Genomic DNA, 133,026 nt, shown 5'->3' with positions numbered 1-133,026 from the left:
CCAATAGGGCCACGGGTGGTGGACAGGGGGGTGGATGTACAGAGTAGGCAGGATGTTGTGCCAACAGGTGCCGAGGTCCCCAGAGAACCTGAGAAGGAGGAGCTACGAGGAGATGCTGTGGTGTTGCCAGAGCCAGTGGCAATGCCAGTGTTACAGCCAGTGACATTACCGGCAGTGCCTGAAACCGAGGGGACAGTGGAAAGCTGTCCAGATGCCAATGAACCAGAAACCAACGAAGCAGAGAGTGCTGACAGTCTGGAGGTCCAGCCTGGGAGTGTCCAAAGCCTGGACACCTGTGCTACTGGGGATGCTGGCGAGTGCCTGCACCATGCTTCAGATGATGCTGAGGGCGACTCCCCAGACCTTGATCAGCGTGGGAGGGGACCAGGCGGCTGCCTGAACCTCAATGACACTGACGGACGACGACCAGTTAGGAAAAGATTAAAGACTATGAATAGGGTAGTGAAGCAGCAGATCAAAGGGAACGACGGGAATGGACAGCAGATGATAGCATGGCTGGAAACGGTCTTAGGGGCATGGGAAACTTATTTTGCTAAGATAGGAGCACCTATTATAGCAGACATGATTTTTGACTTTCTTAGGAGACAGGGCCTCATTGACTGTTTTTGGAAAATCAGTCACTCAGTCCACGTTAATGAACTTTTCAGAAGACTAGTCCTCACCTGAGGTGAAGATCTATGCATTAATGCATTCCCTTTGTCCTATGCTTACTGTTGGAGAATTATGTGTTATGATAACTGAATGTCATTATTTGTGTATTGTTTGTTTGTTTCTATATCGTGTGATTGAGGTCAGTTGAGAAGTGATGTGGTGGTTATACAAAGCTAGGAGAGAGGTTCTGTTCCTAGCGCAACGAAAATGGAAGTTCCTGACTATGAAAGTGTTATCAATCTGAGACAGCGGTAAAGGCTGTTCTCCAACTGGGTACAAGTGCTAGTAACCTCTGACCCTGACGCTTCAAGGACAAAGAAAACATCGGTCGTTGGAAGTTTCTGTATTGATTTGTGCATGATGAACTGTGTTTAGTTTAATTGTGATTGTTATTTTCAAAATTCTTTTTATTATTGGTTGTTTTCTATTTTTTGTTTATGATATCTTTGGTTCCTAATACTGGTCCTGGGTTGGTCTGTGTTATTGTGCTTCTTGTGATGTGTGTTGGTGTAGTTTTTCTGTTTGTTGTTGTTTATTTAAAAAAAAAAAAAAAAAAAAAAAATATATATTTTTTTTATTTTTTTTATTTTTTTTATGTGGGGTTTTGTGTTTTTGTTTTTGTTTTGTGGTCGTTTAGTTTCGGAACACCCTCTGGGTGGTCCGAGGGGGGATGTGTCGTATATTTTCTACTATATATATCCTATTTTCTAGTGTTGTGCAATGGCTCTTGTAATCTGACCAGCCCCTCGGACTTGGGGCCGTGGTGACATCACAGGGGACGGCCCTCATGGCCATCTGGATAAGGTGATAGGCTATGACCTGTGACTGTATTTGCATATTGTGGATGGATAGGGTTGAGACCCAAGGGGGGCGGGCTTGACGAGCGGATCCCAGGAGAGGAGGACAGAGACAAGGCTCCAGTGTTGGTATACGTATACCCTGTTCCTGTACTTTAATTAAATCATCTTAAACTCAATAATTGTTCTTTGATTCGTAACCAATAAGAGAAATACACGACAAAGTTACACAGTAATATTAGGATTTGATTTTGTAAGTTAAAGTATAGTATAGAAGAATAGACTTATCATTAATCATTAGTTATGAAAGTATAAAATCAGTACAGAAAAATAGAATATCATAACAGCAGGTATACAATGGTTGTTAGCACATAGGTAAAAAATAAGTAATTTATAGGCAGTTTGAATCATAAAACGTTCTTTTAGTCAGGAGCTTGTCTTCTTCTTGTCGCTCAAAAACAGAACCTCTCTTTTGGCTTTGCGTGACCTTCCTATTGTTCTCAACTGACCGCATTCACATATTATTTAAATGAGCACATAGTACATGATTTATCACTTCTAGTGATTTTAATACAAATTCCCAACAAATCCCCCCTTTGGTCATTAAAACAAAATTATGACCATTACAGAGAATTTGTAGCCAGAAAGGTGAGATGGGTCGTAGACCGCAAATGCCTTTATTTACACCATTCCTTCACAAACCTCCTTAATTACAACATATCTTCAACTCCTGTATCATGATCCATAATCTCCTCACCCTCCAACAGTGACTGCTGCTGCTCAGCAATAAGCATTTGTAAGTGCATCTGTGTTCCAGCATCAACCTTGGTTAGGGCCGTAGTAATCAGTCGCTGTGCCAGGCCTCTAATGCAAGGGACAATGCAGCAGCCAAACAGGATCAGCACTGTGGCAGAGATGAGGAGGGCAGAGAGCATAGACATAGCCAGATTTTTCCATTTACCAAAAACAGATTCGAACCACTCTCCAATAACATTGTTAACTCCAGCGTTTGCATACACCTCTTGTAAACATCCTCATCACCATCTTCCAAATTTCTCATTATCAGCGCCCAAGTGTCTCGCACCGACCCATGAGTGGGACCATGTGCCTCAGCACCAATAACATTCATTAGACCTGCACGGGCCACTATTCTTCCGTCATGCGCTCTCCACAACCAGCTTTGCGTCACCCCCCTTGTTACCCACACTGACCTTTCTTGGGGGGAGGCGGCTCCCTGTATGTCATCTATAGTCTGTACAGAGCATTTAGGTTTGTCTAGCTGGATTGAGACCAGCTGATGTTCTCTGGGGACATATCAATGGACTGCGCTTACATACCGCCTTTATCCAAAAGCGCTTCAATGGCTTCTCATTCACCAACACACACATTCACACACCAATGGTGGCAAGCTGCCATACAAGGCGCCGGCCCTGGGAGCAATTCGGGGTTCAGTGTCTTGCCCAAGGACACTCTGACATGTGGCCTGCCGGGGCTCGAACCGCCGATCTGCCAACCTTGCGATCATTAGATGGCGGCTCTACTACCTCCTGCATCACAGCCACCCCCTCCTGATTTAGCGGCTGCATCTGCAGCATAATTTCCTTTTTCTTCGTCTGTGTCGGCTTTCGAGCGTCCCTTCAGCGGTGCCTCCAATCTAAAGGCAGATATCTATGGGGTGAGCCCCCGCATTCTAAGCAAGCAAAACAAGTTGCAAGGCATTTGGACAAGAAACTGTAAAGTGATGATTAGGCCCAATCGATCTCCTGAAACCTCCAAAGGGATTATGGTGAGAGAACAAATAATGACTGTGAAATACCTGAACAGACAATTGACTCAAATCTGAGTGGAAATACTTGAACAGACAATGACTGACAAAATGGGAATGGACAAGGATTATTCATTTCCACTAAACGATATAAATGATGATGAGTTTCGAGAAATGGGATCACTGGACTGTGTGGATTATAATCCAGCTGCACCTAAAAACTATGAAGAGTTGAACTTTGAAAACTTTTGACTTTACAGAGCACAAAATGTATGACATTGAGAACAACATCGACCACTTCTACAACAATAATAACATCGAACCACTTCTACAACAATAATAACCGTCTGCAACTGTGACTATTACACAGAGGAACAATTCAAAAGTAATATAATATTGGATGGTATTTTATCAACAATACACTTCAACAGTAGAAGTCTTTATAGAAACTTTAAGAAAACTAAGGACTATTTGAGACAGTTCACCAAGTTCAGCATCATTGCTGTATCGGAGACATGGCTCAGTAAAGAAAAAGAAGCCGATGTGGAACATGAGGACTATGAACTATTTACCTCCAACAGAACAAACAAGAAAGGAGTAGGAGTTGCCTTGTATGTAAATAATGACTGTGACTGTAAAATAGTAAAACATATGTCAATAACAATAGAAAACATTATGGATTGTGTCACTGTAGAAATAAAATAAGGAGAACTCTAAGACCATAATAATACACTTTGTATATAGAACTCCAGGATCCTGTCTTGACACATTCAAAGATATGATGGTTGATATGTATGATAAACTAAATGACAGAAAGACGGTCTTTGTATGAGGGGACTTAAATATAGATTTGTTGAACACAAATGAACACAAAAAATGTTACAGACATCATGGACACAATGTACAGTATATGTGTATTTCCTACAATCTTAAAACCGACTAGAATAACAATTAACAGTGCTCCTTTAATAGATAACATTTTTACCAATGAAATTGGGAGTAAAATAGTAAGTAGAATGCTATTACCGTAAATAAACAGAGCTGCCTATCAAGACCCAACTAACAAATTATTCATAAACCCCTATGATCTCAAATTTAAAGAATTGGTGGACTTCAAAATGGCACAAGTAATTCTACAAAGAAAAAAAAAAAAAAAAATATATAAGATGCTTCCAGACTTTATCCAGAGACTGTTCCAAGTTAGACAGACTAATTACGAACTCAGAGGAATATGTATATTTATGAAAACAAAGATTAAAACAAATGCAAAACAAAGATGTATAACAGTTAAAGGAGCCTACCCATGGAACACCGTCGAAAAGGAAATGAAAATGTGCAGCACACCAAAAGGACTCAAAAAATCACAAAAATAAGATGATTAACAAGTATAAAAACAGAGGCATAAATACAGCCCTTGTTTGGTATCCTTGAACCCCCCCCCGCCAACATGCGCAAGTAAAGTCCTGTCCACAAATGTTTCCCTGTCTTGACCCTGCATTCATGAACATATTGCAGAAGTGCGTAGCATTTAGGCGTCCCACGTCGCCCCCCTTTCCCGTCCTGTGAAGGCAGTCGTAGGCTTTTTCTAAGTGTAAAGGGTGATGTCCCTCATATATCATGGGGCCTTTAGTTCTATTCATACCGGGGCAGCATGTTCTCCCCCTCGTCCCATCTCTACTGGAGAATTTGAACAATTATCAGGCTTGTAGGGGGAGAAACAGTGTACTCTCTCTAGGTGGTTTCAAGCAGACTAAACAATGAATTTAGAATGAATTTAGAAATGGTGGATATTGTGTAGTTAACCCAGTTAATTTAATAGTTAATTAATAAATTGTATAAATAATTGTGGCTATAACCCAGTTGTACCAAACATTTTAATTTGATTTGATTTGCTACTCCATTTATCTCGAACATTTCAACAACAAAAACAAACCCCCAAAAATAAATAAAAATACAAATAAAATAAGATATAAATTGAAATAAAATATATCTTCCTCGACATGGAAGCAACAGTCGGCAATTGCCCTGTTCGATAAAAGACAGAAAGAAACAAAAGCCACCTGGTCCTGTCCCTTCCCCACAATATCATACCTTTACGCAATAGATTATCTATCAATATCTATAATAATATGGCTATCCACTATAGCTAACCAGGAACCAAATGTCCACAAAAATACCAGTTCACGTCATTCTCAAGCTCCTCCAACCTATATCCCTCCAAACCACTCAATAGTATTACTTGTTTTCATTGTTACATCAAGGCCATTCAAAATGGACACCCCACAAACTGAGATGCACCTGCCCCTGAGCGCTGCACGGACAACAGGCTGTTCTCCACAATTTCCCTCCTAGACTACAACCCCCATCTCTGCTCATGAACAAAACATTTTTTTGTAAGTTGCCAGGGACCTTATTTTGTGTTACTTTAAACATGAATCGTGCAGCTCTGAATTTACACTACATTTACACTCAGTTTGACTTTCTGTTATTTGTATATAATTGGTATGATCTCTATGAAGTACAATCCTTATAGCTCTTTTTGCAATGTGCATATCTTTTCTAGGTTGGTTTTATATGTATTTCCCCAAACTTCAACACAATATGACAGATAGGGTACAATGAGTGTACAATAAAGAGTGTATAGTGATTTCTGATTTAAGATGTATTTAATTTTACCCAGAATTCCCAAGCTTTTCGCAATCTTTGAGCACAGATATTTTATATGTGGTTTCCAGCAGAGTTTGTGGTCTATTTAAAACACCCAAAAACTTGATTTCATATACTCTATTGATTTTGACATTTTCAATTTCCAGATGGAGCTCTGTATTTATATTGCAATTTCCAAATTGCATGAATTTGGCTTTATTCAGATTTAATGATAGCTTGTTTGTCTCAACCCAGCATTTTAATTTGTACAATTCCTTCTTTGCCACCGTTAAAAGCTGCTGCAGATCATCCCCATTGCATAACATATTTCTGTCATCTGCCAAGACAACCAATTCGACCCCTGTGGGCACCACAGGTAATATTTAAGCACCTTGATTTGTTCTGGCCTATTTGAACAAATTGCTGTCTATTACTAATATAGCTTTTAAGCCATTCAAGTGCGACCCCTCTGACACCATACCTGTCCTTTTTTTTTTTTTTTTTAAAGTAGAATCTCATGATCTATTGTGTCGAATGCTTTTTTAAGGTCAATGAATATGCCCAATGCATATTTCTTTCTCTCTGTACAAGTTGTTATTTGCTTCTACTAGTTCCATTAATGCCATGGCAGTAGATCTAGCTGTTCTAAAACCATACTGACTATCCATTAGTAGTTGATGTTTTTTAATGAAATTGGCCAGTCTTTCATCATATAGTTTTTCTAACCCTAACCCTAACTGTTATAATAAGGATACCGGTCTGTAATTGGTGAAGAGGTGTTTATCTGTTTTGTTCCTTTAACATTATTTTTTATTCTCCTCTAATAATCTGGTATAATAATCTTTCTTACATATGCTCATAATACTAATTAGTTTGTTTTTTGTATTTCTTCTATGTAACCCCTGCCTCCTTTGTTTGATGCTTTATACATACACTTTATAGAGTATACCTTTTCTTGTATGCATTTTGAATGCCCCTGGACACCCACAGATTTTCAGAATATTTATTCTTATTGCTACATTGTTTTAGTGGGCAGTTTTTGTCATATAGAACTTTAAATGTTTCTAGGAATAACCCATACGCTTTGTCCACATCTGATTCTTCATATATACTCTTCTAATTCCATTTTAATAACTCATTTCTAAAAGCAGATATGGATTCCTCAGTTCTACTGTCTTGTATGTCATTTCCTTTAACTCCCTCTTCTTTCTATAATTACATTCATAAAATGAAAAGACAGGCAGGTGATCGCTAATATCATGGATTAATAGTCCACTTGTTGTGTTACTTTCCACATTATTTGAGGCTTAGTGCATGCTGACAGAGTCGCCAGGAATTTGAAAATGTTATACATGTGGTGGGTCTGCTTTGGTACAGTGTGACAAGTGATGCCAATCTGCACCTGGTTTACCTTTGACTTTGACTGCGTGTGAGGTGGTCAATATACCTCCCACGGTCTTGTCCACCACGTCGCCTGGGTCTAAAATAGGAGTCTGTTTTGCCGTTGTCTGCTTTCTCCGCAGCATTCAGTTCCTGTGAAGAGAAAACTCGATTGAGATTAGTTAGAGACTTAGAGTTTTGACATATTCATTTTCATGGAGAGGAGGTCGAAGCCACCTCCCTCTGTCTCTGTATCATGTCGGCAAGCTTTCTTTTAATAGATTAGGGAAACTAAACCGTGTTATGAATTCCTTTAAGAGGCACTTTATTACAGACTGCAGCATCCTCCCGTTTACATGGATATGCTTCAGGCCACCTTGAAAACCTATCAATCACCACCAACAAGTATCTTTTGCCTTGTACTCTATTGTCTAATCCCATGTCCGTGAAGTCAATACATATCTCTCGAAATGGGCAGGGAGGCACTGGATATGTGCCCATTGGGCATTTAAGTACTGTTTTTGGGTTGTGCTTATTGCACACATCACAGTCTGAGATGAAATTCTTAACCATCTCCAAACCATAAGGGGTCCACCAATCTCTCATTATTAGTATTCTGCATGGGGCTTCCCCGGTGACTTTCCTGCCGCCGGGAAGTGTTACTGTTAATCCGTCTGGTCCACAAGTTACCTCCGCGTTCAATTTACATAGCAGGTCCCTCCCCATTACGTTTACGGGGCATTAGGGAGCGAACAGGTAGTTGTGTGACAATTTCTGGTGGCCTATTTTTGTTTCTAGGGGGATTGTTTATTTCTGTGTCTATGCCTGTCCGGAGTAGCCTACTGTCGTCATGGCCAGATTTTCCGACAGAGGAGGAACTCTACCCTTGTGGTTTGTCATGGTGGACGCTGCTGCTCCAGTATCTACCATGAACTGTTTTTTCTCTCCTCCCACCAGTATTTCGATCATTGGTTCTTCGTTCGGGTGGAAGTGGTAGGTTCCTCTTTCGCCTCCCGGGCATCCCTATAGGCTTTGACCATAAGGAGCCCCTCCTTGTGGTTGATTCATCATGGGGGCCATTATGGTTGGGGCCGGTTGGCCTGGCATCGGGCCCCCTCCACTGTTGCTGTGTGGGGGGTCGAAACTGCTGGGGCTGCCATTGCTGCTGTTGCGTTGGTCCCCATGACTGCTGTTGGCCCCCTTGGTTAGGGCATTCATACTTCCAGTGTCCTGTTACTCCACATGAGTGGCAGGCACCTCTTTGTCCTCCGCGGCCTCTTCCGCGGCCTTCTCGCCCACGTCCTCTCCCTCCGCCTCTCTGTTGATATTCGGGGAAGGATTGGTACTGAGCCGGGGGCTGTGGTGCTGCAGAGGCCTGCGGCACCTCTCCACGCTGGACCAATATCTTGCATTCTTTACATTCCTTCTTCCTTGTCGTAGCCACAACTACGGTCACCTGCATTTTCAACAACCTCTCACGCTGCACGTATCATCAATATTATTATTGCCAACCCATACTAAACTAACTGAACAACTAAACAAAACCACAATTTATTCAAACACCCCAAATATACCACTATTGCAAAGACGACGAGACACAAAATCGCCACGTATCACCAGAGACACTCCTAGTGAGCCTTTTTTTTTTTTTTTTTTTTCTGCTGTCTGCGCTTCAATGGTGGGTCACACCCGCAGCACAACACTTCTTTAAACACCTTGAACGAGGCATAACATACAACTATCCCTTTTAATAGTAATAATTACAATAATAATAACAATTCCATCTATGATTTACATACAATATTACGTAACACCTTTGCATGAGTTTAGAATTATAAGGTTCTATCTCCGTTTAGGGTAGTTCACTGAGCGTCAAAGTTTTTACATTCCATTATGTTTTGTGAGATGGAACCGTTGTATTTTATGAATTACCCACTCAAAATGTCAACATTTTAAAAATACCACCACACATTAATAAACCACTTAATGGATCAGATTATGCAAAAAACTCAATTTTGACTAAAATGATGATAGAACCATATAATCCTAACGTCACAATTATTTTAGCGCCCGCTGTGAGGGGAGGCACGCTAAATAGGACCTTCACCGGACTGCAGTCCTGCCGTGAACGCTACCCTATCCGCAATGTCCTACACTCCTCACTTGGTTTGCAAGGTATTTCAACCTTCGGGGCCTGGGCCTGATTACCCCTGATTACCCCTGGGGCCTGGGCCTGCATGATTACCCCTGGATACCCCTGGGGCCTGGGCCTGATTACCCCTGGTTACCCCTGGGGCCTGGGCCTGCATGGTTACCCCTGGCTACCCCTTAATAGGACTATAGTGTCCTTTCCTGGGGCCTGGGCCTGTCTACCCCTGGTTACCCCTTAATATGGACTTAGCTACTGTCCCTTCCTTAGACCTCGGCGGGTCTTATTACACGTTAATACAAGATGTGCTTAAATATCAGACAGTGGTGTTCAATAATGTATAGAATGTCAATTTAATTAATGATTATCCTTACGTTTGACGGATCTTCAAAGACACAGATCAGAATGGGTTTGACGATTCCAGGACCCAGCACTTCCAGCTAGAATACTATTGTCTACCTAAGCAGATTTCATTAAATGGCTCTGCTCACCTCTTTTGTCTTGGTACCGTGGAAGTGCTCAGTCCGAACCCAGCCTCGCCCACTCCTCCTTGCATCCCGTTGAAGATCACGTCGGGGTCACCAATTTTGTAAGGCGATCAACTTCTCCAGTATCGATTTAATTGAGTCGTCACTTTACAAGCGAGTTCGTTTAATCTCAACGAGACGTCCTTGATATCACTTCTTAAGATGATATGATCCAATCAAATATTAGGCACCACTACTGAACTGTTCATTGAGATAATATTTATTCAAGCACATCAGCAAGCAATAATAGTTTATTTTCCATGGAAAAGTGGTCTCATCTAGTTTCACCTCTGCAGGCCCGTCTCAGCTAGCCGTCAACAAGTTAACTGCAAGAGCTCCACCAGACGAGAGTCCCGTTTTGCCTTGGTACATAGTCTTTATACATTTCATTTAACATTTGGGCTGGGTGGTGCCCCCCCCCCCCCTATCTAGTAGTTTTCCACTTGTCCGTACAAAATCCGTTGCAGCTGCTCGTTAGCATGGCCTTCAATTCCTCTCTTGTGTGGGTGCTGAGAGTCTATGTATGTTATCAGTTTGAGTGTCCTGCTAGCGTCTCGTTCCCATGGTGATATCATACTTTGTGAGCAGAGCAGTGAGTCAGTGTCCTTATCAGAATGTCTTGTTATCAGAATGTCTTGTGAAAACACAACTATTGAAGTTACACAGTAATATTAGGATTTGATTTTGTAAGTTAAAGTATAGTATAGAAGAATAGACTTATCATTAATCATTAGTTATGAAAGTATAAAATCAGTACAGAAAAATAGAATATCATAACAGCAGGTATACAATGGTTGTTAGCACATAGGTAAAAAATAAGTAATTTATAGGCAGTTTGAATCATAAAACGTTCTTTTAGTCAGGAGCTTGTCTTCTTCTTGTCGCTCAAAAACAGAACCTCTCTTTTGGCTTTGCGTGACCTTCCTATTGTTCTCAACTGACCGCATTCACATATTATTTAAATGAGCACATAGTACATGATTTATCACTTCTAGTGATTTTAATACAAATTCCCAACAGGTACCTTGCTCCGTCTGGTTTGTCCAGGTATTTCTTCTGGCACCTCAATGCCTGCTGCCTCTGCTTGCCCCTTTGCATTTGAAAAAAGCACCTTGAACTCTTCATCCTTCCTCATTGCTGTCACTCTTTGTATGACCCCCTCCACAATGGTGTATGATAATGACAAGTCGAGGTCTTTTCTCTGAAGCGAAGCAGATGCGATGGCAGTCTCATTGAAGACGGGTGTGGCAATCTCCATGCATAGAATAAATTCAAAATCTATGCTACGCAAGAGCATCCGGGCATCACCTGCTGCAGAGTCTGGTGGATCACTATCAGCCATGTTCTGAAGCAGCTTCACCACAGCAGTAAGGACCTTCTTCAGGGATCTCAGAGCATCTTCTCTACATGCCCACCGTGTGTCAGACAGCCTTTTCAACTCACAGACTCTTTGGTCAGGGTACATGGTCTGTTGCATTTTCACGAACGCAGCGTGGCGTTTTGGAGATCTGGCTATGAAGGTGTACAGACTTTCAACTAAGTTGAAAAACCGAACAAAATGCTGGCTTGATTTGGCACTCTCCACCAAGACCAGGTTGAGACAGTGGGCATGGCAGTGTACGTATAAAGCTTTCTTATTGTGGCTCTGAATTCGTGACTGCAGACCGTAGTAGCTTCCGCTCATATTTGCGGCTCCATCGTAGCCTTGGCCCCTGATGTCTTCCACTTTTAATCTATTCTCCTCAAGGACTGTCATCACAACATTTTCCAATTATTTAGCTGTTGTTCCGCTCACGTCACAAACTTGTACAAATCTCTCCTTGATTTCCATCTGATGGACAAAGTGAACAACAAAGGACACTTGTTCGACATGAGAAGCATCAGTTGTCTCATCCAAGAGAATGGAGAATATTTTGGACCATTTCTTTGAGAATTACTCTTCTGACATAGGTGGCAAGGGCATTGATTATGTCATTCTGTGTCTTATAGGACAACAGTGATGTCTGTGTTTTTTTCTGTTGAGACTGGATGTGGTTGATGTTATCAAGGTGCATTTTGATGGTGGAGTCATATTTTGCAAGTAACTGTACAAGTTCAAGGAAATTTCCTTTGTTCAAAGATGTACTACTTTCATCATGACCCCCGAACGCCCCATCTTGCCGTGCAAGATACAATGTGATGTCTACCAGTCTTGTCATTATCTCCCTGTTTCGTTGTTGTTCCTGTTCTCTTTTGGCTTGGCCTTCTATGTCTGCCCTCCTGAAAGCCTCTTCCAGTGGTCTCTGTTTGAAGTTGCTCCATCTTACCATGCTTACCATGTGCTTCTGTTTGTTTATGCTCCTTAATTTTGTCTGTGCCTTTTTTCCAATTGTTAACTCCCCCTGTACTCCAAGCTACTTTATTCTCATACTTTTCCTCTTTCAAGAAAAGTCGGCAACCAAAACAAAACATAGAATCACTTTCCATAGAATATTCTAGCCAGGGATTATCTTGATACCACTCCCTGTGGAATGAACGCCCCTCTGTTTTTGGATAACTTGCAACTGGTTGACAAGGTCCAATAGAGCAACAAAACTCTGTGATGACTGCCTACTGCCAAGTCATATAATTACAGCAAACATGTCGGCAGTTTAGCATTTCTGTTCTCTGAAAGACAACAAGAGGCACTGTTTGGCTAATTCATGGGAGGATATTTCATTTGGAGTTTATTTTATTTGTTTGATTCATTTGATTGGCTAAAAGTATGCATGCGGAGAGTGATTGGCTTAGATAGAAATGGGGGCGGGCTTAATGGAGGTAATCTGGGTGGCAGGGAAAACGGAATGACAGTATAGAGTGAGATGGGAGTTGGTAAATTGAGCTCTGAATGATTGTGTATTTTGTTAAATCTTTTCTGTTAGTTCGTTCACTGTTGTTTATTTACATGTACTAATAGATCGATGTGTTTTGTCAGTTTTACAATCTGTTAATGAAGGAAGGAGAAAACCAAAGCGAATTGTGTCAAGTCTCATAATTTCACCCGAACTGCCGGAGTAAGCAGAAGATCTTCACCCATTCAGCTAGCTAGAGGGAGAGCTGAACAGGCACATTATGACATTATAGTCTTCACGCTGCCTCAGGAAGGCCTCCAAGATCTCCAGAGACCCATCCCACCCTGGGTACGAACACTTTGCTCGGCTGCCCTCGAACAGGCGGTTCAGGACCATGTTCGCAAGGACAAACAGACTGAAGCTCAGCTTCTACCCCAGGGCCATTCAGGCCCTGAACACAGCAAAGACCTAGGTTCTGGGCCCTGGACAGTCTGGACGGATTGATGGCAGCTGCTGGATTGAAATCAGGTGTAGTGCGGAGGCACAAATGTGTACATTTCAAGCCTGCAAACTGCGACACTTTAAATGAATGTGCAATAACACTATGTGCAATATGACAACCCTAGGGTACATAAGGTTCAGAGATAGGAAATGTTAGAATAGGTATAGCATAGCATAGAGTACAGCACAGTGTTTTATTTGTATAGTATAGTATAGTGGATAGTGTACATAGCCTTTATTTATGTAAACCAGCTCTTTTCCCTTCTTGTTTTTAGTTTTTTTCCTAGCACCAGGGGAGCCCCCCCTCCCAAATGTCGTTGTTTGGTACCTGTACTATATCAATGACAATAAAGACCATTCATTCATTCACAGTCAATCCTAACATCACCACTAGACAACCATAGGATACCCCTTACATTTAGACAAGGGTACACACAGTCAATCCTAACATCACCACTAGACAACCATAGGATACCCCTTACATTTAGACAAGGGTACACACAGTCAATCCTAACATCACCACTAGACAACCATAGGATACCCCTTACATTTAGACAAGGGTACACACAGTCAATCCTAACATCACCACTAGACAACCATAGGATACCTCTTACATTTAGACATGGGTACACACAGTCAATCCTAACATCAACACTAGACAACCATAAGTACTCACCTCTTATAAGTACTTAGGTATTCAATTAGACAACCATCTCTGCTGGAATACACACATAGACAGCTTATGTAACAAACTACAGCAGAGGCGTTATCACCTGAGGCGACTCAGACTTTATGGGGTGAGAAAGCAGATCATGAGAAAAACATTTTTTATATGAATGAATGAATGGACTTTATTGTCATTGCTACAGTACAGGTACCAAACAACGAAATTTAGGTTTCAGTCCATTGTTGAAAGTGTAATCAGATATGGAATAATTGTGTGGTTTGGCAACTTAACTGTACAACAAAAAAACAGACTAGTCAGCATTCACAAAACAGCCATGAAAATTGTAGGTGAAAGAGACTATGTGATCCTAAATAAACGATATGAAAAAGCTGTCGGACAAGGCTAATAAGATCATCGCAGACCCCCAACATCCGCTCTCCACAGAATACGAAGTTCTCCCCCTAGGTAGAAGGTTTCGCATGCCAAGATGTAAGCTCTTAAAACTATCATTTGTCCCATTCTCCATTAAACTAATCAATTCGCTCAAGCAGAAACGATGATTAGGACATGACCACCAGCACCTGCACTTTATCTTAGACACCACTTGAAGGGCCATGTGCAATATTCGAAAACACCACTTGAAGGGTTATGTGCAATATATACAGTACAGGCCAAAAGTTTGGACACACCTTCTCATTCAATGCGTTTCCTTTATTTTCATGACTATTTGGTACATTGTAGATTCTCACTGAAGGCATCAAAACTATGAATGAACACATAGGAATTATGTATTTAACAATAAAGTGTGAAATAACTCTAAATATGTCTTATATTTTAGATTCCTCAAAGTAGCCACCCTTTGCTTTTTTGTTGTTAATAAAATATATAATAATAATATTAAATATAATATGTGTTAATAATAATATGTTATTATATATATATATAATATTATTATTATATATTTTATTAACAACAACAATTTTTTATTTTATTAACATTTGACACACCCTCTCTCCTGAGAGACCCTGAGTCGTTCAGAGCTTTAAAAAGGGTTAGGGCATATGAATCATAGTGGAGGTATGATATATCGCATACAGTATATATGGCATATATATATATATATTCTTTGGTGGAAAGGCATTTTTTAAAGCCATTTTTAGTCACCACAAGTCTGTTCAAACCCAGGCAGCGAGACCAGCAGGAAAACACAACTAGATCTTCTATAATTCTAACTGGATAGTACTTCGTTTCCAGTCATAGTCAGCTAGATTGCTTACTTAGCTAGCTTACTTTTACTTATCAAATGTACATTTTGTGATATAAACGCAGTGGAGACACTCTCAGCTGTCTTGCATCGCGCATAGCCCAGAGCGTATTATGTCTAATTGAGTCAACTGGTATTGTGGTTATCACCAAGTTCTCCCATACAGTGCTGATGGACTAGTATAGACCATTGCCGACATGTGTGAAAGGGGACAACACGGGAATAGCTTGGGATGTCGACATAGTTTGGGATTCCATGGAAATTATAGGGAGAAACAGGCTGTGTGAGAACGGGGACGACTAACGACTCTCTCCCCGTCTGTGATGATAACGGCGTCGCTGCTTTCACACGTCACGCGCGGTATCAACCAATGAAAATGCGTAGGGGCGTGGACAACATGCAAGATACGCCCCCAGATATTTGCATACAGATCTGATAAAGTGGAAAAGAAAGAATGAATGTGGAAAAGAAAGAATGAATGTGGAAAAGAAAGAATGAAAGTGGAAAAGAAAGAATGAAAGAATGAATGTGGAAAAGAAAGAATGAAAGAATGAATGTGGAAAAGAAAGAATGAATGTGGAAAAGAATGTGGAAAACAAAGAATGAAAGTGGAAAACAAAGAAAGAATGCGTAAAAGAATAAATAAATATAGAAATGTATTTCGTTATACTGTGTGTATTCATACATTTATTTGTTCATACATTCATTTATGTATCTATATATTTATTGTTCATTTTGACAGACTTGGTCCTCCATACAAAACTGGTTGTGGCTTTTTGGTCGTGCGTTCTTTATACCTTGGTTAGCTTTTAAATACAGTATAAGGTCCCTGTGCAAAAAGCAACATTTAGTGAGTCATTAGTGTTCGTAATACAATGCAAGATTATATGACTGCAATAGGAGAGACCGAGGGCTGTTGACAATATTCATATTCATACTGTAACTGCAATGTAGTAGGGTAAATTAGTATTACAGTAACGCTAAGTGTGTCTGTGAATCAGAATGGCCGTATTTGCCTGGGCTTCACTACACACAGGCTGTGTTCGGAATAGCGTACTAGCATACTACTCAGTCATACTAGATATGACGTAGATTTTGAGTATGTAGTACGTTCCGAAAGTACAGTATGCGAGATTTGAGTATGCGAGAAATTTAGTAGGCGAGCAGTTATTTCCGGGAAATTTGAAGTCGGTTTTGATGGACACTATCTCGTCTCCTATTTCCCTAAATGCATTTCGCGTCCAGGGTTGCAGAGTTTTGTCCAGGGTTGCCAGATGGGGCGGGTTACCGCCGAATGGGCTACTTGATTTTGAGGTTATAGAAAGTTTAGGCTGTAAATTGTCAATCCCATCTGGCAACCCTGTGCGCTTTCAGCCTCGTCAAACTCATACAGCTTTTGTTTACATTGTCCGATAGCCTGGGGACCGAAAGCTTGCAATAAACATCGTTTTTTGCACATATTTGAGTGTGCAGATGCTGCTTTCTTGCACTCTATTTGATACTCTTCAGCTGCAGCACCCCAGCTAAGTCTGATCACGGATGAGCGGTGGTATTTTCACTACATTAACATGGTGAAATGCATTCTTAGACCTGGGGCCCATTCCACTAAGGTCGATTATCTTCTAAGCCTCGATAAAGTTCTAAGCCTCGATAATGTTAGCTTGCGTTCGGTTCCATCAATGTGGCTCAAATAATTCGCTGCTTGGTTGAGCTCCTTCTGAGTCAGATATAATTAGCCTGGTCGCGACCAGGCTAAAACACTGGCTAAAGTAAGACGCCCGTCAAAAAAGGCTCACAGGCGGAAACTACATCCCGAACGACAGTTCCTCTTTTAGGAAATATTAGTTCCCACTTCCCACGAGATAGATAGATGGATAGGTTGACTGTGTGATAGATAGATAATTTGATATTTTGAAAGTGTGATCGATCGATAGATAGTTTGATTGTGTGATAGATAACTTGATATTTTGAAAGTGTGATAGATCAATAGATCAATAAATAAAAGTGTAAAAAAAAGTAATTGTCTCAACTTGCATTGCTGTTATCACAGCGGTCTGGCTGGCGCAGTGGTTAAGGCAGCCAACTAGAGTTCCAAAGGTTCCTTGTCCTTGTCCGTGACTTGACTAAGTGATTTTTTTTTTTTTTTTACATTTAACCGAAGATTTCATGCAAAGGCTTCAAACACCATTGTAATCGTGTCAGTTCTTGTAAATTAGCCTGCACCATAATTTTATAGCCTACATACTTTTTTAGATGAGATTTTAGATTAGATTCAGACAACGAAATGCAGATGGGGGGTGGTATAATTCTTATTGTAATTCTATAATTCTAACTCTATTACGTAGGAAAGGAAGGCAAATCTGAATGACTTGTTGAATGGCATGTTTTCTGAAATAGGCAGCCCACAAAAAAACGACTGGGTTGTTTTATTTTTCAGTTTGTGTGTTAGTAGGCCCATCAGAGACTCAAATGTATTTGCACTGAAAAAGTGACTTTTTCATAATATGGGACCTTTAACATAATTTCAAGCCACTGATACCATTACTCATGATCGGACAACCAGGAGTGCAATTTAAATGCTTAAAATTATGGGTCAGTTCAAATGGATATTAGTGAGTGCCTTTATCCTCACAAATTGCAATTGAAATCAAACAATTACTGTGAGGTTAAAGCAGAGATGCTTTCATGGTACATTGTTTTACCATTCAGAAATTACAACACTTTTTAGACATAGTCCCTCTATTTTAAAGCACCAAAAGTGATGGGACAGATTTATCAAATGTCCAAATTAAGGACTCATGTTTAGTATTTGGTCAACAATCATTTGCCTGCAATAACTGCGACCCATTGCCCCACCAGACGGCCTAAAAGTATGATGAAAAAAAGTATGATGAAGCGCCATCCAATGAGTTTGGAAGCATTTGCTTGTACTTGGGTTTCAGTACACTTCAGAATTCATCCTGCTGCTGCCATCATCAGGAGTTGCATCAGCAATGGAGACAAGTGAGCCAGCTCCAGCAGAAGCCATACATGCCCATGCCATAACACCCCCTCCACCATACAGCCAGAAGCCATACATGCCCTCCACCATACAGCCAGAAGCCATACATGCCCTCCACCATACAGCCAGAAGCCATACATGCCCTCCACCATACAGCCAGAAGCCATACATGCCCTCCACCATACAGCCAGAAGCCATACATGCCCTCCACCATACAGCCAGAAGCCATACATGCCCATGCCATAACACCCCTCCACCATACAGCCAGAAGCCATACATGCCCATGCCATAACACCCCTCCACCATACAGCCAGAAGCCATACATGCCCTCCACCATACAGTATTTCACAGAGGTGGTATGCTGTGGATATTGGGCTGTTCCTTTTTTTCCCCCACACTTCACTTTTGCCATCACTCTGGTACATGTTCATCTTTATCTCATCTGTCCATAATACCTTTTTCCAGAACTCTGCAGGTTCTTTTAAGCACTTTTTAGCAAATAATCTTTTGCAGATGGCAGTCTCTAACACATTCACGTCTACCTCCTGGAAAGTCTTCATGATTGTGGGACGGTTGTCTTAGTTTCTTTCTTAATCATGGTGAGCATTCTCCAGTTATCCTCTGTTGAAGTCTTCCATGGCCTACCAGCTGTTTGATTTCTGAGCTCACAAATGTTTTCTTTTGATGTTTCTGTGATTTTGGTAGGTTTAACTTCTTAGGTACCCTGAAATTGTGTAACTATGCATAAAAAGTGTTGTTATTTCTGAATGGCGAAACCGTATACAAAACCATCAAATAAAGGCAGAGAATCTGTATTTTAACCGCAAAGTATTTGTTTGATTTAAAATCCAAACCTCTGGAGTGTAGAAGAGCACTGAATTATATTTACTGACAGACAAAATCATAGTTTTTATTTCTTCTTATACAATATTTCCACAGTTTCGGTGCTTTGAGTTGAGCAGAACAGACTGCTGCACGTCGTCCGCTCGCCTTCTGAACGGGGGGGGGGGGGGGGGCACACTTTACAGTACACTGCTCTGAACCAATCATTCTTTACAGAGTAAGGTTTTGTCCGACTACTCAACACACGCCTAGTCATAGCTAACAATTCATTAAGTATAATTACTATTTTGAATTAATTAGGTAAACTTGGTGGGACCACCAAGTAAGGTAGACCACCCTCTGTGTTACATTATACCCCTTGATAAACAAATAATCTGGCATGACTCGAAAATAATAATCGAAAATAATAATCATACCACAATATGGTAGTGATGGTCTAGTGGATAGTGAGTTGGACTTGGGATCGGAAGGTTGTGAGTTCAAATCCCGCCTGAAGCCACACCACTACTAGTGTGCCCTTGGGTAAGGCACTTAGCCCTCAGTTACTCCAGGGGGAATGTCCCTGTAATTCGTAATTGTAAGTCGCTTTGGATAAAAGCGTCTGCGAAATGGCAAAATTATTAAATTATTACAATGGTAAAACTTTGAAAACTGCATCATTTTGCAATCCCCAGAATGCTATGCTGCTATTTATTCCCTGCATACTTGAACTAAGATTGTTATAAGCCATTTGTATTAATGTATTTGTAAACTATTAACACAGTCTACATTTGTTTTGTCAGTACATTGACTGTTTATAATATAATTTATATATAATATATAGTATATATAATTGACAAATGATAACTACTACATTAGTTAGTTAATACATAGTTAGTTGGTACCCTTATTGTAAAGTGTTACCAAATAATGTAGATAAAACAATATCTCAATGGGTTTCAAATGACAATTTGTCATATTTAAAACAGAGGGCCTCTCAAACTTGGAAGATGGCTGAGTGAGGTCAATTCAATATCTGTTCAATACATTGATTTGATGTGTTGTACCATTTGCAAATTGTACTTTTTACTTTACTTTACTTACTTTACACTAACCTACTGTAATATTAACAAATAAGGAAAAGCCATTTCTCTGCTGCAATTTTTTACATCAATGCTGTATTTTTTTGTTTTGGTCTGGACATATGAGAAGTGGAAACATGAAAATAACAGCACCATAGGAGTGGTTAATCGGAAATTACAGCATAGCTTGATGTCTCTGGTCACTTTGCCAGTCTTTTAGTGTGTGTGTGTGTGTGTATGTATTTGTGTGTGCATGCATGCGTGCATACGTGTAGAGTGCCTAAAACCTGGATTGACCATTCTCGGCCTCCCCCTTTTTTGAGTCTAGTTGGTATGGTCCTGCACCCACTGGCAGAGCCTAAGGCAGTAAGCGGGGGGGCTGACAGTGGAGAACGTCTGCCTTGGGTGCCGGAGCCTCTTCCACAGATGCTCCAGCCTCTTCTTGAAGCCGTAGACCGTGAAGATGTCGATTATGCCCACAAAGTAGCGCTGTTCTGGCCCGTCGATTACGTGCAGCGGATTCTTGAAGTTGGGCAGCAGTCGGCGGTTCTGGGCCTGGAAGTCCTGCAGCTCGGCCGAATCGGTGGTCCCCACAGGCTGCTCCGAACAGGGTTTCCCAACAGGGGCACTGCCCAAGTCACTTTCTGGTTGTGACTCGGCCCCGAGGCATTTCCCTGTGCTGCCATCTGCCTCAGGCACCAGCAGGGCTGTGTCCTCCTCGAGCACTGTCCCCGGGACACTGGGTGTACCTGTGTGGGTCGGGCTGGAGCCTGCGTTCACTGACCTGGAAGGTAAAAGTGAAGAGGGAGCGAGCCAATAGGGTGACAGTATTACGGCTAAATGACCAATTTCTATACAGTAGTTAAGATATAAATATTGGGTTACTTAGGACGTAGTTCCTCTTTATTTGGCATTCTTATGGTATTCACTGCAATAAGCACGCCTTAAAAACACCTGTTACATGTAGATTCAATAATAGCCTTCTTTTACATAATTCACGACTCAATAAAAAGTCGAAACAGCACTGCTTCCTCGTTCACACGTCGTGACCTTTTGTCCTCTAATTTGCCAACACACCCGACCGCACTCCGAAAACAAATTATGTTTACCTATAACTCAGATAAGTTAGCAATTTGATGGCACAGGTGGAGCAATAGGGGAATTTCAGAAAGGTATTTACCATCTCTTGGTTACATAGACTATTTAAGGTAAGTGCTCCCTCCGGTGGTGGATACTATAATAGCATCAAGAAAACGAGGACATGAAAAGAGGCAGTTGATTCAAACAGTTTGAATGCTGGTGTATGACTGTACATTCAAAGAAAAAAAGATTACGGCACCCACTTTTTGGTACGCATGATGAGGGTGGCGAAGGAGAGACACTGGTTGCGTTCGTCTTGGTGTAGGGGCTGTTGGGCCAGCAGCAGGCTGTAGTCCAGCACGTTGAGTCTCTGCAGGAAGGACGTGTCAATCTCCACTTGACGGAGCAACCATGGACGCTGCTGGTCTGTCAGCACAAAAACACACACACACACACACACAGACAGGCACGTACACACATGCACGCATGCACAAGCACATGAATTAATAGTGCTACATGAAGGAGTGCAGGAGCTAAGGTGAGCAGCTATAGCTGGCCATATCTAATGATTAGCCTGTCATTCCAATCAGGATACCTTGTTTATGTGACAACCAGAGAAATAGAATTAACTCTATGGTCACAACATTGGGTAATACTTCACAATGCAACAACAATGCACAACAGAACACAAGTTCTGCCATACTATTACATGTATTATGTTATTCTAATGACAGAGTTATGAGGACTGTGTCCCTGTATCCTCTCACCCAGAGTGATGTTCTGGCCCTCAAAGTTCAAGTCCTTTAGGACCACAATGACCTGGCTTCCCTCTGGGGCAGGCTCTGTCCATCTGCTGACCTCACAGCCCTTGATGTCATACCTGCAGCAGCAGAGATCAGAGCCAGTCAACCATCAAACCCACTCTTCTACACTACAGAAATCCTCTGAGAGACCGGCTTACCTGGCAGTGATACGGTCATCAGGGTAAAAAACACTCTGCATAACAATAAAGTATTTCTGTGAAAGAGAGGAGATAAGGCATGAAAAAAATGTGTTTAACACATGGCTTGGTAAAGGCACTATGTGGACCTCTTGCTGCTGGGGGTCCCAAACATTCTCCAGGTAGTATGTATGTGCCTTGCAGACCCAGTACTGAGGTTGTTCTATATAAACAGGGCTAAACCGGTAATATACGGTGTAAACTAGTCTTTTTTGGAGAATACCTGGGTTACAAATCTGATGTAAAAGCAGGGTTTGTGTGAAAAAAGGACTTAAATACCTTTCGCTTGTGAGGAATTTTGATCCTGTGGACACCTTGTGAAAAACAAAATGTAAACATAGTGTTATGCAAAGTCTTATGGAAAGCTATTTGTGAGTGCTTAAAAATCAGGTCAATGACTTTAAATACTGATAGCTTAAAAAGGGTTAGGATTAGGGTATGTTATCAAAAAGCTGCATCCCATGGTCGACCTAACGATTTAGAGGACGTTTGGAGTGTCTAGTTAAAAATATGAAATAGGAGTACCATTTTAAAGCTTATGCTTCCATAGCAATCTTTTGGGCTACATTGTAATAAAAAATTATATATAGACATTTGTTCCATCTATATTCCGTTGCCACTGCTAACTCAAAGGTTTGTATGAAAAAAGAGGTTGCACGGGTTTGTGGATGCATGCATGCAATTCATGTTTTTAAAATCTAATGCTGCCCAATGTGAATCCAAAGTGGTGGGGTGCTGCCACACTTATTGGAGTTATTGGGGCAATTGACAGCTTTCCTACACTAGACCAGGGTCTCGATCTCACACAACACAAAATCCAGGGAGTCCCAATTCACTCAAGCATAGTTCCAGCCTAGATCATACCATCAAACCCCACAGCCTCACCTAACCACACCACGACTATGCTTTCAACACCCAAAGCCTTTCACAACATACAGCCCAACAGCCAATGCAGCAAGAATGACAACAAATAACAACCATGACCACAGTCAGTACGTCCATACTTGATTGCATGCATATCCTACCCAGGAACTTGACGAGTAGTGAATGGGGATACTTCTCCAGGTGCTCCATGTAGATTTGCAGGTTGGACAGGAGGAATTGGACCTCTCTTTTGTTCTGGGTCTTCAGGAAGAAGCGCTTATCATTCCTGGACAAACACAGGAACAGTAGCACAGATGAACACTGTAATGAGTTCAAACGTGTGTGTGAGGGGGGTACGTGTATGGGTGTGTGTGTACATACAGTACAGTATGTTTCGATTATTAGGATCCCCATTAGCCGCTGCATATGCATGTTCCTGGGGTATGTAAGACAAACAAAACAGAGCAAAAATACTTCTATTATATTCATATTCTAGTTTCCTGTACAGTTAAATTCTAATCTCTAAAAATAGGAGAGGAGCTGTAATATATTATGTTTTGCTTTACTATTTTTAGGCAGTGGAATTACTATAGCTTTTCATAGCCTTTCATGCTCCTCCAGGCTTTGATTAAAGACATGGCAAATAGGGTTTGAGTACTAAATAGTATGTTCAGAACCGTGTACATTGTTTTACTGTATGAAGAGACATCCGATGAATTCGGAGGCCTTAGCTTGTACTTGAGCAGACAGGTTCAGAATACATTCTGCTGCTGTCATCATTACAGTACATCATTGATTAAGAAGCCGATCAGTAAGCCAGATCTTGTGTCAGCTAGACATGCCGAGAAAAGATCTCTGCTGACTCACGTGAGGAAGAAGTCGGCCTTGCTCTTGGAGTTGCTGATGAACTGCAGGTAGAAGCCGTCAGAGGAGAGGGCGTGCTGATACTCCTTCTCTGTCATCCCCAGGGAACGACGCAGACTGGCAAACACCGGCCCCGCAAACGTCTCCATTCTGAAGTCCTTCAGAGACAGAGAAAGAGAGATTGTGAAAGAGAGAGAGAGAGTTGGAAAAGCAAAATACAGTTCTTTCGCAGGCTAGAATTGTTGACTTCACTTGACACAGAGTGAAGCTAAGACTCAATTACACTAATTTGTCTTCCATGTGGTGTTGCAATTTAATGACATTTCTGAAAACTATCAATTTACCTTATGTATTTGAGTGACTTCCAATCGGAAATCATCTTCAGACAATTCATCCTAAAATAAAAACAACCCAGTATTAATTATTCATTAATGAACCTCTCCTCAAAAAAATACTTTGAAGAAAATGAAGAAAGTTAAGATAAAGTAGAGTGACAGTTTAGAAGTGTATAAACAAATAAGAAAACAAAGAACAACCCACTGAATAGGGCTTTGTTACATCCCATGTATAACACAATTAGTAGTGAGTAGTTGAGTAACAACTACTCATCAAGCCCATGATCAGTTAAATAAGGAGTTTTAGTCGTGGGATCATGGACTATGTCGTTGTACTAGAGGAAGAAACATACAGTAAATAAAACACACTGGTGCCATGACCTGGTTGGATCTACCCATAGAGGATGCTTGAGAATTTAATTAAGTATGAGCTCCCATAGTATTTAGCATTACTTAGATGAGACTGATGGAACATAGAGATTATTAGATTCAACCTTTGTCATTGCACAGAGTACAACAAAAAGTATTTTTTGCTCTAGGCACAGGGTCAGCCATAATCAGCACTAGGGGTGGGCATCGACGATCGATAATTGATCGATAAGGATCTTGGTCGATCACAAAATAAAACATTTGGTCGATCACAATCGATCTGGTCGATTTTTTTTTTTTTTAGCGACCAAATGTTTTATTTTGTGATCGACCAAGATCCTTATCGATCAATTATCGATCGTCGATGCCCACCCCTAATCAGCACCCCTGGAGCAATTAGGGCTCAAGGGCACAACGGCATTGGTAGGCACCTTAGATATGATGCCAGCAACCCTCCAGTCACCAGTTCACATGCAGCTCCTGTTATGTTTGATAACATAGGTTATGCTATGCTTAGTTTATTACACATCGCCAGTAGAGGCGCTATATTCCTTATGTGACTCAGGCAGTTTTAGGTTTGGTCTTGGAGGGTGGGAAGTTAATTAAAGCTCAGTGGGTTTTGCAACTGAACCACGCGTGTATGTCCGTTCTTCACTATACAACAGCTCCCTCCTGAGGTGGGGATCGAACCAGCGACCTTCTGACTGCTAGCCGGCCTCTTTAACCTCTAGGCTACCTGCGGCCCCACAATCCGCTATCAACTATATGTTACATTAACCGTAGGACGTGGTTACACTTTTTGTTATCTGAAAATGATGATCTGATCACTATTTGATTGTGGCACCTGGTTTTAAACATACAAAAATGTGTGTTAGAATAGATTTCCTCCTGTGCTTCATCTAATAGGCTATGTGCTTTGGGTGGTGTCGTGGATTTAAAGGAGACTCAAGATAGCTCATTTAAATCCACAAGAGTGGCCGGATTGTGTCCAAACAGAGCAGACTGTTATGTTTGATAACATAGTAGGTTAGGCTATGCTTAGTTTATTACACATCGCCAGTAGGGGCGCTATATTCATCACGTTACATGACTCAGGCAGTTTTGGGTTTGGTCTTGGAGGGTGGGAAGTTAATTAAAGCTCAGTGGGTTTTGCAACTGAACCACGCGTGTATGTCTGTTTTTCACTATACAACACAGACATCCAAACACCAAGTGACCCAGACTACCCCTGGGTGTAGTCAGGAAAATCGGATCAAAATCAGTTCAATCAGGACACTTGCGCCGGTTTAATCATGTTTAATGGCAATGTTAATACATTTAAGTTTGGCATAATTGAATACCTCCGCTCTGTATAGCTCCCTAACTGAAGGTTAAACAATTAAACATAGAAAATAACATAAGCAAGGAGCCCATAACTATCAAACCCCCGTAGGTAAATACAGAATGACTGAGTAGGTGGAGGCTGGGGCGGTGGGTGGGTGGGTGGGACAACCAACAAGTGAAACTCTCATAGCCAGAGAGGTGTTTCGCTGTTTAACCATGGTGGAGTTTTGCACAACTTGACTCTTTTAAGCCTCGTCCCTGAGACATGTGATAATGTTTCACCAGCTGCCGTCACAAATGCTACACAAACACACACAGACACAAACACACACAGACACAGACACAGACAGAGACACACACACACACACACACACACACACACACACACACACACACACACAATCAGACTGTTGGCACGATCTGGATACAGACGCTTGTTACTAGTTGGTGTAACCAGGACCACAGTTAAGGTTCTTTGTATCAATGACAGTGTAGTGTAGCCCCTGACATACACGCACAGCAAGCTTCATATTACTACATTCATGAAGTGTTCATGATGTCTAATGTAGCCATCACACATGTATAATGTTTTATTTGCTTTATGAAGACATTCTTAACCATTACCAAAAGCTGTATTTGATTATGAAAGTGATGCATACCACTTTTGCACTACTGCAAACACTTAGTAACTATGGGATCCTAAAAAAGTGTAAAGACAGTTAGAGCAACAATAGCTCCAGAGGTTGCCAACCTGTGTGTGTGTGTGTGTGTGTGTGTGTGTGTGTGTCTGTAAGCGTGTGCGTGTGCATGTGCATGTGCATGTACCATGTGTATTGTAAGTCTAGTCTACTAGGGAATCAGTGAGTAAGAAACAACAGACGGGACATTCATGTATCAAACTGCTGAGTCAACAGGTTACATTTCAATAGGACTGGGGTTATCTGGCATCACGTGTGTGTGTGTGTGTGTGTGTGTGTGTGTGTGTGTGTGTGTGTGTGTGTGTGTGTGTGTGGATGCGTGTGTGTGAGTAACCCTCTTGTGACCCGTCATTAATTAAGGGAGCATTGCCACAACATGCTAATGAATAATGGATACTGCATACCTACATTACCATTGACTTAACCTGAGATACATTCAGCAGGTACAAAATAGGAAAAAACATTTAGAAACGGATGAGGGAGGAGTATCAGAATTTGTGCAATAATATGGATTGCAAAATAAGTGAATATTCCTGCTAATTTCATGGAAACATCATTTTATATCTCAATGTTTGGGTATTTAACCAGAGTCTGGGGAATGTTCAATACATTGTCTAAAAATGAAATACACTGATTCAAGATTTGTTTTTCACCACTGATCTACACAGCCTACTTAACTCCCTCTAACTCCTACTTTGCTAATTCCCACTTTGAAGAGATAATAATCTTTGTTCTTTGTCTACCTGCTACAATGCTGTCAAATCAGCAATATGAAATTATGTATTGCTTGACAAACTACAGTAAATTAGGTTTCTTGTACTATTTTATTATTGGGAAACATGATCGGAAGAGGGGAAACGTGCTTCATGAGCACAGTCCAACTGTCTTACCCGATCAGAACCCAAAATACAAGCTTGTTTTACTCCATTGTTTGTAAAAAAAAATTGCATAGCTTCAAAACTTGTTTTGATCTCATAGATGGTCAGTGCGGTCATCCATAACTTATTAATTTGAATCAGCCCCATTCCTCAGCTGCTAAATTATTATTATTAAGTTTATTGTCATATGATACTGGGATAAGTATCAAGTCATGGGGCGCCTGGGTGGCCTAGCAGGAACAGAACGCTCACTAAGGCGCATGCCACATTTCTGTCTGGCCTGGGGGGTATTCCATCAACGTCGCTAAAGGAAAATCCTGTCTTATTTTGTTAAGTCTCGCAAGACTGGATTTTCCTTCAGCAACGTTGATGGAATACCCCCTGGTCCCAGATCTGTGTGCTTTACCCAATGACAACAACGGCCAGAAAGGAGTCCAATCTGGGACCAGGCATCTATCAGTCCCTCCCACAGTCCCTATTGGCTTTGGCTCTAATATAGGCATGTGTTTTGTTCCCCTCCTCTTCTGTAGGGAAGTCAACAATGGTATTTGTCAGACAACCCCAGCCTGTCTGGGGAGCACTGAGAGAAAACAGCCTCTCTGTGCATGCTAAACAAAGCACAAGCTACTAGCATGGCAATAGTCACCATTACAAACCAGACTTACTCCCTTGCCCTCTGCCCTCTGAAGTACGGTAATAGGCGTAAGTGAAATTCTAGCATGTCAATCTTGCCTTCCAATTGGTGAATGAACTTAATGCCATGTTTTCTCCTCAAATCCACAAAGGTAAGACAACTAGGGGAGAACGGAAGGGAACAGGTTCAGTTTGGAACTGAGTCTTGGCCTGAATTCATGTGAACAAAATCATGTATTTGCTGAGGAAACTTATCATCATCTGTGATTGGTAATATGAAGTGAGGGTAGGGTTTTGTAGCTGTTGCTTTTACTCAACCACAAACAACTATGGCCCTCCTATGAGTGAGCAGACACAACAGTGCCATGTCTCTGAGAGATTTAAATATAGATACATTTGAGAGGTGTTGAAGTAATCTCTCTGGCCATGTGCTCCTCCTCCTCTTCCTCCAAAAACTAAATTTTTACCCACCTCTATCAAAGAGACTGAATATACTTGTAAAGTCTCTGCCTCTATTTGGTCCAAGTTTGTTTCCTTCAGAGACCACATAGGATGTATGTAGCCTGCAACACCTGATTTGCGTGTACCAGCACATTTTACAGACATAATTTGTTTATTTTCAGTTTTTAAATGGTTTTTCAATTGTTTTAAATAATAAGAAAATACCAGTGAAAGTACAGAGATAAGCCTAATTTAAATAATCAATTAATGACATTTGTTGCAATTTTAAGGCAATTCATCCTGGTTAAACAGTCACAAAAGTAGTTTTAGATGGAAAACATTACATCCAATTACAACAATTGGTGATTTTCAGGGTCCTGAAATTTGATCTTTACTCACAGGCTGTTACCTCACGGCTGTTCTAGTGTTACGTTTTATTTCAAATTAGTAGGTTCGCACAAAATGTATGATCACTCGTACAGACACTTTCTCTTGCTGTAGCGAGTCATTTGACACAAAGTTTACATTTCCAAATGGGTTATTATTATAAACTGAGCTTTATCACAATAGCTATATTGTGTATTTTGTGAATCGTCATTGAGCTTGACATGGACAGTGGTTTCAATTTTGATTCATCCGTTGATTTATTCAAGAAGTGGAGGTAAGGCGTGGTTGATTATTAGTAGGCTTACTGTAGCAAGCCACACTATTATTTATTCTTATAGCCACATTTGCACCGGCTACCGAAGGGGGGGAGGGGTTGCATATTCATGATTGTTTGTTATGTTGAATAATTGAATAACTATGTTGAATAATTGTAAAACCCAATAAACTGATTTAAAAAAGAAAAAAGAAGAAGAAAATGAGATTAGATTATTATGTTTTTATCATATGAAATATATACATGTAAGAGGAGGGGAATTGGGGTTGTTTGTTGTTAGAGTAGTATCAGGTGTTCACATGTGTAAGGTTCATCTCACTTCCAATTAAAAACCTAGGTTTGCATTTGGTTGATGAAAGTTAAAGAATAAACTAATGATAACATTAACCACTTTATTACAAAGAAAGATGATTATAGCATATATCTTAACTGTACATATCTTCAACCGTGTTGGCTTTTGCACTATGCACTATTGCACATCTGGTCATATGCCAAACTCTGTTTCGTTAAATTAAATTGAATCTGAATCATAGCACCCCTTCACACCCCCACCACGTAGGTTACACAAGACTCTTCATTTACAACACACAGAAGCAATATTTATAAATAATTATTGATCACTATTCACACGTGATAACCGTTTAAATGTACATTGATCATTTGTGTCACTTCTTTTAACGAATAGAACAGCATAATGTCCGCTAGACAGATGCTACTGACAGGACTTATATAATGTGAATATAGGAACAATGATGCACAGTGTACATGTGGTGTTGCAGCAACACAAAGGGTCTGCCAAAAGCATTAACCAATTCACGCATGATACTGAACCGGATATGGTGCGCCATCAACCCTCACCTGAGGGAAAACCAAAATGGTTTTCGAGAGAAGAGGCCCACCGTGGCCCAGATCTTGGCCTTAAGGAGAATCATCGAGGAGGTGAGAAAGAACAACCTGACTGCGGTACTGTGCTTCATCACTTTCACTTCAGGCATTTGACTCGATACACAGAGGCTCAATGATGAGGATACTTAAGGTGTCCCTCCCAATCTACTCCGGGCCATAGAGACTCACGGGTACACGGGTACAAGACACGGGTACAAGAGCCAAGGTGATGACTTCAGACGGCAACAGTGAGGAGTTTGACATCCTTGCTGGGGTGTTGCAAGGGGACACCCTGGCCCCCTTCCTCTTCATCATAGTCCTAGACTATGCACTCAGGAAGGCCATCAATGAACGGGAGCAAGAACTCTGCCTCACTATAGCATCTAGGAGGGTGCGTAACATCCGCGTAGTCCAAGTCTGTTAGGACAGTAGAGTCCGTTCTCCTATACGACTGTGAATGCTGGACCCTGAAGCCTACCCTGCAGAAGTCCCTAGATGGGTGCTACACCAGAATGCTGCATGCAAGATAACCAAAGATAAGCGAAAAAATAGCAGTCAGGAGAATGAGGCTGGCAAGTCACTGCCAGAGACACCAGGAGCCAGCAAACTGGTTCTGTGGGAGCCAACACACGGGCATCGATCACGAGGGCGTCCCACACTAACATACGTGGACGTACTCAAGAAAGATGCAGGAGCGGAAACTACCGGCGAGTTAGCCAGATGTATGGAAGATCGGGATGACTGGAAGCGCCGATGGAGGGCTCGTCCGAGGACGGCCTAGTAGTACCAATAGCTATGGTCAGATATGTTCCCTGAGCTAACTCATCAGCTGGGCTTATTACATTCCAAAACCCTGGATACTTGGATCAGGTATGTTGGCAGCACTGTGCTGGAATAAATATATTGTAGCGAACAGGGGTTGTAGCACACCACTCTAGCTGAAAATGAACCCGGGCTTTCCACCCCTAAAGCAAGTACAAACCTTAGTACAAATCGAGTCGGCCTCCCGTTGCAGTGTTCCTAAGTTATCTAGCCCATGAACAGCTGATATGCCCTCTCATCCCTACTTTCCTGTTTCTCTCCACTGTCTCTATCCAATAAAAGATGAGAAACATAAGAGTGGGACTGCCCCACTCAAAAAAGAAAATAATAATAAGAAGAAGAAGAATATGAATAAGAATAAAAAAATAAGAATAAAATAAAAAACATAAAGGGAGAATATTACCACAGATTCTTTATGTAATATTTTTATACAAAGAAATATGCTAATGACACATTCCTAACACACTTACAATATACTTAATACAATTTGTCAGTCATTTTGAGTATAACCTTGTCCCCAGGCTATTGTGCACAACGGATATAAGCCTGGAATAACAATGACTCAAGCCTGGCCTTATGGGAGTTAATTTACTGAGTAAAGTATTTGTTATTATTTGATTTCAGTGAATCACACGGCTGCAAGGCGTAGCTCTGAATCAGAAATGTGTGGTGCGCAAGCTGGAGGGGAGGGGGGGGTGGGGAAGTACTGGGAGATGATTGATGCAAAGTAAAGCCAATGGAAATGCATCGTCCAAAATCAATGCTATTTCTATTGGCTTAATGAAGGCCAAGGGTGACGTGTTGAGTCACCAGACCTTTCACAGATGTTGGGATGACTAAGATTACATTCAAAGTGTGTTGAAAGTATTTTTGAGATAATCTAATATAACTATACTTAAATATGAATTAAGAGGGGTCAATGTAACATATTTAAAGTAAACTTAATATCCTAAAAACCTACCTAATTTAAAATGGCTGATTATACCAATTAAATGCAGTTTAAGCAGGGCCATTTTAGTGCCCTTTAATATACGTAAAGGAGCAGGGCGCTGACCACCGCTTCAAAATTCAGTTTTAATTTCCGCACAACAACAACCTCCCTAATAATAATATTACCCGCCCCCCTTAAAGTGTACAATAGGCTGTGCATATCCTGATAATTTCCAAAAGCATAGACCAATTACCAATTTTGGGAATTTTGCAGCTTTATAAGTGAGTAATGTCTGACCCATATTCCGACTCACCGGTGGAGGGTTATCTATGGTGTTCTGCACGGCTGCCAGGAGGCCCTCCTTCATCATGCAGGTCAAGCTGTAGAACTCGTGCTGCTGGTCAATCTCAAACAGGCCCAGGAGCTTCCACTGTTGCCTCAGGCCACCCCACATCCGCCTCTTCACTGTACGGGAGCGCCGTGGAGCCCCTGGGCCCCCCGGTCCCCCTGGCCCAGACATCTCCATCTGGGATACGAACGCAAGGCAGAGACACACAGACACACACAGATACACACACACACACAGATACACAGATACACACACACAGACACACACACACACACACACACACACACACATACACACACACATAATGATTATCCTGTGATTCCAAACTAATCAGGATACCCCGTTTATGTGACAACCAGAGAAATAGAATTAACTCTACGGTCACAACATTGAGTAATACATCACAGCGCAACAACACTAGTCGTATAGCGTGGTACTTCTTACTAAGTTATGAGGACAGTGTCCCTGTATCCTCTCACCCAGAGTGAGAGTCTTATAGGACCACAATGACCTGGCTTCCCTCTGGGTCACACATTTTAAAGAGTGAATGAGTACTCTAGCACCAGCACTGTTAGCATTGTGTAGACTACAGGAGCGCTGGTTTTTACCGACTCTGATTGTATTCACTGCACAAAGGAAATACAAGTAGGCTACTATCTGTTAGCAGATGTTAGCTGGTCTTCCTAGCAATATACATAGGTGGTAGTATGTTGCTATGCAAAACAGACTGTTACCACAACGGTGGTTTCCTTGACAGAACTGTGGAGCACAAAAAGATTATGGCTTCATGGGCCTGAGAGAATGGAAGCTTTTTTTGGGCTCGCTATCATGCGTTTCACACCATCAAAGGAAATGTCCAATGTTTAAAACAAGCAAGTGGAGCACTGGTGGTTACTATGGGCTGGATCAGATGTGTAATCTCACAAACTCCCTCATGTGCAGTATGTAAATATCACCCAATGATCATGGCTCAAACAGCCGTCGCCTTGACAACAGGCAGAAGAGAGGGACAAGTCTTTTCAACTCCCTGGATGTTGCTGTCTGCTCTTAATGTACCGCTAATGAGGCCTTGATCTGGAGCAACATGTATCTGCTTGAACCATCTAAAAAACAACACATAAGTTCATATAGTTTGTTTTTAAAGATTTTCAATCTCGAATCCTGATTAAACATGGGGAAGATTATATTCAGGCTGTTTTCAATAGATAGTGTCAGATGAGGTAACCAACCACAGTATAATTTCATATTCATTATTGTCCCACTGACCAGAGACTAGTGAGCGTCACACCACACCCCACCGCAGGCCAGTGACAGCAGCATAGTTTACGGCATAAAGTAGTAACGTACGATATTGACAAATACATAATCGACTGTATATTGCAGTCGCATAATAGTAATGAATATATGTAAATTGCGGGTGGATGCTGCTACGTCGCCTATTCATCAAATTCTACTTTTCCCCACAATTCGGATACGTGTGTGACTGCCCGATGATGGCCTGTCATGTGCAGTGCGCAAACGGAAAACATCTCGACAGCAAGTTTACCACGCGCGTAAAATATACATCCCTTACTTACAATCATTCAAAAACATATAACATACATATAAGCATGGCGCAGTACCAATGCTATTTCTCCTCAATTCCCGTTGTCGTGAAATTCAAATGAGAAGATACTTGCCTCAGTTTGACTCATCTATATCGCTGCTTATTCCGATCCCTCCTGTCCGCACTCTGTAGTTGGAGAGATCAGCGCATTCTTTGCGTCCTCGGCTGACATTGACAATCCGTTCATTCACAGTGAATGATGCGGTGATGAAACAACACTGACACTGAGAGGAAGTGCACAATGCTGCACCAGAGAGCCAACCTCGTCGCCTCACAAATTAAGGCCATACGGCTTGCAATTAGTGTAATGTAGGCCTATTTGAAATAAGAACAAAACTAAGACATCACTTAAAGTTCTAAAGTCAGGACTGTACTGAGATTAAAAATATAAATAAATAAAATAATCTCTCTTGAGTTTCCGTTAACCTTTGGACAAAACTATTTAGAGAAATCACATCATGTTATTCGGAACGGGCGTTTACACTTTTCAAGAGACGCCTACCGAAGAACTGGTACCTCATACCCAATAACCACATGTCATTGTCTCTTGTGTTTGTTTTTGTATGTTTTTTTTGTTTATTTATTTGTTTGTATCCTATGTATTGCAGGGCATCTCCTCACATGGATAATTGACTAGTTAATGATGACCAGGGTCCAGTCAGTGGGTAAGATGAGAACCTGCATTATAGTAAAGTAAACACAAAAGTAATCACAATAATTCACATTTAGGAAGAGTCAATCAGTTCACTGAGCCTGTATATCAACCTTAAATAAGGTTAGGGTTATATAAGGCTCAGTAAACTGATTGACCATTCCTAAATGTGAATTATTGTGATTGTGATTGTGAAACAAACACAAGACATAATTTAATCCAGAACATGAACACTCCTCTGCATTGGTTTTGCATATGAAAATGTCATCTCTTATATACAGTATTTAACAGTTCTCTGTTATCAATATAAACCATTATGTAATGACCACAAATGACCTTTTAACATTAAAGGGGCAATCTGGGATTTAAACTTTCCATCACTTTTTTGGTAAACAACTGAAGGATGGGAATGGAGAAATGTAACCCCTCTCAAATTCAGACAGAGCTATGCAAGGACTGACCATCCATGAGACCACAGTTACAGTAGAGTTTTAACCATGTTTTGCAACTATACAGTGGTTGTTTAAGCAATAACACACTCAAGGGTGTGCTATATGATCGACCATCACAACCGTTCCGAAATCCTATAGGAAATAATAAAAATGTATTATATTTGTATAGTATTGTATTGGTGTATACGGTACCTATATGGCTAGAATGCTTCTCAGCCAATAACAATGCTTGATTTGATCCACCCGTAAAACAAGCTTATATTTTGTGTTCTGATGGGATAAGATAGATTATTAACTAAGATCATCAGCATATAAGGTATATATATATATATAAGGTATATTCTTCAATAATCAATGGCTTTATATCATTAATTCCAAAAATGATGTACCAATAGATTAAATGTACCAACCCCAGATTGCCCCTTTTGACATTTCCAGTCTAGGAGCCTGGTATAACAACCATTCAAAGTAGGCATGAGTTCCATCTTATACATCCGAGCACCAATAATGTCCGCCAATAGTGGCCTTTTATAGAAATATCTCTATCGGCCCGTTCTTCCAACAATGCACCGATACATCCTGTGCAAAGGATGCCTCATATAGCAAAATCATAGAAAATCAGTGTAATTAGGTTTATCCAGAGAATAAAAAAAATGTACACAAATGTTTTTTTAAAAAATATATAAATAAACCTTGTTTATTAGTGTTTGCTGTTACTGAAGTGGCTGAATTTAGCAAAGTAAGATTAGCTCTTTGGACTGCAGTCAATTAGCACAGTGGAGGGGGGAGGGGGAGGGCTGGAATAAACAATAAACAATTAATGGATATAACCTGGCAACCAAAAAGTGCAGGGGGGGCATTCTAACAGTATGTTTTAATAATGCTTTTCATAATTCCCATTTGGCATAGTATTAGTGACTGCACATAAAATAAATACATCTTGCTCTATTTTCAATGGAGATCATTTCAGGTTATTGAGATTTAGATTTTTTTTGCATAATTAGTGTTACGAGCATTTTGTAGACATTGTTTTCTTTTGAAAAAGGTGCTAAAAAGGAATTGTAAACATACATACTAGTGTTGATGACATAGTCATGGGAGAGTGAACATTTTTTTTTCTTCTTATGGCTCTAAACTCCAAAAGTTTGGATTTGAAATCAAACAATTACTTAGTTATTTGATTTCAAAAAGTTACGTAATTGTTTGATTTCAAATCCAAACTTTTGGAGTTTAGAGCAGAAAAAATATAAAAAATGTCATGGTCCCATTAGTCACAAGGGGACTGTATATCGGTGACCAATGCATTTTTCCTCCCCATAAATCTGCATCAGACCCAAAAAATGCAGTATTGGTCAGGCTCCCATCTTGACAACCCATGTTTTTTTAGATGGGGACTGAAAACTGAATTGAACATTTGGTTCGAAAACGGGGAAGCTTCTGGCAGCTACTAGACGACACTTTACAAAGACAAGCAAATCAAAACTACCCCAAAACCAGGGGTTATCTACTGATGACCAAATACAGTAACAGTGCATACTTATTAATTGATACATTTCATCCGTAGCACAGAGAGAACACTCCTTAAGGACAAAACTAGCATCCATGTACTAAAAATATAATATTTGTGGATATTCACATGGAAAGTCTGATGGGCCATGAGGGTAAATGGGTGGGGAGAAGATGAGTGTGGTAGCTGAGTCAGTCTTGTGGTCACATTTGTTGTCACGGGAAAAAATATTTTCATCAACCCGTCTCGCAGTCCACAGACATCATGGTGTATTCTGAAGGAATGTTGGGATGGATTTGGAACCAGGGAGGTTGCAGGGAAGCTAAGCATAGCATCAACACTAGCTCTACATCCTGGTTCATCGAACCTTGTCTCTCTGGATTTGTCAGTCTCTTAGTCCACCTTCTTGGGTTTGCTGTTCTTCCAGGTGACCACAGCGATAAACGTACCTGAGGAGGAGGGAGGCTCTGGGGTTACTCCGTTTAAGCACTCTTATCAGGGAGCAATGCTTGCATCATTTCTAGTCCCCTTATTTAAAACATATAAATATACCTGGATGTTGTCATATTTCCCAATGAGTGGGCCTGGTCACACATAATCTCATATTGTTTGCAGGTCTTTCTGTATACTGAAATGATTGCCTAAATAAACATTTCTGGACCTGAATCTAAAAGTGAGCCACTGATGGACAGTACAAAATAAATATTCTATTGATTATGGCAGAATTTGCATGAGGATTATATTGTGATGCTCTCTGTTCGATATTACAGACACAGATTCTGTAAATGGGAATCTACATCGGCTTTCCCCTTCTGTGCATCTGGGTCAGAGCTAAATGGCAGTAATTTCAGCTCCTTCGTCCGGGAGAGCTAGGTGGCCTTGCAAGGAGGGGTTGAGATTTTTTAAATCAATCTTGGTAGCGAAAAATAAACTGCCTTTGTTTAACATGTGCCACCATGATGCACTTTGACAGTTTACAATTCAGAAATTAACTTCTAAGCAGTAAAATAATCATACAGAGGAACAAGAGCAAAATATGGGAATTTTGTTGATTTCAGTGAGAACTGTGAAAGGCAGATAAGTACAGTATCGAAACAAGTTCTGACTGTAGCACTAGACGGGGCTCTGTCAAATGTTGCAAATTAAGTACGAAAATAAACGTTTAATAACATTTGGAAGTCCAGTCCATTGTGAGATGGGGAATATACATCATTTACACAATAAAAATGTTGTAATATGATTTAAAAATATTTTCTGAGGAAATATCTGTAGGTTGGAGTGCACCAGGGTGAGTCAAGAGGGGCTGAGGGAAGGCAGAAAGAAATACACAGCCACGGTTGTGTGACAGTGATCCACTCACCTACGCAGAGGAGCAGTATAAATGCTGCAATTCCGGGCAAAATGACAGAGTACTCCCGCGGAAGAAAATACATGTGGATGATATGGTCAGTATCGACGAAGGGCTGGAAAACATTTAAATAATGTAAGTCAAGTCACATCTGTTAATTTACAACAGACATTTCTACAAAACAACCAAATGATCAACCATTGCATTAGACTCTAGGTAGGGCCAAGATTTTCTTCTGACCACTTTATCTGGTCAGGAAAAAGTCTGGGCCCTATTCATGGACAGTTTGTTTGACATTCTAAATGTCTAGGCTCTAAACCTACCAAAATGATGACCCAAATGGTGTAGTATGTAAACAACAGTAAGCTGAAGCCCACTAGGCCCATGCCAACGGCTTGGTCGGTCCCTGTAGCCTAAAAAAGAAAGAAAAAATAACACTTATGTTAGAAAAGTAACTAAATTAAAAGACAACAAATAATCTCTCCATATGAATCATTAGCTTTGTGCCACCATCTATATGGCAATTGAATGTGAAGGGCTGCACTCTGACCTCAGAGGCTCAGCCTTTGATTCATTATAACAACCTGTCTGACACTATTTATGCACTTTATTGTAGTGGGTTGATGTGTGCGTGTGTATGAATGAATGAATGGTCTTTATTGTCATTGATATAGTACAGGTACCAAACAACGAAATTTGGGAAGGGGGGGCTCCCCTGGTGCTAGGGGGAAAAAAAAGAGAGAAAAAAGAAGGGAAAAGAGCTGGTTTACATAAATAAAGGCTATGTACACTATACTATACAAATAAAACACTGTGCTGTACTCTATGCTATGCTATACCTATTCTAACATTTCCTATCTCTGAACCTTATGTACCCGAGGGTTGTCATATTGCACATGTATGTATGCATGTATGTATGTATGTATGTATGTATGTATGTATGTATGTATGTATGTATGTTAACTAACTGTGCATTTTGGAATAGAATGTACTGTTATGTGACTTGCATGTATGCCTGGTTAATTGTCCGTATGTGCCTGACATTACAAACGTGGTTCCTTCTGGAAAAACGAGGCTATTTTAATCCTAATGATTCGAAGCTGACCATGTCAGGGCTAGGTGATTCACTGAACCAAGGAAGGAAGCAAGCAAATGCAATTGGAACTACCCATGTGACTGTGTATTACGAGAGGATACATACACAGGGTAGTTTGCATCGTCTTTGCTATTTGCTCACTGTAAAGGGGGTCAGTATTAGATGGTCACATTGGAAAGAAATTGACCATAAACTACAAGTACTCTAGGCTGGTTAGCTAGCTAGCTAGGTTTTAGATATTAGCTAGCCAGCTCCACTCGTCTCAGGCTCTGAGAGATAATCGTCAATAATCAAATAAGTTGATATAGTAAGAGAAAATAACAATACAACATAGTACAGAGAAATAATTTGAAATCAAACGAAATAGCGGCATTCTTTTAGTTAGGTTAGCTACAGGTGCATATTCTCACCATTATCTGACGTGTTGTTTCCTTGTTTCCGGATGTTAATTGTCTTTTTTCTTGGGATTTGTAGTTTTACATCGCCTGCCTGGCGGGCCCGCTGCAAAAGCTAGTTGCTACTTGTAGTTCTCCCCAAAAAGACAATTCCTAATGCAATTTAAATTAATTAGGATCAGAGTCAGTATTGTTCCTGGTCAAATTAGGTCGATTCCAGCGTGACTTTTGGACATTGATTTTTATATAGGCAGATAACAGGCTTCTCAAAATAATTATAAATGAATGAATGATGAATGAATGAATGAATGGTCTTTATTGTCATTGATATAGTACAGGTACCAAACAACGAAATTTGGGAGGGGGGGCCCCCCTGGTGCTAGGAAAAAATAAAATAAAAACAAGAAGGGAAAAGAGCTGGTTTACATAAATAAAGGCTATGTACACTATCCACTATACTATACTATACAAATAAAACACTGTGCTGTACTCTATGCTATGCTATACCTATTCTAACATTTCCTATTCTCTGAACCTTATGTACCCTAGGGTTGTCATATTGCACATAGTGTTATTGCACATTCATTTAAAGTGTAAAATAATAATAATGCACAGAATCTGAATCAATTACGCAATCAATTACACCAGGGGTTAACAACTATTTTCACATTCCAGCAGTACAGTCCTTGAACACTTTTTTGAACAATCATGGTGGTGCTCGTTTGACCCTTTGAGGACTGGCTGCGCTTGTCTTGTCTGACATGATAATGTCTGTGTTGTTCAGTTGTTGTTGTTGTTGTTGTTGTTGTTGTTGTTGTTGTTGTTGGTGTGTGTGTGTGTGTGTGTGTGTGTGTGTGTGTGTGTGCGTCAAAGTCTAATACACTGTCCTGACCCCTCGTGTTTCCTCCTGTGTCACTTTTAGTCAGTTTGCTCTGTATTTCTTTACAAGCGTGGTGTTCCTTGTGTGGTATGGTGTTGTGTGGTATGGTGTTAAGTGGTGTGGTGTTGAGTGGTGTGCTGGACTGGACGACCCTGTCTTCCTGTAGGAGTACTGTGTCACCCATGCCGACCTCTCCCATGCCATCGCCCATGACCACCCATGCCACTCTGCTCTTCGGCGTGCATCCACAGCTTGGATGTGCCTTTTTGCTCTGCGTCTGGATCACATACCTCCAGATCTCTGCATCTGGATCACATACCTCCAGATCTCTGCATCTGGATCACATACCTCCAGATCTCCAGATCTGTGTGACTGGATCACATACCTCCAGAACTGTGTGTCTGGATTACATACCTCCAGAACTGTGTGTGTCTGGAGTACATACCTCCAGAACTGTGTGTCTGGATCACATACCTCCAGAACTGCTTGTTTCCAACATAGTCCTCCATTAGAAGTCTCACCCTGGGCCATTGTTGTAATGTTAGGGACTAGAACTGCTAGAATGTATAACTTATGAAACCACTCAATACAGTGGTGAACATCCAGTAGCATAGATAACACTGAGATGGAAACCATGTGTAGAACAATTCTAGGATCTTACCAGGAGGTCCAAACAGATCAGGGTTGCGATGGAGATGTGTTTGTCTTTTATCTTCAAACAGGAGGGACAGTTAAGTTACAAGTTGTCCTTGTAATTGCTTTGGTCAAATGCAAAAATACTTGTTATAGTAATATAGTCGACCACAATGTATTGCACAATTTTGTGATTTACAGCGTCAGTCAGTTTTGACGAGTTGACAGCCCAGTAATGTTTGATGTTGAGAGCATAGTATATATATTTATTTGATGGTCAGTCCTTGTATTGCATCCATAGCTCCGTCTATGCATTTTAGTGATGTTGTTCAGCTCCATCCATCCACTGCATTGTTGTTGTGTTGTTGTTGTTGTTGTTGTTGTTGTTTGAATACCAGATTGCCCCTTTAATAAAAGAGTGTGTGTGGTGTGTGGAGAGGGCGTGTGGTTCTCCAGCTGCACAGCCGCAGAGAGGAATGCGCTACAGAGAGTCGTGAGATCGGCCCAGAAGATCACCGGCGCCCCCCTCCCCTCTCTGGAAGAGCTGTACAACACACGCTGCCTCAGGAAGGCCTCCAAGATCTCCAGAGACCCATCCCACCCTGGGTACGAACACTTTGCTCGGCTGCCCTCGGACAGGCGGTTCAGGACCATGTTCGCAAGGACAAACAGACTGAAGCTCAGCTTCTACCCCAGGGCCATTCAGGCCCTGAACACAGCAAAGACCTAGGTTCTAGGCCCTGGACAATCTAGCCAATTTGATGGCAGCTACTAGATTGAAATCAAGTGCAATACTGAAACACAACTGTGAACATTTCAAACCTGCAAACTGCGACACTTTAAATGAATGTGCAATAACACTATGTGCAATATGACAACCCTCGGGTACATAAGGTTCAGAGATAGGAAATGTTAGAATAGGTATAGCATAGCATAGAGTACAGCACAGTGTTTTATTTGTATAGTATAGTATAGTGGATAGTGTACATAGCCCTTATTTATGTAAACCAGCTCTTTTCCCTTCTTGTTTTTTTTCCTAGCACCAGGGGAGCCCCCCCTCCCAAATGTCGTTGTTTGGTACCTGTACTATATCAATGACAATAAAGACCATTCATTCATTCATTCGTATAGGAAGCATAATGCAGAGTTTAATTTCAGTCTGTGTAAGTGTTTGCCAGCATTGTGATAAAAACAAAACAAAAACAGGAATGAGAGATTAATGACAATTTTTATTACAGTAAGCACCAGGGGGGTATTCCATCAACGTCACTAAAGGAAAATTGAGTGTGTGGTTAATGGGGTAGTGTGTGAGTTTATGGTTAATGGGGTAGTGTGTGAGTTTATGGTTAATGGGGTAGTGTGTGAGTGTGGAGTTAATGTGGTAGTTTGTGGTTAATGAGGTAGTGTGTGAGTGTGGAGTTAATGAGGTAGTGTGTGAGTTTATGGTTAATGAGGTAGTGTGTGAGTGTGTGGTTAATGGGGTAGTGTGTGAGTGTGTTGTTAATGGGGTAGTGTGTGAGTGTGTGGTAAATGTGGTAGTGTGTGAGTGTGTGGTTAATGGGGTAGTGTGTGAGTGTGTGGTTAATGAGGTAGTGTGTGAGTGTGTGGTTAATGGGGTAGTGTGTGAGTGTGTGGTTAATGAGGTAGTGTGTGAGTGTGTGGTTAATGAGGTAGTGTGTGAGTGTGTGGTTAATGGGGTAGTGTGTGAGTGTGTGGTTAATGAGGTAGTGTGTGAGTGTGTGGTTAATGAGGTAGTGTGTGAGTGTGTGGTTAATGAGGTAGTGTGTGAGTGTGTGGTTAATGAGGTAGTGTGTGAGTGTGTGGTTAATGAGGTAGTGTGTGAGTGTGTGGTTAATGAGGTAGTGTGTGAGTGTGTGGTTAATGAGGTAGTGTGCGAGTTTATGGTTAATGGGGTAGTGTGGAGTTAATGGGGTAGTGTGTGAGTTTATGGTTAATGAGGTAGTGTGTGAGTGTGTGGTTAATGAGGTAGTGTGTGAGTGTGTGGTTAATGGGGTAGTGTGTGAGTTTATGGTTAATGAGGTAGTGTGTGAGTGTGTGGTTAATGGGGTAGTGTGTGAGTTTATGGTTAATGGGGTAGTGTGTGAGTGTGTGGTTAATGGGGTAGTGTGTGAGTGTGTGGTTAATGGGGTAGTGTGTGAGTGTGTGGTTAATGGGGTAGTGTGTGAGTTTATGGTTAATGGGGTAGTGTGTGAGTGTGTGGTTAATGAGGTAGTGTGTGAGTTTATGGTTAATGGGGTAGTGTGTGAGTGTGTGGTTAATGAGGTAGTGTGTGAGTTTATGGTTAATGAGGTAGTGTGTGAGTGTGTGGTTAATGGGGTAGTGTGTGAGTGTGTGGTTAATGAGGTAGTGTGTGAGTGTGTGGTTAATGAGGTAGTGTGTGAGTGTGTGGTTAATGAGGTAGTGTGTGAGTTTATGGTTAATGGGGTAGTGTGTGAGTGTGTGGTTAATGGGGTAGTGTGTGAGTGTGTGGTTAATGAGGTAGTGTGTGAGTTTATGGTTAATGTGGTAGTGTGTGAGTGTGGAGTTAATGGGGTAGTGTGTGATACTAGTGTTTTGATACTAGATACAAAATAGAACCTGTTTGTATGAAGTGTATAGTGGGGTGGTACAGCTGTATGAGGTGTTGTCTCAGGGATTTGGAGAGGAAAAAAACTAAGGGATCTTGGGACGGCAGGAGGAAAAGGAAAACATACGAGGATGAAGAAGATAATAATAATACTTTTTAATTTAATTTAAGAAGACAAACATGACAAACAAACATGACAGATCAGAATGTGTAGATGCTGGCAGTCCAAACTTCAGTGACAGTCCCAAACTGACAATCTGAGAAAAATAACAGAAAAAGGAAAGTGAGAGAGGGTTTGCCATTACACACACTGAATACCTCAAAAAGTTCTGTTTCATACACTCTGTTTCATACATTTGATTAAAAAAATTAAGAACATGTTTGTTGATGCCTGTTTGAAATGTGTTGATGCCTGTTTGAAATGTGTATCCTACTACCTCGTCTTCCCTGTGTGGACTATTTCTCACCTCAACTTTCTTTTCTCCCAGATTGTCATCTTCCGCTTTGGAAACAAAGCCGCCTCTGGGTCCTCCTGAAGGTCCTCTGTGAAATATATCCCACGCGCCATCCATTCAAGTCTCTGGTCTTTATGGTGGGCAGCCCACTTCTCATAGCGGTCCACCTCCTTCTGCCTCTTGGCACTTTTCTCCTGGGCTTTTTTCTCCTGGAACTTATTCCAGCGCTCCTCTGTCTTCTGTCTCTTCTTCTCCGCCTCTACGAGCTCCTCCCTCTTCTCCTGCTCTCGCTGGGCACGGGTGCGCAGCGTGTGTATGGCTAAGGAGCCTATGCCCCCAGCCATGGCGCCTGACAGAGAAAAGGACAATATGTGGTACTACGTTTAGAATAGAATAGAACATTAAGCTCTACTGTATCTAACAAAAGACTTCTTTTTTTAAAGAAATTGCTACAGTAATTGTCTGGGCTTACCGTTGAAGTACATCTCGTGCCCCTCCTCCTTCTCTCTCTTTAAGGTCCTCTCCATCTTCTTGAGGTTGTGCTCCTTCCACTTCTGGTTACCCAAGTTGAATATTCTTCTACGGAGGCTCTTTTCTTTCTTCTGAATGGGACTCCCCTTATGTGTCTCCATGTCATTCTGTTCTTCATCTCTCTCTTTCTCTTGTGTTTTCTTTTTCTCATCCTCCATTTGTCTTGCCCTGGATTGCTCTTCCAACTGTTCTTGTCCTCTCTCATCCAGTATCTGTTCTTGTCCTCTCTCATCCAGTATCTGTTCTTGTCCTCTCTCATCCAGTATCTGTTCTTGTCCAGCCCACTTCTCATAGCGGTCCACCTCCTTCTGCCTCTTGGCACTTTTCTCCTGGGCTTTTTTCTCCTGGAACTTATTCCAGCGCTCCTCTGTCTTCTGTCTCTTCTTCTCCGCCTCTACGAGCTCCTCCCTCTTCTCCTGCTCTCGCTGGGCACGGGTGCGCAGCGTGTGTATGGCTAAGGAGCCCATGCCCCCAGCCATGGCGCCTGACAGAGAAAAGGACAATATGGTACTACGTTTAGAATAGAATAGAACATTAAGCTCTACTGTATCTAACAAAATACTTATTTTTTTAAAGAAATTGCTACAGTAATTGTCTGGGCTTACCGTTGAAGTACATCTCGTGCCCCTCCTCCTTCTCTCTCTTTAAGGTCCTCTCCATCTTCTTGAGGTTGTGCTCCTTCCACTTCTGGTTACCCAAGTTGAATATTCTTCTACAGAGGCTCTTTTCTTTCTTCTGAATGGGACTCCCCTTATGTGTCTCCATGTCATTCTGTTCTTCATCTCTCTCTTTCTCTTGTGTTTTCTTTTTCTCATCCTCCATTTGTCTTGCCCTGGATTGCTCTTCCAACTGTTTCACCAGTGCGATTTGTTGCTCCTCCTCTTTATGGATTCTCTCTCTCTCTAACTGTCTTTCTTGTCTTGCCCTGGATTGCTTCTCCAACAGTTTCACCAGTGCGAGTTGTTGCCCGTCCTCTTTATGGATTCTCTCTCTCTCTAACTGTTTTTCTTTTTCTAGCACTTTTCTCGCTTTCTTCTGCTGTTCTTGTTCTCTCTCATCCAGTATCTGTTCTTGTCCTCTCTCATCCAGTATCTGTTCTTGTCCTCTCTCATCCAGTATCTGTTCTTGTCCTCTCTCATCATCCAGCATGATGACACTCACTGTCAGCTTACGTCTCTGTCTTCTCTCATTAGATGTTTCCACAAACGTATCAAGCCCCCAAGCTTTCAAAGGATACTTATTTGGAGCCGACATCTTTCCTGTTATCCTTGAATAAACAATAAGCAGGGCATCACATTATGTCCACAAATGGCTTACTGTTTTCTAAGTCTGACATACAATAATGGTGTCTGAGAACAGAAAGTATCTTTACATTCAATGCAAAACAGTACATATACAGAAAAGAGAAAATGTATAAGTAGTGTTTGCATTCGTAATGACGAATTGGTTGAAATAATAGTAGGCCTCATTGGGAAGTCATACTGATTACGTTGTCGTCGTCGTCGTCGTCCCCACACACACACACACAATCTTTCATTTTAATTATTCTACTCTGTATGTCTCCTGTGACTGAAGTTCAGAAACCCTGTTTTATATGACACGTGTTTGACTACAATTAAAATGCACCGTTCGCAAGGCATAGTATTTTTGCAGCTCATAACATTGTATACACCGTATTGATGAACAGCAAGTATCTTTACAATTCATTAACATACATTCAACTTGACTCAAGTGTCCGTCTGTAGGCTACACCACGCAACAGCATCCTTCAAGACAATTCATAAAGATTCGTAATATGTAATCTGCTTGTTAATGTGTTTATCAGAAATATCGAGAGTAAAACATAACTTACCAACAACGCTGAAGTATTCAAGTCAGTCTCTATACCAATTATCTTCTTAACCAAAACCAATGAATTCCGAGATTGCACAGGCTGCACACAGTAGAACTACTTAGCCTACTGATAGAATCATACCGATTGAACATCTTTGGATAATAATATCGAACGTTTGGAAACACTATTCATCTGTGATGTCACACCCATGGTTACATACATAATTTAAATAATAATTTAATAATAATAATAATAATAATACATACATGTAACTATGGAGCCGTAGAGGTCTTACCGCGTCAAATATGCAAATTATATATTAGTTCTGGCCAAACGAATAATCTCATGTTTTTATCTTACTACCACAAGAAGGAGTCAAATTATTGTCACTGATGTTATAATTATCTTGTGGGATGCATGCTTTTTGTGAATAAATGCACAAGTGCATAAATTATATAAAAAAACCAGCAACATAAAAAGTACAAAAAACAACAGTTTAAAGATGCCCAACAACAACTTTATTTCCCCAAAATACTACATTTACACTGCTCCAATAGCATTTACAATCTAGAATAGGAAACATTCAAATGTGTATACAAATATACTGTAGCTCCAATTCATCACATCACAGTGCTGTGTAGTCCAATATGATAGGATCAATCCATCTTCTGAATTTTTGTTGGGAGATCAGGAAACTTTGGAGCAATGCCATTATGTGTGTGTAAAATAAATATCAAGATAATTCTGGAAAATCTGAAAAATAGATCCATTTCAATAATCTTCTATTGATAAAATAAGTAAACGGCATTGTTTTTTATAATAGAAATCTGTTTTATATATCTATCAATATTCTTATTATCAGTCAAAATCACGAGTTTGAGTTTTGGACTTATATGTGCATAGATTAAATCTCTTTACAAAGACAAAAAAGGAATTAAAGGGATAAACCCCCCAAATTATAAGGAAATTACATTGACTTGCCTTGTAAGCAGTCTACTGACAAGGACTGAGTACATCCACTGGGTTGATTGGGTTTGTTAATGTAGACTGCCACCATTTTGTGAATATTAGTACTGCGTTTTCTATAAAAAACAATAAAAGTCATCTATCCGGTGTACTTTGGGATGGCTTGGGTTACAGGATTGCACGTTTCCCCTGTCCATAGACTGCTTTCAGGGTAAGGAGACAAATAAGTAATTTTAGAATTTGGGATAAATCATCTAATGATACGAAATCTGTACAATGTTAAGTCAAGTTAGTTGACCAGGTCGTAAATGCCAGACAAGGTTTTGTAGGGGGGCATATTGTAGCATTTCTGGTCCCCATTCAATTATGTTTCCCATTGTGATGTTTATCTAAACACGTGTAGGACATTCAATGGTAATTTGCCATTATCAAAACTGCTTTTCCAAAAGTATTATATTATATTGTATGTCTTTTATTGTGATTTTAATCTGATCACAAGCCCACAGAGCTGAAGAATGTCACAAAAGTCTGATGTGAGTTTGTAATGAAACTTAAAAAGTTTAGCAGGTTTTTCTCTGTAGTTGAACATCAAAAGTGGTTTACTCAGTCTTTGAGAGACCTACTGGTATAGCACCAGGTAGGCAAGTTATGTTACCAACAAAAAGGAGGCAATATCATAGTAATACTATGACAAGAACCTTATGAAGTGTCAACGCTTCAAAGAAACCTTGCCCTCAATATTGGTGGTAAATTACAATTTCAAAAGTGCAGAGAAACAACCATTGGGCTCCATTCATAACAGCAGAACGTCACGTTTAGACAAAGATATACTATTCTGTTAGAAAATCACAGGTTAAAAACAGTCAAGTAAGTAGGAAAACAGAACAAAACATACAGTATAACAACAAGTCCTCTTGTACAAAACAGTAGCAGGAGAATCACAATGAATACATCTTTAGTGTATAGATAGACTGTATGCTGTTTACTAGAAGTTCAATATTTCACTAAAGAAGAGCACAGGTTTTTCAATACATTTCAACTGCATAGTAAAAAAAAAAACAGCCAGCTGGTTTGAAAATATAAACAAAGAAAAAAAAATCATGAAGACTAACATAACATAAAATGATAACCATTAGTGTGATGAAGTGGAAGAGGCAGAGAAAAAGACACAAGATATTCAGTGTTTTACAGAGGGTCTACATCAAAGCATTTGATAAAGTAGAAGTGAATGGTCCATATATGAATCAGATTAACAAATTAAACATATGTATGCATATTAGTTGACTTTAAGCTTATGCATTCAATGGTTCCTTTTGTGCAACAACATACACACATATGCACAGTACCACCTACTACAACAACGATTACATTTAAAGAATGAAATACAGAACAACAGGCACATTTGCAAAACAACAACAGGCACATTTGCAACAGCACAAATGGTACTGTTTCCTTTTTTATCCAGTCTGGACATTTTCACTTTAAGGCTGAAATAATAGAACCAGGTTTGAAATGGGGTGTAATTCTTTTTTCAAATGTTGTCTTTAAGTATTTAGTTCTAGGTTACAAGTCCAACAAATCAATCATATCAAATATTTCTCTGTACTCAAATGAATGAATGACCAAATCACAACCTTCAGTATGCCATCACGTCTGAGGTGATTTGAGGCCCTTTGTTAGGAAGCCATGTCTAGCAACTAAAGCTCACACATATGCACAGTGTCTCAAAATGTTGGTGAAACCGGGAACAAGTCGCCAACCAATCAAAATGTTCAGACTTTTATTCAGAACATTTTAAAATAAATGTCAGCGTTATTGAAAATCAATTACACACTCGCTAGTCAAGCCAAAACATTGCAATGCAATTGATTCGGTGAGTAATCCCCTACACTAACTAGGTAGTAGTGGGGATTACTCACCAAATCCATTGCATTGCAATGTTTTGGTTTGACTAGCGAGGATATCATTGATTTTCAACAACGCTGGAATTTTCAGAATAAAAGTCTGAACGGTCTGTTGGTTGGCGACTTGTTCCCGGTTTCACCAGATGCTGTCACATGGTCAACTAACTTGACTTCTGTGTTTGAATATAAAAATGTCCAGAACTGGGCAAGTAAAGATTCTATTGCACACAGAGAGGGGGGGATCTCCCCTTTTTGTTTGAGAGGCATATCAACAGAGAAGAAGACAAGTAGAAAAACACAGACTATGCATTCGATCCCTTGCTGAGAATTTTCAGATCAACTGAAAGTAGCATTTCAAGGGACTGAGAAACAGAAGACAGGTGAGTGGCAAGCTCTTAAAGCTCTCAAAAGTGAATACACACACACACACACACACACACACACACACACACACACACACACACACAGTTGTTCATTTGAGAGTGAGAATAGAAAAACTCTATTGTCAACAAGTGCACACCAGGTAGGTGCTTTGTGCAACTTGAAAGCAGCTGAATGACACAGAATGCAATGTTCTCCTCACATATCCAAAACCTGGGGGAGCACATGAATAGAAAAGCTACAGGAAAAAGGTTTCGAAACAATTAACAGTTGTATAGCTTTCTGATTAATACAACAAAGTAGTTATCAATTGACTATAGTGTGTAAAACCACCAAATCTACACAACCTAAACATGACCAATCAAAGCCCATCTTGTAGCCAGCTAACATCTGATGGGACATTGAGAAGTGATGAAACGTCAACATTTGGACAGTTCACATAGTCAAGCAATAATCAAGTTAGCCTGCTAACTTTTGTAAATATCCTGAAACTACTTTCAGTGTGTCCCCATTGAAACCAGTGACCAGGTTTAACAAACGACACACTTGTTCAGACCACATAACCCAGTCATTTTCATCATGGTGTTAATGATCTTAGAAAACATTGAAAATTGTTTTAATTTAAACTCGGAAAAAAGTAGAAAATTGAAGTTGGAAATGTTTAGCTGACAGACTCCTCCATTCCACTTGGCTTCTCTACACGACTACTTTCAATATGAACTTTCTGTAGGCCTAAAGTTGCAGCCGTCCTGTACAGGCCCATAGTAACTGGGTTGGATTAACTCACTAACTGCCAAAGAATTCCGGAACACTCACCACCTAGAGTGCCAAGCGTTTTATAATGTATGCTTTTTTTGGGCCCTCTAGAATGTTGACAATTCAGGCAAATGTATTAACCCAAACCTGGCACTAAGCGAGTTAAATAGGCCACATCCTTGAATCGGGACAGAAACCATGGCACATGGCGCCAGAAAAGGATGATAGAAACAGTAGGGTCAAAGAAAGGTGACAGTTGAGTGACGGCTAAGGGTTAACAACAGTACATGGACATCCGCCGTCAGGATCTACCGAGGCGCTCGACAGACACTAACCAGCCACTAAAAATAAAAACACAAAGAAAGTGTATTTTCCTACGTTCACAGTGACTTTCACTACTTTCATGCCTGCTGGTGACTAGGAGGCTGTTATCCTACTTAGAGCAGACACATCGTACACCATCCAGGAAGTACATGAGGTTGCCTATGACCAGCCATAGGTGCAACCCCGTCTCTTGCACTGATCTGTTGCCAACATTATCTGTTGTCATGTTACACATGTACTATTTATTTAGTCTATAATTGCATGACTCCTGAAGCATGGGCTCTTTGGGCTACGCAGTAACTCCGACTCCAGGTCAGATACTGTGTTTGGAATCTAAAGGGTAGCTAGGGGTCATACACATACAACAGTTCACATTTAACACCGCGTCTAAGGCCATGGTGCCGGTTCAATTCGTCCATTCTTCAGTGGTTTGCAATGTCTATCCTGACATAAGGACACATAATTTGAATTGGTATGCCTGATTAACCAATTGATTGACGATCATTATCATACACAAACACAAACACAAACAAAAACATATATGTAGTACACAGTATAACCACAGAGTAAAATATTATATTTTCCAAATCAGATTTTTTTTTGTGTGTGACGAGCCTTTTCTTATTTTTCAGTGTTTAACTACAACTCCCACAATGCAATGGTTTCCCATTTAGATTTCAAGTAGTTTGCACACTTGCACTCTCTCAGATCAAAGCAAAAATATAAAAGCTCCCACCACCTTTAGGTAAATAGCTGATTAAATATCTGATTAACAGGATTAACTCTGTGGTATTGTGTCCATTGAAGATAGGCTTACAAACGCACACTCACAACCACAAACGCACACTCACAACCACAAAACGATAACAGTTAAAAACATGGACACTCAAGGACTCTTCAGTGTCCCTCATGTCTCTCTTCCCACCATCTCAAGGAGGGAGAGATGGAGTGATGGATGGAGAGAGAGCCGGAGAGATGTGTGTCAACATCATCAGTGCTAATGGCTCTCAATCACCACAGGCTCAAAGACCCCTGCTGACATCCTACAGGAAATGGGAGAAAAGAGGACATGTAGAACATGATTTCACATCATCGTTAAGTACAATATTTCATACACATAATATACAAACAATCATACACACACACACATACAGTAAAAGCTCTTACCTGTTCCCGAGGTGTACTCCACTGAGTGCTGTAGTGCCATCCTTGCTAACAAACAGTCTCAAGTTGCTGTCTGTGTGTGAAAGACAAGAACGCAAGACAAGAAAGAGACAGAGGAAAAAAAGAATTGCAAAGCGTGGGAGTGAAGGAGGAGAAAAGAGAAGCGAGGGAGAACATTATTCTATATTATATTATCGTTTTCCACATCAACACAATTGTCGCATTCATTCTGAACCGTTGTTGCCATCACTACCACAAAAAAAGGTGTATTTGGCATCTCCTCGCACCTTCTTTATTGCTGACGTCAGCAAAGTTCTGGCTCTGGAGGATCTTCTCCACGATGTCGTCGGCGTCGATACGGGTGTCATCCACCCGGGTGGGGTGACTCTCTACGGAGTCCTTCTTTCTCCTGTTAGGTCACGAAAGAGTTTCACTACAAGTCTGACCCTCTGAGGCCACCGCCGTCCTAAGCAGCCATGATGTGACAACAACAACATGATGTAATGTCGAGGCTAGTCAGTGATATTCAGAAGGCAAAAAGATGTTTGAATCCTTGCCTGGAGGGTCTGTTAGAGAGCAGGACCAGACGTGGGGGTCGAGGAGGCCTCTCTGGCTTGCTGGCTGACTCTCCCTGGTGGTCAGTGGTGGTGGGGGTGGAAGGGGGCTGGGTGGGGGTGGTGACCCCCCAGGAGGTGCTGCTGCTAGTGGAGGCGTTGCGGCGGTGGGTGAGGTCGGTCAGGCTGGAGGAGCGGGAGTGCTCTGTGCTGTAGCCTGGAGGAGGAGAGAGGAGGACACATCGCCAATGGAAATAAGTCTCAATCTTCAGTGTGTGTCATTTGATGATTATATTCATGCCTGTGCTCCATTGTGTGTTGTTCAAATGGTCAGATAAACTAAATAGTCAATGGGGATCGGGATGGACACACACAATGACCTTGCACCCATTCAGCATACAGTACCTATTTGTGCACATGTATTCTCTCACACACACTGATGCGCAAACATACACACGCACGCACACACTTTCGCACGCAGGCACGCAGGCACGCAGGCACGCAGGCAATGGGCTAATCGCAGTCCTGACAAGCCATCACTGTGCTTCGAACAACCCAAATGACACTGACCTGATATCTTGCTCTGCTGACTCGCGTAGCTGGAGTTGCGTGAGTGGCCTGTGTGGAAGACCTCGTCTGGGCTGGACAGACCCTGCTCCAACTCCTCAGGCAGACCTAGAGCAGCAACACACAGAGAGGCAGGGGAGCATGCAAGGGGCACATGGTTAGGATCGACAAGCAAAGAGGAGTGAGAAGAAGAGTCAAAATGATGGAAAATGTATTTGGCAGCCAAATCAGTGAGAGAGCAATTAGAAATAATGCATATAAATTCATTGAGAATAACAAGGGATAATTCTAAAAACAAACATTGGTTTGACTCAGACAAACAAGTGGCTTTAAAAAGAAATTGGTACCTGAGTTGAGCACTGAGTGCCTGGGTTTGAGTGGCCGTCCTGTGGTGATGCCCCCTGATGGTGGGAGGTTGGCATCAGTACCCTCACCTTTACAGTCCAGCTGCAAGGAGGGGTCCTGGCCTGGGACGGAGATGGACTTGGCCGTGCTGGGGGGCCTAGAGTTCAACGGTCAAAATGACATTTGAATTACATTACAATTACAACACTCACATCTAGGACTTGTAGTACACATTTTGGTCAAGAGGGGGCGCCAGAAGTAAATGTGTCATATGAGGCGTTGTGAAACTCACGTTTTAAAGCAAGGGTCCCCAGACAAAAGTGTCATACCAATTGTAACCTATGAAAAAATTACAATACCATTATCATCCTCCTTACCATCAACACCAGTGTGTATTGTTTAAACACTGTTATATCTGTATTTAGTTGGATAGTTTTGAAAGAAGAACTTCCAATCCTGCAGTGCCAGGAAACACACGAGTGCGTGTGTCTGTGCGTGTGTGCGTGTGTGTGTGTGTGTGTGTGTGTGTGTGTGTGTGTCTGTGTGTGTGCGTGCCTGCGTGTGTTCCTTACCTTCAGGATGGAGTTGTCCTGGCGAGTGTTCTTGGTGTCGTAGCCTTCGAGGATACAGCAGCGGACAGTGGAGCCTGAGCCAGCAAACTCTGCCATGTTGAGGTCAGCAAAGCCCAGCTGGATGGAGAGAGAGATGTGAGAGAGAGAGAGAGAGATGAGAGAGAGAGAGAGAATTCAAACTCTAAAAAGCCTTTATTGACAGCAGTTAATACATAACTGTGTTACCACAATTACATGTGATACATGATACAAGATAAAACAAACATGTACACCATATATTTTCTATGAACATGACATGTATGCTTGTGTTCAGAATGCTATTTCCGTCTCTCTTGCCTACTGGTGGAGTGGAAAGAGGGGTTAACCCTCTCACCCCCCACGGAGAAGCATTATATAACCTTAGTCATGTGATGCTTCCCACGACCACCCAACCGTGAGCGTGGGCCACTCCATTAGGGACAGCTATGCTGCCTCACTTACTTCTGTGTCTCCTCTCTTGTTCCCTTTATATATTCTGCACTCACTTTCTACATCTCCCTCTCTCTCTCTCTCTCTCTCTCTCTCTCACACAATCCACATTTCCTCTCTTTTTCCCAAAGGGAAACATGGGCCAGGTTATGGATTTGCCATATGAGAAAGAAGAAAGCTGTCCCCAAAAAACAGGAGTAGATAGGAATAATTGACAGCTGGCCAGACCATGGTGTAACTTTTCTGCCTGTACTAAGAGAACAGAGCAGTCTTCTTCCGCAGTCCTTCCTCTTGCCCCTCACAACCCCAAAGGGTTCGAAAGGTCAAAGTCTTTCCACCTCCAAATGCCAAATGTCCTCGCTTTCTCTCTCGCTCCCTCTTTCTGCTGACTCAGCGTACATTCTAGTGAAGTGGCTTCTTCCCGGATGAATGGAATCAGCAAAAATGGAGGAAACAAGGGGGGCCAGGGAAGCACTGTCTGAATGATAACACGCGCGCATGCACACACGCACACACACACATACATACATACATACACACACACACACACACACATCCTCCTTTCATCTGTGACCATGGCCTCAGTTTCCTATTGACTATGGCAAATGTTACCTCACCGACCAATCAGTCCACCAATCAGGTGCCGTGTCAATAGTCTCTGGAGGACAGACTCACTCCACACTCTTGAGTCTGTCATAGCTTATTCAATGGTTACTAAGCAGTCAGAAGTGACGGGGCTGTTGAGGTTCAAAATTAAATGACTGACAGGTTTTTGACACGATTTGCTTATCACATTCCCTTGACAACCGTGGTACTTTTGAGATCTATTTCTCTGAGCGCAGCCACAATCTATTATGAAACACATACTTAAAGGTGCAATCTGTAATTGGTGCATACATTTTGTTTTACTTTTAAATGAATGATATAGCCATTGAGTATTGAAGAATATAACTTAGAAATGCCCCCATTAGCTTAGTTCAACTGTCTTACCTCATCAGAATCCAAAATATACATTTGTTTTACTTTGTAAAAAATGCAATTGTAAACAAACACTTTACAGCTTCAACTATCAGTTTGATCTCATGGATTGTCAGTCCTTGTATCCACAGCTCTGTCTATGAAATTTAGAGTGGTTGGATTTCTCTCGCCCCATCCCTCAGAAGTTTACCAAAGAAGTGGCTAACAGCCCGCTTTGTAGTTGTTTAAATTTACACATTGCACCTTTTCAATTATTTTCTTGTCCCAATTTTCAGTTTTGTTGTGTAAAAGCAATGCCAGAGAGGCCGCGATCGTCAATATTGTCACTTTGTCCGCTGCGTCTTGCCTAACAAGTCCGCCTAGCCGTGAAAAACTGAAAATATTGACACACGTCACTCAGGCATTATTGCTTACATGACAAATGTTGTCATACGACCAACAACAATCAGGAAGAAAGAAAACAATAAGTGATCAATGTCCCCCTTCTCCCATCCTTTCAATTCCCAAAAGTTGCGTGTTGTTGTACATAACTATGTCACATGTACGGATATCTTAGTACTGGAGGTGAGCTATGGACAGGTGTGGAATTTACAAGACAGATTTAACCACGGTTTTACTGCAAATGGGGCTGTAAAACGCATGGTATCATCCAGTAAGTCAGGTGCTCCCAGATTGTGTTAAGGCTAGTTGACATTCTCTGGGCAGGTTCTCAATGAACACTTACCTTTGAAAATGTCTTTCCTCCTTTGAGCTCCTGTAATGAAAAAACAGGAAGAGGTAAATGAGTAATTCTGAAAGCACATAAAAAGGATTTGATGTGCTACTGTACCAAACCCATCGAGTGATAGTTCAGCCCAACACCATTAGGCCTACTCAAGTTAGTCAATATTCCACCTAGCTTTAGGGCTGACACACTTTAATTTCAGAGAGATCACTTTATGGTTAGATATTCATTTTCATCTCTATTCTACCTTGCATCACATTATGTGGCCATAACTCCCATTTCAAGTAAATTCTAACACGAGGAAACAGGACATAAAAGGTAGTTAAGGACATAAAAGAGTTAAGAACATAAAAGGTAATGTTTTAATGGTCAGTCAATACATCAAATCATGTCAGCAACGAGCATTCGTACTACGGTATATGTTCCAACACTATTCACACCACAGTGTCCTCATCCCTCTTGTGTAATCTGATCCAGGATAGGAGAGTTCATGTGATGTAATCAGACACTGAACTGTGCAGGAGCCACACCCGATCTCAGACCAGCCGTTGCTGAGACAAGAGATTTTCTAACAGACGCAACCTCATGCTTGCTGATACAATGTTTATTGTTGGCCCAGGCTGTGTACTCTTGTACCAGGACAGTTAACCAAAGAGAGAAGTAGTTTGTAGTTACCTTAGCTAGCTGCAACGTTTGCAGGAAAAGTGCTATACAAATAAAGGTTATTATTAGTGTTCCTACTACTACGTAGCGCAGCGAGGAGGACAGCAGAGAAGACACAAAGGAAACTACAGCAAATAGTAAGGAAATCATCCAAGATCATCGGCACCCCTCTCCCATCAGTTGAATGACTGTACCTCAAACGCACCACAAACAGAGCACATAAAATTATCTCTGACCCCTCCCACCCTGCTCACCACCTGTTTCAACTGTTGCCCTCTGGACGGCGCTACCGATCCCTGGCCACCAAAACATCCCGCTTCAAAAACAGTTTTTTCCCCTCTGCCATAAGGACTCTCAACACCTGACTCACTGCACTGTATAAATTGTAAATTGTAAATATGTTCTGTCTTGTCTTGTGGTTATGTGTGTTCTTGTCCATGTAATAGTCTGTACAATGTGTGTATGTTTTTTGACACTGCTTTTGAGCTGTACCGACAACAAATTCCACCGACCTAGGTCGTGTGGTCATTAAACTATTCATTCATTCATTCACATTACACAAAATGTCGATCGAAGACGATCCTGTGGCCTGGGGTGGTCCAGTGGTCTAGCACCGCGGTCTACAGTGCATACATATGCCCATGTTGGCCCCCTATCTGTAGGTCTACCCCCTATCTGTCAATCTACAACCTGTCTGTAGGTATACCCCGTGTCTGTCAATCTCACCCCATTTATGGTTATGGGGCATATCTGTAGGAACACCATTGCCGCTTGCGGTTATATTTATTATTATTATTATTGTTATTATTACCTTGCGCACCGAGACCCTACAGATGCAGGGGTCCAGGACTCCAGTGGTGGGGCTGGCGCTCATCTTACAGACGAAGGAGAACTTCTTCCTCCAGCGAACGCAGTTCTGCTGGACCTCCTCCCTGCAGAGAGACAGAAGCACTGATTAGGGAACACAGTCATCGTAGTTGTCATCATTGTCGTCATTGTCTTTTAGGTCATCAAGATCATAAACATTATCAAATAAATAATTGGTTTCACCATTTAAAAAACAACAATGTGTATAGTCCCCCAATTTCTGGGCATCAAAAGTATTTGGACAATGGGTGTTTTTGGACGGTCACATTTATATTACATTTTGTCACATTTATGTCACATTTATATTACATTTAATTTTATCCAAAGCAACTTACAATTAGAGGTTACATTCTCCCTAGAGTAACTTAGGGCTAAAAGTGTCTTACTCAAGGGCACACTAGTGGTGGTGTTCCCAGGTGGGATTTAAACTCATGACCTTCTGATCACCAGTCCACCAGGCCACCACTACCCCATTCAATTCCCAGTCAAGTGTGTTCTCTCGCATCATTTGTGAGCTGTCAATGTCAAGTCTTGATTCTAGGATTTGAATTTGCCTTTGGAGTCTGCTATTGCTGTCTGTCAACATGAGGTGTCAAAAAGTCGAGGAAACCATTGAGGCTGAAAGATCAGAAACAATCTATCAGAGACATAGTCCAAACCTTAGGCTTACCAAAAGCAACAGTTTAGAACATCATTAAAACAAGAAAAAGCACAAGTGAGCTCAGCAATCACAAACAGCCTTGTAAACCAAGGAAGACTGAGGAGGGTCGTCCTCATGCTAATTTCATCTAGGCTCGACTACTGCAACTCACTCTATGCTGGACTTCCTGATAAGACCATCTACCGCCTGCAGCTAGTCCAAAATGCCGCTGCCAGGCTGGTGTCAGGCACTAAAATGAGGGACCACATCTCCCCTGTCCTCATCTCCCTTCACTGGCTCCCAGTAAAGAAGAGAGTGAAGTTCAAGATCTGCACCTTTGTCTACAAAGCTCTCAACAGTCTCGCCCCACCCTACATCAAGGACCTCCTGGACCTGTCTTCCACCTCAAGGCCCAGGCTCAGGTCCGACGCCCAACTCAGCCTGAGGGTCCCCCGCACCAACCTCAAGAGGAAGGGTGACCGTGCCTTTGCGGTGATAGCACCGACCCTGTGGAACGCGCTCCCTTCCGCCATCAAGTCTGCCCCCACTCTGGACTCCTTTAGAGCCAAGTTAAAAACCCACCTCTTCGTCAATGATGTTCCCTAAGTCTACTCCCTATTTGATGTAATTGTTATTGTATCCCTTGAGATGTTCGTTTAAGTAGTCTGTGTCTGTTTGCTTTCCGTGTTCCCTGTCCTTGTCCTTGTCTTTATCTGTTCCTTTACCCGGGCTGCGCCCCGGGCCGATGTAAAAGTTGGATGGGGGGCGCATTATAAATAAAATTAACATTAACATTAACATTAACATTAACATTAACATTAACATTAACATTAACAAGACTATGACAGTGGGTGACCGAAGAATGCTCACAATAAAAACTGTCCCACAGATCAGGAACACTCTCTAGGAGGTAGGCGTGGCTGTGTCAGAGACTGCTATCCGCATATTACACTTCACAAGCAGAACTAAGAAGGCTGCACTGCAATTTGCAAAGCCTCAGAAACAGGATGGCCAGGTTACAGTTAAATGACGTGCCTATAAGAGCCTGCAGAGTTGATTAGTACATGGTGATGTAACTGCTGACGGCAGCAGCATGATGAATTCTTCAGTGTACAGAGACATCTTGTAAGTACGAGTAAATGCCTCCAAACTTATTGGATGGCAGCTCATCATCATACAGGAGGACAATGACCCAAACATACTGCCATAGCAACTAAGGAATGTTTCAGGGCCAAAAAGTCAAGTCAATCTCCAGATTTAAATGTAATTGAACATACATTTAATTTGCTGAAGATGAGACCTGAGACTTACTTTAACCTCATGGTAATTGTTTGATTTTAAAAATCCAACCTTTTGGAGTATTGAAAAGCGAAAAGAAGAAAAAATGCTTCACTGTCCCATTACTTACGCTGCGCACTGTATATTTACTATCAATGATGTGTGTGTGTGTGTGTGTGTGTGTGTGTGTGTGTGTGTGTGGGTAACACAATTTGTGAGTATGTGTGTTTCAATGACAGTGCAGGTGTTTCTCAGACTACAGTCACTGAGTGTGTTGAATACGAGCTTTTATGTAACTAAACAACCAAGGCTCCAGGGCTCCAGAGTCCTTTCCCCCCCCCCCACCCTCTCTCCCTTTCCATTTATGTTGAGCCAAGCACACAGACAAACAGCCACAGTAAACATTGTAGGGAGGTAGGTGGTGAAAATGACTGCATTGTAGTTCTGCCTTAACGCTCATTGGCCTTGAGAATGCCAGCGGGCTATGGCTGCGTTCCAACACTATTAAAGACTGTCCTCTTCTAGTCTCCTCTTCTAGTCTCCTTTCTTTCATGACTACTAAAGTGGGACACAGATGAACAGGTTTCAACAATATTGTTAATTGCAGAGTGTGTGTGTGTGTGTGTGTGTGTGTGTGTGTGTGTGTGTGTCTGGGGGGAGTAGGGGGGGGGGGGGGGGGGGGGGGGGGTTGGTAAGCCTAAGGTTTGTCACCAAATGATATTAGTGTCCTTGCTTTAAATCAGGACCTTTTGTTTGGAGTCACTTCTCGTAGTGATTAGAGAGCGGGTGGTAAACGAGAAGGTCATGAAAAAGCATCTGTCCTATGACGATTCCGTCCTCTCGTCCCTCTCTCTAAATCTCACTAACACTGCATGCTATTGCCTAGTGCCATATTCAGAACAGCTAACTCTTACGCCGAGGTCAAATAAAGCCCCAGCTTTCACTTATCAATCACAAAAGAATAGCGATTCCCAGGTGATGGAAGGCAAGTTGTTGAGATGACCAGCCGTTGTCTTTTGCTACGGCAGTAAAGATGTGGTGAGGTGATCTCTCTGTATGCTCTATGCCCCTCCCCCCATCTCTCTGCAGCAGCAGTATAGAGAAAGTGGGTCAGTGCTTCTCATTCCCTCTCTCCACATGCACGCTCGCTCGCACACACACACACACACACACACACGCGCATGCATGCACACACACATTCACACACACCAACAAACACACACACACACACACAGACACACACACACACACACACACAGACACACACACACACACACACACAGACACACACACACACACACACACACACACACACACACACACACAGACACACACACACACACACACACACCAACAAACACACACACACACACAGACACACACACACACACACACACACACACACACACACACTCCTTCCTTCCTTCCTTCTTCCTGTGAGTGTTTGATCCTCTGAGTTGGTGTCTTCCCATTGAGATCCAGTTGGCCTATGACACACACCACAGAGAGATGATCTCATGTCTGTACTGCACGTGGTTTTCCCCTTCTTGTCCTCGTTTGTATTTGGTCAACCTTAACTTAAATGCACCTTCTTACTGTAAGTGTTATATTGCCTTATGAACATTCACAGCTTCTTCCTGTAAGTGTTACATTGCCATACGAACATACACAGCCAGGGCTTCTAATGCCTTGCTGCTTCAGAGCGAGAGAGCAAGAGAGAAACAGACATAACAGTGACCCACCCTACAGATTAGCCTTTGAACACAGAAAGCCACGGCGGTCGTGAGACATGTTGTGGGGAACCAGTGCTATCTGGAGTTCACACAAAGATAAGACAAGACTGCCCTTTGGGAAAAAATGTAGGTTGTGCAAAGGTCAAAACCTAATCAACTGACGTACAGTGTTTTTGAGATGATAGAAAACGAACGTTTGTAGCTGTAGCTTTGTAATTGTTGCATAGGTTGAATGTGTTTCCTAAATGTCAGTTTACAGTCGTCCTCCGACATTGTGACAAGTTACAGTTACAAAGTACATACAACAGCAGAAAAACAAACAAAGACAACCGTTGTCAGATAGCCAGTTCCCGATGGAGACCTACAGCTTACTCACAGAAGGCAGCAGCAATGCTGGGGAAACAAACTGAGCCTCACCTCTATCCAAACAAGACTGAACTAAGCAACCGAGCAGGGGCGATGGTCAAGGACAGATTTGGGACTATTTACACACAGTAATGAGGGGGCACAAGAAAGTGATAGATGAGAGGAGAAAGAGAAGAAGGAACAGATTGTAAAGATAAGGAACGAGTGCCTGAGGGATGTGCAGATGGGTGGAATAAGGAAGTGGGAGGGAACCGGGAATAAAAAACGTTACTGGCTGACATAACAGCTAACAACTGGTTTGGGTTTTGTCTAGCTTGGACCTCCCTTCCCCCGCGCCTAAATCATCTACAAGGAGGGAGCAATGAGACAATTAATAATAATAATAATAATAATAATAACTTGGTTTTATATAGCGCCTTTCTCAAACCCAAGGACGCTTTACAGATTTTACAGACAGAAAGTCTGACAGACAGAAGGTCTGATAGTGATCGGTCCTGATAGGAATCGAATTGAGATGCAGGGAGATGTGAGGACACAAGTACACTAGTGATGCGTGGGTTGACTCATCATCTGCCGGTTTAGGGTCAGAAAATGTTCTAATTTCAACTGTTATTTCAAGCTTGTGTGATTAGGGAGAGTTAACATCCCTGCTTTCCTTACATTTCCAGAGATGGGGTTTTACTTGTTTGATTGTTAGTAAGTAGACTGTAAGATCCCCTTTCTGATTCTGATCTATCCATCTCAGAATCAAGCCACATCGCTAGGTAGCCCTGGTTTGACTTTCTGTAGCATTTTCAGCCTGACAAACCAACCCCAACCCACCCCCATTTGTTTGAGACATTTGTTCTTGCATAATATCCTCCTTCATTCAACATTGGCCAACGTTTCTCTTGAGATAAACGCAGTCAGTCTATTGTGCCTCTGACTAGAGAGTTTGCACAGCTTTTATTACACACACACACACACACACACACACACACACACAATGACACAAATCTACATGTGAAAATAACCATTATATTCTGGACCAGGCGTTTTCTGTGACGTGACTGGAAAAACTCTCTAACCAAGCTACAGTATAAGAGTTATGAGACAGCCTGTGAGACGATCCAGTGCTCACTTCTAGAGCTTAAATTTGTTTTAAATGGAGAACAAACTAAATATATGCAATTTTCTAGATCCCACTCTTTTACAGAAACAGACTTTAATATGTGTACTTTGGATGGTTCTGTAATTGAGAGAGTATCCTCTTACAAGTACCTTGAGGTATTCTATTGATGAAAAACTGTCTTTCAAATTGCATGTTGATGAGCTGACAAAAGAATTAAGGGTGAATCTTGGGTTCTTTTATAAATAAAAATAAAAAAATGGAAAGGAAATGTTTAGTACAGTCTACTTTTCAGTCAGTACTTGACTATGGCGACATTATCTATATGCACGCTACCTCGATCACCTTGAAACAGCTTGACACTGTTTATCATTAAAAAAATAAAGAGGTACAACATAATAGTTTGCTGATTGTGGTACTAGAACCAGAGTTGACAAATTAAATACAGCATTGAGAAAGATACAGATTGAATAGTCAGTATTGAGATACAGTATCACGGCTCTTGTTAGCTAGTGCACAAGTTTTTTTTATTGATGCTTTGATTTATACAGGGGAGGTTTTACTGAGTTCTGAGTCTCTTTCCAGAACAAGGTACATGGGGATAAATGAAACATCCAGACAGACAAAATAGTTAGCATTTAGAATGTGGCTTGATTAAGCTTTCTTAATAACAGATGTGCATCTGAGGATTCCTAATTTATCTGAGCAACAAGCTGTGTGCAAGCACAGTCAGCAGAGGGACTAGTGTGGAGAGAGGAGAGAGTCTGCTGTTAGATCTGCTGACGTGGCCACACGACCATGTGATCCAGACCTAGCTATAGCCTACAGACTGTGGACAGAGCACACCAGCTCCTGGAGAGGGGAAAGGGGAAACACGGAAACACACACACACACACACACACACACACACATATACACGTAGACAATTGCAGATTAAATACATCTGTCTCCAATCTCCACAGCCAAATGGAAAAGTCCCTGGAAGGCTTCCTTCAGTAATATCCAGACCCAGACCAGCAAAGACATGGGGAGGAAAGGATGAGATGGAAGCTGAGAGAGAAAATCAAATAGAATGCACAGAGAGCAAACATCACACACACATCTGACCGCCCTAAACAGCAAATCTTCAGCGGAAATCATTCCAAGCGAGATGAGATCACTCACTGCTATCCTAAAATGTGATAGGACGACAACCGTGGAGGGGGAGAGATCAATAATTCAAAGCCTTTCTGTTCATGTTGGAAAACAGGAAAGATGAAAAGAGAGATAACTTGCCCACAGTAGAACAGGGACATGTGTATTTTATTATTATTGTATATTAATTAATTAATTAATTAATAATTTTGCCATTTAGCAGACGCTTTTATCCAAAGCGACTTACAATTACGAATTACAGGGACATTCCCCCTGGAGTAACTGAGGGCTAAGTGCCTTACCCAAGGGCACACTAGTAGTGGTGTGGCTTCAGGCGGGATTTGAACTCACAACCTTCCGATCACAAGTCCAACTCACTATCCACTAGACCACCACTACCCTATTACTCATTGCATATAATTGCTCTGTGGTTGTAGCGCTAACTGTCAACATGGAAAATAGATAGAGGTTGATGGAGGGAAGGAATAGAGAAGTGAAAAGTGGGGGAGAGTTGAGGCACACCGTCTGCTCTACTCGTCTTGCGCCTCCTTTGTTCCTCCTGACTCAATGTTCTACTTCAGTCTCTGTCCCTCAGTCTTTACATTACTATTGGCTCACACACACACACACACACACACACACACACACACACACGCACAGGCACACGCACACGCACAAGCACACACCACATGCCAAACCACCACACACCACACACACACACACAAGTTGCTGCTTCTCTAGTTTTACATGGAGATCCTGTACAGTGGTCAGGAAATATAAAATAGTCAGGGTCCAATTCATTTATTCCAGGTCAGATATTCAATTGGAATATAGAACAGAAGTAAATATGGCCTTCATGTACATTTCCTCATCATGTCAAAAGCTAGAGGCCAAAGTCATTCATTTCTGCATGGAAAGGAATCTCAACGAATGTTGACCTCCACTCTGAATCACAGTGCTGAGTACAGTCCTCTTAGACAGACAGATAACCAGACAGACACACAGACAGATAACCAGCCAGCCAGCGAGCCAGACAGACACAGACACACGTACACACACATACTAGGGGTGTGAACATGTACTCGAGTACTTGTGTGCTTGTGTGGCACTAAATTGACATGGTAGATGAGGGAGAACGTGAAATGTAAGCAGTTTTTTTTCTTCTCCTCAGCTGTGAGAGAGCATGAGAGGGAGGGGCTGCTGCTCTCCTTCACTTACACACACAGCACTGTGCTGGAGCAGTGAGGGAGAGAGATTGTAACAGATGATAAAGTTGCTGATGTAACTGAACTGTTTTATTTGCCTATATACTGTAGCACCAGTAACCCAAGTAAAAACCCAAGTTTTTGCCCCTCCCCCCCGCGACTACACAAGTACACAATAAGAAAGTAGACAATTAGTCTTGTGTAGGAAACAAGATGATTTCACATCCATAACACTCACACACACACACACACACACACACACACACACACACACACACACACACACACACACACACAGACACAGGCCTCATTGGCAATTGCAAATACTATCCAGTACTGCCAGTGATGCAGCGTAAGTGATAGTTAGAACACTCTCGACTCACATACTATACAAAACACTGACAGGCTGACAGTTAGCCATTACTGGTCCTAACAGGTCTGATCCTGACCTGACTGGAGAACAACACAGCTGGTGAACAAGCACTTTAACAGGGTTCTCCCTAAAGAATGGAAGACTGGCGCTGCGCCACACTGTGAACTTGCCGGCACCACTCTGTAAACATCACAAGGCAAAGTAAACTATATACTGTATTTGGTAATGATAGAGTAACTATCTTTGATTGCAACTGAACCATCCATGAATAAACGTGAGTCAGATTTTGATGATGCATCATCAGGATGTGTAACATACTGCATTGTGTACATCCTCTCTCTCACACCAATGAAGCCAACATAGCCTACAAGCTACTGGGGTATCCCGGCATATAAGTTGACCATTGGCTACTGCAGAGTGCTAACTGCTTGGAAATGACATGCAAATGTATAGAATACGGCTGGCATAATCATATGTGCTCTACACAATACACTTCTTACTTCAGTTTATTTGCACAAATAGAAAGACAGTTTGTGCACAGTGGGGAAAAAAAGCCCAAAAGGGATTGTCGAGTAGCGACGATCAAGAGAGAGAGAGAGGGGGGGGGGGGTGGAGAGAGGAAGAGAGAGATAGAGAGAGATAGACAGACACAGAGATATAGATAGAAAGAGTGAGAGAGAGAGAGAAAGCACCCAGAGGGAGGTATGCCAGTGCTTCCTATGCCCTCCAGCTCGATGCGAAGCACACAGGACATGGGTAAATGACGACAAAAATAAACAACACATTCCCTCAGGTCATGCCTAAGACGACCAGCCATCTGTGAGAACCACGTTATCCCTCCGACATATTGGACAATATGTTCAATGTAAACACTCCATGGAAGTATAAACATAGTGACTTCATTCTCTTTCTTATGTCACATATAACTTGACATTTACTTAGGTGTCCAAATATGGATAGTAACTCTGTCCATGTAAGGGAATGGGAGGAGAGTAGTATACATTCTCTCTCACACACACACTGACACACACACACACACACACACACACACACACTCCCTCTATCTGTTTTCTTCTCGTCCTCCTTCCTATCCCTAGGCGGAACTAGTGGAGTGTGTCTCCTCTAATTAAGAAATCAATTATCCATGTGGAGGTGGGGTGTGGGAGGGGAGACAGACAGAGAAGATAGGGAGCTGTAAAAGACAAGAGTAATAACACGGTGAGCTCCTCTTTGGCCCACTGCATGTACAGCATATGACCCTGGGAAACGTCTGTTACATCAGAGGAGTCAGTGAGTGAGTGTTTGAGGAGAGAGGAGATCACAAAGACAGACTGGCAGACACACAGAGATGACTGACCAGCTCCGGAGGGTTTTAGAGTGCAGCCTCTGTCCTGGATGACTCTATAGGACCAGAACTCCACCTCTGGGATGGGGTTAGTTCTGCTCAAATGCAGTGGATCCAGGAGACCCCCACCTCATGAGGGAGCTGGATGTGAGCTGGTGACTGGAGGGTTGCTGGCATCATATCTAAGGTGCCTATCACTGCCGGTGTGCCCATGAGCAAGGCACTTAACCCCTGGCCGACCCAGAGCTTGGTTCTCCCTTGTGCTCTGTTCAATTACAATAAAGTTGAATCTTATCTTATTTTATCTCTTATCAGTACACAGATGACACCAAGTCCTGGCCTAAATTGTACATGTCAATGGTGACTCTCCATTGAAGATGCTTTTGAGTCAAGGGGGAGGCTTAACTCACTAACTGTACATATAATTCCAGAACTCTCCCCACCTAAAGTGCGACGTGTTTTATGTGGTATTTACCTAGCAACAACACTTTGATTGGCCACAAAATGAATGAATAATGCATCATCATTTATGTATTTTTGGTGAATTAAGTCCCCTTGGCACTCATACAATTTGGGGGACTTTATTCACCCTTGGCACTAACTGAGTTAATATGTTTCCAGGAAACCAGGCCATGGACATGAAGACTACGCTTTTATCCAAACCCAAAACATTGACTGGCTGTTGACTCTATGGTATTTGATTTTTGTTTACTTTTGTTATTGGAACCCTCTGTAGAGGGAGGACAACACTACATAGCAGGAACAGCATTTCAGCAGCATGGGAACTCACTAGGAAAGTGGCGAAAGACACACACATACACACACACACATATACACCCACACACACACACACACACACACACACACACACACACACACACACCTCTTAATGAAATGAACTAATGAAGTTGACTTGAGCTGATTAAGACTGAGTCAGATAATCAATCAATCTATCAGTGTAGAGGATGTATTGACACTGTGACCTTGGGTCATTGATCAAAGTTAAAATTAGCCTGAGGGCGAGGGTTAGTCAAGCACAACAATCCCGTCTCCACTGCCAAATTCCTCACGCGACATAGGCAGCGGCATGCTGGGGCATGTAGGGTGAGTGTGTAAACCTCAGGCCCCAGAACAAAGATGGATCACATATACAGAACTTACATAAATTTGTATTTACATTGTGGCCTAGGGTGGTCTAGCACTGCAGTCTACAGTGCAAACATATGCCCATGTCGGCATAGGTTCGAATCCGGGCCATGCCATGCTGACATGGCCTCTCTCCTTTACTTCACTTATATCTGTCCAATAAAATAAAAAATATGAGTGGGACTGCACCAAAAAATTGTGTTTACCTTTAGGTTATTTGGCAGACACTTTCATCCAAAGCGACTTACATTTGTCTAAGTAAGTGAATCAGTATTACGGTATATTGTACCACTGTCATACAGTTTCATCAATAGCACATGGAGCTGTGATGAATGGAAGCCAATGGGACAACACAGCCAATGGGACAACACAGCCAATGGGACAACACAGCCAATGGGACAACACAGCCAATGGGACAACACAGCCAATGGGACGACACAGCCAATGGGACGACACAGCCATGTCAACTAGGCTGACAAACATGCCAAACACGTATGACAAACATACCAAACAACGTATTGTTGTTGACTATTAATGCCCTACCCTAGCATGTACACACCCTATTTGCATTTGTGTGTGTGTGTGGGCATATGTGTATACACTGCTTCATTGGAAAGTGTGAGCATGTTAGTGTGTATGTGTGTGTGTGTGTGTGTGTGTGTGTGTGTGTCTCCGCCCCAGTGGGTCCTCTTTAATCTCACTTTCCCTCGAGGAGACGTGCAGGACCAGGCGAAGACGCAGCCATCCCAACATAGCAGCCTCAAAATATAATATTTATACTGGTGCCTGCGGGGGCCATTCCTTAGTAATGATAGACTCCCAGTTCATAGGGACGCTTGTGGCTGACTGTAGAACAGTGATTTTCAACGGTTTTTTTCTGGGCGATCCACTTTTGTCGAATGATTCACCCAAGCAACCCCAATGGAAGAGAAAAAAATCCATATGTCTGCATTAAAACATTCAAGTTTAGCTTTTAAAACCTAGCTTTTTAAGGCCTGAATGTGTTCAATACTCAGAAAGTGCATGGGACGGCTGGCAGGCATTTCAGGCAGGTGTCTTTTGATAGGGAAAAGCCGGAGGACAGAAGGACAGCTTTTGTTGATGGAGACAGCCCTCACTCACTCTACAAATAGGCTATTTTCATTTCAGTGCTGACAAATAGGCCATTTTTATTTCAGGACATTGGTTTAAAAACATTGGTTTAAAAAAGTTTTTACGGAAATGGAAATACATTTATGTTTTGTGTAATTGGATGGTCCCGCTCTGTATAGCTCTCCGCCTGAAATTGAACGACATAAAATACAAACTACCAAATGGCAGGCTACAAACCCCCTGTACATAGGTGAAATACAGAGAGACCGAGCAGGTGGAGGCTGGGACGGTGGGTGGGATGACTAGCAGGTATTACTCTGGTAACCAGAACACTGTTTAACCATGGAGGAGTGTTGCACAATTGGCTGCTTTTGGCTGTTTTAATGGTTTAATTTAAGGGACTAATGTCAGTGTGTGTATACTGCATGTGAAAGTGTGACCATGTTAGTATGTGTGCTTGTGTGAGCATGTTGGTGTGTGTGTGTGTGTGTGTGTGTGTGTGTGTGTGTGTGTGTTTGTGTGAGCATGTCGGTGTGTGTGAGAGCATGTTGGTGTGTGTGTGTGTGTGTGTGTGTGTGTGTGTGTGTGTGTGTGTATGTGTGTGTGTGTGTGTGTGTGTGTGTGTGTGTGTGTGTGTGTGTTTGTGTGAGCATGTCGGTGTGTGTGAGAGCATGTTGGTGTGTGTGTGTGTGTGTGTGTGTGTGTGTGTGTGTTAGTGTTTGAATTCAGAGGAGCTCTTCTCTTTTTCCGCACCCTCTCCTCCCAGAGGGCTTTCTTTAACCTACTTCTCACTCTCTCTACCAGATGGTACTCTCCACAACCCCAACATTACCAATCCTTCCCTTTCTCCTGCCTCTCATAACCCACCAACACAGCATCCTCCATGTCTCTCTAAGGAGAGAGAGAGAGAGAGAGAGAGAGAGAGAGAGAGAGAGAGAGAGAGAGAGAGAGAGAGAAAATGGAGAACTGGAAGGGATCAGGAAAACAAGGGTCTTTGTTAAGTTAGAAGAGATCATCATTATGAGTCTGTTCTTCTCTGGATTCACCACTGTAATGAGGCGTGTGTGTGTGTGTGTGTGTGTGTGTGTGTGTGTGTGTGTGTGTGTCTGAGACAGAGAGTCTGCCTGCGTGCATAAATGAAATCTGCATAAGGAGAAAACACACACAAATAAACATCCCAAACCCTTCCTACAGATGTTTAACATCTTTCTACATTCGTTCACATATCATGTTGTTAGTATACAACACAACCAGATAACTCCCTCACCTGTGGGTGTGTGTGTGTGTCCGTACATACTGTCAGCAGCAACAGCAGCTATGTTTAAGAATAGCTATTTTCAGACAGCTAAAACATGACGTCCGAAAATACAGGGCGCCTCCTGAAAGTTTAATTGCTACTCTACAGTAGCTGTACTTTGTGTATGTCTGATGTGTTCTCCACATTGCATATAGTTCCTGCAAATGACACACACACACGCCCTGTTGGGGTATGCGGACCACACACACACACACACACAAAATTGAGACATGCATTACCCTAACCATAAATGCATGCACCCCACACACACACACACACACACACACACACACAATGTCTATCATCGGCCCAAATTGATGTAACAGATCAGGCCAACCTGCAGTCAGCCCAGCCTACTCATGAAGCAGCGTCAGAACCGTTACCCGACCAAAACCCAGGCACCGCTTCCGCTACATGCACACACTTTCCATTTGCTTACCGGGTTGCTTGCCGGGTACCCAGGTCTCCCTTGGAACTTGGCAAAGCAGCTTTCTCTTATTTTGCGCCCTGGTCATGGAATAACTAAAGCTTAATAATCTCGTCTACCTGAGAGAGTTCAAAGCTCTGATTGGAAATTGTGTGACAGAAATGTGCAATTGCTACTCCTAAGATAGTTTTTATAATATTTATCTATTATAATATTATTTTATATATTTCTATATGTCTTATTCTTTTGTCTGTTATTTACTATGTTTTATTTGCCAATTTTGTAACTTGTACCTGTTTTTGTGTAATAGCAACGGTGTCTGTTAGGGTTGAGCCAGCAAATCTTGACGAGGCTGTGTGTAAGATTTGCATGAAGAAAGTGACAGCCAAAGCGGAGAGAGCAGAGAGCAGAGATCACGCCTATGATTGACGGACTACAAAGATCTCCTTCTGGTCAACAATCCTCTGCATGCAATAACTCCCTGCAGTCTGCAACCCTTTGATCTCACCAGATCCTAGATATCTTCTTTGGTGATACTCTGACAGGCCTGTATTGCAGCCAACAGCAGTACTTTTGTCTACAATCGTATAATTAGGAAATGAAATTCATGATAAATTGGATTTAAATCCGAAGATTGACTTGGCACTGGCAGTCAAAAACTTTCCACTTTCGTCCCTGAAAACCTCCCTAGTTGCTATGGCAGTGTGTTTTCGATGACTGTCTTAATGTTGAAACGGCATCCAATGAGTTTGGAGGCATTTGCTACTTGAGCAGCCAAGATGTTTCTTCACACTTTGCCGTCAGTAGATAGATAATCAATTAAGACAAGTTAGCCAGTTTGTGTGTCAGCTACAGTATACATACCCAAACCATAACACCCCCTCCACCACGTTTCACAAATGCGGTGGTATGCTGTATGTTAATGTAAATACTCATCGATCTGTCCACAACACCATTTACCAGACCTCTGCTAGCTTTTTAGCAAACTGTAACCTGATCCTTTTTTTCTGGTGATGTATTCTACAGATGATAGTCTCTGACACATTCACACCTACCTCCTGGAGAGTTGTTTTGGGGTTGAAAGCTATGGTATGCCTGCACAAATTATGTGACAGAACACACCTGACTTACCAGAAATACCTGTTACGCCAATTGTCCCATAACTTTTGGTGCCCTGAAATAAACACTATAAAAAGTGTAGTCATTTCTAAATGGTGAAACCAATCTGTACACAAATACCCTGGAATAAATGCAGATCGCTAATCTCCGTTTCTCACAGGTATGAAGCAGCGACCTCTAACAGCTGTTCAGATGAGCACATCGCTTTGAAAAAGGGAAAATTGCTGTGCAGGATTTCTAACTCCATATCAAAATAAATCAATGTGTGTACACTCAACTTATAGGAGATGTAAACAGAACTGCATTATGAGAGAGAGAGAGAGAGAGAGAACCAGACAGTTCTCAATCCTAGTTCAATAAAGGGTTTCTGATCTTCTGTTTCAATTGGACTGATCATTGGAGAAAGCTACATTCCAATGACAAATGTATTCTGGAAGAAAGGAATAGCCTATATAATAACATGGGGGAGGGGGGGTGCAGGTGTTGAAATACCACTTAGTGAGTCTTTCACGACTGACCTTTGAAATGGTTACCATCGCTGCCACAAGAGGTATGTTACGCATCTCATCCATTGTTTGAAGAGGTAGGGTGTGTGTGTATGTGTGTTTACTACTAAGGTCAAGAGGGTTGTGTTAGTCCTGTTAATATTAGCTTGTGCTTTCCATAGTTCAGTAAACAATCTTTCTTAATTTAATCGATTCTGTACTTAAATCTCCCTTTTTGGTTTCTCAACTCACACTTTTTAAACCTTTTCATTGGCACTGTTGTCCTTCACATGCCTTTTAGCTTAATAGGAAAAGTTGAAAACGTGAGGGCTCACACTAATGCTGCCTATACGGCCTCTCTTTTTGGCAGCATTCTCTCACTCCTCTCCAGTCTTGCTTTGGCCCTGCTCCTCTTTCTCCCCCTCTCTTAGCTTCTTTTTTTCTTGTGGAGGAATCTAAGGAATGAGGCTTGGTTGGCTGCAGTTAATCTCTGGGCCTACAGCGCACACAGTTGAGCGGCCGACTGAACATCTCAAATCTCCCTTCACCTCCATTTACAGTGAGATGAAATTACCCCCTAAAAGCTTATTCAAGGTCTGACATTTTACCAAATGTTACACAACGCTGCTACAATTTCTGGTATGTGAAATTTGCGGCCGTGAGATGAGAGGCATGGAACACAATTGATGCACTCCTACCTGCTACAGCACATCGGTACACAACTTACCAAAAGCTCTACAAACAGAGAGTACGGCTGTGTGTGTGTGTGTGTGTCCTCTCACAAATCCAAATCAACTACAGAAACACTGATAACATCTGTGGTCCCTACAGTACAAGCTTCCAGAACACATCGTATTCCTCACATGTCAACTCTACTAACCAGGAAATCTAATTAATTATGTACATATATATGCAGTTACCACCTACAATGTCTGCCTTTGTGGGCGGTCATTGCTGTTGTAGGGCATCGTGAGAGGGGCTAATGGACTCGGAAGTCCGTCAGGGAACTGCCATAGCAGGGGTTTATTCCCTTGTCATCCATGGTATGCTTCATGCCAGGAAGTTTATTTAGTTTTAAAGTGTGTTTGCACCAAGTTCACAGCATCACAATGACCTCGACATGGAAAATGGGGAAAGGCAGTGGGGAGGAGGTTGCTAAGGGCAACCATATGCAGCTCTAAAAACGTTTGAGGTTGGTCTTAAAAGTACTAACTGACCCCTTAACAAGATAAGAAAAAGCTGTGCCTCTAGCCGTTTTCTTTTTGATGTGGGGAGCCTCAAGCAATCCAGCATCTTTCGATATGAGGGTGCAAGCGATCAGATCGGCAAAATATTCACTCATATTAGTTAAAGGCTTTATATGTTAAAATCAAGACCTTTAAGTCTATGTGCTGTTTTACTGGTAGCAAATGCAATGAGTGTCCACTGTAAGGTCAGAGTCAATAATAATATCAAGATATTTACTGTGTTTTAGGGGGAAACCAGACATCCTTCTAAATTGAGCATAATTTCTGTGAAATCCTACCTCAGATTTCTTGGGCCAATGACCAACATTTCAGTTTTATCAAAGTTAAGACGGAGGACATTAATTGCCATCTATAATTTATTTTCAGTCACACTGAGCTGCAGGACAGTTAGTGGCATATTAGGTTTCATTGCAAAGTTGTGGATCATCTGCATAGCAATGAAAATTGACACCATGATGACGGATTAAATTACAGAGGGGTAGCATATATACTGGAATAAGTAGTGATCCCCGAACTGAGCCTTGTGGAATATAATTGACAGTACAATGTACAGTACAATTGACAGAACAATCTGTGATGGTTGAGTTGGAGAGATGATTCAGGGAGTGAAAGAAAAACAAAAGAGAAAAGAAAGGGGGAGGGAGAGACCTATGGCCCAAGGGATCTCCATGGCAACTTATCAAATTGACTTAAACACATCATAACAATACTGGGTGTAGGTCGTTTTTTAAAGAAATAAAGCTAGCTTTAAGAAATGTAGGGCATTAGTTAGTCTTTAGAAAGAAAGAAAGAAAGAAAGAAAGAAAGAAAGAAAGAAAGAAAGAGAGAAAGAAAGAAAGAAAGAGAGAAAGAAAGAAAGGAAGAGACGTTGATTATCCTTCCCTCTAGAAAATCGTGAAAGCCTGTTGCACTTACATTGGTAACACATAGTGTGATCACCTTGATACACACAGGTACAAAGTGTGGAACTGAGTGTGACATAACACCATGGTTACAGGATAACTCCCTCTTCTTCTGTGGCAAGCTTAGGAAGTTGCGGTTGCCAACTCAATTTAAAATATTTTAAATCTAATATTTAAAATATTATATAAATAATTGTATTACTCGTAATACCCTCATGACATCTAGTATAAAGTTTTAGTAGAGAGTAACAATTGTAAAATGAATGTTTGTAGGTCAATCGTTTGTGTGTGAACTAACGAATTCCGTTAAATGAAGAACGTTGCTGGTCTAGGGGCCTGGATAAAGTAGATGGTTCACTATTTTGACACTCACGAGTCACGTCAGTTCAACCACACATGAAAACAGTAATACATTTAAGGTTGGCATATTTGGATGACCCCACTCTGTAGAGCTCCCTGCCTGGAGTTAAACAATCCTGACCCAAAGTACACAATATGGCAGGAAGCCCATGACTTATATCCCCCAACCCCCACCCCCCATAGGTAGGCTACATACAGAGCGACAAGTGGATGGAGGTGAGATGACCACACAAAACCTACTTTTATTGCCTGTGCAACCATGTCACAACTGAAACCATGGAGATCTCCATGTACCATCTTACTCCAACACTTAAGATGTTGATTAGCATAGCAATGTAGATTTCTTTGCTTTTTAGTGTTCTCTCGCAATTCTGGCATTGTTGACAAAGTTTGAGATCTGACAGGTATTCTGACTGAGCCCTGAGACACTGTATTCAGGAACATCTTATTTGATTTAAACATTACTTTGCAAAAAGTATTTGGCAATAGCTACAGAACAAAGGTAAACACTTAAAAACATCCGGCAACATGGGAGATGGATATAAAAACCTTTAATAAATAAATAACAATAACGACAATAACAATAATAATATAATACATGTAACTGTCAAAATAGTGGACCATCTGTTTTCATACAAAGTTTTTAGAAAACTCACCCTAGTGAAATAAGGTATAACTACAAACAGATGTATCTGGCTATCGCCTGGTGGGGTGCGTCAACCACAACAAGGCAACAAACATTAGCAGGAGCACATCCTTCATTAGGTCACTCTCCCATGCTTTATTCACATGGTCTACATGAGATGTTTTTTTTTAAAGAGATCTTAATTAGATTTAGCTGCAAAAGCTGTATGATCCCATAACACTTGTTGTGTGTTCCAGCTATTCACGGTCCTCTTGGAAGGACATTGGAAAACGTGGAGGGGAGAGAAAGATGCACACAGTGGCATGGGGAAACAAAAACCTGTCTGTCTGATTATCACTTTGTCCGTCTCGTTATTTCTCCCTCTCTACTTGTCACTATCCCTCATTTCAGGCCCTGAATACAGAGTAGCAATGTTCTAGGACATTTATGACATAACTCCCAGCCCACCCTTGTTCTCTCTCTCTGACACATTCTCACACACAATCTCTCTCTCTCTCTCTCTCTCATACACACACACACACACACACAATCTCTCTCTCTCACACACACACACACACACACACACACACACACACACACACACACACACACAACCCTTTGTTAAGACTGAACGTTGAGTGGGGGGGAATGGGTACATTGGCACTGCCAGTGCCTGGTGCAACGAGAAGAGTGGGGCAATGCCACCACAGGACTATGACAGCTGACATTTTGAGACACACACTGACTCAGACAGGAGCACTGAGCTCAAAATAGAGATCCAAAAGACTATGTACTAAACTACTTTACACAGCAAGCCCAATAAAAGCCCAATTCCGTTTTTGGTAGACTGTTCAACTACATTTTTCATGGGACCCATATACGATATGTGAGGTTGCATTCTGGGAGGGTTCACTTGATTGTTTCTGTCGCTGTTCCTTTAAGAGTTTGTTTGGTTGCCGAGGAGACAGCGTAATTTTCCAGCTAGTAAGGGGGCTGTCCGAAGTTAAATGTCTTGGCAAGAAAGGGAGGGAATAAATCACTTTGGGAAAAAAAATCTACCAATAATGCACACATATTGAGGCACACACAGAAGCACACATCTTGCCTAAGAATAACTTTTTATAGAAAGTGTACTGGATAAAGACAGAAACCACATTTTCCATATTTGGGTTATGCTAACTTGATTTGGTGAAGCTAAAATTCAAGCCAAAATAAAATGGAAATTGTATTGTATTTATTTATTTGTGCATATTCTCAAATTCACTACTATTTATCCCATAGTTACCATGTTACTACGTCCTTATTCTTTCAACCTTCATTATTCATAACGACACATTGTCATCTCGATGGTGTGGCTTACAGAGGAGCAGCGGGTGCATGCCAGGTTAGCATCAGATCGAATCCTACTATGACATTTCTTTCCTACACCTTGTTAAGTTTAGGGGCAAGGTTAGGTATAGGTTGAGGATTGGTTAAGCTTAGAATTCAGGTTAGGGTAAAGGTTAACAGCAGACCATCCCTAGACTTTATGTTGAGTCACATGTTAGATGGCCCTGACCTGGAACCGATCCTACTACAGTATACCACCACTGCATTTAAAGGTCATTGACCCAGTGCTCAGACTTCAGCCTGCACACAGACCATGTTCTACTGCCTAAGAGGAACGTGTAACACTGTAACTTGCAGTACTGCTATTCGCATTCAACCCTGTATGCAAAAATCCTTACAACAACCTAATACTCTATCTATGCAAACCGCCGACCAAACTGCTATAATCCATCCATTGACAGCAATGTGTCAGAGAGCTTAGGTTGGACACACACACACACACACACACACACAAAATAGACTACAACTGAGATTGTGTTGTGCTTTAGAGTCCATATGGCGAACAACTAATTGGTCAGCGGTGCATCGCTTGTCAGTATAACTAAAAGCATAATGTGACATACATGGTCTGGTGAAAATGTCCTCAAGTAGGGGCAAGGTCATTCTTCGCTTTTTTTCCAGATTATGAGTGTAGATTGTAAGCTTTCAAACGATGTGTCATACATTGGAATCTGAAAATGCTGAAGAAGATATGCTTATTTGAATGTTGGTACCCCTCAAACCAAATGTGACACGTTCTAATGCTTTGGTCCTCATATCGGGATGTGATGTAATGATCAGACTTTTCTTTCGAAATGTGAATACATTTCCGCGTTGTTGAAAATAAAGGACACATCGATAGTGAACTAATACAGCTTGTTTTGTGAGCCTGCTTACAATGTAAAGTTATAGTTAACTAGGTAGCAGTGGGGAGTACTCACCAAGCTAACAAGGAACATCGCTATGAACATCTAACAGCATGTTTAGTACATCACAACATGCTGATAGAACATCAACATGCTAAAAACACATACGGTAACTACATCACAGTGCTTGCTTTTGCACACACACAAGTTTGTTTACAAGCCAAGTATCAGTACGCAGTAGCCTACGCAGACGATACAGTGAATACAATTCACAAATTATTATTTAGTGATCCTAAAACTGTTTGTTATATCGAGTGGGCTCCTCAACACTTTCACAAAAAAACTGAAAACACTTTTTTATTTTATATTTTTTTAAAGAAGCGTTTTGATCAGTTGACTTCAGAATTACCAACAAGCTGACCTTTTCACCACACTGTGTCATGTTAGTGGCTCTGGTGGCTAATTTCAGTTTTAGCAAGGTACCATAGGTATTATTCATTCTCTTCTGCACTTACAGTATGTCTGTAAAATATACACACCTACTACAAACTAGGCTGGTTTGTTCAGAGACAAATTGTGCTAGGCCCAAGTCATTCGATTCAGTGTTGCCTTGGCAACATCACGGCAAAAGCTCAGTGCCAGCAACACTATCTCTCCCAGAGTCCAGACACACAACATCAATGTCTAGCTCCCCCTCCATCTCTGCATTCACATGTCCCTTTTATTTCAGTAACATTTGCCATCTCCAAATACAGCATGTCAGTTAACAGTTATTTCTGCTGATAATCTAGTCAGCATTGCAGAGCCTTATCTAACTATGCCTCTTGATTAGGTTAAATGAACTGCTTTGATGACAGACTTCTTCATTAAGCAGGGAAAAGTCCTATCCAGTGGGAATGGAGAGGGGACCATGGGAGACACACATGCCCTGATAGGATCTGGTCTCAGCGGATGCCAACTCGACCCTGGTGTCTTAATCAAAGCCAGTCATGTAAATAGAGCTCATACCATCAAGCTATGACAAAAGAGGATGACGGGGATAGGAGACAATGTAACTTGCAGAGGGCTATGGACTAATGCAGGGATGTGGTTTGTATAAATGTACAATGAAGGGTAGAAGTAATATGCACACTCTACAATAACTTTAATAAGTGGTGCTAGGTAAAATAAAGGATATGTGAAGTTCCCCTGTGCTTTCATTCTGCACAAAACCAAACATCTTTTGACTTCAAGAAGCCTTTGTCAGGGATGCTGTAAATGTAAAAGATAAAAGGTTTGCCGCTGGCCATAACTGTTGGAAAATGTTTATTGTTACTAAAACTACCCAACTTAGTGGTAGACTGTCTGTCTGTCAAAGATCGCACCCCTTCTCCTTCTGTGAGAGCCAGGAAGCTCCCATCAAAGGGGCTCTTGTCACAGGGTTGCTGACCTTTGTTTGACATTTAATTCCAAACAAGTGAATATGAATTACTTAAAAAAACAGCCACCTAGCCTTGCTGGTAGACCACATGGTACTACATTAGCTTTGTATGCACCTTCTTGATACTTCCACTCACCATAGACACAGAAATGCTTTGGCTTTTCTGGGTCAGTAGTATTAATGGTGCTTTATAGAGTGCACAGTTTTGTTGTGAAGCAATGCAGGTTGGGACACCAGGTTTGGGGATGACAGAGCGTGACAATGAGCAACCTATACTTCCTTATTCATGAAAATTGTTGAATGGCACATTTTAAAAGCCCTACCTGATGATTCAAGTATGTTATGTTGCAGGAACATACAAGTTAGCGGATAGGTCTCTTGTTTAATCCTGTGTTTAGGTTTACTATAACATCACTCAATGTTCACCTAAACACACATTCTGGGCTATAATAGGGTAAGCCCTCATATGGCTACATTGATCAAACTCAATCAAGCTTTCAGAGCAGCACATACGTAAATTGGCCTACATCTAATTGGGAACATTATTAGTATGAATCGTATCATTTTACATTAGATTTAACCATAAATCTGGAGTGAAATCTAAAATGAAATATTACCTGGATGATGAGAAGTCCCCACCGTCCAACAACCTTATCTTGCAAAACAGTACCCCATTGACGAACGGCACAGCCGTGAGCTCCTCCAATGTAAAATGGATTTGAAACTTGAACTTCTTCTTTTTCATTAAAAACGCCATTGATGAAGAGGTTGATGCTGTTGAATTCAAACGGTATATAGGCTCTATGTCTACTTGACAGAGGTGTGTAGTTGGAAATGCTGTTAACCAAACCGTTTTGTGTACACCAAGAAAATGGTGAGGACATATAAAACAATAAATATGATTCGGTGTTCAATCTGGAGCTTGGAAATCCTTCTTGTTTTTGTGGCTCAACATCTCCGAAAAATCCTGTGCTGATTACCTGAAACAGCAACACAAAAGACCCAATTAAAATGTGTCCCCTAAGATATGGATGATTAATCAGAAAAGGCTGAAGACACAATAATTGCAGTTATGACATGTCTTACCTTTATTTAACTGTAGTTGGTTACACAGATGTTGCCATTAATGCTGGCAGCATAATCGGGCAGCTCTGTAATAAAGACATCATAATAAATAAATACAAATAAGGCAATCATTCCTAGCAACAGATTTCAATTCTACACTAACGATCACACTCATTGGGAGTTAGCCTGTGTTTCAGGTACAAGTAGGAGAGAGACAGCGTCTTATGGTAATAATCATATTTCTTTCGCATTACAGCAAAGCGCAGCCTGGAGTCTGTAGCTGTTGGCCAGCCACGAAAACACAGAAATGTATTTAATCCAGAGAAGAAATGTCGCTATTCACCACACGAAAGCAAGGCATTAGACTCGGCTACAAAATGGGAATGCAAACCCATTGTAAAATTGATAATCATACCTCATGTTCCGGGAAGACAACGTGATATGTCCTTACTCCCCAAGTGCAAAGAGAAACTTCTGTGATATTCGTAGGCTACTTTGGATCGTCGTTGCACGGTCGTGGTGGTTGGCTGCTTAGTCCCGCCTCTTCTAGACAGACTTCAACACTCAGAGAAGCAGTGGTGGAAAAGATCGACCTGTATGGGCGCTAGTGCTGATAGAATGTTCCATTTATTTAACTTTAAACTTTAAGTTACTGATGTAGCATCGTTACCTCAAGAGCTTAGTTCAACTGACTTACCCTATTTAACCCCCCAAATATGCTTGTTTTATATCATTGTTTGAAAACAATGTAATTGTAAACAAACACTGTATAGCTTCAAAATATGATTTTTTAAATTATTTTTTATTTCATGGATGGTCATTCCATGTATCCATAGCTCCATCTATGAATCTGAGAGCTGTTAAATTTCGGGTAGGATATATTAGGCAGCAAGTGAACAGTCAGTTCTTGAAATTTGATGTGTTGGATGCAGGAGAAATGGGCAGGAGACGTGAGCAACTTTGACAAGTTAGAGCCAAATTGTTATGGCCAGATTACTAGGTCAGAGCATCTGAAATGGCAAGGCTTGTGGGTGCTCCCGGTCAGCAGTGGTGACTGAGTACCTACCGACAGTGCTCAGAGGAGGGACAAACCACAAATCCAATTGAGCATCTGTGGCATGTGCTGGACCAACAAGTCTGATCCATAGCAGCTCCACCTCGCAACCTACAGGACTTGAAGGATCTGATTCTGCTACTAATGTTTTGGTGCCAGATACCACAGGACACCTTCAGAGGTCTTGATAGAGTCCATGCCTCTGTGGGTCGGCAATGTTTTGGCGGCACATGGAGGACCAACAGCATATTAGGCAGGTGATCATAATGTTTGGGCTCATCAGTGTATATAACTGACTGTGGAAGTAAATATATATATATATATATATATAATTTATTTTGATTGATCTAGTTCAGCTCCTGTAGATTATCTATTTGCATAGGTAGAGAGAACACCAAAACATGGTGTGGTCAGTGGTCATATTTTACAAATATACAGAACTTGGTTGTTAGGTAATTAGAAAGAAGACAGTCTTTGCTTCTAACATTTTCTTGGTCAAACATGAAGCTGAATTTCCCTAATAAAAAAAAGACATACATATGATTATAGTCCAAAGAGAAAAACAACTGTCCCAATTTCTGTGTTATGTGATAGTCCTATTGATATGTGAAGTATCTAAAGACTATTACCGAAGCATTTACACTTGGTACAGTAATACTGGGCATTATTAGGAACATTTACAAGATTGGTTGATACAAATAAAAAGAAAACACCAAAAGTATAACTGTGGTGATGATTAGCAAAAAACATGGCGGAGAACGCCATCTACTGGCAAAACTAGACCATTACTTCCTGACACCTGAGAACGATGCTAGAACTTTGCTTTGATGAATAGAATTCCCTATACATACAGAATTGTTTTTATTTACAGTTATTACTTATTTAGATTTATTTTTTATCTCATATAAACAGAGTATAATGTCACTACTAAAAGTTAACTGAGAATAGTACAATTGCTGTTAAAAATGTTATTGCTTTCTTAAGAGAGACACATCTCTGGTCCCAGATAAAATTATTTTGTGATTTGTGGTAACTGTACTGACTATTAAGCAGGCAGTTTTAGAAATGTGTATAAATGGGTCAGATTGAGGATAGACTTAAAGGAATAGAGTAAACAAAGAGTAAACCAAGACGCTACATTTGTTTTCACGTTTATCTTTTATCTTTGAAAATAACAGGAAATGTTGCAATGGTGACTACTGTCTGAAAAGAATCTCACCCATAGTCTGAAATTAAAGTATTTGACATTCTTAATTGAGATGTGAAATAATGAACAGCTTTGATTTCATACTCCTATAATAATAATAATAATAAAAAAGATATCTGAAATAACACTCGCCTTGGCCAATTATGCCAATCAGTTTACAATCGTTGATTTACAACCATAACGGCATCTTATGCTATGTCTAAAACTCTACAGTAAGTTCTGTACATGCTTGTTCTAAGGAAACCCTTCAAAGGTTTTCTGTTTCTCTTGTGCACAAAACATGGCCAAGCACATGAGTGCATTCTCTCTCTCTCTCACACACACACACACACACACACACACACACACACACACACACACACACACACACACACACACACACACACACACACACACACACACACACACACACACTTGTGCATCTGAAACAGACATCAAGTTGTAGCCCTGCAATTCGAAATGCCCCGACAAAGTCATGAACTTGCGACTTCTGGCTTGCAAACACACATGACCGTGATCGAAAAGTTGGCAATTCGACAGCGTGGGTGGGGGTATTTGAACTTGAGGAGTGAGTTTACCATCTCAACTTGGTTGCACATCCATTACACCCAGGCTAGTCTTTATTACGCATCCTCCGCTTTCTGTGGCGGGGTCCTGGGCCTCTGTTCGGGACCATCAGAAGCTGCCCTGGCACTGTTAGAGTTTGAGTTCTCCGTCCCGCTCTGCAGGTACTTGCGGAGGTCCTTGAGTGCCGGCCTCATCATCTGAATCAGCGCCAGCAGCGCCGCCTGGGTTCCCTCCAGGGCCTGGGCCTGCCTCTCCTGGGCATAGGCCTGTGCCTCCTGAGACCTCCGGATCATCTGCAGCAGGTCGTTCTGGCCCTCCAGGTGCTGGGCGATCTGACGGACGTGCACGTTAGTGACCCTCTGCTCCTGGAGCAGCCTGGCGGAGTTGAGGGCGATACGGCTCTTCAGCTCCTGGGGCTTGGCCTGGCCTTGGAGTGGCGGCGGTGACACAGCCAGCATCTCCACAGGTGTGTCCACAGCAGCCACCATGGTGGGGGCAGCCTCTGTGGTAGTGCAGTATTCCACCACGCCCCCTTCCTCCAGGGTGTGGTACGTGGTCTCAGCTGTTCAAAAAGGTAGTTGAATAAGACGTGTTAGCTCTGAGCAAGGACAAAAGCCTAAATGAAGTCCACTTGAAGTGAACACAAGTCAAAAGTCACACTAGGTATGACTGTATACTATAATAAGTAGACTATTCAATATGGATTTTATAGACATGGCTATATTTCAAAACCTTACCATCTAGTGATTTTGTGTCTTCACATACTCCTGATGAAGTGGTCTGAAGACCTAAGAATAGAACAGAGATAAGAAACACACATCTATCATTGAGGACTGAGAGAGGACACCAAAGAATCAGTGTTTTATGTTAAACATTGCACTGGTGAATAAAATCACCCTTGCCACTCAAGAATGTTGACCATTTGGCTGACTTCATTCACCCATGATTGTAAACTAAGAAGTGATGCAGAGTGCAATGTTTGGAATTTTCCACTGTGGCGTGAGCTCTGACATGAAATGAGACTGAGTGTCCCTTCGGAGCTGAACACCAGTGACCCCAGCCATTGAGCTGAGCGCAACTGCGGATCTGGGTCACGGCACCAATTTAACAGTCACAATCACACAGTATTGCTTTCGAGCTCACACAGGTCTATAAACTGTCCTCTGTATTGCTAGCATACATGACCATCACCGAAATGCCCTGTTAACCAGCTACACCACTGAAAAGCTAGCAATTTGATGGCATGGATGGGGGTATTTCAACTTGTGAGGAATTTGTTTATCATCTTTTCAACTCTGTTACACCGGTTTTGCCCATACCAATGTAAACAACAAGTGTCATAATGTAAATGTTACATTGTCCATAATAACATGATATGAGAATAACAATCATCTTCACAAAGATGTATGGTGTAGAATAGTATATACAAAATATTTGACAATGCAATAGACAAAATAGCCTATAAGCAATGGTAAAATAATAACAATAATAATAATCATTTTAAAAGTTCGAAAAACTTACTCTCTGTGAGTGTCACCACTGTGGCGGCTGTGCTCATAGTGACAGGCAGAGTTATCTCTGCGTCCGAGTCTCCTGCTGGTAGACTGATGATCGTCGCCTCTCCCAGGAGGTTACAGATCCGCTGCTGCATAGCAGTGAGGATAACGGGAACCGGAGCACAGTCGGCTGAGGTCCCCTCGATTGCTGCTCTTGCCTGAGCCACTTTGCGCCGAACCTCGGTCTTCATATCGGACCACTTCTTCTTCACTTCAGCCAACTCTCGTGGGCACGTTGTGACAGCGTTCACCTTCTTTAAAATCTCTACCCACGCGTTATTCTTTGCTATGTGGGTGACTCCAGCATTGAAGTGGTTAACGAGTGTGTGCTTTTGTTTCTCTATTTCTTCCACAATAATTTCCACCTCCCTCTCTGAAAAATTCATTTTCCTCTTTTTGGCTAGCGATGCCATATTTGAATAAATTACTGTTTTTAAAAGATAATTGTGCGTATTGTACGTAAAAGTAGTAGGATTTACTCAATTGAAGTGCGCAACGTAATGGCTTCCAGAATCGGCTTCTTCTTTCACAAACAACGCTACCAACGCTTACGTTGGCTGTGCCGTGGCTCCGCCCACACGACACTGTGGTTGGTTACATTCTGAAGATCTCAACATTGTTGACTGCTGCTGTTGGCCAAATCAAATGCCAATCTCTCATCCGGCTCGACAGACAGCCTATAGAAATCTCTCGGCGTGTTTGAGATGAAAAACCAAACCGACTAGAAAGCAGAGACCGTGTTTGAGAGTATCCAATTTGAGCAGTTGACGGCTATCGCTGATCAGCGCCTTTTAATAACTGTTGTATGATAACGTCCATCATTGCTCAAAAACGTAGGCACTTATTATGACCAATCATTAATGTTTTCTTGACAGTTGTACCTGAATCAGGAAATTCCGCGATGTTTAGACTGTGGTAGGATATCAATTATTATATGGTATTTGGGAGATCTAATGTATTCAGTTGTTATGCCGTGTTGGGGCTACTTTGATTATTATAATATTTTTTTTACTAAATTACCAATTACATAAGAAGGGAAGAAGTAAGAACACTAATGCTGTAATTGATTCCTATGCAAATCAGAGACCCTATAAATTGATTATTGATTCCAAAATTACATTAATTATTATCCTTGCATTACGATGGACTTAATTCAACTTATTGAGTGATTTGTTGATGACATTTTTGCATTTTAGCTAATTTTAAGAGTGTCATTGCAAAGGGTATGAATACTCATGCACATGAGGTATTTCTGTGTTTAAATGTTAATACATTTGCAGAAATTTCTGAAAACTTCATTTCAACTTAATTTCTTCAAATTATAGACTCATTATGGGGTATTGTGTGTGGATTGATTTTTTATTTAATATATTTTAAATAGAGTCTATAACACAACAAAATGTGGAAAAAAGTGAAGGAGTATGATGACTTTCTATAGGCACTGTATGTTTGTTTGTTTGTCCATGCCATGACATTAGCTAGTCTTCCTGGGGTCCGACACAAAAATCATATTTGAACAATTGTCAACATTATATACATACAGACAATTGTAAATATTGTATAAATACATACATACATACATACATACATACATACATACATACATATACATACATACATAGTTACATACATACATCATAATAACAAAAGAAAGGAATACAATTTAAAAATAAATGAAATACAACAGATTAGCAAACGAGATAAATCCTCTACTGTTCATTCAGAGTTAATTGTATTAAGGCCAATGAGCTCATCTTGCAGAGCATTAAATGAGAGTTGTAGATTGTCAATATTTAGCTGATTGTACAGAGTCCGGGGTGCAGTAGATAATTGTCATCCCCTTACAGATGAGCTTGACAACCACTCAGGGATAAGATAATGTCATTAATATAAATAGTGAATAAAACAGGGCCCAGGATCGACCCTTGTGGAACACCTTTTGTAATGGATAATAATTCCGACTGGGCTCTCCCCACTTTCACACATTGGTGTCTACCAGATAAATAGCTCTGGAACCAACCGCAAACACTGCTATCAAAACCAACACTGTATAGTCTATTTAGAAGAAGAGAACGATCAACCGAATGCCTTTGACAGATCAATAAATAGAGCAGCACAATGTTTCTTTTTATCTAGGGCGGATATCATTAACAACTTAAGTGGTGGCTGAGATTGATGATTAGCTCTAAAACCAGATTGATGAGGGCTTAACAGAGTGGTTAGAGAGAAATGCTTTAACTTGGTCATTCATCAATGATTCCAGGATTTTAGCTAAACAGGATAACTTGGACATAGGTCGATAGTTATTAAGGTCCCTTCTTTCCTCACCTTTATGTAATGGAAAAACATGAGCCGTTTTCCAAATACTAGGAACTATGCCTGCTGACATTCTGCTCATCAATCAAACTGATAAGCAGAATCGATAATGGAATCATCTTATCAATTCCCATAGATCCCCCATCAATTCGGGTGTGTGATTTGGTATTACAAGTCGTCATGCTGTTGTGTTGGCACAAACCATTTTATGCCACCATAACGCTATGTTAACAGAGGGTGCGCATTAGATTACCATGGCACCAACCTCTCCACAACGTCACCACAACCTAACCTTGCGGTTACGTACTGTGCTTGCTGGGTGGGACCTGCTCTGTACGACTCAGATGTCTGCCGTTTTCATCTATAAACAGCAATGTATCAAACATGAATGGCAATAGCAATGAATTTGCCTCTTACAAATGTTGTTGTGAAATAACATTGACACGATTTAGGTACAGTATATCAAATTAATATATTCACATTTTATTGCAACCTACTGCCAGGACAGGGTGTGTGAGTTGTTGGCCTACTTTTAAATTGCACCACTAAGGCAGTGAGGCAGGTTGTTGCTGAGTGAGTATAGTGTGAGTGAGTGGGGAGAGGAGGGAGGGGGAGCCGGTGGGTGTGTGTGTGTTGAAGGTTCCCCCACTTTGGCCCTTTATTGTAATTCGCTGCTCATTACAGACCCATGAAACACTCCCTTTCAAAAGTGATCTGTATCTATTATTGGCTGGTGTATGTTTCAGTCTTCACTTACCCAACCTTAAACCTATATTGCTGGGATGCTGTTATAAACCATCAAGCTCTAACAGTCAGTATCTTGATAATCTGTGTGAAATGTTTGATCGAGCATGCAATGAAAATAGAGAAATCTATGTCCTAGGAGACACAAGCTGTACTATAATCAGTGCCTGTAATCTGATCCAGGTTATTAACCAACCTACCAGGGTGCACACTAACAAAACAGGAACTGTGTGATCCCCATGCATTGATCACATTTACACCAATACTGCTGAATTCTGCTCTCCATCTGTTCCCATTGGCTTTAGTGACCAAAAATTGTACATAAAAGATTGCACAAGGGTCTCTGTCGTGATTCATATGTGGATGATGTTAGAAATATCTGCTGGTCTGATGTCACACATAGACCCAGATACTGCACTTAAAGTTTCCAACAAACTGTTGATCCCAGTTATGGATAAGCATGTACCGATCAAAGAGCTGACTGTTAGAGCTGTTACGGCTCCTTGGGTTGATGATGATGATGATAATTGTTTTTATTGCCATGCAATCAACTTGTCAGTCAATTGTTGAAATTTGGCATTTTATGCTCTAGTCCAGGGGTCCGCCATAGACAGCGACCCTGGAGCAATTCTTCGCCGGCTCTACCTCCTGAGCCACAGCCACCCCATGATGAACTAAAAGAATGTATGGTTAAAAGAGGTGAAGCAAAGGGAGTGGCAAATAGGTCTGGCTGCACATCTGAATCTATTTTTTAGGAAACAAATGTTGAAACAATAAGGAAGACAAACTGATATGTAATGTGATGAGGGTTCTGGCACAACATGGCAACCATCAAATGTTTGCTAATGGGGATCCTAAAATCAAAACAGATAAAATCTTCAGTCTTCTGTTTTTGCACAAAGCTAAAGTGCAAAACAACCAATATTTTTATGAAGCTGCACCAAATGCACACCTTTCCTTGGGGATCAAACAATACAGTATATGAAAATAACTAGAACGGAGTAAGACCAATAGCTTAAAACATTTACTGATTTCTCAGGTCAAATAAGGCAACCGTCCTTTGTTTTACATTTGAACAAGAGGAAGATATTGCCATTAACCTTTAACCAAAAAGGCCATAAATAATCAAATGATAATGTCCTGAAATGACCTAACTGGACAGGAAGGGGCACACCTCCCCATGGCGATGAGCGTCTGCTGATTTTAACAAAGTTTGATAGCCTTAAACAAAACATTGTCTGGTTTAATGAGGAATTAAATGTATTAATACTACATCATAGGAGTAAATCTGAGGTTTGATGATCAATTCCTTTAAATATTGTGAGGGATAATCAAGTATCAAATTGAAACAGTACATTTTGTTCACAAATCCAATGAAAAATAAATTGCCGTTATCACACAGGACATTCGTTTTTTTAAGGATGGTGACTTGAGGCTTAAGCATGGCTACGGCTATGACGAGAGAGCCTACTTCCATGCTCCACTTAACACGTATTACTTTTATATGAAAGGCCCAATCCATAATCACTGCAATTCAATAGGCTACTCACCATCTTGAGTTGTGGCCAAGGTAAACATCCCATCTTTAACCAAAGCCACTCCATATACAGAGTTGCAACTACAGTTACTGGAGGACAGGAAAAACATATTCTGATTCACTAACTTTTGTTTCAATCTTTTAATGGCTGCCACTTTTGGACATTTTGACACAACTTGGCCAGAACAAGGACAGCCCTCCTGTTTTGTTATATGATTATGCAATGTTTACCTTCCACAACTCAAGCAGGTACATGTCCTTTCAAGTTGCAGTGTTCACAGATTGGGCCTTTAATCTTATTTATTATAAACAAAACACTACATAATGATACCAATTCATCATTTGATTTCAGCAACATTGTTTTATTTCCATTGAAGTGTATTCAAGTTTAGATAAGCAGATTAAAGTGCATGTGTTAACCGTTTACACATCTACTGTTTTTCGAAGCGCATTCAGTGGAAGCTGGCTGGTGCAGTTTGCTCATTGTATTGGTCGTACAAAGGAGCAGAACCAGTCTACACTGACCATATCAGAATGTCAATTTAGAATCAGAACTTCTCAGAAATGTCTACTGTGACATAGCCAACCACATATAGCTGGATCTTAAGAAGCCTAATCTACTTGTCGTCAAGCTTTAATAGGATCTCGAACCTAATGCAAGGCAACTTGAAAATACAACACATTCTGCACACAAACAGACCTTGATCAGCAGGTCATCTGCTACATTGCCTCTATAAAATAAAAATAAAAATACAATATTCACAGTTGGTCTACTGAATATGTTACTGAATATATATTCTTTGGGTGCTTCCTGTATGGACCACATTTAAATAAATATCTGGTTACATTGTACAAAAATATATTAGCATCACATACACATTGATTTCGAGACCAATTGGACATTAAGACACTGTGGGCATCCAACATGTTAATTTGAAATCAGTAGTTAAACATCCTCATTAAGTCATACAATGAGAAAGGAGAAGGCATGATATGGAGTTGGAGTAGTAATATATGCTGCAAAATAGAAAGAAATAATTTGCCAAATAAATAATGGAAACCAATGAAACAAGAGTTGAAAGTGAGTTGAGCAAACATTTGCACTCTCATTATACTGATAACAGCTAATTTAACAGCTGATTGAGGAGGATAAACAAATAAATTGAGAATTCTAGATGTCTATATGAAAAGCCCTTGAAAAATTAGCAATACTGTCACCTACAGATGATTAGCAATACTTTGTGGTGAACGTTCATTCACTTGACCTGCACCACCTTCTGTCATTGACAAACAAATGCAGATTCTTGGTCCCTAAATCAAGCATTAGCAGATACTTGAACATCAAACAGGTTGGAGGATTCAGGGGTACAACTTCAAACAGGTTGGAGAATACAGGGGAGCATCTGTATTTATTAAATAATTCCTTAAATAATGACAACTAAGATCACATGTATGAGATCCCCTCCCCCCATCAAACCAGTGTCCGTCTCTACACATCTTTCGCTTCTTTTTAGTGTCCTTAGTGTTGTCTCTCTTTTTCCTGCATCTGTCCAAAAAAGAGGAAGAAAAAACCTTCCGTCTGCTGATTCATCTTTTGAGGTCGTGACCTCTACGGCTTGGAGAACTCCTCACGCAGTTATTTTTAAAAATCAAAATATAACCAAATAACCCTTTGGAGTTATTTGGTGGGGAGGCCACCCCTGGTTGCCGTCTCCTCCTCACCGTGACTGCACTCCCAGGGTCATTTTAATGTTCTCATAGACCACGTAGCTGATGCTAACAGCTGGAATCACCTTCATAAAGTTGGGGGTCAGACCCCGGTAGAGACCCGTTGCACCCTCTGTCCTCCAGATGTGTCTGAAGAGACCAGTCATGGTCATCTGGGGTCCACCCTCCTGTGTGGCTAAGAGGCAAGATGGGGGCAGCAGTGATGTGATTAGGCAATAAATCACAGTAAGTGTTATGTTTTAATGTATCTCACTGTTGTTAATTCAATATGTCAATCTTTTAATTGCATCTGTCCTTAATCAAATGAAACTATTAACTCATTTAGTGCTGAGGATGAATAAAGTCACCCAAAATGTCAACATTTGGTGCCAATTAGAGTTAGAGTGCCACGGGTGACTTTATTCACCAAATACCCATACATTATGATGCTTCATTTTGTAGCTGATTGAAGTATTGTTGCTAGGTAAACACCACACGTGGCACTCTAGGTGGTGAGTGTTCTGGAATTCTTTGGCCGATAGGCTGGGTTGCACCAACATGGTTTAACTTTTAAACTGGATTCAATCATGGTTTATCTACTAATCCTGTTGCACCAAACTATAAACCTAGCTTAAACCTAGTTAAAAATGTCATCCTGGTTTAAATCTAAACCTTTGGTTAGTGAGTTAAAAAGGTATGAACATAAAAATACAATGAGTAGAACCACCCGAACATAGAAAAAACACTATGGGAGCTGATCAATAATAGCTAGTTGCATTCTCTACTTTACTTTCCACGAGGAGTTCATGAATCTGGTGGAAGAGATAACTCACCATCACTCTACTTCACCAAATTTGACTAATTAAAATGCCCTGTCCAGGATTTAAAAAACGCAGAACCCGGTAGTTGGGTGCTAAACAGTAGTAGATGGGGCCAGTGATCCCCAACATAATGTGAAATACTTTGAGCACCGGAAAAGTCACATTATAATTAGTAGCAGAAGTGTGAAAAATAAGAGTAGTGTGGATGGGTATCTCACCTTGCGCCTGCATACGGGTCCTGACCAGGGCCAATGGGTAGCTGGCCAGTTGGCCACAGGTGCTGGAAGTGGTGCCACAGGCCAGCAACACAAACACTCCGGGGTCTGCGCTGTCTGTGGCGTACCGCTGCAACCACCAGTTCTTCAGAGTCTGGGAGAGGGAGGAGTGAGGAGTAAGAGGGGTAGACCAAGCGGTTAGAACAAGACAGAGAATGTGTTTGGTAGTTAGTGGCATAATATTGTTTGAGTTAGAACAGTGTTTTTTTTGCCAAGATAACACCTGTCAGTTTTAAGGGCAACAGTGTCCTATTACTAGCAAACAAGGACAGTTGTTTTCTCCACTTTTGGCTAAGCCACACAGCTTGTATTCCACACGGCCAAGCATGTCACAACATTTTAAAAGTTTGTTTTGTCTCTACTGTTTATCTGAACGGTTATAGGTCAAGCATTTAATGTGTTAAATAATTGAGTGGTTTTTAAAGATTCTCAATAATTTGCTTACTATTATATCATTCAATTACTGTCAGAGCTTATTCTAAACAGTTATCAATTCAGTTCAGCATTCTTTTGTTTTCTTGTCTCTTTTAAAGAGTGGGGAGGGCAGATTTGGCATGGTCTGCCACTCTCGTAAATTCACAATTAACTGAAGTAGAATGTGAGCTCCCAATGGTTTCCGGAAACTCGCTGCAGGACATTCAAGGTGAGGACACACACGGACACGCACCTCATACACAGCCAGGTCAATGCCAGCATAGGGAATGATGCCCAACATGTTGGGAATATAGCCCTTGTAGAAAGCAGCCATGCCCTCCTTCCGGAAAATGTGTTTGGCGCAGTCAGCAATTCCTGAGTACTGACCCGTCTTTCTCAGGGCTAGTCGGGTCTTCAGAACCTGTAGAAGAGATGCAAAAAAAACAACAAGGATAAGATATTTCTATTTGGGGCCAATGTCATGGCTTAGTGGTAACGCACGCGACAACTATATATGTTCTCCTTCGGGCCCGGGTTCAACTACTGGGTCCAGCAGTCTGCTCTATCTTCCCCTAACTTACTACTGTCATGATAATTGTCAATAAAGGAGTAAAAATACTCCTCTAATGGAGTCACTTGACCTGGGATCATAAAATAGTGTACTTGTATTTCAAACATTTCTAATCCCATACTTTTTACAGAGTGTTCGGTTACCTGGTCCTTCAACTTTAAGGCAGTTGCACCTCTAATGTGATCAATTAGAAGTGTTTTAAGTATTGTGGTTGTCTTGGGCCATGAGTAAACCATCTCAGCAACAGCTTTGAACAAAAACATTAGTAAAATATCCTGAAAGATTCCAATAAAAAATATGAAACGAAGTATGTTTAGAATGATGTTAATATACTTTTATAGTTATTATTTTAATATTTACATATTACCCAGCATTCCTGTCTCAAATTTAACTTTTTGTTAACAGTAACACTTACAGCTTGTTTATTTATTTGATTCAATGCTCATTTTGAGGTTGGATTATGTACACTGCTCAAATAAATTAAGGGAACACTTCAAGGATATGCCTCCCCAGACCATCACTAACACGCCAAACTGGTCATGCTGGATGATGTTGCAGGCAGCATAACGTTCACCACGGCATCTCCAGACTCTTTCACGTCCGTCAGGTGCTCAGTGTGAACCTGCTCTCATCTGTGAGAGAACGGGGCGCCGATTGCGAAGCTGCCAATTGTGGTGTTCTCTGGTCAATGCCAATCGAGCTGCACGGTGCTTGGCTGTGAGCACAAGTTCCACTAGGAACTAGTGAGTAGCCCGCTGGAGGTCATTTTGTAGGGCTCTGGCAGTGCTCCTCCTATTCCTCATCACACAAAGGAGCAGATACGGATCCTGCTGCTGGGTTGTTGCCCTTCTACGGCCCTGTTCAGCTCTCCTCATGTAATGGCCCGTCTCCCAGTATCTCCTCTACGCTCTTGAGACTGTGCTGGAAGACACAGCAAACCTTGTTGCGACAGCACGTATGGATGTGCCATCCTGGAGGAGCTGGACTACCTGTGCAACCTGAATGGGCTGCAGGTGAAATTGCAGGTGAAATTGATTGACAATCGTTTACGCTTCCTAACTGGACAGATCGATATCCCAGAAGTTTAATTTAGTTGGTGTTATACTGTGATGATTAAGCGTTCCCTTAATTTTGTTGAGCGGTGTATTAACAGTGCTATTCTTCAGTTGTGTATAGTTCGATTCCTACTATCCCTCAATTATGTGTATTAAGTTGCAAACTATAACTGCAAATAATATGTAGGACCAAGATAAGGTATGCCATTCAGCCGTACGTACAAGTCAGAAGCCTATGGGCCTCCTTGCTTGGCAGTTGACCTGCTGCAAGAGTCACCTGCTGCAAGAGACCTACTGCAAGAGTCACATGGTTACATGTCATGTCCCCCTCATCATGACTTCATGCATTAATAAAGGTTGATTCATAAAATGATCAAATTAATAAAAAACATAAATAACAATGCATTTTCTATCTAATTGAACTGCGCATTTTTTGTATACACAAATACGGTAGTAACACATTATTAACACACGTTTAATATACTTCGCTTTGTATATGACTAAGAATAATAATAGCTAAATATATATTGAGGGGACAATTTAACATATTTCAACTATACTAAATATGCTAAAAACCTACACAATTTTGTAGCATGTTAAATACAACTTCAGCTGGGTCATTTTAGTATTCTTTAATATACTTAAGTATATTTAAACTCAACTATACTAGAAATATAACACTAAAAATACACTTTAAAAAATACATTCTTATTTATCACTTGGGAATGGAGTGCATACAGCACAAAGAGAGCCATGGAGAGCTAGGTGGGGGGCTGTACTCGCCTCCATGGGGTAAATGCTGCTCTGGGCAATAACTCCGGCCAAGGATCCTGCCACCAGCCTCTCCAAGATGCCCAGGGTCTCCTGGTTACTTCCAATCAACCTTTTGATCTGCCAAAAAAAACAGAAAAAAATAGTAAGTAACAGTGCAACCGTATACAGTATCCCCCATATTTTTTGGGGGTGGGAGGTGCAAAAGTTATCAGCAAAATTCTCAATTGAAAAGACGAAGGAGTACCAGCTCTGGTGGGGGCCCCGTTTTGCCAAAATAAGAGCAAAGAAAACTCTGAGGCCTTGTTCCATTGGCTGCTGTTGTTTACCTGCTCATAAGCCATGAATTTGATGGCGGTTTCTGGGCCGATCTTGATAACGTTGATTCCGTTTCCTCGCCATAGCGACATCATGCCCCCCTCCCGAATCATCTGGGTGAAGCCTGCCGCGATGCGCATGCTATTGTTACAGGAGGCGTGGACCTGCGCACACAAAAGATAGAAATGATTATTCAAATGTCGTCAGTTTACATTCTTCAGTCAAATGTATAGCAGCTGAGCGGTCAAGAGGGTGCTTATTAGGGATGGGAATTGATAAGATGTTATTAATACAGATTCAATTATCAAGAGTTTGACATCATGACGCATACGTTTTTGCAATGCGCAACTGTCAGCACATGAGCAAAATATGCCGGCATCGATAAGAGGAATCGATAACCTTGGAGGTATACGATGCCGATGCATCGAACAATTTGGAACCGGTTCTCAACCTTAGTGTTTATACAATGTAGTTTGTATCATAACCAATCTCAATTACACACACACATTATTATCTTGCATTGTCCTCTTTTACCCAATCACCAATCGACATGTTCAAAGAATTATGGATGTGCTCCAAATGTGACCAAAATTATTTACATGAATTTTGCCAGCTAATCTGCCATGTCATCCATGGACAACTCTTCTGTTGCAATTGCATATGTTAGCGGATATGGTTATGCAATTGGCCCTCTAATGGTCTTTTTTCATTCCAATATTCACTTTGAAGTGAGCTAAGATCAGTCTGGTAAATTACTTTTTATTGCGATGACTGATGGATAGATGATTGACTTACTTAGACAAATGTATTTGTTCTAAGTTGCTTTGGTTAAAGGTGTTTGCTAAAATGCTAAAAATGTAAATGATCTTGTGTAGTGAGACACACTCTTACCTGCATGAGCACTTTGCACCTGTCCAAAGGTGCTGTGCAAGTTCTAGAGACTGCGCCGGCTCCACCTCCAGCCACTAGGTGTCGCCACCACATCCCTGTTATCTTCTCCTCCGCTGTGAACTCGTCTGGTACCAACAGACTATCCCCAACATCAAAGATCTGAGTGAAAGAAAGTGACAGATAAGATCTATGGCGGTTTTCCCCAGACCTTAAAAAAAAATTGGCCCCCTCAAAATAGGTATTTCCTTTCTTCTGTCAATAGTACCGGTAGGTGGTTCTAAAGCTTTCAATGGTCTTGGTACAGTGACATCAAATGTTAAGTCCCATACAGCCCACGAAGCATTGTTCAGAGAATAGCACCATTTTGTTTTTTTCTGACTATGCCTTACCGTTGAGTGTTTCCAGTACAGGATGATCTCAGGAATGTTATCGGCAGGGTGCAATAGGTGGTAGTCTCTCCACTCATTCCAGTCAATGGTCATCGTGCCATTCTTGTCCATGCTATTGAAAGAGGACACAAAAAACACCACTGAGTTAAGCTTTTTTTTTTTTTTTACTTTTTTCTTGTGTCAGATCATGAGTGGGTTTGGGAATTGAGGCTGTTCACACATCCACAACATTTGAAGAATAAATGTATTGTTTCCCTTTTCCCAGTTAAAGAATGATGTGGGGATTTCACATTCAACCATCAGAGCATCGTCGCTAAAGTGAATTGTCTAAAATGGTGTGCTCTCAAAATAATGTTGCATTTTGGAATTTCAAAGTTCACGGTTCAAAGTTTCTTTGTCCCCTAGGGGAAATTCGTTTTTCAGCCAGGTTCACACAGACAGAATACAAAGACAACATCACAACAACATCAACACAACAATCAATATAATAAAATCGCAGAGCTAATTCAGATAAATGGAAATTCATACCAGTACAAAAAGTGCAAGTGTGGAAAGAGTGTAGGGGGAATACAAGAATGCGGCCAAAGTGCTATTTGCCATTAAGCATATTAATAGTACTAGGGATAAAGGAAACAATGACACACTCTTTTAGTCCTCCTAGCAGGAGTCCTGAAACGACGCCCAGAGGGCAAAGCTCAAACTCCCTCTGGAGTGAATGGTCCTGGCAGACCAATAGTTTTAGCTCTCCTAAGGACCTGCCTGTTATAAATGTCCAAAAGCCTGGCCTGACTACCCCCAGAGATTCTACTGGCCACTTTAACAAGACCTCCAAGTCTGTTCTTATTGGATAGATTTAGGTTATCAAACCATGCAGCAATACAACATGTTAGAACAGATTCAATGAAACTTCATCTCAGTAGAAATGTTAAGAGTTAATTTTTCTCAGGGAAAAAAAGGGCTTTGCTGGACCTTTTCTTCTGTGGAGTCAACATGGTTCTGTGGAGTCAACATTCGAAACACAGTTTGTTGTCAAAAACAATACCCAAATATGTATAGCTATCCACTGGGTCAATGTCAACACGTTTAATAACAGTTGGCAGTGGGCTAGGTGGTGACTTTCTGAAATCAACGTACATGTCTTTCGTTTTTGACAGATTTAGATGGAGGAAAGACTCATCACACCAAGACACAAAGTCATCCACCACTGGCCCATGATCCTGAAGGAGGCTAACAATAACGGAATTATCAGCAAACTTTAAGATGTGTCTATTCTCATACAGTACAATACACTCAATAGTGTACAAGATGTAAAGAAGGGGGAAGAGACAGCAACCTCTGGGCTTCGTTCCCTCCTTGCACAATTTCTTGTGTGCTAAATAAATAAATAAAAATAAAACCTTGTGGGGAACCGGTGTAGAGCCGATTGGAGAGAGCTCCGTTAACTCTCACACACTGTGACCGTTAAAAAGTCCATTATCCAACCAATCAGGTTAGGATCGAGTTCAAAATGACAGAAGAGCCTCTCTGCAAGTAGGAAAGGCTGGATGGTATTGAATGCCGAAGAGAAATCAATAAATACGATTCTGGCATGAGTCTTGGGGCCCTCCAAATGCTGGTACAGAGAGTTTAATAGTGTAACAAAAGCATCCTCCACACCTCTACCAGGCCTGTATTGAAATTGTAACAGATCCAGCAGTTCCTCGACCTGCATTAAAACCTCATTCTGAGAATGAAGCTTCTCAAATTTGAGAGGTTTGGTCTTTAGAAAAGAAAAAAGAAATGTACACAAACGTGAATACGATGTGTTGCCAAAGGAGGGAACAGGCCAGGCAGGAAGACGGAGAAGATCAGTACTTACCACATGATGGGGTCCCAGATATGGCCCCTCCTTATTCTGAGATACGCAAGAGAGACGAGAAAAGATAGAGAAGCACAGGGGAGTGGGGGGGTGGACATACAGACTCAGTTAGAGTGAGGGGACACTGGAGATGACGACATGCTTTAACACAAGTTGAACTCGTGAAGTAAGTAGTTTTCTAAATGGACGGTAAAGAAATCCCACTAATGTTTTTTAGTTCCATATAGATGTAACATCTGTTTCCTTCTTCTTCTTTTTTCTTTTTTTTAAACTAAGCAATATAATCTCATCTGAGAAAAAAATAACCCTAGGTTTACAGTTTATACTTTAGTAAATCATTGTGGTTTCTGTCTCTGTAATATGCCAAAGAAGTTGTTAAAACTGCTTCCTTTTAACACCTAAAGGTGAAGCCATGACAGGTATTAGACAGGAAGCTTCGTCCGTGACTAAAGTGCACTTTCCAAGCAGCGCTAGGACACTTAAGGAAACACCAACACCAAGATGGAATGTTCTGGTGGACTCTGTTTTACTGGTGGACTCTGTTTAACTGGTCGACCCGGGCATGTAACCATGTTGTTAACTCACTAACTGCCAAAGAATTCCGGAACACTCACCACCTAGAGTGCCAGGTATTTTATGTGGTATTTACCTAGCAACAATACTTTGGCTATCATTTTTACTTTATTCACCCGTGGCACTAAATGAGTTGAATGGATGGATGACAGACTGACCAGTCGAGACCTGATCGCCCAGGAGATGAGGGACAGCGAGCAGGAAAGCAGGAAAGACATGAGGCATGAGGGAGTGTTAATGAAAATGTAAGGTAGAGAAAAGAAGAGCCTAGTAAGAATGTCAGACATCACATGTAGGACAAACGCAGGACACATGTAGGACACGGTTTGACAAAGACACATATTGAGACAATCACTGCTTGGTGGAGGTGGTGGAGTCTGTCAGGCCCTTTCCAACAGCCTCACCTTTTAAGGATCTTCTCGGCCTGCTGCTCTGAGATGTTCACTCCCAGATCTCGAAGAGACTGCATGATTTCTTGCGAGTCGATGCGACCTGTGGAACACATCAAAGCCCTTGTAACAATACTGTAACTGAACAGGGTTCTCCCCAGGATTTTTTCAACAGCGTGGCGCTGGACTGCATTATCAAAACCTGACTCTCGTTTATTCATGGCAAAATGCCCAAAAAATACAGCTAAAATGATGAATTGACAGAGGAACAGCATAACACTTCTGCTTTAGTTTCTAGTTTTTAGTTTTAGTTTTTAACAATGATGTAGTTGTTGATCAAAGATAGTTGCTCTATGATTACTATTATTTGGGGAGATCCATGCTGAGTATTCGGTCAACATTTCATTGTGAACAGTATATAAAGACACTAATTAAGACAAGTTAGACAGTTCTTGTGGCAGGTATACATGCCCAAATCCTAGCACCCCCTCCATCATGTGGGACTATGTATAAAAATGGTTGTCATTTCTAAATGGTGAAACCAATGAGAAAAAATAAAATCCAAACTGTTGGGAGTATAGAGCTAAAAGAAGACAAAATGTGACAGCGTCTGATTAATAGGTCCCCATCTCGGCCATTTTGAAACCTCGCAATCGAGCCAAACAAGTATTGTTGTGAAAAAATGTGTTTTCCGGTTTTTGGCATAGGACGACAAACGAAGCGATGAAGAACCCACTCGATATCATATCCAACAGTTTTACATTCACTAAATACCTACATTTAGTTAGCAAAGTCGGGTGGGGGGTATTATTCGTTTTAGTGTGACAGTGTGTGTAGCCACGCCCACCCCAGCTGTATGTAAGGATCCACCTGCGTTTGTTTACAAGTTTACAAGATGGATGCTGAACCTCTCGCTAATGCTATCAACTGAATTTCAAAAGCAGGCAGAAATATCGACAGTGGGCAATTAATGAACTCCTTCATATTGGACTATACATAACGGGAACTCCGAACTCTGAATCTGACCATGACAGATGACAACGGAATGTCAGACATTGATCTCCACATCAGTTCACTATTCTTGGGACAGTCGTCTGCACAGACCTTCTGCTGTGTTCTTGGGTAAGTTTTAGTGAGTTACATGTGTTGTTTACTAGGATTTTGCGTTGTTTACTTAGGATAGCCAAACAGTTATTAGTTGTTTTGTGAGTAAGGTAGCATCAGCCCCGTTGTTAGCATCAGTTATCAGACACCACTAATGAGATGGTGGGAGGAAGAAATACGTTGTCAAAGATAAAACATAATGAATAAATACATTTGTTGCAGACCTACTAAACATGCAACATAGTGTAATATGTGTCATGCACCATTTTAGTGTGTTTGTGTGTGTGTACCAGCTAGCCAAACAAGTGTTAGCTTGTTAGCTAGCTAGCTAGCTTTGTTAGAGATGTAATAGATTATAGAAAAAGTAAATGCTTTTGTAATGAACGCTAATGTTATGTGGAATCAAAAATAATGATTCATTCATTGATATGTAGATTTGCTGTAGAATAATACTGTGAATTGAAATGATTTCACTAGCCTACTCCTTACAGTACACTGAGTCTATGGAAAACCTATACTAGAGAAGAGTCCACACCTCTAACCTGAAATGTGTGTTACAGAGAATGAGGAGGTGAGAGGTTCTGAGAGATGACACCCTGATGAGTCACCAGCACTTCAGGTATTTGTCATTGTCATTGTATGCAATTCTATTTTATGAAGATAGTAGTAGGCTATTTTGTAAAAGTGGTGTTGGTCACAGTGGGCAATCATTTTAAATGTACTGTCTTCTTTTTTTATTACAGCTTTGATGCCCAGATGGGATGGGAAGGAACTACACCGAAGTCCCACTAGATGCTTTATGGACTATAATGATAAATGCATACACACAGACACAACATTATACTTTTTTACCATTATATTATTGTATTGCTCAATTGTATCTTGCCAAATTTTTTCCATTGCCATGAATTTTACTGTTGTACTTGTAATGGGACGTAATAAACTTTTGGCACACATGGCAATAAAATGATGATGAATCATGAATCTTGAATTATTATTATTATTATTAGTATTATTATTTAGCTATTTAAACATGTCAGCCCTGCAATTTTGCTTCCTGAGGGTTAGTTGACAACCCCACTGACAGATGACAGGTAGATAATGACAGGTAGTGTAATGGGGGAGTGGTTGTCTTGAGGGTGTGGTTGTCTTGAGGGAGTGATTAGGGTGGAGTTAACCAGCTATTGTTCCCACTCATTACCTCTGTGAAAAACGTCTCTGAAGAAGTTTGAGGCTAGATATCTCAGTACTGTGGTTCAGGGGGTATCACCATTAAACTATCCATGACTTCTTCAACTTGTTTCAGATTTCAATGTATGACACATCATTTTAAAGCTTACAATCTACCCTTTCATAATCTGGAAAAAACAGAAAAAAGATTTTGCCCTAGTTGAGGACTTTTTAACCATGCCCTGTCACAAATGCTTCCTCTTTACGATACTTATGGATGACACTGTAATTAATCTTGGTTTAATGTGAAACATAAACAGAGATGATATGAATAATTAGATCTAGACTACGATTGATTTAAAACTAGGATTAAGGTTTTGTGCACCATGGATTAATAGTTAAACCTTTACTTAATCCAGTTGAACAGTTAATCCACATTGGTGCAATCCACCCTCACCGTCATTCTTCTTGTCAAGGCTCTTGAAGACGAGGCGGAGCTTCTTCTCGTGGTCCCTCAGGTAGTGAACAAACTCCTCAAAGTCCAACTGGCCATCCAGGTCCTTGTCTCCGGCTTTCACGATTTTCTGTGAGGAGAATTAAGGGATAAACATTTAAGCATTTCGATATGAATTTAAATACAAGGGAAAGATGAGGTTAGTTGAGGCCACAACTGTGGATAAGAATCAGGGACGTGCACAGATTTATGGAAGGTGTGAGTGGTGTGTGTGAGAGACAGAGGGGTAGAAATAAAAAAATATGCACTAAAAGGATTTTGTTTGTAGATACATATCCCATGTTGACTGCAAGAGCCATTTTGGTCAATTACAGTATATGTCTGTCTAGTTGTGTCTGTTTTGGGCTGTCACCAATCACCACTAGAGAGCAGTCTCACTACAGTAGGTTATGGGTCAGGTCAGGTGTAAACAGGTAGTAGGCATGCATGGGTGACCAGAAGATTCTATATTTCACTGCTAATCACAAAATATGTAGCCTATGTGTTGTGCGTATTGTATGTGTACACTGTGTACGTACACACACACACACATACACCACATACACCACATACACCACATACACCACATACCACACCACATACCACACCACATACCACACCACATACCCAAGAGTGCCTTGACAGGTTTTTCTGGTTTGTAATGTGTGTTCCACCACATAAGTTAATTTTGCAGTCATAAGGGAGCTCGAATGTTTAGTATTGATCAAGGCTTTCCATTTGCCTTTGGAGGTTGCTATTGGTGTCTGTCAACATGAGGGGCAAAGAGACATCAATGAAAGTCAGGGAAGCCATTATGGGGCTGAAATATCAGAAAAGATATACTTTATCAGAAACGCCAAAACCTTAAACTTCAATAAAAGGAAAGAAAGCACTGCTGAGCTCAGAAATTACAACCAGCCTGTTTGGCCAAGGAAGATTTTACGGTGGATGACCGAAGATTGCTCACAATGATTAAGAAAAAAAACAACAACAACTGTCCCACAGATCAGTAACACACTCCAGGAGGTAGGTGTGGATGTGGATGTGTCAGAGACTACCATCCACAGAATGTCACCAGTCAAACTACAGAGACTACACTGCAAGATGCAAACCACTAGCCGTCCAAAAAGGATGGTCAGACTCAGGACTACACTGTATAACATCAGAATGCCTGACCTGAGTGAAATGAGTGAATTACTGGCAGGGCGCAACCAGTTTGGCAAGCCGATGTGATCCAGGTGTTAGCGGTAACACGTCAGACTATGCACGTAATATGCAGGGTTACATTTCAAGGCAAATCAAATTTACATATTTAGTAAGCATAGAATAGCTATCTTTGACCGCCAATGACAATGTGGTTAAAAACGACAGCGTTACAATTTTCCGCAGTGAATTCAGCGTTTTAGCCGAGTGGGATTTTGATAATGCATCCCAAACATGCAGGCAGAGGCTAAGTAATGGTAAGGAGAAACGTTGTCTTTGACATTTTGTTACATGATTGATGGACAGATTGCCTGTAGTACCTGCTGGAAGTCCTTGGGGGGCGCCACCATTATAAACACTGTGGTCCTCTTCGCAGTTGCACCTTGGCTCATGCCCTTATCGTTCCTGACAGAGGTCTCGGCAGTGCCTCCCTTGAAACCAGCTTTCTCTGCATTCTTTCCAGCAACTTCTGCCTCCCGCTCTTCCAGAGACTGTGTCCTTACGGGCTCACATTCTGTCCATTCCAAAACCCACTGGCACAGAGATTTCCACAAATTCTGCAGCATTCTCGTCCTGGAACTGATGCTTTTGGTGGATGCTGTGTGTGTCTGTTTGAATGTAAGAAGAGCAGGTACCCACACACACACACACTTTAAAAAAAATGGCACAAACTTGTGTGTGTGTGTCTGATGAGGTGAAACTGCTGAGCCAGCAGAAAGCAAGGAGGGCAGCTAAGGACAACCTCAGGCTGCAGAGAGAAAACGTCTTCCACGTCACCGCTTCAGCCCAAGGAGCTTTTTCTTCTGTGCACCGTTTTACCCCTTCGTCATCCTTCCTAAGGTGTCTCAGCACTTGTAGCCTACTGTAGACAACACACTTGTCGTAAGATCCCCAAAAAACACTTGAGTTGCTACTTCAGAGCAGTCAAATATGCAGGATGACTGACCTGATTATATTGACAAACTCTCAAAGCACTATCATTTTACTTTTGATAAACAATGATGCACCTACATTAAATACACTACACAAGATACGAGTAAGAGTTCAAAACTACCTGGATTGCATCCTTGCGGCATCTCGTCTACTGAAATACTGAGCAGTTTAAACTGAGGCAACAGCAGGAGGCAGACTGCGGGTTAGCCGGTTCAATATCAGCCGACAGAATGCAGTGGAAACGAAGCTCCTTAAACCTGCATCCTCACTGCAGCGCTGCACCAGCCTATCACGAGAGTCCACACTGACAGGTCTGAGTACCTCTGAGCTGGACTCCACAGCCAATCACAAGAGAGAATACAGCTAGGCAACTAATTCATCACTTTTACATCCTGAATTGAGGAGGCTGTGTGGGGGATGCAGGGCATTTCCCCTGTCTCTCATTCCCTCTGGGGAAAATCTGCTGACTGTTGCTTTTCCCTCCTTTCCCAAATCACCCCATCAGAATGTCAGTGTTGCCATAGCAACTGCATCCGGCATTGATTTTCAACCCACAAGTATTGCTCAGCAAAAGCTCCCTCCAGCTTACCTCTCTTTTGCCAACTTGCACTCTTTTCATATTCAGTCCTTTTCAAGAGACAATTGCTTTGCACATTACACCTGTTTTAAAATCGCTGCACTGGCTACCTGTTAGTTGTAGAATTGATTTCAAGATTCTTTTATTGGTTTACAAAGCACCAAATGGTCTCGCTCAGACTATGGCCGCATTCGTAAATTAGCTCTAAGAGTGCCGGAGCGTCCACGTGACTGCCTCTCGTCCAATCAAATTACTTGGTCCCTTTATGACGTTGAACCTAGTGTGCACTCCGGCGAATTTACGAACGCAGCCTATATGTCTGACATGGTTTTAACAATAAATCCCTCAGGTCCTCTGGTAGTAGGCTCTTGGTTGTTCCAAGGGTCTGGTCTAAGACCCATGGTGAGGCCGTTTTAGCTACTAGCCTACTTGAGGGTGGCAGAGAGGGTGAATATCTTTAAAAGAAAGCTTAAAACACACCTTTTTAGCCTGGCTTTTAGTGTATTTACTGTAGTACAGTAGTGTTTACTGTATATAACTTGTTTCTGTACAGACTGTTGAACATATTGTTTTGGTTTCCTTTAACATCCGTTTCCTATGCTCTGAGATAGTGAATATAAAAGTCAGCCAGATGATCATTGCAAAGTAGAGTCTGTGGGTGCAGATTCTCCTTCAACCAGTAGATATAGAGATGTCTGTTTGTATTACTTTCAACAAACTACTATACTCAATACTGTTCTGCTAAATATTACAGCTAGTTTTACTCATCAATGATATAGGACAGCTACTACATAGGCCCATGATAGACAAAATAAATTGGCCACAGCTGTTGTTCTGACCAGACTCTTATAATGACTGCAGCAAAGACGGCTAATTCTGATACAGTCCCTTCTCTTTAGTCAAAGCCTAGCCTTTTTAAATCTCATGTATAGTCTGGCTAATGTTTAGATGCAAGCCAACAATTGTAATGATGTTACTGGCAAGTTATTCTTCTCTCAATCTTTGAGTACCATTGAGAAAGATGGGGCATCCCTTACTGGAGGTTATAGGTAGCAGTGTATTTAAAGGTATCACAAGACATCGATGTGATGAAGGAATCAGTCCAAATCTTATTATTGTGAAGGTCCATGACCATCAGCTGTTTCCTGGGCTTACCGCTTCAATTGGATGAGAGTAGGTAGTTCAAGTAGGTAGTTCGAATTTCTTAGGAAATTCTTTACTTCACACAAAGTCACCATGAATTCCAAGCACATTGACACTGTCAGAATGCACACAAATGCAGGTTATACAGGAAATCCTACAAGAAACCCCTACAGTACTGCTGTAGGCAGTGACTGCTGTTACTCAGTGCTCTCAGGAGCACAGAGTGCACAGAGTTCATGTTGAGATAGCTGAAATGCACTGAATTAACTGAGGAACATGATAACGCTCTTATAGAACTTCCTGTTTCGAAATTCACCACAATTTAATTGGCGATCAAAGATGTTATCATTACTAAATACTGTATCAGTTTCATAGTGACGCAGCCAATTGGCACAGAGCCCATCTTACATTCTTTGGGGAGAACACTGGCCATAATTGTGACCATAGCTTGGCTTTAAACGCTTTACATAGGCACTTCCGATGTTATGCTGTATTTTCCGGGACTCTGAATCAGACTTCAAGTTGCTGAAAACAGTATTGCTTCCTGCACTCCAAGCTCACGACATGTGGCAGTCTCCCCTAAATGTCTCCCCTAATTATAGCTGGTATTGAAACTTTTCTGGAAAATATGAATCCCTAGTCCCAGCTGGCCCATGTGGTGATGCCATATCACTGGAGACCGCTAGACAAAGAAAGCACCACTGTAGCTAAGGATGGATGTGTATGCATTATGTGTTCAATGTTTTGAAGTGAGCTATGCATTTAGTCATCATAATATAATTCAAAATATAAAGAATTTGTATTATTAAGAAACAAAATATGAGACAAAAAAAAAGTGGAAAATAATAATAATAAAATACTTAGGCCACATCGCCATGCCCTTCTATATACCCCTAGACAACCACTACCGCCCACCCAAGCCCCCTTCTAAGCCAGGAAAACCCCTGTTTGCATGTCTATGGCCGATGAAGTGGGCTAGCTAGCGGATCTGTGCTGGACTTCTGGAACTTTACCTCATTGTTTGAGAGCAGTGGTGAAGTGACAATGGTAGGCTTCACGTGCCGATTCAAAGTCTGGCAAATGTCCACGACCACTAAGGACACAGGATTATACACCCCATTGCAACTCATTCACCCATTTCATTTCAGGGCGTTATCACATAACTGAAACTAAAAGACTTGAACGTTGGTATTATCATTGTTGGTGTTACTAACTAGCCAGCCAAGTTCATCAGCAGCTGGCTCCATGATATTCAATATCAAGTTAACCTGGGCCATAGCTATTCAATAATTGATATAGCTATGGTCCAATTACCATCATCATCACAAACCATGAGTGCTGGTTAGATATAGACAGATAGATACTTTATTGATCCGTGAGGGGAAATTAAGTTGTTATAGCAGCTCACAAACAGCAACAACAACAATTCATGATTACAGTAATAATTCGTGATTACAGTAATAATCACATCGTGTCACCTATCCATTTCCAAAATAAGTAGCTATCTATTTTTTGCGTTGGTTCTTACACTGGACTTCATGCACGTTGGGTTTCTATTATTGAAATAAGTCATGTTTTTTTTAAGTGACAAAAAGGCCTCTCTCTTCACTACATTTGTATATAATTGATTTTGGTGATATGGTGTACATGTATGGCCCTGTGACATTAGTTTGCTAGACGCTGTGTACCATGGGGCGCTGAGGTTTGTTACTAGGCTAACTCCAAAACCCTCACTCATCACTGTACCCTCTATATGAGAGCGGACTGGCCTTCCTTAGCTCTTCTGAGATTAATCTATAAATCTAGTACCTTTAAATTAGTTTAAAGAGGCTAAATATAGTAGGATGGAAAATGATGTGTGTGTGTGTGTGTGTGTGTGTGTGTGTGTGTGTGTGTGTGTGTGTGTGTGTGTGTGTGTGTGTGTGTGTGTGTGTGTGTGTGTGTGTGTGTAGGGAGTTGCACCTTTTTTCCCCAATCCTTTCTTGCTGCTCAATGTGTAAATGAATTTAATACATGTTTTAAACTGTAGTGCTTGTGTTTTATGATCTAGGCCTAAATGGGTTTTTTGTTGTTGTTGTTTTTACTTTGTGTGCTGCTATTTTGGCCAGGTCTCACTTATAAAAGAGATTATTAATCTCAATTAGACTAACCTGATCAAATAAATAAATTAAATGCAATAACCTCTGTCATCACTGGTTATGCTTACACTGCCTGCCTTCTCTCCCTCACAGGACCAGAGATCCCTAAGCCATCCTAGCCAATACACCACATAGCACCCCTGCCTGACATTACCAAATCCCATCCTCACCATGGGCAGTGGGCACTCCCATTACTGTCACAGCAATCACTCAGGACCCCATGCTGGGCCCTGGCATCAACCTGAATGGCTCCTTTCCATCTGGGGACAGATGTCATGGGGCGGGGACACGGGACAAGACACAAACTTAAAAATGGAGTCCCTTATTACACCAAGCAGCTAAATTAATTGAATTGTTTTCTCTTTCTCACACACAACATTGCCCTCTGACAGATCAGTCTCTGCTGATATACTTCATGTATTTAACAATAATAGGCTATTTTTAGGTGGACGACTTATAGACTTGCACATACTTGGTGCCATACCAACCACTCTAACCAAACACTTGCATGAACACAAGCGCAGATGTAATACAGTTAGAATCAAACAAGAACCAACATCACAGGTACATTAGTTAGTGAAAGACCAACAAAACAAATAAACATATTTACCCACATTGCCCTTGCAAACTGAAGGGAGAACATTTGCTACAGAATTGTGTGTAAGTGTGAATTTCTGTTCTTAGTGGTGCATTCTCATTTAACGTAATGTAGCTGTGATAATGTTCTTATTTGAACTGTTACATCTGCGCTTATGTTCATGTTTTTGTTGGAGTGGTATTTTTTTGATAGACAGAACTGTATAGTATAGGACAGACTGTAGACTACTACGGACTATACAGTATACTGAGTATAGGTCATGACAGTTGACTTATAATGTTAAGATTATGCAGCTGGCTACAGTATTTATTGCAGAATATTGTGTTTGTGTAACAAGTGAAAATTAAAGTATCTAGAAATAATCATGTAAAGACAGAAACGTAAATTTTCTTTGTCAAACTCATAGATTTTTGGTAGCTGTCTTTGCTAAACCCCAGAGTATATCTTTTTTAAATTATTTTTTAATACAGTTCATGCTTTTATTTGTATAATGGTTTCACCATTTAGGCCTACAAACAACACTTTTTATACAGTACAAAGTCTCCCTATTTACTTTTGGTGCCCTGAAATAGGGGGACTATGTATAAATAGTTGTTCTACATAATGAAACCAATATTTATACAAATACCTTCAAATAGGCCTAAAAGCTGGAAATCTGTACTTATCCTAACCACAATAGTAATAGTTTGATTTCAAATCCAAACCTTTGAAGTAACTAGCCAAAGGAAGAAAAACAATAATTCAGTGTAGTTTAGCAGTCAATCTTTCAACACGTTACAATAATCCCTCTACGGCTCTTTAAGTGGTTAACTTGTCTGAACTCCCTCACCCCCCCTCCCACCATTATGAACACAGTAACTAGAGTCCCAATTGGTGACTGAAGTAGGCCTACTTCTTTTTTTAGCCACTATGTACAGACAGAGTCAGTCTTTCAAGGCGTTAATCCTCTCAGATCTCGCTATTTAAATGTATTTAGCTTGTCTGAACAGAACACACTCGTCCTCATATCAATATAAACAAGGTAACTAACTACAGAGACATCTGTATCACTGACTCACCATAAGTTCCAGCTCGGTGCGGTGAACCCCCAGTCTCTTCAGCCCGATGGTCAGGTCGTTGACGCAGATGCCCCCGTCTCCGTTCACGTCCAACACCTGAAACAGCACCTTGAGTCGGTGGTCCTGCTCCGGGCCGCCACACAGGTCACACGGATACGACGACTCACACGAGCCACCGCTGTCCTTCTCCTTCCCTGGCGATGGACCCTCTGGGGTGGGAGGTGAGGAGGGGACAGATGAGGAGGATGAGCCCCCCCCGGCATTCCCGCCACCTGGGTCGGCCCCCCAGTGCGCCTCCTCCGGCCGGCACTGACAGAAGACCCCGCTCAGCAGAGGGGACACCGTGAACGACCCTCGCTGGTGCATCGATGTGGATCCAACGAGCCAACAATCCTCCAGCTGCTGTTAAAAGCCCACCCGAAACCAAGGGCACGTCACGTGCGTTCAGACTCAATCCAGCTAGTTAGGCTAGCTAAAGTATTAACACAAGCAACAACCAAACAAAGTCAGTATTTGTACGCTTTTGGTAGGCTATGACCTTTCGTGTTTTTAGTTTAATATCGTATATACAAGTATCCAAGTGTGGCCAATCATTACACTTGAATTCTTAGCTTGGTGGTTTACCAGCTAGCAGCCGGTATGTGTGTGCATCAAGCTAGCTAGGTCCCGCCGGCAGAGTCCAGAAAAGAAAATGATGAGGTGGATCAGATGGATGCTCAACCCGAGCAAAGGCACTACTAGAATGTACTAGTAAGGTTCGCCCTCTTCTGTTATAACACTAAAGTTCCTTCAGATGCCTCACTCTGTTGGTTGTTTCGGTGTCTTGTCCTGTTTTGGCAATAACCGGAGAAATAATCAACGTTTGAATCGGTGGTTTAGTGACAGCTGATGCAACAAAAAAAAGCCGGTATTCGGGAGGAGGCGCTTCCATGACCTATTCCGCCCACCAACATCCGGTTTATGTAAATTACAATATCTTTAAAAAAATAAAAGCCCTCGACTATCAAATCTGTAGAACTCTGCACAGCACACCTAGGGTTTCTTCAAAATAAAAGCGCCCACGTTAGTTAAACTTTGTTTAAGCATTTAGAAATAGTAAATATGGATACACGAACCACACATTTTATGAAACTATTATCTGGAAATAAACATTTAATCCTCTCAATGAATTATTTGTGTTTTAACCGATTGAGTATTACTGTTCTTTTAGGCTTCTCTACTCTGCACAGGGACAAAGACGATTGATGCAATTCTATATCAAACCCTGGGTAGAGGGGCTCAGTGAGAGTGGTGTGAAATGTGTACATGTGGGCCAGTGTGGGGGAAGGACAGAGTGCAGTCCAGATACACTCCTCCTCTGCTGGAGGGGGGTGCGGGTAGGAAGATTGGCATATCGTTGCATGTGCATGATGGTGTACCAATCACATGAGCATTGTAGTCTCCAGGATTTGTCATTGTATCCCAGCCTAGAGTCTTTATCCTGTCATTTTCTATTGATTCCCTAATAAGCCACTCCTATATTAGCAAAGGCCCCACTGCACCCTCTCTACACATGTCACCTTTCTGTTCTCCTCAGACAGAGAGAGGCATCTGAGTGCTGTGTTTGGGTCCAGTGAGAGCTCACAGGCTGATGTGGAAGACCATTCAAGAGAATGTTAGTTCACAAAAAGGACTCTGGCTTGCTACCTTTTTATATTTCAGTTCCCTGACAATATTGAGAAGTTCAATTTCACTTACAAAAAACCCACATGTAGTTAGCCTCTGCAGGGCAGAGTAGCTCATTTGAGTTTCCTAGACCTCACATGCTGTTTTCTATTAACGCGCCACTTGACACAATATGAAAACATGAGATTATTCGTTTGGCCAGAACTAATATATAATTTGCATATTTAACGCGGTAAGACCTCTACGGCTCCATAGTTACATGTATGTATTATTATTATTATTATTATTAAATTATTATTTAAATTATGTATGTAACCATGGGTGTGACATCACAGATGAATAGTGTTTCCAAACGTTCGATATTATTATCCAAAGATGTTCAATCGGTATGATTCTATCAGTAGGCTAAGTAGTTCTACTGTGTGCAGCCTGTGCAATCTCGGAATACATTGGTTTTGGTTAAGAAGATAATTGGTATAGAGACTGACTTGAATACTTCAGCGTTGTTGGTAAGTTATGTTTTACTCTCGATATTTCTGATAAACACATTAACAAGCAGATTACATATTACGAATCTTTATGAATTGTCTTGAATGATGCTGTTGCGTGGTAGCCTGCCCTACAGACGGACACTTGAGTCAAGTTGAATGTATGTTAATGAATTGTAAAGATACTTGCTGTTCATCAATACGGTGTATACAATGTTATGAGCTGCAAAAATACTATGCCTTGCGAACGGTGCATTTTAATTGTAGTCAAACACGTGTCATATAAAACAGGGTTTCTGAACTCCAGAGTAGAATAATTAAAATGAAAGACTGTGTGTGTGTGGGGGGGCGACAACGTAATCAGTATGACTTCCCAATGAGGCCTACTATTATTTCAACCAATTCGTCATTACGAATGCAAACACTACTTATACATTTTCTCTGTTCTGTATATGTACTGTTTTGCATTGAATGTAAAGATACTTTCTGTTCTCAGACACCATTATTGTATGTCAGACTTAGAAAACAGTAAGCCATTTGTGGACATAATGTGATGCCCTGCTTATTTTTTATTCAAGGATAACAGGAAAGATGTCGGCTCCAAATAAGTATCCCAAGAAAGCTTGGGGGCTTGATACGTTTGAGAGTTGGAAGGAGCCGGAAACATCTAATGAGAGAAGACAGAGACGTAAGCTGACAGTGAGTGTCATCATGCTGGATGATGAGAGAGGACAAGAACAGATACTGGATGAGAGAGGACAAGAACAGATACTGGATGAGAGAGGACAAGAACAGATACTGGATGAGAGAGGACAAGAACATTCAAGGATAACAGGAAAAATGTCGGCGCCAAAGAAGTATCCTTTGAAAGCTTGGGGGCTTGATACGTTTGACAAGAGAGAGAAAGAGGTGGAAACATCTATTGAGAGAAGACAGAGACGTAAGCTGACAGTGAGGGACATCATCCTGATGCAGATACTGGATGAGAGAGGACAAGAACAGATACTGGATGAGAGAGGACAAGAACAGATACTGGATGAGAGAGAACAAGAACAGATACTGGATGAGAGAGGACAAGAACAGCAACAACAACAAATCGCACTGGTGAAACAGTTGGAAGAGCAATCCAGGGCAAGACAAATGGAGGATGAGAAAAAGAAAACACAAGAGAAAGAGAGAGATGAAGAACAGAATGACATGGAGACACATAAGGGGAGTCCCATTCAGAAGAAAGACAAGAGCCTCCGTAGAAGAATATTCAACTTGGGTAACCAGAAGTGGAAGGAGCACAACCTCAAGAAGATGGAGAGGACCTTAAAGAGAGAGAAGGAGGAGGGGCACGAGATGTACTTCAACGGTAAGCCCAGACAATTACTGTAGCAATTTCTTTAAAAAAAGAAGTATTTTGTTAGATACAGTAGAGCTTAATGTTCTATTCTATTCTAAACGTAGTACCATATTGTCCTTTTCTCTGTCAGGCGCCATGGCTGGGGGCATGGGCTCCTTAGCCATACACACGCTGCGCACCCGTGCCCAGCGAGAGCAGGAGAAGAGGGAGGAGCTCGTAGAGGCGGAGAAGAAGAGACAGAAGACAGAGGAGCGCTGGAATAAGTTCCAGGAGAAAAAAGCCCAGGAGAAAAGTGCCAAGAGGCAGAAGGAGGTGGACCGCTATGAGAAGTGGGCTGGACAAGAACAGATACTGGATGAGAGAGGACAAGAACATCAGGGGAGTCCCATTCAGAAGAAAGAAAAGAGCCTCCGTAGAAGAATATTCAACTTGGGTAACCAGAAGTGGAAGGAGCACAACCTCAAGAAGATGGAGAGGACCTTAAAGAGAGAGAAGGAGGAGGGGCACAAGATGTACTTCAACGGTAAGCCCAGACAATTACTGTAGCAATTTCTTTAAAACAACAAGTCTTGGGGCGCTTAGGTGGCGTAGCGGGTTAAGCGTCGACCATGTAACCGCAGGGTCCCCGGCTCGAATCCGGCCGGGGACATATCCTGCATGTCATCCCTCCTCTCTCTCTCACCCATACTTCCTGTCTAAATCTTCACTATATCTGTCATATAAAAATGAAAAATATGAGTGGGACTGCCCCACTCAGAAAAAATAACTTTAAAAAAAAGAAGTATTTTGTTAGATACAGTAGAGCTTAATGTTCTATTCTATTCTAAACTTAGTACCATATTGTCCTTTTCTCTGTCAGGCGCCATGGCTGGGGGCATGGGCTCCTTAGCCATACACACGCTGCGCACCCGTGCCCAGCGAGAGCAGGAGAAGAGGGAGGAGCTCGTAGAGGCGGAGAAGAAGAGACAGAAGACAGAGGAGCGCTGGAATAAGTTCCAGGAGAAAAAAGCCCAGGAGAAAAGTGCCAAGAGGCAGAAGGAGGTGGACCGCTATGAGAAGTGGGCTGCCCACCATAAAGACCAGAGACTTGAATGGATGGCGCGTGGGATATATTTCACAGAGGACCTTCAGGAGGACCCAGAGGCGGCTTTGTTTCCAAAGCGGAAGATGACAATCTGGGAGAAAAGAAAGTTGAGGTGAGAAATAGTCCACACAGGGAAGACGAGGTAGTAGGATACACATTTCAAACAGGCATGTTCTTATTATTTTTTTTAATCAAATGTATGAAACAGAGTGTATGAAACAGAACTTTTTGAGGTATTCAGTGTGTGTAATGGCAAACCCTCTCTCACTTTCCTTTTTCTGTTATTTTTCTCAGATTGTCAGTTTTGGACTGAAGTTTGGACTGCCAGCATCTACACATTCTGATCTGTCATGTTTGTTTGTCATGTTTGTCTTCTTAAATTAAATTTAAAAATATTATTATTATCTTCTTCGTCCTCGTATGTTTTCCTTTTCCTCCTGCCGTCCCAAGATCCCTTTGTTTTTTTCCTCTCCAAATCCCTGAGACAACACCTCATACAGCTGTACCACCCCACTATACTGTACACTTCATACAAACAGGTTCTATTTTGTATCTAGTATCAAAACACTAGTATCACACACTACCCCATTAACCACACACTCACACACTACCTCATTAACCATAAACTCACACACTACCTCATTAACCACACACTCACACACTACCCCATTAACCACACACTCACACACTACCCCATTAACCACAAACTACCCCATTAACCACACACTCACACACTACCACATTAACCACACACTCACACACTACCCCATTAACCATAAACTCACACACTACCCCATTAACCATAAACTCACACACTACCCCATTAACCACACACTCACACACTACCTCATTAACCACACACTCACACACTACCCCATTAACCACACACTCACACACTACCCCATTAACCATAAACTCACACACTACCCCATTAACCATAAACTCACACACTACCCCATTGGGTGCTAACTGTAATAAAAAATGTCATTAATCTCTCATTCCTGTTTTTGTTTTGTTTTTATCACAATGCTGGCAAACACTTACACAGACTGAAATTAAACTCTGCATTATGCTTCCTATACAGTCTTTTATTAAAGGGGCAATCTGGTATTCAAACAACAACAACAACAACAACAACAACAACAACAACAACACAACAACAATGCAGTGGATGGATGGAGCTGAACAACATCACTAAAATTCATGGACGGAGCTATGGATTCAATACAAGGACTGACCATCAAATAAATATATATACTATGCTCTCAACATCAAACATTACTGGGCTGTCAACTCGTCAAACCTGACTGACGCTGTAAATCACAAAATTGTGCAATACATTGTGGTAGACTATATTACTATAACAAGTATTTTTGCATTTTACCAAAGCAATTACAAGGACAACTTGTAACTTAACTGTCCCTCCTGTTTGAAGATAAAAGACAAACACATCTCCATCTCAACCCTGATCTGTTTGGACCTCCTGGTAAGATCCTAGAATTGTTCTACACATGGTTTCCATCTCAGTGTTATCTATGCTACTGGATGTTCACCACTGTATTGAGTGGTTTCATAAGTTATACATTCTAGCAGTTCTAGTCCCTAACATTACAACAATGGCCCAGGGTGAGACTTCTAATGGAGGACTATGTTGGAAACAAGCATTTAGTTCTGGAGGTATGTGATCCAGACACAGTTCTGGAGGTATGTGATCCAGACACAGTTCTGGAGGTATGTGATCCAGACACACACAGTTCTGGAGGTATGTGATCCAGTCACACAGTTCTGGAGGTATGTGATCCAGTCACACAGTTCTGGAGGTATGTAATCCAGACACACAGTTCTGGAGGTATGTGATCCAGTCACACAGTTCTGGAGGTATGTGATCCAGTCACACAGTTCTGGAGGTATGTGATCCAGACACACACAGTTCTGGAGGTATGTGATCCAGACACACACAGTTCTGGAGGTATGTAATCCAGACACACAGTTCTGGAGGTATGTAATCCAGACACACAGTTCTGGAGGTATGTAATCCAGACACACAGTTCTGAAGGTATGTGATCCAGTCACACAGATCTGGAGATCTGGAGGTATGTGATCCAGATGCAGAGATCTGGAGGTATGTGATCCAGACGCAGAGCAAAAAGGCACATCCAAGCTGTATGTGGATGCACGCCGAAGAGCACAATACTCAGAGGTCGGCATGGGTGACACAGTACTCCTACAGGAAGACAGGGTCGTCCAGTCCAGCACACCACTCAACACCATACCACTTAACACCATACCACACAACACCATACCACACAAGGAACACCACGTTTGTAAAGAAATACAGAGCAAACTGACTAAAAGTGACACAGGAGGAAACACGAGGGGTCAGGACAGTGTATTAGACTTTTATGTGTTTATGGGTTATGTGGTCTGAAGCAGTGTGTCGTTTGTTAAACCTGGTCACTGGTTTCAATGGGGACACAATGAAAGTAGTTTCAGGATATTTACAAAAGTTAGCAGGCTAACTTGATTATTGCTTGACTATGTGAACTGTCCAAATGTTGCCCTTTCAGCTCTTCTCAATGTCCCATCAGATGTTAGCTGGCTACAAGATGGGCTTTGATTGGTCATGTTTAGGTTGTGTAGATTTGGTGGTTTTACACACTATAGTCAATTGATAACTACTTTGTTGTATTAATCAGAAAGCTATACAACTGGTAATTGTTTCGAAACCTTTTTCCTGTATTAACTGATTTTGCTTTTCTATTCATGTCCTCCCCCAGGTTTTGGATATGTGAGGAGAACATTGCATTCTGTGTCATTCAGCTGCTTTCAAGTTGCACAAAGCACCTACCTGGTGTGCACTTGTTGACAATAGAGTTTTTCTATTCTCACTCTCAAATGACAACTGTGTGTGTGTGTGTGTGTGTGTGTGTGTGTGTGTGTGTGTGTGTGTGTGTGTGTGTGAGAGAGTGTGTGTGTGTGTGTGTGTGTGTGTGTGTGTGTGTGTGAGTGTGTATTCACTTTTGAGAGCTTTAAGAGCTTGCCACTCACCTGTCTTCTGTTTCTCAGTCCCTTGAAATGCTACTTTCAGTTGATCTGAAAATTCTCAGCAAGGGATCGAATGCATAGCCTGTGTTTTTCTACTTGTCTTCTTCTCTGTTGATATGCCTCTCAAACAAAAAGGGGAGATCCCCCCTCTCTGTGTGCAATAGAATCTTTACTTGCCCAGTTCTGGACATTTTTACATTCAAACACAGAAGTCAAGTCAAATAGTACAGACAATAGTAATCAATGGTACAGACCTGTCCTCTACCATTTCATATCTACACTCATCAGGAATCCCCTTTCAGGGTTCTGTAATCTTCCTAGATCACAGCATCTCTTGTTCATACAATCAACCACAACTGCATGTGTTGCTCACATCAGTCAGTCCCTGTCATCATAGATTTGAGCCATGCAATACTTAACCTTTACATCAAGGAATGGTCTTGCACTAACCAGCATGTACTGCTGTTACATAACGTACTGCTGGGGACCAGCCAACGTGACATGCCAACAGTTCATCATCTGTCATAGTATCGCCATGGCATCTTCCTGCCGCTAGGGGCGCCCAGTAGCTGTGATTATGGAGGTTTCCCGTACTCCTCTCCGCCTGATGCCCTGCAGTCTCCGTCGGGTGGATGATGAAGGATTCTCTCCGGCTAAGGAAATGGATCATGTCACCGCGTTGAACTGATGTCCTGAATCTTCCTACTGTCTATGGGGGCATGGATTTCTGTTGGCGGCTGTCTGTGAGGTAATGTCACGAGTCGACGGTTGCATTGGGGAGATGAAAGTGGTAATATCTAATGAGCCAGCTAGCTGTACTAGCCTGGGCAGAATTAAATGCCAGTGTCAGTGTGCAGGGGGATTGACACGTAAACATAGCGTTAGCCTGCAGGCTATGGTTGCTGCATTAGTTAACGAATGACAAACTATGGAAGTCGACTTGATTATGCAATCTTGTGCATGAGTTGAACGTTGACGCTCTCGCTTGTTGTGTGTCCGCTTGTCCCAATGTGTAAATCAGGTCAATATAGCTCGAGACAGACGGGGCTATTCCAACCGGCTGGTAGACAGTGGCGTTATATCTACTAGCTAGCGTTAGTCTCTGTGCACACAAGAACAACGTGATGTTTGTCCAAGGGTAGAATGAATGCATGATGATACAATACAATGGATGATGGAAATGCATTAGTGTTGAATAACTTTGCAAACACTAATGTTTTATAATACTCGCCTATATGATATGAATGTGACACCTCTTTGGTTGACAGGCTGCAGGTATAACGTTTGCTTGTCAGATCCATGTATACCAGTTTCCTTGCAAGACATCTGTCGGTGCTGTAAAAATATGCATGTTAATAATACAATAATACAATAATTAATAAATTGTCTCCGTTCTCTCCTTTGAAGATGATGCATGATGGAATCCTCTGCACCGTGAGAGAGCAAATGGCTGACTTCACTGAAGATTCAACACAGACTGACGAGGAAGCATCCCTCTGCTTGACAGAGCTTTAGTGCTCCCGGGCCCGGAGAGCCCTCAGCCGGCTTCCGTCGGTCCTGTCCGTGCTGAAATGAAAAGCAAGATGAAGACGTCCGAGTCATAACAACGATTTCAGATTCAGATCTGGCCCTTTTGACAGACTTGAAATCATCACCTGATGACTCGTTGTTGACTAGTCTCCTTGATACTACTGACTCTCTCTCTCTCTCTCACACACACACACACACACACACACACACACACACACACCCCAGAAAACAGCTTGTTTTGATTGCCTTAGAGTTATAGAAGTGGACAGTCAAGATGTTTTCGGCGCTGAAGAAGCTAGTTGGCTCTGAGCCGGGCCAGCTGAGAGACAAGAACATCCCAGCGGGTCTCCAGTCTATGAACCAGAGTCTACAGAGGCGCTTCGCTAAGGGAGTCCAGTATAACAGTAGGTCATACAGCTACAGGGGAGGCTGGTGGAGGTAGAAATCGGAGGATGGGTTCATTGTTCTGCATGGAATGGAACGAGGAATGGTGTTTGATACGATTCCTCATTCCATTCCATGCATTATAATGAGCCCGTCCTCGGATTTCTACCTCCACCAGTCTCCTTTGATTGCCAGTAACATTGCATGTATGTGTTATTGTAGTGATTCAGCTGGTACAGTTGGAGGAGGGATTGAACCAGCAACCCTGGGGTCGGAGGCTGAGGGTGCTACCGCTTGTGGCAGTTTCTAGAACGAGTTGAACTTTCATTACCTGCTGTCATGTACCTGTGACTTTTAGCTGCACTATGGCTGGTCTCAGTTGAAGTGCTTTCTACAGTCTGTTTACCCGCCTTATACAAACACTTCCTTATATCAGACATGGCTACAGTAACTTCTATAACCAGTCAGACATAGAGCTCTGTTACAAAGCTGCTGTCGGACCGAACCAGAGAAGATTGTTAAAAATGCATGACGGATACCTGACCTCTTACGCGTTGGCCTCTTTACCCTGGGGGGTATTGTTTGTTTAGTTTTCTGCCAGCAACAACACAGATATGTTTCATGTTTCCAGGTCTGCAGCAGCAGATACAACCTGTTACAGAGAATAGAATGGTACCCTACATTATATGCCTAAAGAGGAGCCGCCATTTTGAAGGAGTGTGATGTTCTGTGACACAAGCTTGAGTACCTGACTGGTTTTGTATTCTGCGTTGTTGTTGTTGTTGTTGTTGTTGTTGTTGTTGTTGTTGTTGTTGTTTTGGTCTCGGCGTATCATTGATGTGAACAACAATTCAGTGGGAATGATAGGTCCTCTGTTAGCATTAGGAGCTTCCATCACGCCTAATAATCAACTCAGGAATAACATTCAACATTTCAGTCATTTAGCTGACGTTTTTATCCAAAGCGACGTACAATAGGTATATTTGTCTAAAGTAAGTGAATCAACTATACATCAGTCATCGCAAAACCTTTGATAAGAACAAGTGCCATTGGCAGTCACAGTGCTAGAGAAAGGAAGAAAACAAGTTACTTTACTACTTAAAGTAACTTACTTTACTACTTACAAGTTCAATTACTACCAAGATGTTTATATTGTGCACTCTACATCAGTGGACTTTGAGTAGCCTACTGTAACATCGCTATCCCCTGTTCCTCTCTTCCTCTCTCTCTGTTTCTCTGTCTCTCTCTGTTTCTTTGTCTCTGTCCATCTCTCTGTTTCTCTGTCTCTCTCTGTTTCTGTGTCTCTGTTTCTCTCTCGATATCTCCCCCCACCCCCACCTTTACTCTTTTTGTAGTGAAGATCGTGATCCGTGGGGACAGGAACACAGGGAAGAGTGCTCTGTGGCACCGACTCCAGGGGAAGAAGTTTCTGGAAGAATACATTCCTACGCAGGAGATACAGGCTACCAGCGTCCACTGGAACTACAAGAGTGAGGGAGGGAGGGAGGGAGGGTGGGTGGGTGGGTGGGTGGGTGGGTGTGTGTGTGTGTGTGTGTGTGTGTGTGTGTGTGTGTGTGTGTGTGTGTGTGTGTGTCTGTCTGTCTGTCTGTCTGTCTGTCTGTGTGTGTGTGTGTGTGTGTGTGTGTGTGTGTGTGTGTGTGTGTGTGTGTGTGTGTGTGTGTGTGTGTGTGTGTGTGTGTGTGTGTGTGTGTGTGTGTGTCATTACAGGGTTCTGTTCTGTTTGTAATGGCCTCACTGAGGGAGTTTTTGTGATTGTATTTGTCTCCCCTCTCAGCGACTGATGACATTGTCAAGGTGGAGGTCTGGGACGTGGTGGACAAAGGTGAGCCTTGACTGGAGTTGAAACACACTACACCACACCATAACACACCACACCATAACACACCACACCATAACACCCCACACTACACCACACCACACCACACCATACCATAACACCCCACACTACACCACAACAAAAAGCCGGTAGGTTTAACATAACATAAAGGTCTTGGTATGAAGTAGGGACTATTTTAGCCACACAACTGATGAACACTGTTAGACTGTTTTAATCACTCTCTGTGATAGGTGTTATAAAGATGCACTTTTTAGCTATGGACTAACAACCAATGTCAATGGAAGAATCAATATCCTTTTCATTTGAAGTCAATCATGTTGTTGTCCTCTTCGTCTTCGGACTTCTTGTTATGCCTGTAGGCCAAAGGCACCCTGATGGGCAAGGTGAGTGTTAGCATAGCGTTAGCCTAGCGTGTGGTGATCCAGCACACTGCCTGTGCTATCAGAGATGATGCTAATTTGAGATCCGGGTGCATGTCAGTTTTTGCACTGTTCACGAATTTGAGTGATGTGTGTGTCTCAACATCTTCCCCTGTGTGGTCTGTGCTGTCTGGACTGGGCTTTAGCTAGAGTGCTTTGTGTGTGTGTGTGAGAGTTAATGTGTAGCCAAAGTCAATAGTGTGGTTTCACTGCTCTCAAAGCTTGAGTGTTGTGTCAATAATCAGATATTATGTAGTGATAAAAAGTTATTCTTCCTTCTTCTAGCATTGTGACTGCCAATGGACCCTGGTTCTAGAATTGATTTCTTATGATGACTGATGGATAGATAATTAACTTACTTAGACTTGGAATGTACTACTTAGAATGAATTTGTTTGTTTGTATTTGTAAGTCGCTTTGGAAGGCGTCTGCTAAATGTCAAAACTGTAAATGTAAGTGTGTACTATTGTATACTATGGAATGAGCTTGGGTGGTACTAATAACTAATTATAGTTATAATATTACATAATAGTAATAAGTTAATAATAATACCTTTGATAGTGTTCCTTCCTGACAAACAACAGGAGTAGAACTCAGTGGGGAGTTGAATACACGGGGTGCCGTTTTTAATCATCAACAATCTGGTTCTCTGATCTCTGTTCTCATAAATAGCCTTCTGCAGTCCAGACAGACCTGTGTAGTTGCTCTCTCACAGCGGCTGCTTGTAATAATAATATGTGCCATTTGCTGACACTTTTATCCAAAGCGACTTAACTTGCAGACTTGCGACTTACAATTTTTCAGTGTATATGGTCACAGCTGGAATTGAACCCACAATCTAACTTTTTAGCGCCATGCTGTATCAACTGAGCCACGAATGAAGACGAGACAATTTACAAAAGTTCTCTGTTCTCAAAAACACATGCACAGGGTATTTTTAGGAACTTGATGACATGCTTTATACAGGAAGTAAATGCCAAAAGGCTGATTGATCAAGATTGTATAGAATTGCGCATTCTAAGGATGGTGCCCATAGGGCCTAAGTTCACTGTCTATAGGAAGTAAATGCCAAAAGGCTGATTGATCAATATGTTTGATACAGATTGTATGGAATTGCGCATCTAAACATTCTGAATGCCATTCTTTTGTGTGAGTTTGTTTCTCTTCTCTCTTCTGCATGTGGATGGTGTTCCCCAGCGTCAGAGCATGCTCAGTGCCTTCGCTAATTGTATTTTCTACCTCACTAATTGTAATCTCCCACTTTCCCACCCACTGCAGGGAAAGGCAAGAAGCGAGGAGAAAACCTGAAACTGGAGAATGAACCACAGGAGGTGAGGAGAAGTGTCGTCGTATAAATCCTCTAATCCCTCTAGTCCCAATGACCTTCACCTTCTCAGGGTCAGACAGAAGCCCCACTTGGAAAAAGCGGCTGGAGATCTCAGTGTTATCTCGTTAACCATGTCTGATGTCGTGTTGTGTTGTGTTGCCAGTCAGACACAGAGATGGCCCTGGATGCAGAGTTCTTGGACGTCTACAAGAACTGTAATGGTGTCATCATGATGTTTGACATCACCAAACAATGGTGAGGTTCTCTCTCTCTCTCTCTCTCTCTCTCTCTCTCTCTCTCTCTCTCTCTCTCTCTCTCTCTCTCACTCGCTACCACCTCTATTTTTATCTCTCTCTCCTCTCTCTCTCTCGCTCCCTGACAGCAGGTACAGACAACACGGCATCATGTTACGTCTCACCTGGGTCAGTGTGTGACAGCCAGTGTCTCAGTGGTACCGGCTATTCTCTGACCCAGTTATCCTCCCCTGGTACTGGTCATTTTCTGACCCAGTTATTTTTCCCTGGTACTGGCCATTCTCTGACCCAGTTACCCTGCCCTGGTACCATTCTTTAAGCTTACTCTGGCGCTGTACACTTACTCAGAACCTGATAGCATTCAGTGTGTCCTGTAGCCCCACAGGTCTTTGTAATAGATCTCTGAATCTATTACAAAATGTGACCCGACTGTGCCTTAATCTGAACCAGTTACTCTAAGTGGTACGACACTATAAGCCTCCTCTGTTGCGGTTTTGACCCAGGTTTCGGAGCCTATCGCCAGGCTTAGAGCAGCCAGAACAAAACTTCAGACAGGTTGGGTCCGGTCTGTTTGAAGGGCCAGAATCCGACAGCCCACCTGCAGTTGGCACTGAATATATTTTGTAATGGTTGAATCAATGACACAAAATACAGTTAGGTCCATATACAGTATATTTGGATATGTATTATTTTCTTCACATATTTTTATTTTATTTTAGCTGTTTATCAAGTTACAGTTGTATAATGAATATGGGCTAAAAGTGCAGACTCTCAGCTTTAATTTGAGGTTCATGACTTTTCCTAGATATGTGTGTTCTACCACCCAGTATCCTTACATTTTCAAAATCACATCAGGATAAGCTAGTATAAAGCTATTTTGGAAAAATTAAAGCTATTTAAAAAATTATTATGATATTTTGTGTTAAATTAAAGCTGAAAGTCTGCATTTCAATTGCATCTTGATTGTTTGATTTCAAATCCGTTGCGGTGGCATACAGAGCCAAAATTATGGAAATTGTGTCACTGTCCAAATATTTCCAGACCTAACTATGTTCCTACATTTACCAATTTTCCTACCTATTTCTACACCTTTAGACTAATTTGGATTTGTTTTTGTCCATGTCTCTCCATCTCTTGCTCACGACCTAACTCCTCTCTCTGTCTCTCTCTCTCTCCCGCTACCTACCTCCTCTCTCTGTCTCTCTCTCTTTCTCACTACCTACCTCCTCTCTCTCTCTCTTTCTCACTACCTACCTCCTCTCTCTCTCTCTTTCTCACTACCTACCTCCTCTCTCTCTCTCTCTCTCACTACCTATCTCTCACTATTTATCTCCTCTCTCTGTCTCTCTCTCTCTTTCTCACTACCTAACTCCTCTCTGTCTCTTTCTCGCGCTACCTCCGTTCTCTGTCTCTCTCTCACTACCGACCTCCTGTCTGTCTCTCTCTCTCGATACCTACCTCCTCTCTCTGTCTCTGTTTCTCACCTCTCCCCGCCCCACACACCCCTCTCCCCCATTTCACCACCAGGACGTTCAACTACATCCTGCGGGAGCTGCCCAAGGTGCCCACCCACGTGCCAGTCTGTATCCTTGGCAACCAGAGAGACATGGGCGAGCACCGCGTCATCCTGCCTGACGACACACGGGAGTTCATCTCCAACCTCAACAGGTAGGGGGCGTCACCAGACGCCATGATTAGCTTATTAACGTCATCGTTAATATCTTATTATCTTAATTACATTCTATTGTTGTTGTCGGTGTTGAGGAGTTAAACTTGATCCTGGGGTACAGGCGGTTCACACACTCACTCGAGCTGTTGTTGATGTAACAGAGAAGCACAAGTGATAGGCACATGTAGTCACATTGAAGCCTATAGAAATCAATGATATGAATCAGAATGTATTATGAATATATGATGAATCTCCTCTCTGTGTGTTCTCAGGCCTCCCGGCTCTTCCTACATCCACTATGCTGAGTCCTCCATGAAGAACGGCTTCGGCCTCAAATACCTCCACCGCTTCTTCAACATCCCCTTCCTACAACTACAGGTCAGTACCTAGCCTTTAGCACAGATAGCTAGCATAGTCTACTTCAACATCCCCTTCCGACAACTACAGGCCAGTACCTATCCCTTAGCACAGCTAGATGTCACGCATCGCCATGGCTACAGACCTGTCTATCGTTAGCTACCCTCTCCAGTCCTCTGTGACTACTGAGTAAGGTATAAGCACAGGTACAGGGTAGGTGCTGTAACCTGACTCCCCTCCGTCGCCTGCGTGTGGTGTTAAAAATTCACTAAGTCATTGTTCATTTAGTAGCTGCACATAACTCAAGGCAGGGAGATTGAAAGCCACGTCTGCCCTCCTCTCTCTCTCTCTCTCTCTCTCTCTCTCTCTCTCTCTCTCTCTCTCTCTGTGGGTTGATCTAAGACTGTAAATAGAGAGTATGTATGATCGTAGCAGTGCAGATAAGTACCAAGTATTCCTGAGTAATCAAAATTCCAGTTTTTCCGGGGTTCTGAGTTATATAGGATGGGTTATTTAGGATGTTCATCAAGCGACCGAACATCATAAAAGATTCAGTTATAATCCGGCATTCTCCATTCCGTCTTCACAGATCCATTACTTTTAATTCAGAGAGAGTTGAATGGCGAGTAGAGGAGGATGGAAGAATGGAGGAGGGATTAGGGAAGGAAGAAAATAGAGTTGCGTGTAAAGAGACCGTGGAGGAGGAGGAGGAGGAGACAGACAGGAGGTTGGACATAGAGTGTTGGCCTTGGGGACAAACGCAGCAGTCTTTGTTACTCAACCCTTTTTGAACCCAGCATCCCATCAGTATCTGATGTACTGGTGTTATCTTGCAGGTTGTTTTTAGTTAGTGTTAGCTTACAGACTGTCCTTAGCTAGCGTTAGCTGACAGACTGTCCTTAGCTAGTGTTAGCTGATAGACTGTCCCTTTTTCTCCACAGAGGGAGACCCTCCTGAGGCAACTGGAGACCAACCAGCTGGACATAGACGCTACTCTGGAGGAGCTCAACGTACAGCAGGAGACTGAGGACCAGAACTACGACATGTATGTTCACACACATACAGTATACAATACACACGCACGCACAATGCACACACACACACACACACACACACACACACACACACACACACACACGTGTGCAAGCAAACTCACACACACAATCTTTAAATAGTAATGTAATAAACTGTCTCTTCCACTCAGTTTCCAGGAGATGATGGAGTCCAGGGGTAAAGGCGTCAACTCCCCCAATGGCCAGAGCCCCTCCTCAGGCTCCCAGTCCCCCATCGTTCTTCAGAGTGGTCCCTCTACCCCAGGGGCTAGCTCCAGCCCCTGCACCCCCCAGACCCCGCTCCCTCCCCAGACTCTACCCACCCCCAACCAGGCCCAGACCCTCTCCTTCGCCACCCCTCACCCCAAACCCAACCCTCACCCGCCTCCCCAGATCACAGCCCCCCCTGCAGGCCCAAGTCAGCCACAGCAGCTCCCGGGCCCCCAGCACCACCCCCAGGGGACGGCCCCCACCGTCAGCCCCCAGTCCCCCAGCATGGCCCAGGCCCAGGACCCCCCGGCCCAGAAGAGAGGCTTCATGTCCAGGCTGTTTGGATCGGCCGCCTCAGAGCCCCCAGCAGGGAGAACAGGTGAGCGGGGAGACTGGATTAAGTCCCCCAGTCCTTAATGGCTCTACATCATCACGGCCCAGAAAGCCTGTCACCCGTCACCCCTCCCCCCTGCTATCGTCCACTCTGCTCTGCACTGACTCTCGTCCACTCTGCTCTGCACTGACTCTGTCCTGCTGCATTGCAGAGCCAGGGGAGAGGAATGGAGGGGGGGCTAGGGGCTGGCTGGGCTGTCACCTCACACACACACACACACACACACACACACACACACACACAGCTGCTGGTGGTTCACCACAGGGGCAGGGAAACTCCCCGCTGATCGTTGTTATTGATTTCTTCTCCTCACCGCTCTCTGTTAATGCCTAGAAACAGCTACCAGTCTTAATCTTATCAAACAACTCATCATGTAGACCACTACAGAAGCTTTTGAGATCTCTTCCCCCCCCTCTGCCCCCTCCCCCCAACCCCCCCTCCCCTCCGCCCTCAGACGCCGACAGTGCCCAGCCCAGGGGTCATATCCATATTGGAGTGTGGATGCGTTTGCTCCTCCAGTGTTATTATCTCACCTCTCTGTCACCCTCTCCCTCGCCCTTAGATGGCCCATACCCAGACGAGTCCCAGCCCAGAGGCACGGCCCGGGGTCTGGATGAGTTTGTCCCTGAGTTAGGGCTGGACCGCAGCTTCCTGGAGGACGGGGCAGCAGCAGCAGCAGCAACGAAAGCCAAGGAGAAGGCCAGGAAACCTGCTAACCTGGACAGTGACAGGTAGGGTTAACTAGCTGGTCAGTGACAGATAGGGTTAACTAGCTGGACAGTGACAGATAGGGTTAATTAGCTGGACAGTGACAGATAGGGTTAATTAGCTGGACAGTGACAGATAGGGTTAACTAGCTGGACAGTGACAGATAGGGTTAACTAGCTGGTCAGGGACAGGTCAGAGTTAACTAGCTGGTCAGGGACAGGTCAGAGTTAACTAGCTGGACAGTGACAGGTCAGAGTTAACTAGCTGGTCAGGGACAGGTCAGAGTTAATTAGCTGGACAGTGACAGGTCAGAGTTAACTAGCTGGACAGTGACAGATAGGGTTAACTAGCTGGACAGTGACAGGTAGGGTTAATTAGCTGGTCAGTAACTGGCTGGTTTGGGTGTATACAGTTCAAGCATTATCAGCTGAGACAAGTCCTGTAGGGTTGTCAGAGTACACCATTCTATTAATACTATTTCTATGAGGGCTACTATTTCTATGACTGAACTGGCTACTGTGCATCATGCAATATCATCATGGATGGTGAAAGGAGAAGAGAGGGGGAGAGAGAGAGGGATAGAGAGGTGACATACCACTAAAATCTAGGTCGTACCACACTTTTAATAATACAGAGAGAAATGAAGGAGGGGGGGGGGATTATCTTTTGATTTTTTTTTACTTTTTTGGCATTTAGCAAAAAGCAACTGCCAATCAATACATTTGAATCATAAGTAAGTGAATCATCTATCACTAGTCATAGCAGGAAAAAGTACTCTATGCTCAGGCCAGGGACCATTGGCAGTCGTCGTGCTAGAAGAAGGAAGAGTTTATTTTGTTTATTTTTTTTTGTGAGAACGGGCCGTAAATAAACAATTTTAAAATAAATGAATAAACCATTTTATTTGATCAAATGTAATATCGTCTTATAATATACAAATGCCAGGAGAGACTAGGGGTAAGGATAAAGCATGTGGCTGACCAGTTGTGGGCCGTGAAGAGATGGATGTCTAGCCAATCACAGATGAACTTGATGGCTGGAGAGTAGATGGGAGCAGGACCACTACTAGCTTGTTACCAATGAAAAGCCTAACGGTCTCTCTGTCTGTCTCTCTGTCTGGAGGTCTCTTCCTCTTCCTTTGAGTCTATCTGGAGGTCTTCTCTTCCTCTCTCTTACTTTTCCTCTTCCTCGTTCTTCCTCTCTGTCTGGAGGTCTCCTCTTTCTCTCGGAGTCTGTCTGGAGGACTTATCTTCCTCTTCCTCTCTCTGTCTCCCTGGCTGAGAGTTAGTGTAGTGGTGCGTAGCCACAGATAATGAAGTCAGGGTAGAAGATGGTGATATAACCTATTAAAAATGGAGTAGCTTTTCTGTAACAGCTGGATGACGGTGTAATAGTGATGATGATGATGTAGCCAGAAGTTATTTTCTGTCCTTTTTTTTTCTTTCTTAATTCCATGCTATTCATTTAATTCTGAATTCGGCCAATACCTCACCCACCTTCTCTATCTCCCCCCCTCTCTCTCTCTCTCTCCCCCAGTGATGGAGAGGGTCGCAGCGGTAACCCCATGGTCTCAGGCTACCAGGATGATCTGGAACCTGAGGATCAGTGCCGGTCTGTACTCACCAGCGCTGTCGTACCCAGCATGGGCATTACCCTGACCAGCGATGAAGAGGAGGAGGAGGAGGAGAAGACGAAGGCTCCGAGGGGCAACCAGGATGGAGGGCTGGACACTAAGAGGTATGGGGGTGAGAAGAGAATTGAGGAGACTTTTTCGTAAATAAACAAACTCCTCCCTCATGTTACAGCTCTCTATAACCAGCAGGGGAAGCAGAGGTAAAGCGCTGGTTGTGTGATCCTCTCTTTTCCTCAATCAGATCCTCCTTAAACAAGACTGCAGAGACCAAGAGAGCCACAGGCCTAAAGATGCAACCTGGGACTTTTCTGAACGCCACCCCAGCCCCAGTACAGTCTAAGCAGGGAGGGAAGAAGAAGGCGGTCCCTGGAGATGCCGAGTCGTCAGACACGGACCAGGAGACCCCCGCGGCCCAACAGACCATCTCCTTCGTGATGGACGAACCCGATTTCAACAGCGAAGGGGACGGGAAATCCAAGAAGAAGAAGAAGAAGGTGATTGGTCTTCTGAACTTACACTTTTATAGTGTCAGTGTGTCAGAGGATGTACTGTACATAAACTCTCCCAACACACACTCATTGCTCAGCTCTCCCAACACACACACACACCCACACACCCACACACCCACACACACCCACACACACACACCCACACACACACACACATAGCTCAGTTTGTCTCTTAACACACACAGCTCAGTTCGCCCCTACCTGACACACACACACACACACACACACACACACACACACAGCTCAGTTTGTCTTTCAACACACACACACACACACACACAAACACACACACAGCTCAGTTTTCCTCCAAACAGACACACACACACACACACACACACACACACACACACAGCTCAGTTTGTCTCTCGACACACACACACACACACACACACACACACAGCTCAGCTCAGTTTCTTCCCCTGTTCCGTCGATATGGACAAAGTGTGGTCGTGGTGGAGATGTTGCTGTGTCTATTGGAATGTTATTCCATGCTACAGATCAGAAACCTGTAACAGCTCCACCTAGTGTTCAATCAATATAATTGTAATGGATTTGATGCATAGAAATGAGAACTATGAATGAGATTTAAATAAATGAATAAGACAATGACACAATGCATTTACTCCCCACCCCCCTCCCCCTCCCATGCAGGAGCCTGCCGTCGTTTTGGAGGAGCTGTCTGACTTATCAGACGATAGTCTGGTGCCGAGGGCGGTGCCGGAGCCCCTGCGGCCCAGCGTCCTGTCCTCCTACCGGTCCCAGCTGAACGAGGAGCTGGATCTGTTTGGCCTGGGTCTCCAGGAGGGGGCGCCCAAGACCAAGGACAGCAGCGAGGACCAGGAGGGTGAGAAACCTCCATGCATCTGAATCAGAGAAACCAAAGTTATACAATTCTAGTCTATATTGCAGTCTGTTTTGTTTGACCATGCTATAAGGTGTGTAGTATACTGTACGTATCAATATATTGAGGCATCCATTTCTATTTTCACGTCATGCAGACAAAGAAAGTCGCCACTTAACCAAGGAGAAGAAGAAAAAGAAGAAGAAGAGTAAAGAGGTGTGGTCATACTTTGAATGTTTGTCCTCCATGTTGCTTTCTAAAATGTCTGTTGGTCTTTGTAGTCTTTTGACTCTGTTTGCCTAAATAGCAGAAAAAGGAAAGAACATTTTGAAAAAACAAAGAAACAAAAGAAAATATAAAAATGTACACACACACACACACACACACACACACACACACACACACACACACATACATATACACATAAACAAGACAAAAAAAGAAAACAAAAACATACAATAACAACAAAAAAGACAAAACATAAAGAGGTCTACATTTGGTCACAAGTAATTTTACAATAATATTGTATATACATACTATATATACAATAGTAATAATAATTACTGTAATAATGACACCACTTCTCATAATAACTCTGTGACCGGTCTGCCCTCAGGAGGATGACAAGAGCAGCAAGAAACGACACAAACAGAAGAAGAAAGAGAAGGATGAGTCTGGATCAGGGGATGAGAAGGAGAAGGAGAAGGAGAAGGAGAAGAAAAAGAAGAAGTCGAGGACCAAGAAAACAAGTAACCTTGATGACCTGGAGTCCTTCCTGGGTGGAGGGGATGGGCTCGTGAAGGGCGAAGACTATGAGGAGCTGTAGAACTTACGCCGTCCAATCAGGGAGCTGTAGTCTCCTCTGCATTCTACTGTACATCAGGATCAGAATGTCGTCGCGGCAACGAAACACATCATGGCGGACAGTGAATGTGATTGGTTTCATGTCATTCCTACCTGACTGACTGACGTTGTGCCTCTGGTTGGCTTTCATCGTGATTTCCATTGATGCCTGTTTCACATTCCTTCTAAACACGGCAACGAGCGACGCTCCCTTCATATTCCAACACGTCTCCAACGCATCGCCCACACGTCTATAACATGTCTATAACACCTCTCCAATATGTCTCCAACATGTACCCCACACGTCTACAGAGCTGTAGCTAGCTACCTAGCAAGAGTTGGAACTCAGAGGACAAGACTGTGAACCAGTCATTGACCCGACGTGGAGGAGGCTCGCATGTTTCCATGGTTCAGCTCTCACTGAGGTTGACACCTCTACACTCACTCCATTCCATGGTCTGTCCATTCCATTCCATGAGGGCTGGGCCTCAGAGCCTAGTTCACACCCACCATTCCTCTGTGTGACCTCTCATCTATACTTAACAGTGTGGAGTAACGTGTGCTTTGCTCTGTCCATTCCATGCTCACTCCATTCCATGGACTGGTTCTATCTCCTCAGCCTGTCAGTCTGCTGAGGGCTGGGCCTTAGAGCGTTGTTCAGACCCACCATACTTCTGTGTGACCTCTCATCTATACTTAACAGTGTGGAGTAATGTGTGCTTTGCTCTGTGATGTTTATTTATTATGCTGAATGTGGTTTCAGCAGGGTTATAGCTGGATTGATTGTTGTCTCTTATTCAAATTTCTGAACAAATAGATTTGATTCATTGTTTATTTTTGATTTCTTGTTGCTTTCATCATTAACGCCTTAATTAAAGCTTTATTTAAAAGCAGAGAAGACGGGAGACATGGATGCCTTCAGTAGTGGCAGTAGTGGCAGAACAGAAGTGGCAGTTGAATGATGACATTCTGGTGAAACATTCCGTGGGCAAGATGCGAGATTTACTTTTCTCACGCTGCTTTGAGTATTTTAGTCTTATGGTTTTTTAGTTTTGTTTTCTAAATCTACTTGGAGGTCTGATTGTTGTGCAATGTAATTTATTTCTTTTTTTCGAAATAAGTATTTTCTTCCATGAACCAAAATCATACGGCATGATAAAGTAGATGTTTTAGTTTTTGTAAATATGTTTCATATTCTCATTTTTCCATGTGTGTATTGTGCTGTCGCGTTCTCGTACTAAGACTGTTCCACTCAGTCATAACCATACTTCTATTCTGCACTCCGGAGTGTGTTTACAGTGAAGACAGTCCTCGGCCCCTGCTCCACCTACTATAAGACCCCTTACACACATAGAATATACAGTATGTCAAAATATAGGAATATACACATGTCGGGAGGAATACAAAATATCAGGAATGTACTTAAATCCATATCATATTTTGAATACACTCATTGTTACCATTCCATATTTATTTATGTAATCTATTTTTAAATATCATGATATATTTCTGGGACATTGTGCAAATTATGTTTTTCATATATTCTTAAAGAAAAATATATGCACATATATTTATTTCATCCATCTGTTCTAGTGTATATTGCTACATCTTTCCCTTGATTTATGTTCCCTCCCCATTGTGTGTGTGTGTGTATGTGTGTACGTGTGTACGTGTGTGTACGTGTGTACGTGTGTGAGTGTGAGTGTGAGTGTGAGTGTGAGTGTGAGTGTGAGTGTGAGTGTGAGTGTGAGTGTGAGTGTGAGTGTGAGTGTGAGTGTGAGTGTGAGTGTGAGTGTGAGGGTGAGGGTGAGGGTGAGGGTGAGGGAGGCGGCCAGGTTGGATTGTCTTCAAAGGAACAGAAGCATATCACATTCTAGAAGCAGTCTGTGGTTCAGTGGTCGTCTTTACTACATGGAGGTGTTATTGACCCTAGCCTGAACCTAATATGACCGT

At 41.9% G+C, this 133,026-nt stretch overlaps 6 protein-coding genes across 7 annotated transcripts; 1 reads left to right on the top strand and 5 right to left on the bottom strand.

Annotated features, from left to right (window-relative positions):
- Window positions 1-20,407: 20,407 nt before the first annotated feature.
- Window positions 20,408-32,393, bottom strand: pip5kl1 (phosphatidylinositol-4-phosphate 5-kinase-like 1; the record flags this gene model as incomplete). Its single annotated transcript, XM_080529601.1, has 9 exons — window positions 20,408-20,867; window positions 21,427-21,589; window positions 21,931-22,043; window positions 22,125-22,180; window positions 22,443-22,477; window positions 23,189-23,313; window positions 23,895-24,049; window positions 24,236-24,286; window positions 32,181-32,393. The coding sequence occupies 9 exons, from the start codon at window positions 32,391-32,393 to the stop codon at window positions 20,408-20,410; spliced, it is 1,371 nt and encodes a 456-aa protein (XP_080385727.1).
- A 3,111-nt stretch (window positions 32,394-35,504) lies between these two features.
- On the bottom strand, window positions 35,505-39,313 carry dpm2 (dolichyl-phosphate mannosyltransferase subunit 2, regulatory). The gene is made up of 4 exons (XM_080528015.1): window positions 39,288-39,313; window positions 38,105-38,194; window positions 37,794-37,896; window positions 35,505-36,882 (listed from the first exon to the last, which is right to left on the bottom strand). The coding sequence occupies exons 1-4, from the start codon at window positions 39,288-39,290 to the stop codon at window positions 36,827-36,829; spliced, it is 252 nt and encodes an 83-aa protein (XP_080384141.1). The 5' UTR covers window positions 39,291-39,313; the 3' UTR covers window positions 35,505-36,826.
- Window positions 39,314-51,520: 12,207 nt separating this feature from the next.
- Window positions 51,521-79,718, bottom strand: LOC308154924 (early estrogen-induced gene 1 protein-like; the record flags this gene model as incomplete). The annotated part of the gene is made up of 11 exons (XM_080528143.1): window positions 51,521-51,566; window positions 51,691-51,760; window positions 51,975-52,096; window positions 52,245-52,458; window positions 52,812-52,916; window positions 53,156-53,310; window positions 53,446-53,492; window positions 53,726-53,842; window positions 55,896-55,925; window positions 57,370-57,490; window positions 79,579-79,718. The coding sequence occupies 11 exons, from the start codon at window positions 79,716-79,718 to the stop codon at window positions 51,521-51,523; spliced, it is 1,167 nt and encodes a 388-aa protein (XP_080384269.1).
- Window positions 79,719-82,910: 3,192 nt separating this feature from the next.
- On the bottom strand, window positions 82,911-84,823 carry naif1 (nuclear apoptosis inducing factor 1; the record flags this gene model as incomplete). The annotated part of the gene is made up of 3 exons (XM_080529600.1): window positions 82,911-83,416; window positions 83,592-83,642; window positions 84,376-84,823. 3 exons carry the CDS (start codon window positions 84,821-84,823, stop codon window positions 82,911-82,913), a joined length of 1,005 nt encoding a protein of 334 aa, XP_080385726.1.
- Window positions 84,824-90,323: 5,500 nt separating this feature from the next.
- On the bottom strand, window positions 90,324-109,822 carry slc25a25b (solute carrier family 25 member 25b; the record flags this gene model as incomplete). 2 transcript variants are annotated; one of them, XM_080527912.1, is made up of 11 exons in its annotated part: window positions 90,324-90,910; window positions 91,754-91,904; window positions 92,478-92,645; window positions 94,634-94,741; window positions 94,951-95,103; window positions 95,831-95,989; window positions 96,220-96,331; window positions 98,078-98,113; window positions 99,055-99,142; window positions 101,771-101,897; window positions 109,457-109,822. In XM_080527912.1, the coding sequence occupies 11 exons, from the start codon at window positions 109,820-109,822 to the stop codon at window positions 90,726-90,728; spliced, it is 1,653 nt and encodes a 550-aa protein (XP_080384038.1). In that variant the 3' UTR covers window positions 90,324-90,725. The 2 variants fall into 2 exon arrangements, with proteins under 2 accessions (XP_080384038.1, XP_080384039.1); XM_080527913.1 differs by lacking the exon at window positions 98,078-98,113.
- Window positions 109,823-118,874: 9,052 nt separating this feature from the next.
- On the top strand, window positions 118,875-132,685 carry LOC308156588 (rab-like protein 6). Its single transcript, XM_080529964.1, has 15 exons — window positions 118,875-119,020; window positions 120,356-120,490; window positions 120,796-120,843; window positions 122,555-122,607; window positions 122,767-122,858; window positions 124,385-124,525; window positions 124,799-124,904; window positions 125,825-125,928; window positions 126,088-126,524; window positions 127,102-127,270; window positions 128,784-128,984; window positions 129,122-129,374; window positions 130,041-130,233; window positions 130,388-130,446; window positions 130,847-132,685. Exons 1-15 carry the CDS (start codon window positions 118,891-118,893, stop codon window positions 131,054-131,056), a joined length of 2,331 nt encoding a protein of 776 aa, XP_080386090.1. The 5' UTR covers window positions 118,875-118,890; the 3' UTR covers window positions 131,057-132,685.
- The last annotated feature ends 341 nt before the right edge of the window (window positions 132,686-133,026 follow it).

This window comes from Nansenia antarctica, assembly GCF_963989245.1.
Source record: "Nansenia antarctica genome assembly, chromosome: 4".
NCBI classification, from domain to species: domain Eukaryota; kingdom Metazoa; phylum Chordata; class Actinopteri; order Argentiniformes; family Microstomatidae; genus Nansenia; species Nansenia antarctica.
This window is presented reverse-complemented; position numbering and strand designations above follow the sequence as displayed.

What these genes read in the sequence shown, in the direction of transcription:
- dpm2 (XM_080528015.1), bottom strand. An exon ending in CCATTTGGGTCATCATTTTG is followed by an intron (nt 37,897 to 38,104) that starts GTAGGTTTAGAG and finishes AATGTTTTCCAG; the next exon opens with CCCTTCGTCGATACTGACCA. An exon ending in TATACTGCTCCTCTGCGTAG is followed by an intron (nt 36,883 to 37,793) that starts GTGAGTGGATCA and finishes CCTCCTCCTCAG; the next exon opens with GTACGTTTATCGCTGTGGTC.
- LOC308156588 (XM_080529964.1), top strand. Translation starts at nt 118,891, where the DNA reads ATGTTTTCGGCGCTGAAGAAGCTAGTTGGCTCTGAGCCGGGCCAGCTG. An exon ending in GAGGACCAGAACTACGACAT is followed by an intron (nt 125,929 to 126,087) that starts GTATGTTCACAC and finishes TCTTCCACTCAG; the next exon opens with TTTCCAGGAGATGATGGAGT. An exon ending in GCCCCCAGCAGGGAGAACAG is followed by an intron (nt 126,525 to 127,101) that starts GTGAGCGGGGAG and finishes CCTCGCCCTTAG; the next exon opens with ATGGCCCATACCCAGACGAG.